The sequence below is a fragment of the Engystomops pustulosus genome, chromosome 6 (genome assembly GCF_040894005.1).
Source record: "Engystomops pustulosus chromosome 6, aEngPut4.maternal, whole genome shotgun sequence".
Classification (NCBI taxonomy): Eukaryota; Metazoa; Chordata; class Amphibia; order Anura; family Leptodactylidae; genus Engystomops; species Engystomops pustulosus.
Genome location: NC_092416.1, coordinates 93,834,184 through 93,978,362, shown reverse-complemented (window position 1 = coordinate 93,978,362; position 144,179 = coordinate 93,834,184). Strand labels below are relative to the sequence as shown.

Here is a 144,179-nt window from a genome sequence, read left to right as displayed (position 1 = left end):
TCGTTTGGCCATTGCCTGCTGTTAAATAAAGAACTGTAAGTTTATTTGCACAATGTTGCCTCCAACTGATCCTTGGACGCGGCTTCTTACCACCATGAGCTTTCCCAACCATCACCCAGGGATTGATCCTACAGACACCTCAGGAGTTGCCCTACAAAGAAACAACTGCATCAGCCTATCCCTCCTTATTTCTTGCACACACCACCTGCTGGAGACCTGCCAGGCTGTAGGTCAGCCCTTCGGTCCCCATACCAAGCACATTGACCATAGCGTGCCCAAGGCTGCACTAGTCTGCCACTCCGGTATTCTGGGCCCAGCTGCCTCCAGGCCACAAAAAAAAGGCTAGGCCCTGGTGGGGGAAGTTGCACAAGCTGACAGTAACCTCTTCCCCCAACAGCTGGCCATGGCTATTCGGGTGCTATGTATGGCCGTCAATGATTGACAGCAACACATAGCAACCTGTAGTAAAGTAACCACTACCCCTTTATTGTAAAAGCAGGGGAAGGTAACTGCCCTCCCACAAAATGTCTTAAAGGGCTATACTTACTGGATCAACATGTTCTGCTGTAATTGTCAAGTGATCCAGTGAATATAGCACCTTTAAGAATGGTTCCACCTCCTTTGACCTGCTTTTGCTCGTGTTCCTGCACAGTTAGACAGGCAAATTCAGGTTCCAGGTTGTGAAACTCTTAACAGGATTCTTCCAGCATTCAAAAAAGTGATAGTACGAGCCTTATGTCCAGTGTTCAAAGAAGGAACTGTAGGATCTGTAAGTCTGTGTGTGTCTGCCCCAAACCCCCATAACAGTGTGTCAACCATAGATCCCCCAAAACAGGGCATCAGCCATAGATCCCTCATAACAGTGTGTCCGCCACAGATTCCCCATAACAGTGCGTCCACCGCAGATCCCCCATAACAGTGTGTCCTCTACAGATCCCCCATAACAGTGTGTCCGCCACAGATCACCCATAACAGTGCATCCGCCACAGATCCCTCATCACAGTATGTCCACCACAGAACCTCCATAACAGTGCATCCACCACTGATACCTGCCCCCGAGAACAGTGCCTCCCCATTTTTTTCTTTAACTGTTTTTGTTATTTTAGTTCCTCAACTTGCACAACCTGCAAAGAGCAGTAAGAAAGCAAAGCGGACATAATAATTTAAAATGTTATGTGTAATATGGAAAGGAAATATAAGGGGTCCTTATGTGCATATCCCTTCGTAGCTGAATGTTTCTCTGTATAGTTCTTTATGATTCTAATACAAATAAATTGAATAGCAAATTCATATATTTGCAGAGTTGAGTAAGCCAAGAGACAGCAATAAGACCACCAGTCTTGTTAGTGTCAGGGAAACGGACATCACTAAAAGGCCATACGTCTTAATAAATTAAGACCACCAGCTAACACTTGTAGAATGAGTAAACAACAAACAATACGGGAGTGCTTCTTTGAAAAGGGAGAAAGTCCCAATGATGAGACAGCAGAAGACTCCAACAGCACCAAATGAAAGAAGATTGCATTTAAAAGAAAATACCAGGAGTCCTACTTAAATTATGGGTTCATCGCAACAGGTGATTCGTATGCTTCAAACCCTCCCTGTATTTTATGTGGTGTCTGTCTATCTAACAAGGCCATGAAACCTTCAAAACTTCAGCTAGAACCACGTCAAGATGAATTGATGACATAGCGGAGGACATTGACGTGCAACTGTTAGAGAGGATTAATGAGTCACCATGCAATCTAGGTTGACGATTCTACAGACATTGACAACAAAGCTTATTTATGTGCGGTATGTGTTTCAGGAAGATGTATGCGAAGATATGCGTTATTGCTGTCAACTAATACAAGAGCTGCAGAACTCTAGGCTAAAACTGTTTCACAGCGTTGTGCCGCACGTGACCCTTTTGTGGCACAGCTGGGCCAGCCTTCATGCGATACAAATTAGAGGGTGTGCTGTCGGTCAGTCTGACTGAGCACCGTATTTAACTTCCAAATTGTGTTGCAGGCCGTATGTTAAAGGTGCACTGCAAAAAAGATGGTGAACTCTGTCGGGCCAAGGAAGCAACACATTCATGATTTCTGGTGGATCGCTGCACCCAGCATTATACACGGAAATAGCACTTTTAGTGCAGTTTCCGACTTTCTAAGTAAATGTGCCCAGTTGTGACATCCATAGAGAAATGCTAGTTAAATTGTCACCAGAACTGAACAGTGTTTTAAAAGATGTGATTAAAGTCATTAATTACATTGAAGTTCATGCTCTTAACTCACATCTGTTCGAGCAGCTCTGTGAAGAGATGTATGCAGAGCACAAACATCTTCTACACACCGAGATTGCTTTCTAAACGAAGATTCCCTTGCCAGAGTTTCTGAATTACAGGAAACATTTCTATATTTTGTAAGATGTCTGAAACCTGCGCCTTAACCCTCTCCACCATTACTTGGCTCCTACAGGTCCCTGGAACACATGTAACTGGTCCCTGGTGAAAAAAAGGTTGGGGACCACTCTATTAGATCATCACTGGGAGCCGAGCATGAGAGGGAGGAGCTGTTACTGAAAACTGAAAGATCATGGGCGTTTTAGTTGCAGATGGCGGCCGTCTTGGAGAGAGCTCTGCCTACTTTAGTAAGCCCATAAAATTTTGTGAATTATAAAATACAGCTGAAATTGTTTGCTTTTATGATTAATGACATTCAGTTTTGCTGTATTTATTTATTATGGGCATTTTGGGTTTTTGTATCAGAGGTACCAGAACCAAAGATTACTACATAGATATGTTACCAGAATAAGCAGCATTCTCCAGAACCAAGATTACTACTTACATAGACTTAAACCCAGGGCCGGTTCTAGACAAAGTGGGGCCCTGGGAAAAACTAAAAGTGGGGCTCCAAAATCAAACTATTTTATGACCAGTCAGTCAGCAAGAGGCTTCCTTTAGTATGGTAAAACAAACTGTAATATGGGAGAATTTTATAGGAGATAGATGGTAGGGAGATTGATGGGCAGCATGGTGCCACAGTGGTTAGCACTACAGCCTTGCAGCGCTTGGCAACATCTGCAAAGAGTTTGTATGTTCTCTCTGTGTTTGCTGCTAATTCGCGGTTCTGTAGTGTTCCACTAGTCCCACGGTAACACACTGTTCACACAGTGTGTTTACGGTTCCCAATACTACCCTTATACTTACCTAGATACAGTACTTCTGTCCTTTGACCGGCTCCCTTATCCAATATGGCCGCCGCGCTTCCAGAGGATGCTGTGCAAATGCGCGGCCTGGGGCTGGTCAAGTGACTCACCTGACTTCCGTTCTTAATACGAGGCGCTGTTTTCCCGGGCATGGTATGTTTTTCCTAGTAGCAGCATCCTAATTTGCATTAATTTGATCAATGACAACGGGGCGGTCCTATACTAGTAGCAAACTACTGCTGTTTTTAGTATGCACTGCACTAGAAATTATCACTGTAACACTTGCACTTTGATTGTATATATTGATTAACTATGCACCACATTAATGTATATTGAAAAATTTGTATGTAACTATTCATTGCACAAACAATTTTTTGACCAACCAGGAAGTAGGTTGGTCCATATATAGAAATGCTGGTCACCATGTTGTATGCTTGAAAAAGGTGGATACACCAAAACGTTGCATCTGAAATAAAGATCACCCTGATTTATTTCACACACTGGAGTGCTGCTGCCTTCCTTGAATATACCATTGGGTCCTTGCCACGGATACACAGATTCTTGGCGGATTCTCCAAGAACTGATCCGGGACTGCACTGAAACCCTATGCCTACAAGTAGGGGACTTGCAAAAAGAGAGATTTTCCTTTTACTTACTAACCCGATGCACCTCTTCAGTTCTTCTGGGCCTTCCATGGTTGCAGCGACACACACCTATGTTTGACTGTCAAAAGGGTGAAGTTCTCCGCAGTCACGTTGTCTTGTCCTGTTTCTGCTGTCTCGCTTCTGAAGTTTTCCAAGACTCTGGTGGGTCTCCCTGCTCCATATGTGGACTTTGCTGGCGCATCTCCTTCACGGGGTCCAGTGTATCCCCTGTCTGTTCCCGAAACCGAGACCATGATGGCCTTTGTGAAGGAGAACCTTTAGAAGGGCTTTTTACAGAAGTCCTCATCCCCTGCTGGTGCGGGATTCTTCTTCGTGGCCAAGAAGGATGGTTCTCTCCGTCTGTGAATCGATTACCGCGGTCTCAACAAGGTCACGGGGAAAAACCGCTACCCACTACCCCTGATTACGGAACTGTTTGATCGTCTTCGTGGTGCCAAGGTTTTCACCATGTTGGACCTACGAGGGGCATATAACCTCATCCGCATATGAGAAGGTGATGAATGGAAGACTGCCTTCAATACCACTTTGAGTACCTTGTTATGCCCTTTGGACTCTGTAATGCAGCGGCGATGTTTCAGAAGTTTGTCAATGACATATTCAGGGACTTGCTTTATACCTGTGTTGTGGTCTATCTTGACTATATTCTGGTGTTCTCCGCAGACATTGAGAACTATCGAGTCCATGTACGGCAAGTTCTCAGACGCTTAAGGCCCAATCACTTGTATGCGAAGCTCGAGAAATTCCAGTTCCATCAGAGGAGTCTCCTGTTCCTAGGCTATATTATATCAGACAAGGGACTACAGATTGATCCTGCAAAATTGTCTGCAGTATTTCAGTGGCCGCGTCCAGTGGGGCTTCGAGCTATACAGAGATTCCTGGGCTTTGCCAATTACTACCGGCAGTTTATCCCACATTTCTCCTCTCTGGTATCTCCCATTGTGGCGCAGACCAAGGAGAACACCAACCCTAAGCTATGGCCTCTAGAGCTGAAGAAGCTTTCACTAAGCTGAAGTCTGCCTTTTCGTCTGCTCCCGTTCTCACCCGGCCTTTCAATATAGAAGCCCTTTGGCCAAACAGACTAGTGCAAAATATACTTATTGGGAGCCTGGTCTAACCGAATCAGATCGGATACACAAATTACGCTTCAAGTTTCAGCCCGACAATATAGTCGAGATTGCAGCCTGTGACTCAAGTCAAGTCTTTGTTTACTTGTATACAGGTACAGTTCCTTAACCAGTAGCCTGCTTAGATTATGTTTTACTGTTAGTCGACTGATTTGGTACACATTTGCTAATATTGCTCACTCCAGTGAGATAACTCCCATCCCCTCAAGAGGGAGTCTTTAGTCTTTAAAAATAAGACTACCGCATATCATATCAAATCAGATATGCATATATAACAGTTCCAAGACACTCAGTTCTTTTTTGATATTATTACATAAGAGTCCTTAACCTGTCCAGGACATAATAAAACCGAATTCCTAAGCTCTCTTTAATATTAAAGCAGAAGAGGATTAGCCATCTCTTTAATCCATCCAAATTACTGTTCATTCGGCTTCAATCCATTCACTGACATACAAAAGATATACTGAACGCTCTTACAAAAAATTGACCTGGCAAAAAAAAAAATTGCCACCAAAAGATAGTTCTTTCTCACCACCCTTACTCTTCTTCACGGAGTATAGCAGGAAGGTCCACAGAGCCTGTTCTTCAAGAAAAATGTCTTGTTCCCACGAAACTGGGTCAGCCCGGTTCCCCCTTCAAGCAGTAATGTGTCTGTCTGCTGTATGCTGTCCACTGTAGACCACGTTACCCCTTCATACTTCAAGCTGTAATGTGGCTATCCTGTGTGCAGTACATAACTAATGTGCTAGGAGAAGCGCTGAGCACAGGCACAGAAGTGAGACTGCTTCATAATGAGTTTCTAGGTGTCAGAAAAACAGAGATATTAACTGTTATATTGCCTCCAGGAGGGATTTTCTCCTGAAATTCTCATTTTAAACGTGAATATCTCGGGATCCATGGCACCTAGAACACACAATTTTATATTCATTTGAAAGAAGAGATTCTCCCCAGTTTGCCCACTCCTAACGTGGGCCCAGGTTGCATTTAGCAGCCCCCTAAAGTTATGCAGAATTGAGAAGCCCCCATGTCCCCCCTTATTAAGTAATACAGAGTTCAACAGTCATCATTTGTCATTAGCTTATGCAAAGTTCATCAGCTCCCTGTGTCCCCCTTATTAATTTAGCGTTCAGAAACGCATGTTATTAAGTTATGCAGTTGTCAGAAGCACTAATGTGGCCTCCTCATTAATTTATGTATAGTTCAGCCGCCCTCTGTGCCCCCTTATTAATGCAGCAGCTCCCTCTAAAAACAACAAACTCAGTACTTACCTCTAGCGTACAACGGCAGCCTACTCTTCTCCCTGGGTATCCTGCTGTACAGGATAAGATGCAGCGATATGCACCTACATCATAGAACACACAGATGCGTATCTGTCTGTGGGGCTTGCATAAACAATTGTATGTGTGCTTGTACCCCCTTTGACAATGATCGTTATGCCCCTGTCTACAATGTTGTCCTTTTGACCACCCTAACAAATGTTTATGTGCTGTGTGGATCCCCTGACACCTTGGGTTCTGTAACAATTACTACTAATTGCTTTTGTGGCAACTATTGTAGAAAAAAAGGGGGATATAGGTTCATCAGGTTCAGCAATAAAAAATCTTCTTAAAAAAATACCTAAAATCGAATACAGCATTACAGAGCATTGTGTTTTCCGGCATTACCGTTGGTACTTTTTTGTTCTTTTGTGTCCATGGTGAGTTTTCATTATGTGTGTATTTTTTAACAAAGAAGTTAAAATTTTTGGCTATGTCTTAACAGTGTTTTGAACGCATTGTTGAATGTTGGATCCCCTGCATTATAACTCATTGGGGCTCATTTACTAAGGGCCCGAATCGCTCATTTTTGTAGGGTTTCCCTAAAATGACCGTTTTGCCCCTTTTTTGGCGCATGCAATCGGATTGTGTTGCGTCGGCGCCAGGTTTCCCTTGACGGAAATCGGGGGGCGTGGCCGTCGGAAAACTCGACGGATTCGGAAAAAACACGTTATTTAAAATTAAAAAAATGTGTCGCTTGACACGCACTTACATGCACCAGGAAGAGGATGGTGAACTCCGGCGGATTTCGGCGCAGCAGCGACACCTAGTGGATATCGGGCGCACGACCTTAGTGAATCCCGGCAAGCTCCGAATCAATGTCGGACAACGCGCAGCAGGATCGCGAATGCACTTACATGCACCAGGAAGAGGATGGTGAACTCCGGCGGACCTCGGCGCAGCAGCGACACCTAGTGGATATCGGGCGCACGACCTTAGTGAATTCCGGCAAGCTCCGAATCAACGTCGGACAACGCGCCGCAGGATCGCGAATGGACCGGGTAGGTAAATGAGCCCCATTGTATTCTTCACTCTGGATTACCGGACCAGCGTTTTTGGGGATACCGTGCACCCGACCGTTCAAGATCAAGGACTATAACAATCTTCTAGGGTGAGCCGTTCTCTTTTTTCCTCCTCTTTTTCTTAACTGGTGTAGTAGTTGCCATTGATATAAAATGTGACTACATAGAGAAGTAAGGATGTGAAAAAGGTTTGTATTCTGCGATGATTACGTTTATCTTCTAAGAAAATGAAACCATACTTCTCTTTCCTTAGAACTGCATCACAACTAATGTTTCACCAGCTCTCATTTACAGTAAATGACCCCAGAGGTTTCTCCATTTGTGAATCAACCTGTAGCCTTCCTGTTTGAGATCTGTTCATCTCATCTGCATTCTGAAGAACTACTCTGGGGTTTTCAAAAACATCTACTGTGGCTACTATGTAACATTCACAGAACTTTTCATTGCATTCTATTATTTATTTAGTGTCGGTAGTCTTACACAAACAACAAGCACTTGCAGCAAGTTTTGTTTATGAGCTCCAGGATCAGTTTCATAGAAAGTCTGATCGCCTAAGCATTTCTGAATATAGTTGGTAAAAAAAACCCCATGCCTGCACCGATATTGTGGGTTTCCTGCAATGTGCCGCTAGCCCTCTCCAAACTCCTCTTGCTGCTCGTCAGCATACTATTACGGCAGTTTGCCTTGCTTTGTGGTTGTTGTTTTTTGATAATGTTAGGCTGCTTTCACATGTGGCATTTACATTGCATTTTGAAACAGCTGAGGAGAGGAGTTTTGCATCATTACAGTGGGTACGGAAAGTATTCAGACCACTTTACATTTTTCACGTTTTATTTCATTGCAGCAAATTGTTTTTTTTCATTAAGGTACACTCTAAAGTTTTCCTAATTTATTAAACAAATAAAAACTGAAATATGACATGGTTATAAGTATTCAGCCCCTTTGCTCAGTATTGAGTACAATCACCTTTTGAGCTAGTGCAGCCATGAGTCATCTTGGGAATGATGCAACAAGTTTTTTCACCTGGTTTGGGGATCATCTGCCATTTTCAAGTTTTTCCAGAGATGCTCAAATGGGTTTAAGTCAGGGCTCTGACTGGGCCAGTCAGGAATGGTCATAAAGTTGTTCAGAAGCCACTGGTTTGTTTTTTCAGCTGTGCACTTAGGATCACTGTTGTGCTTAGGGCCTTGTTGGAAGGTGAACATCCAGGATATATCTGTACTTGGCCGCATTCATCTTTACTTCAATTGCAACCAGTTGTTCTGTCCCCCGCAGTTGAAAACCACCCCCATAGCATGTTGCTGCCACCACCATCTTTCACTGTTGGGATAGTTTTTGGCAAGTGATGAGCATTGCCTGGTTTTCTCCACAGATACTGTTAGAATTAAAACAAAAAGTTCAATCTACATCTCATAAGACCAGAGAATCTTATTTCTCATAGTCTGGAAGTCCTTCATGTCTTTTTCAGCAAAATATATGCAGGCTTTCATTTGTCTTGCACTAAGGAGAGACAGGAGAGATTCTGTCGGCACCCTCTGCCATAAGCCCCAACTGTTGGAGGACTGCAGTGATAGTTGACTTTGTGAAACATTCTCTCATCTCCCTATGTTATCTCTGGAGCTCAATCAAAGTGATCTTGGGGTTCTTCTTTACTTCTCTCAGTAAGACTCTTCTCCCACCATTGCTTAGTTTAGCTGGATGGCCAGGTCAAGGAAGAGTTGCAGTCATCCAAAGCTTCTTTCATTTAAGTATTATAGAGACCACTGTGCTCTTAGGAACCTTGATTGCTGCAGAAATTGTTTTGTAACCTTGGCCAGATCTGTGCCTTGTCACAATTCTGTCTCTGAGCTCCTTGGCCAGTTCCTTAGAACTCAGTTTAATTAAACACAGCTGATATCCAAAGAAGGAGTAGAATCATCTCAAGAAGGATCAAAATTAAATTAACTGCATGTGAGTTAAATATGAGTCACAAGAAGGGTCTGAATAATTATGACCATGTGAAATTTCAGGTTTTATTGTTTAATAATTTAGCAAAAATAGCTACATTTCAGTTTTTTTTCTGTTAAGATGGGTGCAGAGTGTACATTAATGATCACAAAAAAAGAACTTTTTTGATCTTACCAGTTAGCTGCAACAGTGAAAATACAAAGGGGTCTAAATACTTTCTGTACCAACTGTACATTGCTGAACATTTGCATTTACAAAACACAATGTTAATGTAAGCGTTAACATTGTGTTAGCATGTGTTTTGTGAATGCAGGTTTAATGGGATGGTAACCGTGTGTAAACGCATGTGATAACATTGTGGTAATATTGAATTTTGTAAATTCAAATGTTAACAGCAATGTAACGCACAAATGTGAACGCAGCCTAAAAAGTGTTTTTGCAGTGCAAATTACAAATAAAATGCAAGTTACAGTTGCAGCCCAGCTGGTTGCCTAGCGCCGTTTGAGAAAAAATGGACTGCATATGGATGAAATGCATGCTGTACTTTTTTTCCCACAATCTGCTCATCTGTAAAAAAAACTGACATGTGAGCAGACCCATAGAAATTAATGAAAAAAGCAATAGCATACTGATGTCAAAATCTTAATGAACCCCTAGGGTGGAATCACATTGGCATTTTTTTCACATCAGAAATTTTTCACTGAAGCCTTTTTGGCTTAGGGCTCATTTGGTTGGGCATTTTTGAGGTAAGCATGCTATCAAGTTTTATAAGGATAGCATAATGACCCATTGATTCCTTTGGATCTGTTTACACATTCATCTTTTTTACGGATGTGCAGACAGTGAGCAAAGAATTTCAGCATGCACTATTTTTTCCTCACATGGGGCCCATGGACCTCCATAGAAGGCAATGGGTCTGTAAAAAAAAACAGATTGCATACGGAAGTGTTCAAACTAAAGTGTGAAAAAGCCCATTGAAGAATGCAAAAATGATTTTTCCCCACATTAGGTTTTATCTTGTTAAAATGTTTATTAATCTAAATGGTGAACACTAGAGATGAGCGAGTATTCTCGTCCGAGCTTGATGCTCGTTCGAGTATTAAGGTACTCGAAACGGCTCGTTGCTCGGACGAGTATTTCCCCTGCTCGAGATCGAGCATTTAATTAAAAAAACACAGTGAAGAACAGTGAAGAATAGCATAAAAACAGTGAACACAGTGACCACAGGATCATTTAAGTGAAAAACACAGTGAAAAACACAGTGAAGAATAGATTACAGATGTTCGGCACATCTGCTTACTTGTCGGAAGATACGCGCGGAACGGTGTGAACAAAATCACAGAGACACCGGGGAGCAGCACAGAGACACCGGGGAGCAGCACAGAGACACCAGGAAGCAGCACAGGCAGCGGCAGGCACGGAGGCAGCACAGGCAGCGGCAGGCACGGGGAGCAGCACGGGCAGCGGCAGGCACGGGGAGCAGCACGGGCAGCGGCAGGCACGGGGAGCAGCACGGGCAGCGGCAGGCACGGGGAGCAGCACGGGCAGCGGCAGGCACGGGGAGCAGCACGGGCAGCGGCAGGCACCGAGACAGCGGGGCAGCGGCAGGCACCGAGACAGCGGGGCAGCGGCACAGAGACATCGGGAAGGGCAGAGAGATCGGGGAGACTTCAGTGGAAGAAGAGGAGCGGATCCCGGGACAGCGTATCTACCGACAAGTAAGCAGATGTGCCGAACATCTGCAATCTATTCTTCACTGTTTTTCACTTAAATTATCCTGTGGTCACTGTTTTTATTCTATTCTTCACTGTTCTTCACATCTGCTAACTTGTCGGGAGATAATATACGCACGTAACAGTGAAGAATAGATTGCAGATGTTTGCATACATCTGCTAACTTATCAGAAGACATTCTTTTTCAATTAAAGAACACATTTTATTCCCGAACCATGGTCCCTTTGAAAAATGCTCGGGTCTCCCATTGACTTCAATGGGGCTCGTTATTCGAGACGAGCACTCGAGCATCAGGAAAAGTTTGTCTCGAATAACGAGCACCCGAGCATTTTAGTGCTCGCTCATCTCTAGTGAACACCAAAAAAAAAGTTACAAATTAGTTACAAAAATTGATCGCAACAAGAATAGTGATTTTCAAAATGATGCTGTTACCCCAAATCCTATTTGTCTTCCAAAATAGTCCAGTGATCTTCCCCAAGAAAATATTTTCGATCTTGGAGTATATGTTAAGGGCTTTATATGGAACGGGAAAATGGCACGTATAAAGTTAGAGAGTTTGTATCCACCGATTGAGAAGGGAGGCTTAGCTGTCCCGGACCCTTTTTGTTATTTTTTAGCTACACAATGGCAGAACATTAGGGACTGCGATAGAGAAATGCTGCACTTTATAATAGATAGAAAATTTGATTTCTTGATAAAATATGATATATGGAGCCTGCTGGAGTCAGGAGTTTTTCACAATAATGAACTTAAAACACAATTCACTATACTTAAATTAATGCAGTGGGTTTGGGATCGGATTCGAATGAAACTAGGGTGTAAAGGTTATTTTGGGATTTCGCCATTATGGGGATTTAAAAAAGGGATGTTGCACTCGTCAGGACTCACGAGATACTGTCAGGAAAAAGGGATACTATTTATCAACCAAGTAGTGAAAGAGAAAATTGAGATCGTATGAAGAACTGACTGGCGATTTTCAGTTAGACGAAGGATTGGCTATTTTATGCTCAGCTTAGGAGTGCCATTAGTGCCCGCCTATTAGAGGAGGATTTTAGGGAAACAGTCCACCCTCTGGAGGTCTTATTTGACCCAAAAACTTGCAGGAAAGGTGCTTTGTCTAGGGTCTATAAGACCATTCAAAAGAAGGCTCTACAGTCCCGCATAGCGGTCCGCTTTAACAAATGGAAGAAGGATTTGGGTAACTTAACAGAGGAAGAGTGGGAAGACTCGCTCAATATGATAAAGAAATCCACTAAAAACATGTCTTATATTGTAACACAAATATTCATAGTGCACCGGGTACACTTTACACCTAAACGTTTAAATGCTTTCTGGAAAAAAGGAGAGGAAAAATGCCCAAGGTGCAACTTAATAGATGCAGATACAATACATATGCTGTGGAGATGTCCAAAACTACATCGCTACTGGGCGGAGGTAGTGAATAAATTGCAATTGGTATTTGAATCCAGAATACCGACGAGTGCACAAGTGTGTGTTCTGGGAACAAAACTGGGCATAGAGGGAACTATGAACAACATTATATATATACTGAAAGCTCTCCTGGTAGCTAGGAAACTAATTCTATATCACTGGAAAGATAGGGAGCCACCAAAGCCGCTGGAATGGGAGAAGAGGCTAGATCTTTTATGCCATGCAGATAGACAAGTGGCTCGGGAAAGAGGGGATAATCCAGAGTTGATTTGGAAGACGTGGTTAAATAGATCATATTGCTAATAGGATGCATTGGATCCAATATTATTTGGGGGAACTCTAGGCAGCCGTCAACCGCAGGTGGGAGGGTTGGGTGGGTTATGGGGAAAAATGGAAAATAATAGGATCAATATGTGAATTAAAGTATTATTTGATCATATGTGAACTCTGCGAAATATGTGAGAGATGTGACATATTGTAAAATATGCAAAAAGGTTGTAATCCTTGCTTTTTTCTATATATTTGTATGAATAAAAATTTATAATTAAAAAAAAAAAAAAACTCTGGGCATCGCGCTCTCATGTAAAAACAACAAAAAAAAAAAGTTACAAAATTGATTCTTTTCTACTCCTCTACCCCCCAACAAAGTTATTCAATTTTCAACAATAGGGCATAGCCACCCCAAAATGGTATCACTGGAAAATGCATTTTATCCCACAAAAATGGCCCCACTAATGGAAAAACCAAATTTTTATAGCCAACAAAAGGACTCCAAAGGGGAAACTAAAATCCGCAAAACTGGCAGCTGCATTGTGCTCCTTTCCTTCTGCGCCCTGCAGTGTGCCAATACAACATTCACATGTGAGGTGTCTCCATACTCAGGAAAAATTGCATAAAAATTTTAAGATATGTTTATGTTTACATGAATGTATTACCGATAAGATTAGACCACTCTAAATTTATTTTCATTTTGTTTTAATTACTATTTTGCACTTAAAGGGTTATAAAGAGCCCAAAAATGTAGAAATTTTGGGGAAAAAATTAAAATCTCTGTTTTATTTGTAAGCCATCCAACATCATATGAGAATAAAATGACTTTTTAAAAATGATGAAAACATAAAAATGAAATATGGGAAATGTTAGTAAGTAACTACCATGGTCCACTAAAAATAAGAGACCCCCTGAAAATCAGACCTAGTGTAATTTTTTTCAAACTTAGAAATATAAGGAAGGAGACTTGTATCCAGCTGGATGCGAGGAGTCGGTAAGTCGATAAAAAATGTCAAAATTTATTTAATCCATTTAAAACGGTAAAATAGAGCACAGCACATCGGACAAAAAAGGAGCATGAAGGCTACAAGCCTACGCGTTTTTGGTACAAGACCTTATTCATGGCTTATTCATGAAGCCATGAAGCCATGAATAAGGTCTTGTACTGAATTACAAATTCTCAATTCCACTTCCATTTTATTTTAACCCCTTTGGTACATATAAAGGGATAACAAACATTTGTTTTTCATACAATGGTTTTTAATACGATGAAATGTACAGTTTCTATAATGGGGTAAATTACATGTTTTTACTATTATTTAGGCCTCTGAAAATCACTTGAAAGCTGAGCAGGTCCATCTAAATATAGGTTTTGGTGATTCTCATCAAAATGTGTAAAATCATAATAAAAGTTCAAAGCCTCATAAAAAAAAACCTGGATATGTAACAGCGTTCCAAAGTTATTAACCTACAACAGAATTGAAAAATTAGGCCCGGCCTTTAACCCCTTAGCGACGTGGCCAAAAAGGCTCTAGTGACCATACATGGCGTTTTAAGGGCCATAAATTTGTTTTTTACTTGTTCCTGCAAAATTTTTGTTGGTGTTTTTCTCAGGACACATATAGCTAGTTAAAATATAATAAAAGTTTAAAGATTTTTTTTTCATTTTTAGTTTTATTTGGAGTTAAAATTGGAAAAAGACTTTTTTTGTAAATTATAGTACAATTTTTTTAAAATTTTCTAATTACGTCAAAATGAGCACTATTCATGAATTCCCTATTTTGTTTTGGTCGTTTTGATATATAATATGAATAGTCTCAGGCAAACAGGGCGACTATGACAATGTTTTTTGAAGTGTAGCAAGGGATTTTTTCTATATTGGGAAATGCAAATGTATTTTTTATGAATATTTATTCATGTTTTATGTGTGTTTTACTTTATATGTCCCCCATTATGTCACAAAAGACCCATGGGGACATTTTTCAGTTTTTTTTTCTTTTACAAGTTTTCTCTTGTGACTGTGGCATATATAAGAGCCTCAATTAAAGGGGGAACAACCACCTGTGAAGGCTGATGTTAATCAGAGCTGTACTTGGTCTAATTAGACCCAGCAGCTTTGGTTAACTCTTTTAGAACCGACGGTCACATGACCGCCGAATCTATGGAGCTGGCGGCAGCGTGATGCTGTGAGAAGCAGTGAAGACAGAAGGGGTAATGAACCGCATCTCCCTTCTCCCTAGGGTCTCCTGGTGTCTCTGATACCCGGAAACCGCATCCTGCTCCTGCAGCTAGTGCGGGAGCAGTAGAAAACTGCAGAGACGTCTTTGCCCGCTGACTTCTAAAGTCAGCGTGCGGTCCAAAAGGAGTTAAAGCCAAAGCTACATGCACGGGCAAAGGCAAGGGAACCGGTCATCAAGTTTTGACCTTTCAGCCTGATGACCGGTTCCAATAGCTTACAAAAGTATGGTAGAAACCATACTTACTTTTATATTTAAAAAAAGTCTTTTGCTCTGTTGAGCAGAAAATAAAGTTTAAAAATGCCTGCCATAAACCCCGGTTCAAAGCAACCTCACCAGAAAAACTGTCCAGCTTAAGGAAACATAACCACTTTGCTAAAATCTGCAGATCATCATCTAAGCCAGTTGTCTTCAAACAGAGTGAAGCACCCGGTCTCGGGCCCTGGTCCGGCGGTTGAAGACCGCTGAAATTGAAACTTGCCTCCGGCGCTCCTCTTCAGCGCACGTTTCTGGCTTCTTCTATCCTCAGATTCTCTGCAGTGCTGACAGAGGCAAGTCTGTGCTCTCTGCCACATGCACGCGCTATGATGATGTAATAAAATGCCCACGTCAGAGCGGGTGCCTGCCGGCACTGCGAGGAATCTGAGGATAGAAGCAGCTGGAGTCAAGGGGTGAAGAGGAGTGCGGAAGGTAAGTGTTTTCATTATTTTTATGGGGCCTCCGAAGTGGACATTTCATATGGGGGGGGGGGGTAAAGGGGAGCACTGCTGGGCACATTTTCTGGGGGCAGCAATTCAGGGGACATTTTCTGGGGGGGCCAATGCTGGGGACATATTATGGGGGGAGCAATGCTGGGGACATTTTATGGGGGGGCACTGCTTGGGACAAGTCATTGGAGGGGAGGACTGCTGGGTGCATTTCATTGGGGGGCTCTGCTGCAGACATTACATTAATGTCTGCAGCAGACATTAAAGTCATTGGAGGGGAGGACTGCTGGGTGCATTTCATTGGGGGGCTCTGCTGCAGACATTACATTAATGTTCGGGAGGCTGCTGCAGACATTTTATTAATGAGGGAGGCCGCTGCTGGACATGTTATTAGTAAGGGGAGCCGCTGCTGGACATGTTATTAATGAAGGGAGGCCACTGCTGGACAAGTTGTTAGTGAAGGGAGGCCGCTGCTGGGTATGTTATTAGTCAGGGGAAACTGCTACTGGGACATGTTATTAGTAAAGGGAGACTGCTGCTGGAGGTGTTATTATTGAGGGAGGCCACTGCTGGACATGTTATTAGTGAAGGAAGGCCACTGCTGGACATGTTATTAGTGAAGGGAGGCCCCTGCTGGACAAGTTGCTAGTGAAGGGAGGCCGCTGCTGGATATGTTATTAGTGAGGGGAAACTGCTACTGGGACATGTTATTAGTAAATAGAGACTGCTGCTGGAGGTGTTATTATTGAGGGAGGCCACTGCTGGACATGTTATTAGTGAAGGAAGGCCACTGCTGGACATGTTATTAGTGAAGGGAGGCCCCTGCTGGACAAGTTGTTAGTGAAGGGACACCGCTGCTGGATATGTTATTAGTGAGGGGAAACTGCTACTGGGACATGTTATTAGTAAATAGAGACTGCTGCTGGAGGTGTTATTATTGAGGGAGGCCACTGCTGGACATGTTATTATTGAGGGAGGCCACTGCTGGACATGTTATTATTGAGGGAGGCCACTGCTGGACATGTTTTTAGTGAAGGGAGGCCACTGCTGGACATGTTATAGGTGAAGAGAGGTCACTGCTGGATATGTTATTAGTGAAGGGAGGCTGCTGCTGGACATGTTATTAGTGAAGGGAGGCCACTGCTGGACATGTTATAGGTGAAGAGAGGCCACTGCTGGATATGTGATCAGTGAAGGGAGGCCGCTGCTGGACATGTTATTAGTGAAGGGAGGCCGTTTCTGGATATGTTATTAGTGAGGGGAAACTACTACTGGGACATGTTATTAGTAAGGGGAGACTGCTGCTGGACATGTTATTATTGAGGTAGGCCATTGCTGAACATATTATTATTGAGGGAGGTCGCTGCTGGACATATTATTAGTGAAGGAAGGCCACTGCTGGACATGTTATTAGTGAAGGGAGGCCACTGCTGGACAAGTTGTTAGTGAAGGGAGCTCACTGCTAGATATGTTATTAGTGAGGGGAGGCCACTGCTAGGACATGTTTTTAGTGAGGAGAGGCTGCTGTTGGATATGTTATTAGTGAAAAGAGGCCACTGTTGGGACATGTTATTAGTGAGGGGAGGCTGCTGCTGGACATGTTATTAGTGAAGGGAGGCCACTGCTGGGACATGTTATTAGTGAAGGGAAGCCAATGCTGGGACATTATATTAAAGAGTAGCAGCTGAATTTCCCATCCCAGACCTATACTCAAGGTAAATTTTTTTTTCCAGTTTTTTTTGTGGTAAGATTAGGTACCTCGGTTTACACTCAGGTCAGCTTATACTTGCGTATATGTGGTATGTATATTTTTTTCCTCACAGTAAAAAGCTCAAAGACAAGGGGACAGTATAGATGCAAGGGGTTGCTATAGAAAAAAGGATATTATAATGTCCCCCTTTCTGTAGCCTTCTACTTATCAAGAGATTAAAAGGGCGCTACAGAAAAAAGGGCAGCTGCAGGAAAGGAGAGATTATATGGGTTGGGGTTAGATATGGGGCACACAATGTCTAACTAGGGACCATGGTAAGAGGGTTACCCGGCCCGATCCCTGGTAAAAAAAAAATTGGGTGCAGCCGGTCCCCAAATACAAAAAGGGTTGGGAACACTGATCTAAGCCATAAGCTTTTTACCCCATTAAACATCCAGTGCTACAGATCCATTTAGTGCTGCTAGCGACACCTACTGATGAATCTAGCAGCAAATACTTAGGCTACCTTCACATGAACCTGCTCAGTCTGTGGATATGGACCACTGTGCTGGTCAGATCCCACTGTGCAGTGGACAGGAGTCTTTGCCTCATAGTGAAATAGACCATGCAGCAGTGCTGACACTGTAACAACAATTCAGAGGTCACATTAAAGAGAACCTACCACCACGAATCTACCTATAAAGGTAGATCGGGTGGTAGGTGGATGTAAGGGACGTGAGGAGAGCTCTTTTTAGAGCTAATCCTCACGTCCCCGCTAACTTTTGGTACACTTTATTGACCTAATATGTAAATTTCGTTATGCGGCTACTGGGGCGTGGAGTAGCCGGCACGAGGCTACACAGCGCGGCTACTCCACGCCCCAGTAGCCACATTACTCCTCCTACTCTGTTGTGTGCGGCGCACAGCTCCTCGTAGCTGCGCGCCCTCGTCCGACAAGCCAGCTACTGCGCATGCACAGTAGCTCCAGCCTCGGAGCTGGGACTGCTCAGCCGTCGGCCTGCGTTCTGCGCATGCAACAGGGTAGGAGGAGTAATGTGGCTACTGGGGCGTGGAGTAGCCGCGCTGTGTAGCCTCGTGCCGGCTACTCCACACACCAGTAGCCGCATAACGAAATTTACATATTAGGTCAATAAAGTGTACCAAAAGTTAGCGGGGACGTGAGGATTAGCTCTAAAACGAGCTATCCTCACGTCACTTACATCCACCTACCACCCGATCTACCTTTATAGGTAGAATCGTGATGGTAGGTTCCCTTTAAGTTCTACTGTAAAGGTTAGAGGGCATTTTAGGTTCATCCTGAGATTTCACCCACAATCCAAATATTTTTAGTGAGTAGTGTATATTGAACAAATAATAAATTGTGTATATATATATATATATATATATATATATATATATATATATATACTGGCAGATCTAACCTAATAAAAAAATGAATTTGTCCAAAGTTACATATTTCAAGCAATCCCTATCAATATGCTTCCAATCCCACTTTTTTTTACTCACTCTGTGGCAACTGCTAACATACATTTGGAAAGGGACAGGCCACAGAATTAGGCCCCTTTTACACTCGTGAGTGTGATGCAATGAACGAGTGCTGCTCGGATTACACGGCCCGAACGCTGCAAATGGGAACTGAACTCAGCATGTCATTTCAGTTCTAGTTTTCAGCGTTCGGGCTGTGCGATCAGAGCAGCACACCTTGCGAGTGTAATGGGAGTTCATCGCATCATACTTGCGAGTGTAGAAGGGGCCTTACATTTCATAGCCTGACTAGACCCCAGCAAGGTGGAATTTGCCTCCCTGACCTCCAAGCCTACTACAAAGCGATTCTCCTAGGCCACATTGTAGATTAGCACAGAAACAATCTCTCTAAACTATATGGTATGTTCAGAGCATTTGGTCAAAATTTCGCACATTTACTTTAAAAACTTGCTAAATATAAACTCTTTGTATTCTCCCAGTTAAAATTCCCCTATGGAAAACTTTGGCCACACACCTCTCCGCTCAAAAAAGTAGGGGATCTTTTGGAATTGAAATTCTCTTGCTTCTTAGTATGGTCCACCAAACAGAAAATACTCAACAAAGAGGTTTTGGGTGATATATTGGTTGATGGCATATTCCCATAAATGGAAGGTAAACAACGCCACCAGTGCTCCATCATTACAATTTCAATATCTCTGATCAATGTTGGAGATGTTTGAAAGAGAGAAGCTCATACACAAATCTATGGTGGGAATATGAAAAAATATACTGAATCTGGGTAGCAGTGGAGTCCATGATTTGAGTAGTATGCCAAACTACCCTGCATTAGATGGGAAAAGGATGATAGCTTTTCCACAAACCACTTTGGTGGCAACTAATCTTGGCAGTAAATCCATGATGAGTGCACTCTCTTCAACCCCCATCATCAGCTCACTGGGTGAACAAAGGTTCACAACTATGCAGGCTTAAAGAGATAAGTGCTCTCTGCAACATAAGCTACACAAAATTCTTAGAAATGTCTTCCCCCTTTAACCTTCTCTTTGCAGATCATTCAAACACTTCTTGAAGAACCCCATGAGATATGGGTCTAGACATAGTTAAAGGAAATCAGCACATGTATCAGCACATTGTAATCAATGAGGAGTAAAATCCCCTGTAGTATGGCAGTATATGATAGGATCGTAAAGACAACCTAGGGTTAAAGTACCCTAGGGAGTCTGAAAAATAGTATATATAAAAAAAAGTTAAAAAAAAAAAATTCACTGCGTTAAAACCTGTAATGGAAAATCGCACCCAAAGTCAAAAATGGCACTTTTTTGCCATTTAAAAAAAAAAAATTCTATTAAAAGCGATCAAAAGGTCGTACAGTGCTAAAAATGATAACATTGTTAACATCATCAAAAGCTTCAAAAAACGACACCTCCCAAGGCTCCGTACACCAAAGTATAAAAAAGTTATTGTCGCCAGAGGACGGCAAAATCCCCCCCAATTTTTTTGTACAGGAGGTTTTAATTTTTGTAAATGTATGAAAACATTATAAAACCTATACAAATTTGGTATCCCCGTAATTGTACCAACCCAAAGAATAAAATAGACATGTCATTTGGTGTGTACAATGAAATCCGTAAAATCCAAGCCCACAAGAATACGGCACAAATGCATTTTTTTTACCAATGTTACTGCATTTGGAATTTTTTTTCCAGCTTCCCAGTACAGGGCATGGAATATTAAATACCACCATTTTGAAGTGTAATTTGTTACGCAGAAAATAAGCCATAACACAGCTCTGTACATGGAAAAATAAAAAAGTTTTTGAAGGTGGGGAGTGAAAAATCAAAACGCAAAAACTAAAAAGGGTTGCGGCGTTAAGGGGTTAAGTGATTTATACTAGATGTGCTTGAAATGCATTTCAGTACATTTTTATTGCATTACATGAACATGGACTTAAGTTCCACCATAGAACAGGTCCACATAGGACCTCTTAAAAAAAAAGCAATCTGTTGCACCAGCTCCCCCTCATATTGTGGCCTCCCTCACTTCCCTCTCATTTTGTGGGTCCTCACCTCCCTTTCATACTGTGAACCCTCATATACTCATCAAATTGTGGCCCCCTCTCATCTCCACTCATACTGTGGCCCCTCATCTTGTATCTGGCTATGCACAGCCCTTAGTTTGGTCAGTCCCTGAGTGGTACCTTGTTTGAACAAATCTACTGTCTGACTCTCTGACTTGTAAACTTTCAGGCCTGAATGTTTGAAGGCTGTAGCTAGTGCAGGGCAGAGACGTGGCGTTGAGTTGGCATGAAGGGGTAATTAATAACAGTTACTACCAGTTTGCTAGTAATTGCAATTACGGTATTTATGGGCTTGTACACCAAAAAGCTAGCAAGGAATACCTGATAAATGTTTGATTTTGGTAATGGACGAGTTACAACTATTTTATATACTTCCACTAGTATTCTGCCTATTTTTAAAGCCACTCAAGTTCAGTGCTCTTTCAAATATTATATATTTTTATATTATTAATAATATAAATACAAGTACTATTACTATTTACTATTCAGACTGCACCTTTGGTGAACTTTGTGCATATTCATTTTTCCCTAAAGCCATCTTGGTTTGTCATTAGAGATGAGCGAACATACTCGTCCGAGCTTGATGCTCGTTCGAGCATCAGCGTACTCGAAACTGCTCGTTGCTCGGACGAATACTTCGCCCGCTCGAGAAAATGGCATCTCCCGCCGTTTTGATTTTTGGCGGCCAGAAACAGAGCCAATCACAAGCCAGGAGACTCTGCACTCTACCCAGCATGACGTGGTACCCTTACACGTCGATAGCAGTGGTTGGCTGGCCAGATCAGGTGACCCTGGAATAGACTAGCCCCTGCCCGCGCTGCTCGGATCATTCTGTGTCTGGATGCCGCTAGGGAGAGAGCTGCTGCTGGTCAGGGAAAGCGTTAGGCTGTTCTATTAGAATAGTGTTAGGCAGGAGTGATTCTACAAGAACCCAACAGCCCTTCTTAGGGCTACAATAACGTTATACATTTTTTTTTTTTATTTGCTTGTGGCTGGGCTTGCTGGCACTAGTAGTGCAGCTAGTACCATATTGTGAGGAATTTGCAGGGGGACTTGCTACCGTTGTGTTTAGCTCTTAGTGACACACATATCCACCTCAAACACCGAAGTGGGACAATTTATTAGGGGTTTGATTAGAATTAGGCAGAGTCTGCTGATTTATTTTATTTTTTTTACCTTTATTTCATTTTATAGCTCAAACTCATCTTGCAAAGCAGTGTGCTCTCAGTGTAGGCTAGAAAATAGCCATAGGAGAACCCCAACGGCTTACTTAGGCCTACAATAGCGTTATATTTTCCTTTTTTTGGTTTGCTTGTGGCTGGGCTTGCTGGCATTAGTAGTGCAGCTGGTACCATATTGTGAGGAATTTGCTGGGAGACCTGCGACCGTTGTGTTTAGCTCTTAGTGACACACATATCCACCTCAAACACCGAAGTGGGACAATTTATTAGGGGTTTGAGTAGAATTAGGCAGAGTCTGCTGATTTTTTTTTTTTTTACCTTTATTTCATTTTATAGCTCAAACTCATCTTGCAAAGCAGTGTGCTTTCAGTGTAGGCTACAAAATAGCCATAGGAGAACCCCAACGGCTTACTTAGGCCTACAATAGCGTTATATTTTCCTTTTATTTGTTTGCTTGTGGCTGGGCTTGCTGGCATTAGTAGTGCAGCTAGTACCATATTGTGAGGAATTTGCTGGGAGACCTGCGACCGTTGTGTTTAGCTCTTAGTGACACGCATATCCACCTCAAACACCGAAGTGGGACAATTTATTAGGGGTTTGATTAGAATTAGGCAGAGTCTGCTGATTTATTTATTTTTTTACCTTTATTTCATTTTATAGCTCAAACTCATCAGGCACAGCACAAAATCCAGTTGTGTGCTGTCAGTGTAGGTTAGAAACTAGCCATAGCAATAGGATAGCATCGTTTTGTTAAAAAAAAATTAAAATTAAAAAAAAAAAAACACAAAAAAAAAAAAATTAAAAGTTTACACTTTAATTTGGAAAATGTTTAACCCGAGGGCTAGGGGTAGAGGACGAGGGCGTGGACGTGGGCGTCCAACTACTGCAGGGGTCAGAGGCCGTGGTCCTGGGCGGGGTGAGACACCACCTGCTGATGAGGGAGCAGGGGAACGCCGCAGAGCTACACTCCCTAGGTTCATCATGTCTCAAGTTACTGGGACTCGTAGTAGAGCACTGTTGAGGCCAGAACAGTGCGAAGAGGTGATGTCGTGGATTGCGGACAATGCTTCTAGCCATTTGTCCACCAGACAGTCTTCCACGCAGTCCACCCATGTCACTGAAATCAGCACTCCTCCGGCTCCTCCACCTCAGCCTCCTTCCCCCCAGTCTGCCCCCTCCCAGCAAAATTTGGCATTTGAACCGGCATACTCTGAGGAACTGTTTTCTGGACCCTTCCCACAGTCACAAACCACTTGTCCGGTTGCTGCTGAGCAATTTTCCGATGCCCAGGTTTTCCACCAGTCGCAGTCTGTGGGTGATGATGACATTATTCACGTAGTGGAAGAAGTGTGTAAAGAGGTGTCGGACGATGAGGAGACACGGTTGTCAGACAGTGGTGAAGTTGTTGTCAGGGCAGGAAGTCCGAGGGGGGAGCAGACTGAGGGATCGGAGGATGATGAGGTGACAGACCCAAGCTGGGTTGATAGGCCGGGTGAACACAGTGCTTCTGAGACGGAGGCGAGTCCTATAGCAGAACAGGTTGGAAGAGGCAGTGGTGGCCAAATGTTGCCCGTAGTCAAGCTCCCGTGGGGCGAGGGCTAGATTTTCAGAAGTCTGGAGGTTCTTTAAAGAAACACCGGATGACCGACGGACTGTGGTGTGCAACCTTTGCCAAACCAGGATCAGCAGGGGTTCCACCACTACTAGCTTAACTACCACCAGTATGCGCAGGCATATGAATGCTAAACACCCCACTCAATGGCACCAAGCCCGTTCACCTCCGGCCGGGCACACCACTGCTCCTTCCCCTGTGTCATCTGCTAGTCAGCCCCCTGCCCAGGACCACGGCCCAAACACCTCCCGTGCGAAAACCCCATCTTCGCCTCCACGATCCTCCACAGCATCCACCAGCGTTCAGCTCTCCATACCCCAGACGCTGGAGCGCAAAAGGAAGTATAGCGCAACCCACCCACACGCCAAAGCCCTCAACGTCCACATCTCCAAGTTGCTTAGCCTGGAGATGCTGCCCTGTAGGCTGGTAGAGACCGAGGCCTTTCGAAACCTCATGGCGGCGGCCGCCCCTCGGTATTCGGACCCCAGCCACCACTACTTTTCCCGATGTGCCGTCCCAGCCCTGCACAAGCACGTGTCAGAGAACATCATCCGTGCCCTGACCAACGCCGTTTCTGACAAGGTCCACCTGACCACGGACACGTGGACGAGTTCTGCCGGGCAGGGCCACTATATATCGCTGACGGCACATTGGGTTAACTTGGTGGAGGCTGGGACCGAGTCTAACCCTGGGGCTGCTCATATACTGCCGACGCCGAGGATTGCGGGGCCTACCTCGGTCCAGGTCTCAAAGGCCTACTATGCCTCCTCCTCCTCCCACCCCTCCTCCACCTCCTCCTCCTCCGAATTACCATCAGTCGGTAGCTCTAGGCACAGCAGCAGTGCCATTGCTAAGCGACAGCAGGCGGTGCTCAAACTGCTGAGCCTAGGCGATAAAAGGCACACCGTCCAAGAGCTATTACAGGGCATCACGGCGCAGACAGATCTGTGGCTGGCACCGCTGAACCTGAAGCCAGGCATGGTTGTGTGTGACAACGGCCGTAACCTGGTGGCGGCTCTGCAACTCGGCAGACTGACACATGTGCCATGCCTGGCCCATGTGTTAAATCTCATAGTTCAGCGTTTCCTCAAGACATACCCCAATCTGTCTGATTTTCTCACGAAGGTGCGCCGCATCTGTGCGCATTTCAGGAAGTCCAGCACAGATGCTGCCACTCTCAGGGCAGCGCAGCGCCGCCTCCAACTGCCCGCTCACCGACTGTTGTGCGACGTGCCCACGAGGTGGAATTCAACATTAACCATGTTATCCAGAGATTACCAGCAGCGCAGAGCGATTGTAGACTGCCAGATGTCAACTTCCACCAGAACTGGTAGTCAGGTCAGTCAGCTTCCTCAAGTCTACAATGAGGAGTGGACGTGGATGTCTGATATCTGTCAGGTGCTGAGTAACTTTGAGGAGTCAACACAGATGGTCAGTGGCGATGCCGCCATCATCAGCCTCACCATCCCGCTGCTTGGCCTGTTGAAAAACTCTCTGGTCAGCATGAAGTCGGAAGCTTTGCGCTCGTCACAAGAGACGGGGGAAGAAGATTCCCTTGTTGATAGCCAAAGCACCCTTAGGTCTGTTTCTCAGCGCATATCGGAGGAGGTGGAGGAGGATGAGGAGGAAGAGGAGGAGAATGTTGGCGAGACAGAAGAGGGGACCATTGTTCAGTCCTTCACTGTTGAGCGTGTATGGGCAGAAGAAGAGGAGTTGGAGGAGTTGGAGGAGGAGGAAATGGGCAGTCAGGCCAGTGAGGGGAGTGAATTCTTGCGCGTTGGGACTCTGGCACATATGGCAGATTTCATGCGAGGCTGCCTATCCCGTGACCCTCGCGTTCAAAGAATTTATTCCAGCACCGATTACTGGGTATTCACTCTCCTGGACCCACGGTACAAGAAAAATCTTTCCACTCTCATCCCTGGAGAGGAAAGGAGTGTGAAAATGCATGAATACCAGCAGGCCCTGGTGCACAAGCTGAAACAGTATTTCCCTTCTGACAGCGCTAGCGGCAGAGGGCGTACTTCTGCGGGACAAGTAGCGAGGGAGAGTAGGCGAGCAGGCAGCTGGCAGGGGTATGCTTTACAAGGCCTTTGCCAGTTTTATGTCACCCCAGCAAGACACTGTCACCTGTCCCCAGTCTCGGCAGAGTAGGGCTGATCTTTACAGAAAGATGGTGAGGGAGTACGTAGCTGACCATACCATCGTCCTAAATGATCACACAGCTCCCTACAACTACTGGGTTTCAAATCTGGACATGTGGCAAACACTGGCACGTACGCCTTGGAGGTTTTTGCCTGCCCTGCCGCTAGCGTGTTGTCCGAGCGGGTTTTCAGTGCAGCTGGTGGCATCATCACCGATAAGCGTACACGCCTGTCGACTGACAGCGCTGACAGGCTGACGCTTATCAAGATGAATAAAGTCTGGATTTCTCCGGATTTTCATTCTCCACCAGGTGAAAGAAGCTCAACCTGAATAATGTATGCACTCCTCCTCCTCATTGTCCTCCTTCTCCTCCTCTTTGTACACTAAAGCATAGGAAACTGGCTATTTTTTGCCAGGGCCAACTGGCTCTAGCTATAGTACTCTATGTATTTAATTTTTCTGGAGGGCCACCTACCCGGTCCTCTGTTTTAAGCAATTTTTGGGACTGCCACATACAGGCACTAAATCTATTTAATTTTTCTGGAGGACCACCTACCTGCTACTCTGGTTTGAAAACTTTTTTGGACTGCCACATACAGGCACTCAATTTATTTAATTTTTCTGGAGGACCACCTACCTGCTCCTCTGGTTTGAAAACTTTTTTGGACTGCCACGTACAGGCACTATCCAAATTAAATTGTCTCCATAGCAGCCTCCACATGTCGTCTCTTTAGCTGGCTCCACACGTTGTCTCCATTGCTACCTCCACACGTCATCGCCATAGCTGCCTCCAAAAGTCGTCCATATAGCTGCCTCCATACATGGTCTCCTTATCAAACGAACTGTGTCAGGCAGAATTTTGGGTTGTTTTCATGGATTCCACATCAAACTTGTTAACTTTGTCGCCACCCTGCTGTGTAATCCACAAAATATACTGGCAAACTTTTATCATTTACCAATATTATTTCAGCGCTTCTTGCGCATCTGTTTACATTCCCCTCACCCGCCATATCCTAAACTTATAAGAACGCTACTACACTTGATCTTATACAAAAGGTTCTTAGAAGTGCTGTTTGGGGAGTAGCCTAGAGACAGGGGCTTGGATTGGCGAAAGCTCGCCTGGCAGCGGAGCGCCAGCTCCATCTCAAGATCCAACTAACATAGTTTTAACTGCAGCACCTTTAATCTACTACTAGTTCACTGCCTCCATACATCGTCCCCTTATCAAACGAGCTGTGTCGGGCAGAATTTTGGGTTGTTTTCATGGCTTCCACATTAAACTTGTTAACTTTGTCGCCACCCTGCTGTGTAATCCACAAAATATACTGGCAAACTTTTATCATTTACCAATATTATTTCAGCGCTTTTTGCGCATCTGTTTACATTCCCCTCACCCGCCATATCCTAAACTTATAAGAACGCTACTACACTTGATCTTATACAAAAGGTTCTTAGAAGTGCTGTTTGGGGAGTAGCCTAGAGACAGGGGCTTGGATTGGCGAAAGCTCGCCTGGCAGCGGAGCGCCAGCTCCATCTCAAGATCCAACTAACATAGTTTTAACTGCAGCACCTTTAATCTACTACTAGTTCACTGCCTCCATACATCGTCCCCTTATCAAACGAGCTGTGTCAGGCAGAATTTTCAGGTGTTTCACCAGATACATCTGTCGCCGCCATGCTGGAGACCTGAAGTTGAAATCATAGCAGCGCAATATGGATGCCCCATACTGTCGCTCTTAATCATGGAACCATTTCCGTAAAAACAATTAAAAATAGAACCACTATGCTATTCCATTATTCCTAGGTGAAATATTCAAACGACCCGGCCTGCTTTGAAAATTATAATTTTTTCAAAGTAAACGCTTCTGGCCCCCAGGCCCATTTTGGATGGGGAGGAGCCGAGAGACAGGGGCTTGGACAGGCGAAAGCTCGCCTGGCAGTGGACCGCCAGCTCCATCCCAAGATTAGGCAGCCTCAGAGGCATCCATGCATGCTGCCCCTGCTGTTTCCTGTCCATTTTGCCTCCACGATCCTCCACAGCGTCCACCAATGTCTCATTTCAACTCTCTATACCCCAGACGCTGGAGCACGAGAGGATAAGCAGCACATCATCCCCTTATCAAACGAGCTGTGTCAGGCAGAATTTTCAGGTGTTTCACCAGATACATAGTGGAACTCGGCCCATCTGTCGCCGCCATGCTGGAGACCTGAAGTTGCAATCATAGCAGCGCAATATGAATGCCCCATACTGTTGCTCTTAATCATGGAAGTCGTCTCCATGGCTGCCTCCACATGTCGTCCCCTTATCAAAAGAGCTGTGTCAGGCTCATTTTTCGGGTGTTTCACCAGATACGTTATGGAACTTGGTCACTATGTCGACACCATGCTGTGTTATCGACTAAATATACCGTCAACCTTTTGTTCACATAGGAAATCATTTCACCTCCTTTGGCGAAACCTTAGTCCATTTAGGGTATGTCGCCATGAGACTCTCTAGCCTGCCGCTGCTGCCGCTGCCTCTGCATGCCGTCCCCTATAGTGTCAGGGTCAATTATTGGATGTTTTAGATGCTATCTAGCCTCATTCGGTCACTCTGTCATGGCCATGCTGTTGCCCATAATTTTGGCATAATGGTGCGATTAAGCAGCCTCAGAGGCATCCATGCATGCTGCCCCTGCTGTTTCCTGTCCATTTCCGTGGTGTTTCCATCCTTTTCTGAGTTTCCCAGGTGTTTGGCCAAGCTTCCCTGTGCAGAGCCTTGGTCCCCTTGAAAAATGCTCGAGTCTCCCATTGACTTCAATGGGGCTCGTTATTCGAGACGAGCACTCGAGCATCGGGAAAAGTTCGTCTCGAATAACGAGTACCCGAGCATTTTAGTGCTTGCTCATCTCTATTTGTCATGTTTGAAGTGTCTTCTCAGAACCTGACATAAAGTGTCATTTTTGTTAATATGTTCTCAGTAGACGAAATCAGGAGGGTACTACTGTTTTGAATTTATGTATTGAACAACACAAAATCAAAAGTTTGAGAGATGTTGGCACACATGCCAGCTGCGATGTGAGACTGTATGTCACAGGTTTTTCTTCATTAGATGGATCCTCCCACTGTAGTTACGATCTCCTGATTGCTATCTTCTGCTGTTTTCCCACACGGAGGCAGGTATTGGCAGAGGTTAAGTGAGGACAAGCTCATTATAAAATACTGACTTTGTGTAAACAGCGTGATGAGGACAGAGCTGGCATACAGACTGGCATTGCAGGACACAGTAATCCCAGCAAGAATGAAAGCACATAGGGAGAGACAGAAAAGTTTACACACAATAAACTTATAATGGAGCAGTTGAACAGACCTGTAGTTCATACACATCTTTCTGCTACTATTCAGTAAAAAGGGCTTGTATGACTCAAGGGTCACTACTGTTCTTAAGAATGTGTGGGTTATAGGCTCTGAAATGGTAGCAAGAATCCCAACTTTGCCTAAAATAGTGTTGGGTCAGGAAGTAATAGTTCTCCTTATGGGGATTTTGCTAATTCAGGCCGCCTTATAGGAATGTGGCAAACTCTCCATAAAGAGAGCTCTTACTTCCTGACCTTAGTCAATAGCCTCTAGCTAAGCCGAACCAGTTCCCTACAGTGTACTGAAGAGACCCAGACAGTGCTGCTTACAGTTGGAAGTCTGTTCCTTCTGCAACATTCCTGCCAATGCAAGGCAGAGGAGTTGTTGTGAATAAGCCCCTAATATGTGTGTTCCCCTAATAGAGAGTCTTATCAGCTGCTCTGCAGGACTCTACACATATACTTAGGTAATTGTGCAGCGGTAGATTCTGCCTGGATAGGCAAGGGTTAAATGTTATTTATTGTTATCAACCAATGATATGCCTCATGTACTTAATTGTGAACTGGAGTGTGATTGGAGAAGGAGATCACCTGACCAGGGATTAACTAAACCCTTAGTCAGTGGAGGAGTTAGCTCTCTCTTCAGGCCCAGCTCTTCTAGAGAGAAGACAGATCTCTTCAGGCCCAGCTCTCACCACAGGAGGGAGGCTCTTAGGATCCAGCTTCTGACAGAGAAGCACCACCTCAGAGCACAAGCTCTTGCTACAGGCCTCCTAGGCCTCAGCAATTCTACACTGAGTGACACAGGGCAATCAGGACAAAGCTGCAGCTTCCAGGATTGGACACAGCTACATCCCAGCCTGCTCCTGCATCCAGGCTGGTGACCCAACTCCTGAGGTTCACTCTCCAAGATCACTCCAGTAATCTGCCTTTGTACAGAATCGATTGGCTTGTTGTTGCCGTTGGGTCGAATAAAGAACAGTAAGTTATTTTTATGCACAACATTGCCTCCGTCTGGTCCCTGCTACGGCTGTATCATCATCAAGGGTGCCCCATCTACCTACCTGGGACACATACTACACACTCTAAGGGCTGCCCTAGGGAGAACCAGTACCATAGCCTCTCCCTCATCTAATTTCTTGCACACACCACCCGCTGGAGACCCACCAGGTGGTAGGACAGCCCTCCGGTCCCCATACCAAGCAACGTGACACTAGCGTGCCTAGGCCGCATCTGTCAGCCATTCCGGTATTCTGGGCCCTGGCTGCTTCCAGGCCCCAAGAAAAGGCTAGGCCCCGTGGGGGATGTGTGGCTTAATCCCACATCATGTTATTAGGCATCTTGTAGAGTGATGCTTGGTGTTAATGGGGCTGCCTTTTAAAAGGGCAAAAGGAGGCATTATTTTCCATTTCCCACCTTGGAAAACTTATTTGCATATTTCCCTTGAATAGTGCAGGATAATATCTTCTAATGACTTATCTTGCAGGGTTGTAGTGAGACTTTGCTATCTCCAGCACAAAGATTCAGTTTGTTTACCAGTCAGGATCAGTGCCAATAGAGAGGGTTACTGGACCCTACTGCAGTCATGACACATCAGCAGCAGCACAGAGTGGAGGAAGTGGCCATTTTGGGTTCAGTAGCAAATTCCTATGGGAAAATGTAATTTCTTTTAGTTTAGGCAAGAATAACTGACAAAGTAGTTTCTATTTAATACATACACATTTTTGACAAGTGATTGACTTGAAAGTCAACTGCAAGTGTCACTGTAGTCTGCTAGATCTTCAGAGCCTGGAGCCTTGAGAGAACCCACTGGTACCCTAATAGAGTTTAACCCAAAGCCACAGTATACGCTATGTAAAGTCACAATCCAAAGATAATACTAAGGCCCCAAAGTCACACTTTCTTGTGTTCTTCTAGTATAGTGTCCCCTTATTCTTCATGCAGGGACAAGAACTAATCTAGGTCATAACTGTTTGAAGCCAAATATACATCTCCATATATCACATACAGTACATGGGGTAACTTCATCGAAAGGTAGATTTGCTCTTTAACAATCACTTTCTTTTTACCAAGGTGCAGAGAAGCCAAGAGCAGAGGGCGCACGACAAGACCGGGTAATAGTTCCGGAAAAAAATTTCTTTTTATTTAAATCATCGTAGCTACACAGAGGAAACACAATATGTTTCAGGGAACTGTGGTCCCCTTTTTCAAGTGGATAAATGATCAAGCTCTGTAGGGACTGAGGGACGCTCCAGTTGTGTTTCCTTTGTGTACCTTCGATGATTTAAATAAAAAGAAACATTTTTTCGGAACTATTACCCGGTCTTGACGTGCGCCCTCTGATCTTGGCTTCTCTGCACCTATTCTCTGACTCCAGCCGATCTAGCATCTCGTGCCTGGATACCCCAAAGACGCCGGCTGCGCCTCGACCAAAAACCCTATATGCCAATACAAGAGTTGTGCCTTATGTTAAAGCACAACTCATCCAGGTAAGCGACTGTCCAACTACGTCATACACTCACTGGCCACTTTTTTAGGTACACCTGTCCAACTGCTCGTTAACACTTAATTTCTATTTAGCCAATCACATGGCGGCAACTCAGTGAATTTAGGCATGTACACATGGTCAAGACAATCTCCTGCAGTTCAAACCGAGCATCAGTATGGGGAAGAAAGGTGATTTGAGTGCCTTTGAACGTGGCATGGTTGTTGGTGCCAGAAGGGCTGGTCTGAGTATTTCAGAAACTGCTGATCTACTGGGATTTTCACGCACAACCATCTCTAGGGTTTACAGAGAATGGTCCGAAAAAGAAAAAACATCCAGTGAGCGGCAGTTCTGTGGGCGGAAATGCCTTGTTGATGCCAGAGGTCAGAGGAGAATGGGCAGACTGGTTCGAGCTGATAGAAAGGCAACAGTGACTCAAATCGCCACCCGTTACAACTAAGGTAGGCAGAAGAGCATCTCTGAATGCACAGTACGTCAAACTTTGAGGCAGATGGGCTACAGCAGCAGAAGACCACACCGGGTGCCACTCCTTTCAGCTAAGAACAGGAAACGGAGGCTACAATTTGCACAAGCTCATCGAAATTGGACAGTAGAAGATTGGAAAAACGTTGCCTGGTCTGATGAGTCTCGATTTCTGCTGCGACATTCGGATGGTAGGGTCAGAATTTGGCGTCGACAACATGAAAGCATGGATCCATGCTGCCTTGTATCAACGTTTAAGGCTGGTGGTGGTGGTGTCATGGTGTGAGGAATATTTTCTTGGCACTCTTTGGGCCCCTTTCGTACCAATTGAGCATCGTTGCAACGCCACAGCCCACCTGAGTATTGTTGCTGACCATGTCCATACCTTTATGACCACAATGTACCCAACATCTGATGGCTACTTTCAGCAGGATAATGCGCCATGTCATAAAGCTGGAATCATCTCAGACTGGTTTCTTGAACATGACAATGAGTTCACTGTACTCAAATGGCCTCCACAGTCACCAGATCTCAATCCAATAGAGCATCTTTGGGATGTGGTGGAACGGGAGATTCGCATCATGGATGTGCAGCCGACAAATCTGCGGCAACTGTGTGATGCCATCATGTCAATACGGACCAAAATCTCTGAGGAATGCTTCCAGCACCTTGTTGAATCTATGCCAGGAAGAATTGAGGCAAAAGATTCTGAAGGCAAAAGGGGGTCCAACCCGTTACTAGCATGGTGTACCTAATAAAGTGGCCGGTGAGTGTATACCCTGAATCAAACGTTATCACGCTATGAGCGCTGTTGTGTTCCTTGTCTGCTATCCTCCTTTCTTTTTACCAAGGAACCATTTAATTAAATTCTCTTCTAATTTTTCACCATTTGGAGTAAAAGGGAATTTTCTGTGTTTGTCCCAATTCCCCATCCCAGTCAGTAAAATAAGATATTATTATTTAAAGGGGAAGTACTCATTTTGTTCATTGTTCTGTTTACAGTATATTTTCACACTCATTTAGTAACCAGTAACATATGAGATTTATTTCTGCAAAGTAGAAAGGAGAAGTGTGAAGCTATTTAGTTCCTCATCTTGGTGTATAAAGGAGAATGATAGCTTTGTAACATATGAGGAGGTGATTTAAAGAGGTATTCTCGTCTGGGCACTCACATTCTGTTTCATTAATCTGCCATATATAAACATTTCTTCAATTAGATGTTATTAAAAAAAATGTTCCTGTGTAGTCATATGGTCCATTAGAAACAAGACTGTGTCCCTGGATATGGCCACCTCTGCTGGAGTGATTGCACAAAGAAACAAAATGTTTTTGTATATGAAATGTCCGTCAGTTACTGCATATCTTACAGCCATCCTGTGGTAATGATTGCTGAATCCAAATTGTCAGGATTCATGTAAATGTAAATGCCCAGATGATAATACCACTTTAAGGAGATGAGTTAACCCAGGAGATGACTGCAACACAGAAAAATAAAGTATATAGGATCTGCTATGGTATTGTTGTATTTTGCAGCTATACTGAATATATATACACTGGCGTGTGTGATGCTTTTATTCTATTGTAGACACTATGGGGGAGATTTATCACGCTGTCACTCGTGTGATAAAGGCCATGGGGGATATTTATCATGATGCTGTTCTTTAGCAGCCCAAAACATCAAGAGGCTGCAGTCTCTTGATGTATCCGGCAGGGTGCTGTGCAGCGTTTACTTCTATTCCAGGCTCTACGTGGCATATAAATAAATGCAACAAGTGCGCAGGCGTGGGGACAGTAACACCCTGTGCCAACCTACCCCTGGACGGCCTTCGCGCCCTTTTCACCTCACTGGCTTGATGGTGGCGGATTGGGGTAAACAATCGGAAGTTCTAGCAAAAGGCTAGCATTTACAATTATTTCAGGCCCCAAAAATTATCCCCTTATGCCCCCTTTGTCCCGCCAGATACATCAAGAGGCTTAGGCCTCTCGATGTAACCTGTAGGCGGGGCCTTCGTGCCCCTCTACACCCCCCTCCATGTCCACATGACTGTTAAAATTTGTGATTCTTTCACTGCTCCTACGGCAGAAAACTGGAATAGAAGCAGCGATAAATCTCACAAAATGTCATAAATTAACTGATGTTCTTAGGATCATTGCATTGTATCGAGTAAACTTTAGCATTTGGATATACAGTACAGCCTCCCATTTGACTCTAGAAATCTTTGGTGTAAACAATAAAAATGGTGGAATGAGGTGTTAATGTTAATATGTTGTGTTTGTTTTTTTACCAACCTAGATCTGTGCCTGAAGCTTGCAGTTTGATCACAGGCAACTTTGCTTTGTTAGCCATATTTTTTTTTCTTCTGTTTTTTTTAAAATAATAGGCTTTTTCCTCACAAACTTTCCAAACAAGCCATACTTGTTTTGCCTTTTTTAGATTGTACTGTCACTGTCATAAATGTATTTTGACCTTTGAGCTTGTAACATTTTAGGTTTAAAGAGCCAGGAGACATCATTTGTCTTTTAAGAAAACTATGCATATTGCTTAGAGAATGCAAAGCATCTGATATAGAAATAGCGAATAACCATTGTGCGAAGGAAAGAACCACTAGAATATATAACCAATAGTAATTATAGAGTATTTTGGGTAGAGGTGGATTTATCCATAAAGTAACCCACACCCCAGATGTGGCATGCAGCCAATTCCCCAGACCATTTTTGAAATAAGTTGGATGGCTTATCAGCACATTTTAAACTACTGCCATTCTATGGCAGACCTCATGATCTGCCATTCTGAACAGAATTGTACAATAGTAATAAAATACATAGTGAAATAATGCACAACATATTTCTTAAAGAAAATCTACCAACAAAATGAAGCATGATAAACCATGGACACTTACTTATAGATCCCGGCCCTGTGACTGTGGTAACCTTTTATATTTGTTACCTATAGCCTCCATCCTACTAAAATAAAAGTAAGGTAATGAGCCTGAATGTCTATAGGGGATTTCCAGAGCCCCTAAATGCTGTGGGTTCACAGGCTATTGCTATGAGCACTACCCCCTGCACTTCCTGCTGCTGCTAGATTACACAGAGGGAGGAGGGAGAGAGCAGGGGGTTGGGATGAACATGTTCAGCTTATTGGAACAGCATGTGAATCTGCAGCATTGAGGGGCTCTGGTAACACCCCCAGAACTCTTCATTCTCATTAGAATAAATGTTAAAAATTAGAAGAAAGGAGGCCATGCATAACAAATATAATAAGATTACCACAGCCACAGTGTCTATGAGTGATGTCCCTGGTTTATCCATGTTTTATTTTGATGGTAAATGTTCTTTAACCCCTTAACGCTCTGCGCCGTAGCTCTACGGCGCAGAGGTATAAGGGATGTATGAAGAGGGCTCACGGGCTGAGTCCTCTTCATACAGAGGTGGGGGTTTTTGCATTTTGCACAAAACCCCCACCGCTAATAACCGCGGTCGGTGCTAGCACCGATCGTGGCTATTAACCCTCTAAACGCCGCCGGCAAAGTCGCCGGCGGCGTTTAAAAGACGGCGGCGCGTGGGCGCCGCCATCTTTCTTTCGATCGCCACGCCCCCGAACGTCATCGGGGGGCGGCGATCGGTTACCATGGTAGCCTCGGGTCTCCTTTTGACACGAGGCTACATGGTTTATGCAGGTTCGTTACAATGAGCCAGTGGCTCATTGTAATGTATGACCTGCAAAAATGCCATATATTGCAATACTGTAGTATTGCAGTATATGGTAGGAGCGATCTGACCATCTAGGGTTAATGTACCCTAGATGGTCTAAAAGATAGTGAAAAAAAAAAGAAAAAAAAAAGTTTAAAAAATAAAAAAAATTAATAAAATATTAAAAGTTCAAATCACCCCCCTTTCCCTAGAACGGATATAAAACATAACAAACAGTAAAAATCACAGACATATTAGGTATGGCCGCGTCCCAAAATGCCCGATCTATCAAAATATAAAAACGGTTACGGCCGGCGGTGACCTCCGAGGCGGGAAACGGCGCCCAAATGTCCGAAATGCGACTTTTACACCTTTTTACATAACATAAAAAATGAAATAAAAAATGATCAAAATGTCGCACAGACCTCAAAATGGTAGCAATGAAAACGTCGCCTCATTTCGCAAAAAATGACCCCTCACACATCTCCTTGCGCCAAAGTATGAAAAAGTTATTAGCGTCAGAAGATGGCAAAAAATTTTTTTTCTTTTTTGTACACATTCGTTTCATTTTTGAAAATGTATTAAAACACAATAAAACCTATATAAATTTGGTATCACCGCGATCGCACCGAACCAAAGAATAAAGTAGGCGTGTTATTTGGAGCGAAGAGTGAAAGTCGTAAAAACTGAGCCCACAACAACGTGACGCACGTGCGTTTTTTTTTCAATTTTTCCACATTTGGAATTTTTTTTCAGCTTCGCAGTACACGGCATGTTAAAATAAATAACATTACGGGAAAGTAAAATTTGTTACGCACAAAATAAGCCCTGACACAGGTCTGTACACGTAAAAATGAAAAAGTTATGGATTTTTGAAGTTGGAGAGCGAGAAATTAGCCGAAAAACCCTCCGTCCTTAAGGGGTTAAAGATTGCTGCCATTTGCTCCTTGTTGACAAAGGCCTATTATTTAAAACCAGCATGTGTAAATTTATCCGGTTATAACTTTGGAAGGCTTTACTAACCCAAGTGTTTTTGAGTTTGTTTTTCCGTTACATTTTGTACTCAAAAATAGTGGGAAATTTAGATCACTTTTTATTATGTTTTATATGTGTTGCAAGGCAAAAAAGTGTCGATTCGGATATTTGAGCGCATTTTCCGTTACGGCGCTCACCGTCGTGAATAACTGTTATTATGTCTTTATAGATTGGACATTTTGGGACATGGTGATGCCTAACATGTTGTGTTTTTTTGCTTTTTTTACCGAACTGTTAGACCAATTAACAGTTTTGCTTTACACAAATGAATATGCATTCCATACAATATATAAACCTATAAACTTTAGACCATTAACTGGTCAAAATCTGAAAAGGAAACATGTTACTAAGTCCTCATATCCTCTCTGTTAGGAAAATTTGTGTGAGCATCTACTCCAGCTAGAATACGCAGGGTGAATTAGCCCTCCCAAACTGTAGAGCATACTTCATAGCATCTGCAGCAACGACATCATGCCAAAACCAAACTGTGGATATGCTTTGAAGCCGACTTGTCACCTCTTTCACTTACTGCTCTCCCATGGCTTGTTCCTGGGTGCATCCCCTGGGTGTGGGGATGGAAGTATGGAGGTGCAGAGTAGAGGGGAAGCTAGTGGGTAACATGTAGAAGGCGGGGTAGAGGGAAGTGTTGCAGGGAATCTAGTCGTGATCTGGTGCACCCCAATAAGTTTGCCAGTCTGGCAGATGAGGGGTATATCAGCCCAGGGATAGCAATTCTGCAGCAGGACACAGCCTCTAGCAACCAGGGGACTGTCTGCTCCAGTAAGAAGGGTAATGGGAGCACAGGCAAGGTCAGGCAGGTGCAGGTAGTGGGAGATTCCATTATTAGGGGAACAGACAGGGCAATCTGTCACAAAGACAGTGCATACCGAGCAGTGTGTTTGCTGGGTGCTCGGTTTCGGCATGTTGCGGATCAGATTGACTGATTACTGGGAGGGGCTGTTGAGGAACCAGCGTTAATGGTCCAAATGGGCACCAATGACAAAGTAAAAGGTAGCTGGAAGGTCCTTAAAAATGATTTCAGGGATTTAGGGCATAAACTCAGGGCAAGGACCTCAATGGTAGTTTTCTCTGAAGTACTAACTGTACCACGTGCCACACCAGAAAGGCAGCGGGAGATCAGGGAGGTAAATAAGTGGCTCAAAAGTTGGTATAGGAAGCAGGGCTTTGGGTTCATGGAGAACTGCGCTGACTTTGCTGTCGGCTACAGGCTCTACAATATGGATGGGGTGCACATCAATGGAGACGGTGCTACTGTTTTGGATGAGGGGGGGAATGGCTACAAGGTTGGAGGAGTGTTTAAACCAAAGACTTAGGGGGAGGGCAACTACACTTGTGCAGGGCAAAAAGACAGTGTAGATAGGGAACTGGGAAGAGTCATAGTCCATGGGGGAGGAAGGAGAATTAGATTGGGGAATAAGAACAAAAGGAATAGGGATAGGAAAAATCACAAACAAAATTGAGGAACTGGAACTCTTAATGTTGGAGCGCAAATATGATATAGTGGGTATCAGTGAGACATGGCTGGACAGTAGCTATGACTGGGCTGTTACTATAGATGGCTATAGTCTTTCTAGAAATGATTGTGTAAATAAAAAGGGGGGGGGATTTGTTTACATGTGAAATCTTGCCTTAAACCAGTCCGGCGAGATGATATCGGTGATACAAATGAAAATGTGGAGTCCCTGTGGGTGGGGATAAGGGGAGGGAAAAGAATAATAAAATATTACTAGGGTTTTTTTTTATAAGGCTCCAAATATAATGGAGGCAGCAGAGGAAATGCTGATAAGTCAAATGGATGTGGCTTCAAAGCATGGGTAAGTACTTATCAATCGGGGACTTCAATTACCCAGAAATTGACTGGGGGGCAGAACGGTGGCAGGTTTTTGTCGACAACAAAAGACAATTACCTGTCGCAACTAGTCCTGGAGCCAACAAGGGGGGGGGGGTGGCACTACTGGACCTTATACTACCAACAAACCTGACAGACTATCAAAAAAACAGGTTGGGTGGGAACGTGGGTAATAGTGATCATAATATCATTGATTTTGTATTACGCTTTACTAAAAGTGTTAATGGTGGGGCAAATTTTCAGCAACTAAGGGAAGACCTTATAGGCAAAAACTGCGATAATGTTCTCAAAGACAAAAGCACTAGAGATGAGCGAGCACTAAAATGCTCGGGTACTCGTTATTCGAGACGAACTTTTCCCGATGCTCGAGTGCTCGTCTCGAATAACGAGCCCCATTGAAGTCAATGGGAGACTCGAGCATTTTTCAAGGGGACCAAGGCTCTGCACAGGGAAGCTTGGCCAAACACCTGGGAACCTCAGAAAAGGATGGAAACACCACGGAAATGGACAGGAAACAGCAGGGGCAGCATGCATGGATGCCTCTGAGGCTGCCTAATCGCACCATTATGCCAAAATTATGGGCAACAGCATGGCCATGACAGAGTGACAGAATGAAGCTAGATAGCATCTAAAACATCCAATAATTGACCCTGACACTATAGGGGACGGCATGCAGAGGCAGCGGCAGCAGGCTAGAGAGTGGCATGGCGACATGCCCTAAATGGACTCAGGCTTCAAACCAATGGGTGGCAGAGAGGAACCAAAGGAGGTGAGCAAGAAGCGCTCAAATAATATCGGTACATGATAAAAGTTTGCCAGTATATTTTGTGGATTACACAGCAGGGTGGCGACAAAGTTAACATGGAAGCCATGAAAACAACCCAAAATTCTGCCTGACACAGCTCGTTTGATAAGGGGACCATGTATGGAGGCAGTGAACTAGTAGTAGATTAAAGGTGCTGCAGTTAAAACTATGTTAGTTGGATCTTGGCCTGGAGCTGGCGCTCCGCTGCCAGACGAGCTTTCGCCAATCCAAGCCCCTGTCTCTAGGCTACTCCCCAAACAGCACTTCTTATAAGTTTAGGATATGGCGGGTGAGGGGAATGTAAACAGATGCGCAAGAAGCGCTGAAATAATATCGGTAAATGATAAAAGTTTGCCAGTATTTTTTGTGGATTACACAGCAGGGTGGCGACAAAGTTAACAAGTTTGTTGTGGAAGCCATGAAAACAACCCAAAATTCTGCCTGACACAGCTCGTTTGATAAGGGGACCATGTATGCTTACAGTTCATGCCAGTCGCTGCACTGGCTGCCAGTCTCCTTTCGAATACAGTTTAAAATAATAACCCTCATCCATAAAGCTCTGTATAGTGCTGCACCCCCCTACCTCTCCTCTCTTATCTCAGTCTATCGCCCAACCCGTGCTCTTAGATCCGCCAGTGATCTTAGATTAACCTCTACCCTAGTGCGGACCTCCCACTCGCGTCTCCAAGACTTCTCTAGAGCTGCACCAATTCTATGGAATGCTCTGCCCCGGACTATCAGACTAATACCTAACCTCCAAAGTTTCAAACGTGCTCTTAAAACCCATTTCTTTAGGCAAGCCTATAACACTCATTAACTGCATGAAGTTTTAACTCTTCTACTAACCCGTCCTGTGTCGTCCTCCCATCTGTTATCCAGCAACCAACAGGCACCAGACTTCTCTGCAGTCCCATTCACCCTGGACCTGGTATATAAGATGACGGCTGAGTGGTTCAAGCGACAGCAATTCCATTTATTATATTTTGTTCTATTCCCTAAGAAGAATGGCTTGACCATTAAATATTCTTTTACCTCGTGTTACCCCATCATCTTCATAAACCGTAAGCTCTGGCGAGCAGGGACCTCACTCCTGTTGTTCCATACAAATGTTGTGCTCTGTTACATTACATTTGTATTTGTTTCCTATGATTTGTAAAGCGCTACGGAATATGATGGCGCTATATAAATAAAGATTATTATTATTATTATTATTATGGAGGCAGTGAACTAGTAGTGGATTAAAGGTGCTGCAGTTAAAACTATGTTAGTTGGATCTTGGGATGGAGCTGGCGCTCCGCAGCCAGGCGAGCTTTCGCCAATCCAAGCCCCTGTCTCTAGGCTACTCCCCAAACAGCACTTCTAAGAACCTTTTGTATAAGATCAAGTGTAGTAGCGTTCTTATAAGTTTGGGATATGGCGGGTGAGGGGAATGTAAACAGATGCGCAAGAAGCGCTGAAATAATATCGGTAAATGATAAAAGTTTGCCAGTATATTTTGTGGATTACACAGCAGGGTGGCGACAAAGTTAACAAGTTTGATGTGGAATGCCCTGTAATAGCTCTTGGGCGGTGTGCCTTTTATCGCCTAGGCTCGGCTTAGCGACGGCACTGCTGCTGTGCCTAGAGCTACCGACTGATGGCGCCATGGCCACAGATGGTAATTCGGAGGAGGAGGAGGTGGAGGAGGGGTGGGAGGAGGAGGAGGTATAGTAGGCCTTTGAGACCTGGACCGAGGTAGGCCCCGCAATCCTCGGCGTCGGCAGTATATGACCAGCCCCAGGGTCAGACTCGGTCCCAGCCTGCACCAAGTTAAGTGTAGTAGCGTTCTTATAAGTTTGGGATATGGCGGGTGAGGGGAATGTAAACAGATGCGCAAGAAGCGCTGAAATAATATCGGTTAATCATAAAAGTTTGCCAGTATATTTTGTGGATAACACAGCAGGGTGGCGACAAAGTTAACAAGTTTGATGTGGAAGCCATGAAAACAACCCAAAATTCTGCCTGACACAGCTCGTTTGATAAGGGGACCATATATGGAGGCAGTGAACTAGTAGTAGATTAAAGGTGCTGCAGTTAAAACTATGTTAGTTGAATCTTGGCATGGAGCTGGCGCTCCGCTGCCAGGCGAGCTTTCGCCAATCCAAGCCCCTGTCTCTAGGCTACTCCCCAAACAGCACTTCTAAGAACCTTTTGTATAAGATCAAGTGTAGTAGCGTTCTTATAAGTTTGGGATATGGCGGGTGAGGGGAATGTAAACAGATGCGCAAGAAGCGCTGAAATAATATCGGTTAATCATAAAAGTTTGCCAGTATATTTTGTGGATAACACAGCAGGGTGGCGACAAAGTTTGATGTGGAATCCATGAAAACAACCCAAATTTCTGCCTGACACACCTCGTTTGATAAGGGGACGATGTATGGAGGCAGCTATATGGACGACTTTTGGAGGTAGCAATGGAGACAACATGTGGAGGCTGCTATGGAGACAATTTAATTTGGATAGTGCCTGTATGTGGCAGTCCAAAAAAGTTTTCAAACCAGAGGAGCAGGTAGGTGGCCCTTCAGAAAAATGGAATAGATTGAGTGCCTGTATGTGGCAGTCCAAAAAAGTTTTCAAACCAGAGGAGCAGGTAGGTGGCCCTCCAGAAAAATGGAATAGATTGAGTGCCTGTATGTGGCAGTCCAAAAAAGTTTTCAAACCAGAGGAGCAGGTAGGTGGCCCTCCAGAAAAATGGAATAGATTGAGTGCCTGTATGTGGCAGTCCAAAAAAGTTTTCAAACCAGAGGAGCAGGTAGGTGGCCCTCCAGAAAAATTGAATAGATTGAGTGCCTGTATGTGGCACTCCCAAAAATTGTTTAAAACAGAGGACCGGGTAGGTGGCCCTCCAGAAAAATTAAATGCATAAAGTACTATAGCTAGAGCCAGTGGGCCCTGTCAAAAAATAGCCAGTTTCCTCTGCTTTAGTGTACAAAGATGAGGAGAAGGAGGAAAATGAGGAGGAGGAGTGCATAAATTATTCAGGTTGAGCTTCCTTCACCTGGTGGAGATTGGAAATTATGAGAAATCCAGGCTTTATTCATCTTAATAAGCGTCAGCCTGTCAGCGCTGTCAGTCGACAGGCGTGTACGCTTATCGGTGATGATGCCACCAGCTGCACTGAAAACCCGCTCGGACAAGACGCTAGCGGCAGGGCAGGCAAGAACCTCCAAGGCGTACAGCGCCAGTTCGTGCCACATGTCCAGCTTTGAAACCCAGTAGTTGTAGGGAGCTGTGTGATCATTTAGGACGATGGTATGGTCAGCTACGTACTCTCTCACCATCTTTCTGTAAAGATCATCCCTACTCTGCCGAGACTGGGGACAGGTGACAGTGTCTTGCTGGGGTGACATAAAGCTGGCAAAAGCCTTGTAAAGAGTACCCTTGCCAGTGCTGGACAAGCTGCCTGCTCGCCTACTCTCCCTCGCTACTTGTCCCGCAGAACTACGCACTCTGCCGCTAGCGCTGTCAGAAGGGAAATACTGTTTCAGCTTGTGCACCAGGGCCTGCTGGTATTCATGCATTCTCACACTCCTTTCCTCTCCAGGGATGAGAGTGGAAAGATTTTGCTTGTACCGTGGGTCCAGGAGAGTGAATACCCAGTAATCGGTGCTGGAATAAATTCTTTGAACGCGAGGGTCACGGGATAGGCAGCCTAGCATGAAATCTGCCATATGCGCCAGAGTCCCAACGCGCAAGAATTCACTCCCCTCACTGGCCTGACTGTCCATTTCCTCCTCCTCCAACTCCTCCAACTCCTCTTCTTCTGCCCATACTTGCTGAACAGTGAAGGTCTGAGCAATGCTCCCCTCTTGTGTCTCGCCAACATTCTCCTCCTCTTCCTCCTCATCCTCCTCCACCTCCTCCGATATGCGCTGAGAAACAGACCTGAGGGTGCCAAGGGAATCTTCTTCCCCCGTCTCTTGTGACGAGCGCAAAGCTTCCGACTTCATGCTGATCAGAGAGTTTTTCAACAGGCCAAGCAGCGGGATGGTGAGGCTGATGATGGCGGCATCGCCACTGACCATCTGTGTTGACTCCTCAAAGTTACTCAGCACCTGACAGATATCAGACATCCACGTCCACTCCTCATTGTAGACTTGAGGAAGCTGACTGACCTGACTACCAGTTCTGGTGGAAGTTGACATCTGGCAGTCTACAATCGCTCTGCGCTGCTGGTAAACTCTGGATAACATGGTTAAGGTTGAATTCCACCTCGTGGGCACGTCGCACAACAGTCGGTGAGCGGGCAGTTGGAGGCGGCGCTGCGCTGCCCTGAGAGTGGCAGCATCTGTGCTGGACTTCCTGAAATGCGCACAGATGCGGCGCACCTTCGTAATCTGACAGATTGGGGTATGTCTTGAGGAAACGCTGAACTATCAGATTGAACACATGGGCCAGGCATGGCACATGTGTCAGTCTGCCGAGTTGCAGAGCCGCCACCAGGTTACGGCCGTTGTCACACACAACCATGCCTGGCTTCAGGTTCAGCGGTGCCAGCCACAGATCAGTCTGCGCCGTGATGCCCTGTAATAGTTCTTGGGCGGTGTGCCTTTTATTGCCTAGGCTCAGCAGTTTGAGCACCGCCTGCTGTCGCTTAGCGACTGCACTGCTGCTGTGCCTAGAGCTAGCGACTGATGGCGCCATGCCCACGGATGGTAGTTCGAAGGAGGAGGTGGAGGAGGGGTGGGAGGAGGAGGAGGCATAGTAGGCCTTTGAGACCTGGACCGAGGTAGGCCCCACAATCCTCGGCGTCGGCAGTATATGACCAGCCCCAGGGTCAGACTCGGTCCCAGCCTCCACCAAGTTAACCCAATGTGCCGTCAGCGATATATAGTGGCCCTGCCCGGCAGCACTCGTCCACGTGTCCGTGGTCAGGTGGACCTTGTCAGAAACGGCGTTGGTCAGGGCACGGATGATGTTGTCTGACACGTGCTGGTGCAGGGCTGGGACGGCACATCGGGAAAAGTAGTGGCGGCTGGGGACCGAATACCGAGGGGCGGCCGCCGCCATGAGGTTGCGAAAGGCCTCGGTCTCTACTAGCCTATAGGGCAGCATCTCCAGGCTAAGCAATCTGGAGATGTGGACATTAAGGGCTTGGGCGTGCGGGTGGGTTGCACTATATTTTCTTTTCCGCTCCAGCGTCTGGGGTATGGAGAGCTGAACGCTGGTGGATGCTGTGGAGGATCGTGGAGGCGACGATGGGGTTTTTGTGCCAGGGTCCTGGGCAGGGGGCTGACTATCAGCTGACACAGGGGAAGGAGCAGTGGTGTGCACGGCCGGAGGTGAACGGGCTTGGTGCCACTGATTCGGGTGTTTAGCATTCATATGCCTGCGCATACTGGTACTACCACCAGTGGTGGAACCCCTGCTGATCCTGGTTTGGCAAAGGTTGCACACCACAGTCCGTCGGTCATTCGGTGTTTCCTTAAAGAACCTCCAGACTTCTGAAAATCTAGCCCTCGCCGCGGGAGCCCTCGCCACGGGAGCTTCACTACGTGACACATTTGGCGCTGATGCACCTGCTCTGGCCCTGCCTCTCCGTCTGGCCCCACCACTGCCTCTTCCAACCTGTTCTGCTATAGGACTCTCCTCCGTCTCAGAAGCACTGTGTTCACCCGGCCTCTCAACCCAGCTTGGGTCTGTCACCTCATCATCCTCCGATCCCTCAGTCTGCTCCCCCCTCGGACTTCCTGCCCTGACAACAACTTCACCACTGTCTGACAACCGTGTCTCCTCATCGTCCGACACCTCTTTACACACTTCTTCCACTACGTCAAGAAGGTCATCATCACCCACAGACTGCGACTGGTGGAAAACCTGGGCATCGGAAAATTGCTCAGCAGCAACCGGACAAGTGGTTTGTGACTGTGGGAAGGGTCCAGAAAACAGTTCCTCAGAGTATGGCGGTTCAAATGCCAAATTTTCCTGGGAGGGGGCAGACTGGGGGGGAGGAGGCTGAGGTGCAGGAGCTGGAGGAGTGCCGATTTCGGTGACACGGGTGGACTGCGTGGAAGACTGACTGGTGGACAAATTGCTCGAAGCATTGTCGGCAATCCACGACATCACCTGTTCGCACTGTTCTGGCCTCAACAGTGCTCTACCACGAGTCCCAGTAACTTCAGACATGATGAACCTAGGGAGTGTAGCTCTGCGGCGTTCCCCTGCTCCCTCATCAGCAGGTGGTGTCTCACCCCACCCAGGACCACGGCCTCTGACCCCTGCAGTAGATGGACGCCCACGTCCCCGCCCTCGTCCTCGCCCTGTACCCCAGCCCTCGGGTTAAACATTTTGAAAATGAAAGTTATATAACTTTAATTTTTTTTTTAACTTTTTTTTGTGTTTTTTTGTGTTTTTTAGGTTTTTTTTTGTGTTTTTTAGTTTTTAAAACCAAACAATGCTATCCTATTGCTATGGCTATTTTCTAGCCAAGTATGAAAGCACACTGATGAGATGACACTGAGTTATGAAAAAATAAAAGGAAAATAAAAAGGAAATGGCAGACTGTGCCTAATTGAAATCCAACCCCTAATAAATTTTCCCACTTCGGTCTTTGCGATGGATATGTGCGTCACTAAGCGCTAAACACAGCGGTCGCAAGTCTCACTCCAAATTCCTCACAATTGGCTAGTATATGCACTGCAGCAAGGACAGCCACCAGCAGATCAACCAGAAATAAAATATATATAACGCTATTGTAGGCGTAAGTAAGCCGTTTGGATTCTCCTTTGGCTATTTTCTAGCCAAGTATGAAAGCACACTGATGAGATGACGCTGAGTTATGAAAAAATAAAAGGAAAATAAAAAGGAAATGGCAGACTGTGCCTAATTGAAATCCAACCCCTAATAAATTTTCCCACTTCGGTCTTTGCGATGGATATGTGCGTCACTAAGCGCTAAACACAGCGGTCGCAAGTCTCACTCCAAATTCCTCACAATTGGCTAGTATATGCACTGCAGCAAGGACAGCCACCAGCAGATCAACCAGAAATAAAATATATATAACGCTATTGTAGGCGTAAGTAAGCCGTTTGGATTCTCCTTTGGCTATTTTCTAGCCAAGTATGAAAGCACACTGATGAGATGACGCTGAGTTATGAAAAAATAAAAGGAAAATAAAAAGGAAATGGCAGACTGTGCCTAATTGAAATCCAACCCCTAATAAATTTTCCCACTTCGGTCTTTGCGATGGATATGTGCGTCACTAAGCGCTAAACACAGCGGTCGCAAGTCTCACTCCAAATTCCTCACAATTGGCTAGTATATGCACTGCAGCAAGGACAGCCACCAGCAGATCAACCAGAAATAAAATATATATAACGCTATTGTAGGCGTAAGTAAGCCGTTTGGATTCTCCTTTGGCTATTTTCTAGCCAAGTATGAAAGCACACTGATGAGATGACGCTGAGTTATGAAAAAATAAAAGGAAAATAAAAAGGAAATGGCAGACTGTGCCTAATTGAAATCCAACCCCTAATAAATTTTCCCACTTCGGTCTTTGCGATGGATATGTGCGTCACTAAGCGCTAAACACAGCGGTCACAAGTCTCACTCCAAATTCCTCACAATTGGCTAGTATATGCACTGCAGCAAGGACAGCCACCAGCAGATCAACCAGAAATAAAATATATATAACGCTATTGTAGGCGTAAGTAAGCCGTTTGGATTCTCCTTTGGCTATTTTCTAGCCAAGTATAAAAGCACACTGATGAGATGACGCTGAGTTACGAAAAAATAAAAGGAAAATAAAAAGGAAATGGCAGACTGTGCCTAATTGAAATCCAACCCCTAATAAATTTTCCCACTTTGGTGTTTGAGGTGGATATGTGTGTCACTAAGAGCTAAACACAACGGTAGCAAGTCCCCCTGCAAATTCCTCACAATATGGTACTAGCTGCACTACTAGTGCCAGCAAGCCCAGCCACAAGCAAACAAAAAAAAAAAAAGTATAACGTTATTGTAGCCCTAAGAAGGGCTGTTGGGTTCTTGTTGAATCACTCCTGCCTAACAGTAATCTACTAGCACCCTAACGCTGTCCCTGACCAGCAGCAGCTCTCTCCCTAGCGGCATCCAGACACAGAATGATCCGAGCAGCGCGGGCAGCGGCTAGTCTATCCCAGGGTCACCTGATCTGGCCAGCCAACCACTGCTATCGACGTGTAAGGGTACCACGTCATGCTGGGTGGAGTGCAGAGTCTCCTGGCTTGTGATTGGCTCTGTTTCTGGCCGCCAAAAAGCAAAACGGCGGGAGCTGCCATTTTCTCGAGCGGGCGAAGTATTCGTCCGAGCAACGACCAGTTTCGAGTACGCTAATGCTCGAACGAGCATCAAGCTCGGACGAGTATGTTCGCTCATCTCTAAAAAGCACCCCAAAAATGGGATGTTATGGCGGAATCTATGTACATGTTCAAGAGAGGCCTGGATGACTTTCTGGAGAGAAAAAATATTACGGGTTATGGGGAAAAAACATTTATTTAATTTTTAAAGGTTGGACTTGATGGACTGGCATCTTTTTCCAGCCTTGTATACTATGATACTATGGCTCATGTCCTTATCTTGTAAGTCTCAAGAAACAAACTACAAAATACTGGCCGGCTGGTACAGAGTAACAGATCTGGCCACTTTGTCGAATATTATCATATGTAATTAAACATCAACCCCTGATGTACTCTTTGTACAGGGAAATACGTCTGGGGTTAAAATGATAAAAAGAGATACAGGATTGAAGTTGAGTCCTATTATAAAGCAGGATACTACGTGAGGATTGCAACCAGCTATAATAAAACATATTCTAGCAAACATAGAGAGATCCTGATTTTCATTGTGATAAAGCTGTAAATAATGCACCTTAAGGACACGAATAATGATACTAGCCTGGTCTCTAAGTGATTTGTGTATATGATTGTATTTGGTTTTAACTTCAGTTTGTTTATCATTAATAATGCATTAATAAAGGTTAAGTTTTTGGTGAGGGCCCCTAGAGATTTCAGTGAATTGGACTGTGCTGCCACTTGTTTTCCAGGCTATACATTTTTGCCCTGGTTATTAAGGGAGCCTCTATAACTTTTTTGGGCCCTAGAAATGACAAATTAGCCCTTGATTTTGGGGTCCTCTATTGAAAAACTGATAATATATAAATGATTTATTATAAAGTACAGTACCTTTATACCATAATGACTTCACTTTATAAATTATGTGCAGAGTGCATTTGTGCAATAATTGTGCAAATTAATGTGTACAATAAAAACCACTAAAACCTAGTTGTAAATCTGGTGCAAGGTATGCCAGTTTCTTAGTAAAAACTGAGCCACAATTTTTGTGTATTTAGCTTATTAAATTTCTCCTTATGACCACGTAGAAGGATGTTGACTACAGTTGACACTCAGTAGTTAAAATCAAAAAGGGGCAGTGTATTCCTGGCTTAACATGAGTCTTCCTTCTCTACTTATAGTTATGATCTGCTGGCAGCTTTCTTCACAGAAATGCTTTGTGATTTCCAACACATGTTTCTTATTTCTGTCTATTATGCCATTTCCAATATATTTAGAGTTTAATCCATATGGCAACAAGAGTGCAACAAGGTTGGGTCAGGAGAGTGTAGTGCTCTGGGTACATATGACAAGACCATGGTGTATCATCTGTCTAATTAGCATTCTGATTAAACTGATCTGATGTTCATATTTCACTATGAATAATTCTCAATCTTTGGAATAATATGCATTAAATTAGCTATACTTTTTTAAGATCATCTGAGCAGCACATGTCCTCCTGGGTCACAATGAAGATAAACAGACCTGCCTGGAAGACAGTAGTTAGTAAGTTCCCCTTTCAAGGGGCTTTCCCCATTTAACTGAAACTTAACTACTTTCTAGATCTAGAGGATGTCAGTGCATACTCATTAAAGTGTTGCTTTGACATCAAATTCTTTTATGTAAAAATTGACTTCAGCTGTCACAACAACAGAGTAAGCACTATACTGGAAAGTGACTACCAATAATGGACACTGAGTAAGACTGTCCGGTTAATTGAGGTAACACATTGGAATCACACATTCAATTTAAAACACAAACCAAAGAATGGAAAAAAGTCTCCAAATTAGTAATAAAATACAAAGCTTAAAGGAACACATCAAAACCAAGCATGATAAACCAGGGATGCTTACTCATAGATCCAGGCACCATGACTGTGTTAATATTTTTATATTTAAGAAGCGTTATTACAGCACTGTAACCTTGCAATCTGGGTGTACAAAGAATGCAGGAGGTGTGCTACAAGCCAATGTCCAGGGGTCAAATGCCTTAAAAATTATATGATCCAACAATAAATAAACGGCTGAGCAGCACCTTCTACTGAAATATTAGTTTATTAAAACTGGTTGTTTTAAAATAATGTAAAAAAACAATATAACATTGATTAATAAATAGAATGCACATTTGGCCTTCTAACAATCTGCAGTTACTCCTAAAATATCCACAAGAGATTCAGGAAGGAGGCACGCATGTGCATTGCTGACTTTGAGACGAGAAATGTGTAAGAAGACCCATTACTACAGCTATAGCCACTGCCACATGCCATTGTAACACAATTCTAAGATTGTGCCGAAACCTGACCAACTCCAAACTTTAAGTAATCAAAACTTTTTCTCCATCACGTTCAATCAACATATTTCAGCAAGGCATTATGTTAGTCAGTCAGTGATTCTAGCATAAGCATAATTTTAACAGTAAGGAATCCATGGATAGCAAATATAGGACAAAGTGCCTAGATCTATAAGCAAGTGTCCCTTTTACAGAACCTCACAATAGACACTGCAGCTGCTGAAGAACCTCATAATACATACCACTACTTCTGCAGAACCTCACTGTACACATCACAGCTGCTGAAGTACCTCCTAATACATAAGTTACCTGCTGCAGAACCTCATAATACACACAGTGATGTCACAATACAGGGATAATACACACAATGATGTCACAATACAGGGATAATACACACAATGATGTCACAGTATAGGGATAATACACACAATGATGTCACTGTACAGGGGTAATACACACAGTGATGTCATAGTACAAGGATAACACATACAGTGATGTCACAGTACAGGGATAATACACACATTGGTTATACAGTGATATCATAGAATCTATGAGTGTGTGCCTGTCTTACCGTAAGGTGGGCACATGTTAGTGCCGGGGAGAGGAGGAGGGGGTGAACGCCTCTCAGCAACGCCTCTCTCCATAGTGATATATGACACATGGCGCCATATTCCGGGAAAGATAGGACATGTCCTATCTTCCTCCCGGCTACGGAACGGTATGATGCCGCATGTGTGCTGCACCGTACCGCTCCTGTACGGCGCCGTGAGCTCATTGCCGTCTATGAGGGATGTATATACGGCATTCATACATCAGCTGTATATACGTCCCCCATACGGCTGTGTGAATAAGGCCTTAGCCTGTATTTTATATGTTCCCATTGACTTACGGTACGGGAAATACGGTGGAAAAAAGGACATGCTCTATATTTTTATATGACTTTTTATACATGGATGGCCGCATTGCCCATTGGAATGCACGGGGCAGCATTCAGGCTGTATATACAACCGTTTTTACACAGTCGTGTGCATGGGGCTATGGAGACAGGCGGGGGCGAGCATTGCTCACACGCTCCTCATCAACCTGCTCACCCCCGCCCCTCTACTTAGAAAATAGTTGCTCCATGGCCATCGATGTGGCCAAAGATAGAGCAGGCTCTATCTTTTTGCGGCTACGGCTTGTTACGCTCACTGTACCAAACCCACTTGCCATAGCCGTCTAAAGGGACAAAATGTACGTCCACAAGCTTGCGGCTGTACATACGTTCCCCTAACAGTCGTGTGCATAAGCCCTTATATAGCGCCTGCGGATACTGCAGCTCTGCACAGTGCTTGCCAAATTGTCCCTGTCCCTAATGTAATTAAGAAATTGCACTTTCTTCTACAAAGAGATATTCGTAAAAAGTTTCTTCTTCAGGACTGAGCAACTCGGCAAAGGTTTTTTGATCCCTGGTGTCTGAGTGATTGTGCAGTGACCCAGAGGGGCCACTTTGGTATGTTTTAGGGTTTTCCTGTACCTTTGATGGCAGATGTTATAGTTGCACTGTATAGGTAATGTATTGCACTGTTGTTTTACAGGTTTGCACAAAACACCTATTTTCAGGTTGATTCAGGTTCATTGTTTTATACTTCCTATACTGTCTTGACATTCTGATTGAAATGTGATTGCTACAGTTATGTAAGAGCTGATAGGTCACTGTAGGGATCTTCTCTCCTCCTCTCTCACTCTTGGATTCACTCAGAATCTTCTGGAACCTTCCAGAAGTTCCTGTGTGAAGACCTTACATAGTGTGTTTACACAAGGCTCCCTGCTATTTGGCTGGGGAGACCCTGTGCAAGGTCAACACCCCTGCAGGAGGTGTGTTTTTAGTTAGTGTTTTTCCCTGGGCCTACACAAGTAGTGTGTGCTGGGCCTTAGCCAGGCCAGAGGCCTGCTCCTGCTCTCTCCATCCATAACCTACCTTGAGCCGCTGCCCTGGTGGCTAGAGTCGAAGACTCAGGTTTGATATTTTGATTCAAAGCACACTATACTCATTTCTGAGCCCAGCTCCGCAACCAGGAGGAAATTTCGCTATTTTTCTTCAAGACATTTCTGCAGTTATGCGTCAGAGAAGATAACAGTAAGTCAAGGGCTTCTCTGCCGAGTATTGTCGCCTTTAATGGGTTCCCCAGCACAGTACGCTTAAGAAGACGGATCCGTTAATCGAACCGGACCGCCTCATTACCCACGGTAAGCCAAGCTGTGGAAGTCCCCTGGATTGCAGTAAAGTCATTGGGCTAGGAGCCTCCATTTTCTTAATCTGAGACTGTTTCCTTAAAGAGAACCCGTCATGCAAAATAACCCCCCTAAACTAAATATATTTTCATAAACTGCCATTAGAGAGCATTGCCTCTATCCCTTCATTGTCCCTCTACATTGCCTCTATCCCTTCATTGTCCCTCTACATGCCTGTAAACCTAAGCAATGAGGCCCTAAAGCTGTATGCAAATGACCTGTGAAATGTCCAATGAAGCATTAGCATATTCAAGCTGTCCACTCTATTCATGAGTGGGAGGCACAGTCACACCCCCAGTGCATGACTGACAGCCTGTATAATGATGTGAGGCTGTATAATGATGTGCTTCCTGGTGCTGGTGGCCACACCCCCTGCAGCCTGTGTGTGCATGTGTGTGTGTATAGGAGAGATACAGCAGCTCCAGGCTGCAGCCATGTTACAGCAGAACATGTCAGATTCATGTGTAGCTGATGTCTGTGTCTCTCACCTGTATATTAGGAGGATGCAGCATGTCAGCAGATGCAGCACAGATACCAGCAATACTTTACTATACATTACACACAGACATGAGCAGGGGGAGGAGAGGGGAGGGGTAACAGGGGTGACATCACTGCCTCTGACCATGTGACCAGCCTCATTTACTTGATAAAAAATATGTGATTTTACAATGATTAATGTATGAAATAACTAGATAAAGGCTGGGATGGGATCCTTGTGAGCTGCTCCAACAGGTAGTAGTGACAGGACAAGTGACACAGACCTGATGACAGGTGTCCTTTAATCCTTGCCTACCCATCCCAAGAGAGAGAGGGAGAGTGAAGGAGATTACTAGTGAATCTATCAGCTATACTCCGCTAAGCAACTGTTATATAACAAATGACTGTGATAGTTTTCTGGCACCACATTCAGTAAAAAGTACATGGTTCACCTGAACTTTGTGATAGAAGTTATTTACCCTGCACACTGCACAAAGGTGTTCCGGAAGAACTGAAGGGGTCCGTGTGGTACTTGGGAATTCTAGGGCTGCATACCGCCACGTGACACTACAACACCCAGCAAGCCCATTGCTCCCAGGTTACTGCAATTGTTACAAGTGAAATGTGTTGTGCCCAGATCATCTGAACTGGTGCTGATGCTTCATGTATAAAGATGAAGCATTAAGATTAAACTTAGTATTTTCTTATATATTGGGAGACTTAATGTATACTCATAATTTCCAATTTTTGTGCTATACTATCAAAAGTGGTATGACAGCCATTATAGTTGTCATCTGCCTTTTTCAAGAACCGATAAGTTTGCAATTGCTTATGCATTGTATTTAACATTGTATTTAAGAATCTTTTTGGTTATTACTGGATCTCTGTTCTACAGCATTTTTTCTCTCTAAATACAGTGCATGTCTTCCTCCATTGTTTTCTGCGTCTTCCCTTTTATACTGTAATAATCCCAATACTCCCTGGCCTCAGAAAAAGTCCCCTTGCTTCTTGTAGAATCTCTCTAAGTGATTGGCAATTCTAATTGACTCAACATGAAGATTACATTGTTGTTTGATGGTTTATGCAACATCAAAACTCCATGTAGATTAAACTATTTTTTCTCTGCACTTCCCCAATTGTGACAATTGTGAGTCAGTGTTCCTAACCCCTCCTCTACAGCCAGTCATCTCCTTCCACATTACAACACTCCCCTCCCTCTCATGTAATGTAGAAATTCCAAAGAAACTCTTGTTTCCTGGAATGTCATCCCTGATTCAGCTAGTACAGGAAGATTTTTTTTTTACCTGTTTAACAAGGGTAACATAAGGGTATCTATATATATTTCCATGGATATCTAATGTCATTGTATTGGTCAAGTGAAACCTGAGGAAGGTCAGTCAGTTCCAGGTGCCATTATTGACGGTTGATACAGCTTGTGGGGGCATGAATGGTGGCCTTTGTAATCCTGTTATGTGGGCAATACTGCCAAATGCCCGATAACTATGATGTGACTTCCAGGAAGAAGGTACTAAAGTACCTTCCATTTCATGTTAGAGCAATGCTTTTATGGCAATATTCCAGACAACTTCATGGAGAATTGTTACACAATCTCACAATATTATCTGAGAGGAACGCTTTGTGGAATTAAACATTATATTACTCACTGCATAAATACTGTAGCAATTGCACAACATGGTGTTATTTGGGCAGAAGCTTTGTAAAACAGTGTTGTGTCATGTATGCAATTGCATAAATAGAAATTCCATAAAGAACTATACTATACTATACCAGTTAAACTTGTTACAGATGGAGCCCTATCCACATTAGGAAATTCAACAAATAGCAACTAACATTAACATAATATTTACATAATATGACATTAAGATAATAGAAACTAACATTACTATCTACAGTAGACTGAATGGTAAATGTGATTTTAGGCAATTTCATAAGCAATTGCTCCTTCATTGAGTTAATTACCAGTAGCAAGCATCTTATATTAACCCTTTAATGCTGCAGACAATGGGGCACATTTACTAAGGGTCAGAACAGTGTATTTTCGTCGGGTTTCCCGACTTTTTACCGTTTTGCCCTGAATTGCCCTGGGTTTTTGGCGCACACGATCGGATTGTGGTGCAACGGCGCCGGCTTGCATGCGACACAAATCGGAGGGCGTGGCTGCCGGACAACCCGACTGATTCGGACAAACCGCGATATTTAAAAACGAAATTGTGTTGCAAGATCAGCCCTCACATGCACCGGGAAGAAGAAAGTGAACTCCGGTGGACCTCAACGGGGGAAGCGACACATGCAGGAAATTGGACTACGATCTAAGTGAAATGTGGCAGACCCGAATCCTCGTCGGACAACGCACCTAGGGATCGTGACAGGACCAGGTAAGTAAATGTGCCCCATTATGTCATGTAATTCTCACTGTTGTTACAGGTTCTAGCTGCAAGTTGGGCAGTAGACAATCGACTTTAATAAGGGGGAGTATAGCATTGGGGAATAACATTTTAAACGTATTACTTTTATATCTTTTAAAAGGTGATTAATCCATTTCTTTACGCCAAACTGTCTGTGTCACTAGAAAAACCTCCTTCTATTTGTCTATTTATAACTACCGTATGTAGAAAATGGATCAAGAAGTAATTGTTCTAATTCCATGAAATGTGGATGTGAAGTAGTATGAGAGGTATGGGGAAGTATGAAGGAGTGAATGGAGAAACGTGCATGATTTCATGTAAAAGTTTTATTCACAATGGGGGAAGGGAATCACAGCTGCTCTGTAGAGTAACTTTAAGAGTTAATAAAGATGTGATGTGCTGCAAGCCATACACCATAATACAGAGCAATGTACAACATAACAAGTATTTCTGTCTCATTTTATATGAGGATGCCCCCCTTCACCTCTCTCCTTCCTGGTTTCCTTTTCACATAGGGGAGGAGCCCTTCAGGGAACAGGGTGAGAAAGCACCTGGGTGTGTTATATGTCTGCGGGGAAGTCCCTATCTCATTGCTGTTTCCTACACAGACTGACAGTCTCAAGACTTCTTGAGAGGACACCAGGGGAGTGTGTGAGGTTAAAGGAAAGAGTAGGGAAGAGAAGGGAAAAAAGAAGGGGAAACGTCTGAACTTCTAGACGTTCAGAAGTGTAAAAGGGAAGCAACCAAAATAAGTGCATTGACCCAGGTTAGTGCAGCTAGATTCATATACAGAAGAGAAAACATATATCAAAGGAGAGGTACGTAATGCCTGCCCATACCTCAAGGAAAGATGGGAAGTAGCAGAGAGAAACCACTGAAAGTGAAGCAGATGGACAGTCAAAAGGGCAGAAGCACAAGCTGACAACACTGACTGCAGCAGTCTCCATAGATACAATGGATGGCCAAGGTGGAAATTGCCCTTAATAAATAAGGGGAGGGAGAAGAGAGATAAGAGAAGGGGGAGAACAGGGGAGGAGAACACTTGAGAGAGAGAAGAAATTGCTACTTTGTGTCCTACCTACAGCTGAATACTCATTATTGGCATCACTACATGGATTGACATCCCATGGACAACAATCTTAGTAATTCTACAGGAGGCATGGACATCTCAGTATCACCTCTGGACCTCAGCATCAGGAAGACTATAGACATGATGGATGTCATCCCAAAATGCTCAGTGGGATTTCACACAAGAGGACCATTGAGAGGACTGGAGCCACTAAAAGAGGTGAAGCTTGAGATTACAGAGCAATCAAGTGATTGTACAAATAGACTGTGTGAGGAACCTGGACTATACAGAGATCAAACCAGTTTACCCTTGAGAAAGAGAAAATTTCTACCATCACCAAAAGAGGAAACTACAAGAGTAAAATGTGCCAATGACTGCTCAGATTGGGACAGAAAATTCTACAGCCCCTCATATTTGCCAGTTGCCTTATCCCCATTATCGGCGTGCTATGCAGGTGGGTATCTTTAGCAGAGAGGAAAGGAAACATTGTAAATTACAGATGTGGCTTAGCTGAGTCATTTTACATTGTTATTTATATTACAATCATCTTTTTACCTTAAAATATGAGACTGCTACATCTTATACTGTATGACTATCTTCATATATATTTGAAATAGCAGTATATTCACTGTCCTTTAGGTCTGTAATTACAGAGCTAAAATCAATTCTTAGGTCATTGTGCTCTGCTGATCATATACTCTACAATTTGTCTGCATCTAAGGTTGATATTTTTTTATTAGAAATTTAGAATAATTAAGTTACATTGCATCATTGGATGGATGCTTGCCCTCCTTGCTTACAATGGTATGTTCACAAACAGCAGATTGTTACAAAGTTTGCATGATTGACAGATACATGTATCTGAATAAGGCTCAAACATTATTGTAACACATTTGCCTTTTTTGACTCCCCTGACTCTGTGTATTCCTACCCAGTGGATCTGCTGCTGGCCTTGGATCAAAACATTTGTATTCAATGTTGCATATGTATTTCAAGCATATACCCATATTAAACATTTTATGGCATATCTGTAGGTTATGTCATACATGCCAGGTATTCGCAACTACTGGACTCCAATCTCTTTTGAAAATAGAGTGGGGGCTTCACATATGCGTTTTTCTGTAGCAGTTTATAAGAGACCTACAATGTTCAAATAGAATATCATGAGCCCCCAATAAATCCCATAAATGTCATAAATGTCCAAGGTTGATGTAAAGCCTTACAACTATGGTAATAGAAAGAGTATTCACACAAGTCCAGCATATATAGCAGTGTCCAACCTTTTAGAGCCTGAGTGCCCAAACTTCAACCAAAAGCCACTTATTTCTTGCAAAGTGCCAGCACAGAAATTTAAGCAGCAATGTATTTCTCCTTGTTCTTTGACAACTTTCAATCGTTCAGCCTCCTAAGGAGACCAACCCAGTTGAAAGGAGGGCAAATACGTCTATCATTGTAGGAAGATTCTGCAGGAAGATTCTTTGAGTCCTGTCTGGTAAACATCATTCTGGGGTGATGGCCTGGGTGCCCACAGAAAGGGCTCATAGTGCCGCTTCTGGCACCCGTGCCATAGGTTCGCCACCACTGATATATAGTATTTTTCAAATGTGAGTACAGCACACACATTTTTCATAATATTTTATTATACCTTTTTTTATGGAGCAACAAGATATGACATGAAAATGGCCAAATTGTACCCAAACTGTCAATAATTTGTGTGGCCAGTAGTGGATTATAACATAGGTGGTTTGGACAGTAGCATGGGGCCAAAGCCTTCTTGAGTGCCCATGGCCACCCAAAACACCACCAAATTTTATACTGAAAGGACCATCGCCCACAAAATTCTGGTATATTTCTGTTCATGCTCTCAATACACATTTACACAAGAGCCATTTCAGGACCTTTGAAACTATAATATTCATACAGCCCAGGGCCCATGGCAGTCTTAGTCTGCCCTTTTTGTGTGTGGAATTATTTTCCAGCAGTGCCTTAACTCTATGGGCATGGAGCTCACTAAACCTTCACAGGTTACCAATGGAATCCACTTCTTCTCCTTGTGCTCAATTAACCATTTTGTCTCCCTGTTGTAATGTGATAAGTGTTATAAAATCATCATGGAGGAGTGAAAAAGGATACCAGTGACAAATTGTGAAGTTCTAGTGACCTCCATGCCCAAAATAGGTATGGCATTGCTGGAAAATAATGCTGGCCGCACAAGATTTTGATACTTTGGGCACAGTTTGTCCATTTTCACTTAAGGTTTTACTCACTTCTTTAAGTTATACAAGCTGTAAACTGACTACACCTTAAGTAGGGGACCACCTGTACTTTACAATGTATCAATGTGTAATATCTTCAGTGTTGTCCAATAAAAAAATATAATTATATACCTTATATACTCGAGTATAAGCCTAGTTTTTCAGCACAAAAAATGTGCTGAAAAACCCAAACTCGGCTTATACTTGAGTCAAAAAAATAAATATATCTAAACTCACCTTTCCGGCGACCCCTGTATATCTTCTGTGCGATCTGTCCGGCAGTGGCGGCAGGCTATATACACTGGGGCAGGGGCTGGCAGGCTATATACACTGGGACAGGGGCTGGCAGGCTATATACACTGGGACAGGGGCTGGCAGGCTATATACACTGGGGCAGGGGTTGGCAGGCTATATACACTGGGGCAGGGTCTGGCAGGCTATATACACTGGGGCAGGGTCTGGCAGGCTATATACACTGGGGCAGGGTCTGGCAGGCTATATACACTGGGGCAGGGTCTGGCAGGCTATATACACTGGGGCAGGCTTATACTCGAGTCAATAGGTTTTCCCAGTATTTTGTGGTAAAATTAGGGGCCTCGGCTTATACTCGAGTCGGTTTATACTCGAGTATATATACGGTATTTCCAAAAAATATGAGGGGTTTACTGACTGTCAAGTACATCGGTAGGCAGCAAGGGGAGAATGGAGAGAGCTTGCGGGCTGCATGGGTGTTTGCTGCAATATGCAGTGTTTTCTACCACCTTCTATCGGTGCTGGCACCAATCGCAAGTGTTAACCCACTAAATGCCTCCGGGTGTTGGGCTCCACCATACTTGCTCTGATCATTGCTCCTCATGATGTCATTGGGGAGCATCGATCTGTTAACATGACAGCTTGGAGTCTACATAAGACTCAAGGACCTATCATTTATGAAGACCTGTAACAATGTACTGGTGGCACATTATTACCGATGCATAAATGTTTGGTAGTGTTCAAACATTTCCATGCCTCGAGTTAATTATTTCCTATGCAGTTTCATAATTCATATTGATTATTTTTATCTGCATACATGGAGCTTATGCTGCATGAGCTGTAAATGTAATAATTAATCTGTCACTATAGCGATCAGAATCAATGCATTTCACTGTGTGTCATGTGATTCCATAGCTTCCCATTTTATGAATAGTTTTACTATATGAACCCTAAATAATTCCTCAAGATAATGGGGCTCATTTACTAAGGGCTCCGCGGCCGCACTTTTGTCGGGTTTCCCGAATTTTTCCGCACGCGATTGGATTTTGTCGCATCGGCGCCGGCTTTCCTGCAACAGAAATGGGGTAAGTGGCCGTCAGACAACCCGACGGATTCGGAAAAACCGTGGAATTTAAAAAACAAAAAGTTTAAGCACTCACATGCACCGAGAAGAAGAAGGTGAACTCCGGTGGACCTCGTCGCAGCAGCGACACCTGGTGGATATCGGGCGTGTGACCTTAGTGAGTCCCGGCAGAACCAGAATCCTCGCCAGAGAACGCCGCGTTGGATCGCGACTGGACCAGGTAAGTAAATGAGCCCCAATGTATGGGGTATCTGGTGAACTGAACAGACTGGGGGAATACATACTTATCCCCCAAGCTATGACCATACCCAGCACTTTCTTAGGTGACAAACTCAGTTAACCCCAGAAATCCTTAAACTAAACACATATGTAAATAAAACCAAGGCTCATGTTGGGTGGTTGAAAACCGGTCACAGCATTTATTAACGTAATATGTGTCTATAACACTTATCAAAAAAACTGTAACTCTTCAATGATATGAACTGGTATCATAATCTCTCCATCACATGAAAATCGGCCTGGGACTGCACTTTGCCCATCTGGACTCCCAGATAACCCAAATAAGCCAGCCAGATGATCAAAGAAGCATTCTCTCATCTCCATTTTTCTCCACCATCAGTAGCTATGACCACAACCCAACAAGAACAGAGCCTGCTGGACCTCATCCTACAATCCGGACAAGAAAATGTCCAAGACAACGGGGCAGATTTATCAAGTCTCTGAAAGTCAGAATATTTCTAGTTGCCCATGGCAACCAATCACAGCTCCCCTTTAAAATATTCATGAGCACTAGTAAAATGAAACCTGAGCTGTGATTGGTTGCCATGGGCAAATGGAAATATTCTGACTCTCAGACACTTGATAAATCTGCCCCGAACATACATCCTGTTGCAACAAACCACCCTGTTTTAAAGCGAAGGGAGGAACCAACTCACCTACCCAGAAAGCCCCAAAAAATGCTAGGCTAAAAGCTAGTGAAAATAATAAAGCCTTGGTGGGTGAGGAACAAACTAGCGTAGCGACCTGTATAAGGTAACATAACAAGACAAAGGACACCGGTTGTGGGTCATGCTCCCGACACCAACCCTTAAGGGCCTGTCATATGAGAAAAGACTTTGTCACAACAGAAAAGCCATATAGCTGTAAAAAAAGCGACCCCAGCTAATCTGCACTGCACAACCGACCACGAAACACAAGAGTTCCATAGTGAAAACAAATACCTGTGGGTAACTTCAATCCTGTTGGAAAGACAATGTAAAACATCCCTCCCACCAGACATCGACATCCAGGCATCCTTTGCCTCACCATACTGCTGTCAAGTAGAGATGACAATAGCCATCAACCGTGGAACAGATCCCATAGGAAATCTGGGCAAGCTTGACCCTCTGGCGCCGCCGATGGTTGGTGCTGATGATATATCTGGAATTTAAAAGGGGACAATGGATCAGCAACAAAATTCTCAACCCCAGGGCACAGAAGTAAATATTGAACTGGAGGCAACAGAGAACAAGATGATGCAACAGGGACAAAACAGGCAAAGAAGAGGATGTTTGTTTTTCAATGCATTAAACAACCCCAAATTATCCGTCCAAATACAAAATTATCTGTCTGAGAAAAATGATCCCCAAATTTCCACAGCCACCACTATCGAAACAGCATCAGGTTGCGAGTATGGCCCGCCTCAACCCACGACATCTCCCAAGGAGCAGCGCACCACTCATGACCAAAAACAACCCCAAACCAGGGCTACTCGCAGCGTCCGTGAACACCAACAAATCAGAATTCCCACTCTGATTGCTGCTGGCAAGTCTTCTCGTTGTATAATGACAGAAATTGCTGCCATATGTGACATCCAAGTCCATTTCATTACCAAGGAGGGAGATAACCGTTGTAGTGCCTCCGTCTTTTCTGCAGAAAGCGGGACCCTGAAACGCTGCTCAAAAAACTGAAACGTACCCAGCAACCGAGAACAAACTGTGTTCTTGGCCAGCCCCACAGAAATAAAATCATCCAAGTATTGAATGACAGAACAAAAAACAAAAACATCTCTAAATAACAACAGGATATAGAACACCCCATTGGCAGGCACGTATCGGAATAGAACTGGTCATCCACCCAATAACCCAGAGTGTGATAATAATCTGGGTGCACAGGCAACAGACAGAAAGCTGACTTTATTTCCCACTTTGCCATGAGGGCATCCTGCCCTGGCTTACAGAAGAGGTAAACCACCCTATCAAAAGACACACAGGAGACCGAAGCCTCCTCAGTGTAAATGCCATCAATCACTGGCATGCCTTTCGGAAAGGACAAGTGGTGGATGAGACGAAACTTCTCAGATTCTTTTTTGGGCACCACGCCCAATGGGGACCCTCGCAAGTTAGCAAATGGCGGTTTGCAAAAGGGGCCCTCAATCCAACCCAGAGCAACTTCCTTCTGGATCTTTTCCCTCAAAACCTCAAGGTGTTCCCTAAGAGACTTTAAATTCCTGGCAAAAAAACTCCTCTCTGTACTCAAAGGGGATAAAAAAACCTGCAACTAAAACATCCCATGCCAGGATACGGTCGAGCCACAGTGCCATCTCAATGTCTTTTTGCTAAGGGAAGGGTTGGGACCTGACACCATGGAGTACATTTACTTACCCGGTCCTGCTGCGATCCCCGATCCGGACCGTCCGACGAGGATGAAGTCAGGATGAACCCGACAAAAATGCAGTCCGCGGACCCTTAGAAAATGAGCCCCCATGTTTTTGATGTGGTTGGAGACACCAGACGACCGCATGGGCCCCTCCACAGGAAGAGCACTTGTGCTTGTATTTACACAAGCCATAGAAACAACAGTGCCCATCTCTGTATAGCCAACAAGTGCCGTGGCCACCGATCCCTGAGCAGCGGATGCCAAGGACTAAGGGCTAAAAAGTGGCTTCTGGGACAGCATTGACCGCAGCCACACATGAGCTTTAACACCCCATCTCAGACTGCATGGATGTCTTCTAAAATCCTGGTTGTATCTTCACCAGGTGCTACCACCATGAGTTTTATAAGGCGAGTAAATGACACCATGATACAGAAACAACTTGGGACAGCGCTCTGGGTGTTTCTGACCCATGGCATTACCTAAAATCGATTATTAATTGTTTTCGCCACTTACAGCTTCCTGTCCTGAGGGCGGGCTGTAGCTACCACACGTTCACAGTAAATGGTATATTGATCAATCAACACCAGCGACCAGATGTCAACATAACAATTGGCCCAAATATTTTCTTTAAGCTCAACGTCCAAATGGGCACCGAGCGAACTCACGCTACAATAAACTGAGTCCTGTATCCCAGCCAGGGGGGGGCTGGCAGGAGAGGGGAGAGTGACGGAGGAGGATAACGTTCCAACAATGCTTTAATGGATGTAACAAGATCACAACCCACTGAAGAACCCTCCCCAAGCCCCAGCATATTGGCACCTTAAGGGACCGCGGGAGACACATTTGGTACTGCTGGAACCAGGCTGGCTGCCCTGGATGACCCACTGCAGTCCCGCTGATGCCATGCCCAGCAACGTGGATCAGGCCTTGCCAAAGGGGTTAGGAAGCAGTGGGTAGGGGTGGGTAGAGACCCCTTGGGGAAATATAGGGCCTGGGGAGAAACAAATGCTGCAGCAGAAACAACTACAGGCTGCACTACAGCTGCAGCCTTACCTCAGTCAGAACCCGCCACATATGGCATGGCCAGGGCTGCAGGGGGTTTAGCCAAAGCGGGGGCCCCAAATCATCCTGAGAAAAAGGGGGAGTATGAGTGGAGGATCTTGATGAAACCGTGGCGCCCATTGTATATAAGGCGGACAAAGGAGCATGCGCTTCCTGGTTGTATAGATAACACATGATGCTGAGAACTTTATGTAATGTAAATGGAATGAATTTCCTAACAGGATATGAAATGGATTAATATTGGGAATTGTCGTCATTGAGTTTCAACAAGAAATAATGTCTTTAAATTTTATAGATACAGTCCAATGTTTATGCTAATTCAGGTCATTAAATCTGTAGTCAGGGTAACATTTCCAGCTGTAGTATGGCTGTGTGAATGCATCCTGAAAGTGCATCTCAGGTTCCTATTAAAGGGTGTTACCCAGCAGTTTTGACTATGTATAGCTGCTGATCTGTCTAACCTTACCTTGTGTGTGTTGTTAATAACAGCAGGACTGTGAAAAAATAAACTTTTAATCATCTTTTATTAAATTAGCAAATGAAACTGACAAGTTTTGGACAAATACAGTGGTGCTTCCAGCACTACTTTGGAGTTACAGCCTCTTTTAACTTTGGCTCATAGATCAAGGCACTGTGATTGTGGTACTCTTCTTATATATGTTATGCATGCCTCCTTCCTTCTAAATTCAACTAGATATTCTAATGAGCCTGAAGGGTTCTGGAAACTGACACGTTTTGGACAAATATAGTCGTGCTTCCTGCACTACTTTGAAGTTACAGCTTCCTTTAACTTTGACCATAGCTCCCAACCGTCCTGATTTTGCCAGGAAAGTCCCGTTTTTCTTACCACTGCCCCGCGTCACGGGCAGCTATGAGATTGTCACGGATTTTCCCCCCAGGTCCCGCTGTGTCCTCATAGTAAATACTTTGAAAGCCTGAACTCACAGTACAGAATGGCTTCTACAGACTTCGGGAGGGAATCCTTTTCAGAGAAGTGTCGGTCTTAGCGGAGAGCAGGGACCACGTCATCAGCTTCAGATCAGCATCTGTCCATATATGGTCACTGCATCTCCTAGGGTTCCCCAGAGCAGACATCGGGCAGGGAATCCTTTTCAGAGAAGTGTCGGCTTAGCGGAGAGAGCAGGGACCATGTCATCAGGTTCAGATCAGTATCTGCCCATATATGGTCTCCAGGGCTTCCCCAGACACAAGATCTTTATTTAATTAAATTAAATAAAGTTTTGCCCAGGCTGAGATTCGAACCTGGGACCCTCTGCACTGTAGACAAGAGCCTTAACTAACTGAGCTATAAGCCCAGTAATACAAGCACTAAGGGGCTCTGGAAACAGCCACCAGACCCTGGCAGGCTCATTAGCATAATTATGAATGTTGAGTTTTAGAAGGAAGGAGTCCATGGATAACAAATAAAAGAAGATTACCATAGTAATGCCTGGGTCTATGTATAAGTGTCCCTGGTTTATCATGCTTGATTTTGATGGTAGATTACTGATTGCTGAGGGGAGGCTGCTAGACATTTAATTACTGAGAGGAGTCCGCTGGGCATTTCATTACTGAAGGGTGGCTTGAGGACATTTAAGTAGTAAGGGGAAGCTATTGGGCATCTCATTACTTACTGGAAGCTGCTGGGAATTTCATTACTGAGTGGAGTCTGCTGATAATTTCATTACTGAGGGGAGGCAGTTGGAGGTTGCTTGACATTTCATTACGGATGAAGGCTGCTAGACATTTAATTAAGAAGAGGAGACGGTTGGACGTAAATTAAGAGGAGGCTGCTGGACACTTAAAGAGGTATTCTCGTCTGGGCATTCACATTCAGTTTCATTAATCTGCAATATGTATACATTTCTTCAATTGGATGTTATTAAAAAAATGTTCCTGTGTGAAGATAATTTAATAATTATAATAATAATAATTCCTTTATTTATATAGCGCACACAGATTACGCAGCGCTGCACAAAGCTTGGCAAATCGGTCTATTTCTCATAAATATAGCTTCCTCAGTTACAGCCACCCCACATTCTGGCAGCGGTGGCCAGATATGCGCTATTGAGTCCTGCCTGACCTCTTCGATTCTGCAATCATTACCACAGGACGGCTGTGGGACATACAGTAAATCCCGACACTGTATATATAAAAACCTTTTGTTTCTTTGTGCAATCATTTCAGCAGAGGTGGCCGTATCCAAGGACACAGTCTTGTTTCTAAGGGATGATATGACTACATTTATAAGAAATTATCTTCACACAGGAACATTTTTTTTTATAACATCTAATTGAAGAAATGTTTATATATGGCAGATTAATGAAACTGAATGTGAATGCTCAGACGAGAATACCCTTTTAACTACTGAGGGGAGGCTTCCAGGCATGTCATTACTGTCTGACCGGAGCTCCTTTTATGTCTTCTTGTATATCCTTTAGCGAACTAGCGAGACTGGCGTCCGCATGGTGGATTTTATATGCGCATTTTTTACTTTTCCTTTGTGAGTATGTTTTATCTGAATAAATTTTAATCTGTTTGAACATACTGCACTATTGCTGCTTAAATCTTTTCTGTAGTAGCCCTACATTTATTGAGTGGTTACAAGATATAAGAAAACGCAGCTGGACTGTCTGAACAGTGGTCTATCCAAATATCGCTTGTGTGGAAATACACTAGAAAAGTTTCCAAGAGGGAAAGTGGAATGAAATTGTGGAATCGCTAAAGGATATACAAGAAGACATGAAAGGAGCTTCGGTCAGACTGTTTTTATTTTTACTATTTGTTGGACGTGGGATCGATCCGTGACTGTGAGGTAGCTCCCAAAAGGGTTAAGTGTGCAACTCAGAATACTTTGATTCATGTCATTACTGAGTGGAATCAAATCATAAATCACTGTAATGCATTGCCCAAATTCCTGTAAATATGTTTTGGATGCCATGCTAATTTGAAATAAAGGCTTGAATTCTTCTATTGAGCCGGATCTCCACTTTTTCCATTGATGCTACACCGCACAGCAAGGTGTTTTACGTGTCTTGGAGCTAAATTGACCTCAATAAAGTTAGGGGTAAGCTGGATCTCTCCCTCTGATTGCAATTTGATGTCATTACTGAGTGGAGCCTGCTGGACATTTCATTACTGAGTGGAGGCTACTGGGCATGTTCTTAGTAAAGAGAGGTTGAAATTATCTGTTTTATTTTGTTATTATGTCCTGTACTTAAAATCATAAATCGCATCTAAATTTGCCAGGTAGCCTCGGCCAAGTGAGGAGTATTTTAGTACCAAATTTTATTTCTTTGTACTTCGTTTATTACTTTTGTACATGGTTGAATATTGGGGTCAATGTACCATATCTTGTGTGCCAGTTTTATGGCATACAAATCATGAACAATTATTGGCACATTACATGGAATTTGCAACTTTTTGGCCGTTTTGTGCCATAGATGCCACATTTTTAAAAACATGGGCACAGCAGGAGACCAGGTCGACCAGGGCAAGGATTCCTTGGCCACTCAAATTTAATATAGCAAGTGCCGAAAAACTCTCACAGATTATAGCACAAATCTACATCAGGCCAGGTTATAGAAGAAATCTACATCAGACCAGTCTGGCATAGATCTAAATTTCGCTACAGGAATGGTGCACCACAAGAGGTCGTAACCTCTTGCTAATTCAGTTATGTTGTGGGCCAGTTCGACAATTATTAAGACTGAACCAGAACACATCAGTCTTAATATATCTACCCAATTGTTTGTGGAAAAATACTCCAGCATTTCTTGTGAAGTATAAAGGATTCCAGCATGGATCCAAGTGCACTGCCCATTTACTGTATTCATTATGTTCTGTACAGTAACCAGACATGTGTATATTGATAAGATTGCATGTGCAGACAAGTAATCATGCTGAATCTTAATTCACATTCATTAAAGTCTGGGAAAATATGGGAAGCCCAGAAAATTCAGGTGGTTTCCAAATCTGGTGGTATTCTTATGAGCTTCCCATAAAGCGCTGGGGATGCACATTGTAGGACAGTATGCTGTACGTAATATAACCATGTTTCCGCTTTTGTATTGCTAATTGTAACATATCATAATTATGTATATTGGAAGGATGCAACACTTGGATGCAGTACCTCTCACCTTTATACTATGCATTGCTTGCTGCACTTAGTTCATAGCTATTGCTCAAAAGGAGAAATAGGCCAACGGAAGGGTATTTGACACAAAAATGACCACAGTCTGCTATAGTGGGCAAGGAGAACTCCCCCCTTCCCATTGTTCAGAAATCTCCTCTGCTGCAGTGAAATGACAAACGGCAGAGGGGGAGAGGGTAGGGGGCAGTGTAATAGCCTGTGAAGCTTTAGCATACATGAATTTTGAATTAACTAGCATCATTTTAAAAGTTGATTTTGAAGGAAGGAGGCCATGTATAACAAATATTAGATTATCACAGTCTCTGTGACTAGGTGTCCCTTTATCATGCTTGATTTTGATGGTAGAATTCTTTTAAGTGTATCTTTGGAACCTTTATTGCCATTTGGCTAGCAGAGAACTGGTTTCTTTGCACACTTTCATTGTGGTGGTTACTGAGTTGTTCAGTTTAGTATTCGAATGTGTATATAAAGCAAATGTGAGTTGACCAGGGGAGCACCACCCCTTAGGTGACTTGAGAAAGTCACCTTTGGCGGCAGCGCTGCTGCTTGATAGAGGCTGCAACATTGTGGAACAGCACTGCTCCCCCCCTCCGTAAAATACTATCTGGTCGTGACCCAGGAACACCCGGTCCTGGGCCATGGCCAGTGGATTTGCATGTGAAAAAAACCCCACACAATATCTTCACCTTTTTCTCCCCGCTGCTCCGTCTTCTTTCCGGCCTCAGCACACAAATCATTATGCAGTATCACAGGGCGGTGACGTCTGTGTAGCGCTCGTGGGCCTGGAAGAAGACTGAGCCGTGAGTTGGGAACAAGTCGAAGGTGAGGATATCGTGGGGCCAGGCTTTAGACATTACATTAAAGGGGAGAGGGCGCTGCAGCCAACATTTCATTCCAGGGGGCTCTGCAGGGGACATAACATTAAAAGGAAGGGCTCTGCAGGGGACATAACATTAAAAGGAAGGGCTCTGCAGGGGATGTTACATTGAAGAGGAGGGCTCTGCAGGGGACATAACACTAAAAGGAAGGGCTCTGCAGGGGACATAACATTAAAGGGGAGGGCTCTGCAGGGGACATTCCATTAAAGGGGAGGGCTCTGCAGGGGACATTCCATTACAGGGGGACTCTGCAGGGAACATTTCATTAAAGGGGGATTCTGCTGTGGACATTAGATTCAAGGGGTCTCCACTGCGGACATTACATTCAAGGGGGTCTCCCCTTTAGACATTCCATTAAAGGGGGTCTCTGCAGTAGACATTACATTAAAGGGGAGCTCTGTGGTGGAGATTTTCTTAAAGGCGGCTCTGCTGAGGACATTACATTAAAGAGCAGTTGCTATATTTCCCTTCCTATGCTTATACTCCAGTCAATAAGTTTTTCCATTTTTCTTTTGGTATAATTAGGCACCTCGGCTTATACTTACACATATAGTATGCATAGTAGTAGGTATATACAGTATGTTTAGTAGTAGGTATATACAGTATGCATAGAAGTAGGTATATACATTATGTATAGTAGGTATATACAGTATGTATAGGTTTTTCCTCATAGTGAAAAAAAGACCAGGGGACATTATATATGTTTGGGCTATTATAGTGTCCCATTTTCTGAAGACCCTTCTTTTTAGATAAACAACAGAAAAAGGAACACTATCAGAGGAGTTACAGAAAAGGGGGCAGCTGCAAGAAAGGGGGCTTTTTGGACTGAGAGCTTCTAGAAATGGCACATTATATGGCAGGGAGCATGTGTCACCAGCTTCTCTAGCAATTCTGTGATCTGTAGTTTCCCCAATTCATTATTACCACTAAGCACAGTATATAACTCTTTGACCGTTCGGAGGGGGGGAGTCTTTCAATAATTTGCCTCAGGCAGCAGAGAAGCAGCACCCTGGAGGGGAAAACCAGCTAGAGCTTTAAGAAAGGCCAGTAAACTTTTAATGCTTTAACAATGTTATGTGAATCCAGCAGGGATATGCTGGAAAATCCCCTAAATGTTTCAAACAAAAACAAGTGCTCAATGTGAAAATACATGAATAGTTATAACAAAACAAAAGTGTAGTCCATGCATATGTAATTTATAGTGCCACTGCTCTGTTGCTTAAGTTGCCAAGCCAAAGATTACTGCATGACTCCCCACCTCCAGATTTTCCACCAGATATATTTTTTTTACCTATATAATATTCCCTCTATGTTTATATAGTGCCTCTACTAATGAAGTATGTATTAAAAATGATTTCCTCTTTATACATTAAGCCTCTCTAATCATTTAATATTTTAAAATAAATGTAAATTTTTATACATAGCATCTTATTATATCCTTATTAATAATAATAATAATAATAATTCTTTATTTATATAGTGCACACAGATTGCGCTGCACAAAGCATGTCAAATTGGTCCCTGACCCCATGGGGCTCACAATCTAAACAACCTAACAGTATGTTTCGGAGTGTGGGAGGGAACTGGAGGACCCGGTGGAAACCCACGCAAACACGGAGAGAACATACAAACTCTTTGCAGATGTTGACCAGGGTGGGATTCAAACCCAGGACCCCAGTGCTGCAAGGCAGAAGTGCTACTCACTCAGCCACCGTGCCGCCCTATTATTATTTATTTTTTAAAAAATTATTAGAAATTGATTCTTCGGGTCCACTCAACCTAATGTAGGTTTCTACACTTAATATTGAATTCATTAGCAATGTGCTTTGTTGGGATGTTAAAATAATTATTTCTGGTTTTCTGGCATTTCTGCAGTTGGCAGTGATTTGGTTAGGGATGTAAGTGTCAATGCTCAGCATAAACTTTCGAAGAAAATAGTGACAATGTGGGGGTCACTTCACCATACACAGAAGACAGATTTGAGTCACAGATTCATGATTTTTTTTGCTCTCATTCTTCATTAATCTGGTGCTCCCTGCACTTTTTGTGCACCTTTTTGTTTTTTTTGGTGCACCTTTAACATGGGGCGTGCAACACACAATTCTGTCCGACTTCCTATGATAAATGTGGCCCATGGTCCGACTGAGCACCAGATTGCACATTTCAGTGACGGATGTTGCGTCTCATCGAACACTTTTTAAATACATGTGCAAGCAGTTTACACCTAAAAGAACGTGCAAAGTCAGACAGAAAACTGGCGAAGAGGATTTAGTAAATCTGGGCCACAGTCTTTAAAGTGTAACCCTCATTCTGAACAAAAAAAAAACGAAAATACATAATTCTGCTACAGGTGCCCCTGGGAATTATTCCTAAAAGTATTTTGCCTCTCGGCCCTCATTTAGTACCTTTCTTGGCCCATAGCAACCATGGTTTCCAGCTCTCAAAAAAACTACAATCAACAAGATGGAGAGGCGGAGCCTGCCACCTGTCACCTCATCACAAGCGCCTGCTGCTGACCAATCACACCAGAGCTATCTTATATCTAATATTTATCTATCATTTATCTATCATTTATCTATCTATCTATCTATCTATCTATCTATACAAACAAGGCAAGATTCCTGAGCAGCACAGCTGAAGCAGTGAGTGCAGTAGCCGGTGTGATTCCTTGGCGGAGAATCCCAAATATATCAAAGTGAAGAGGCAGCACTCCAAGTAGTGTTGAAAGGGGGTGAACCTTTATTCCATGAACCGCGACGTTTCGGTGTGAGTTTACACCTTGCTATCTATCTATCTATCTATCTATCTATCTATCTATCTATCTATCTATCTATCTTTCTATCTGTCTTATATCTCCTATCTATATATCTATCTATCATCTACTCATATCTATCTATCTCCTATCTATCTCATATATATCTCCTATCTATCTATCTATCTATCTAGAAAAAGGAGAGTCCGAAGCAGCACAGATAAGCAAGGGTGCAGCAGCCGTAGGTCCCTTGGCCGGGGTCCGTCTAGTTAACTGTAGGAAAGAGGCAGCACTCCGAGGTACGTAGAAAAGGGTGAAGCTTTATTCCATGTGCAACGTTTCGGCGTTGAAACACGCCTTTTTCAAGCATGCTTGAAAAAGGCGTGTTTCAACGCCAAAACGTTACACATGGAATAAAGCTTCACCCTTTTCTACGTACCTCGGAGTGCTGCCTCTTTCCTACAGTTATCTATCTATCTATCTATCTGTCTGGCTTGACAAAGACTCTTAGGAGTCGAAACGTTGCTTCTGTACATGTATTTGTACTCTTAAAAACATGGAATAAAACACCATTTTTTCAACTTGACCATCTACGCCTTGGAGTGCTGCTTATCTTCTACTATCTATCTGTCTGTCTATCTTTCTATGTATCTATCTATGTAAAACTCCAGCACAGCACATGAGTTGACAGCTTGCAGAGTCTCTCCTGCCAATGACGGTTACACTTTAAGTCACAGGACTGATCTAATTTAGGCAGAACTGGGATCTAGTATCTCACAGGTGACATGTCTTCTTCTTCGGGTCCAGAACTACAAGACAATGACAAAAAACTGCAAAAACACTATAATAATTCCCTTAGGAGTTGCAAAAGTAAAAGCAGTTTGGTAACCCATCGCATCCATGCCCACTGATCACTACACTAGGGTTTTGTTTGTTATGTATCAGTGTCCATTTGCTTATTGTCATTTTCTCCTAATTAAATTTAGGTACACCCTCAATGCATTGGAGAGGGAATGTGACCACATTTTCATGTTCATTTGAAAATCCAAGCCAAAGTTCAAAGTATTTAATAGGTTGAGATCAATTTAAAGGGATTGTGCCATAACAGACATTAACTCCCAGTGTTGAATAGGGGATTAATGTCTCTTATAGTGCAATGTTTTTAAAAATGTACTAAACTTTCAATAAAATCTTTTAAATGTTTGTAATATATTTATTGAAGGAAATCTTACACCTCTACAAAGCTGCCTCTCCGCTCCTGCTGTATGATTCAAGAGTTGACTGTCTCTGGGAGGGGAGGGCCACAGAAGTGCTGTGGGGGAGTGCAGCCGAAGCACACAGGAGCCCCAGTAATGCCCCCAGAGCCCTTTATCCTAATTTACAGATAGATTAAAGAGAATCAGCCCGGTATTATCTTTGATAAAAACATGCCGGCATTAAACTGGTGGTGCTTTGTAGAAAGTTTGAAGTGATTGATTTCCTTTAAAGACATATGCTCTTTGTCCTTCTTTTATCCCTGGCTCAATAAACCAATGTTAGTTAACTTTCACACTGACGTGCTTCTCACCCCTCAGTCTTACTTATGCTTTTTAATAAAAGACATTTAATGTTCATTTTTTGTGGATATCTGTATGTTTGCTAATGGTAGGACTGACTAGGCTTCCATCCTTGTATAAACTTGTGTTCATTTTGGAAAATAAAGGCAGAAATGAAGCAATGACATTTTATATGCTTACTTTTGCAGGGTATACTACATGCATTCCTCCCACATTACCACTGTATGCAAGTCCTGGCCCTACAGTTTCAGAATCATCCCTCCTTAGACGTGTAACACCATATCACACACACCTTGTTCCTACAGAGACAGATCTGCAGACTGACCTTATTGCTGCTACCCAACCAGATGACGATGGAGACACGTAAGGGACACTAAAATCATTCTTCCCTCTCTGCTTTTTATCTGTATTTTTCCCACCTTTTTTTACCTATTTTTGTGTTGCATGAGGTACAGGCATCAGTAATTTTGTTAAAAGTCTGGTAGCAGTTATATAAATATTGGGGGAATTTTAACAATGTGTCGCACATTTGATCTGCTGCACCAGATTTATTACTGTGTCTGATGATGGAGGATAAATCTGAAATAGTTTGCAGTGTCCTGTTTCACATACAGACCACATTGTCCAGGATTGGACTTTAAGCATCATAGTTATATATGATGCAAGGAGTTCATTCCTCCCCGTTGGGGACAAAAGCATTATAAGAAAATTAATTTTTAAAGGATTATAAGGTTTTAGGTTTAATTATTCCCCAGGTTTAAAAAGCAAAATACATTTTAATGTGTCCAAAAATGCCAGAACAGCCCCAATAAAATTGTTTCCATCCCATGCAGTAAATTGTATAAAAAATTATTGTACCCAAGCCAATTTTTTGTTCACCCCTCCTCACTTAAAACATTATATAAAATGTAATCAAAAATTTTAATATAGCACATAATAAGAGCCATATTAGGTCACAGGAATGAAAAGCTCAAGTTTTCTATTTTTTTTTTAATTTAAGCGCAAAAAAACGGTGGCTGTAATCATATAGGGAATAATTTATCTTATCTCTGTTTTGGCTAGTTTTTTCCTGTCGTTTTTTTCTGTCAGCTTCTTTAGTAATTTATCAGTCTCACTTTTTCCTTGTGTTAAATCCTTTTTTTTTTTATAAGATCTCTTTCTGAGACATTTGTTACAAATTTTGCAAGTCACTTCTTTCCATTTTCTAAGTTTTCCTTAAGCATTGTTTAGTCTGGAGTTTTTTGTGAAAAATTTTTTGCTACATTTAGACAATTTGGAATGATAAATGTCATTTGCGACAATTAGCACTTCTGAAATCGAAGATAAATGTGTCTTACTGATGTAAAACAAATGTCCGGCGGACATTTCAAAATGCCCCAAAAATGCGCAAAAATTGCAATGCACCAAAAAATGTCTCAAAAAAAAAAAAAAAAAATAAAGAAGCAGGAAGAAAAATAAAGATAAATGACCCCCATAGGCTCACATTTTTACCCTAGCATGAATGCTTTAAAATCTATGCCTACCTATAAAACAATGATGTAATTGTGCTTCAATTCCCTCAACGCAAAAAAATTTTTTACAGTGTCTTTAGAATATTTGTGTATCATAATAAATAGTCCCATTTGAAAATGCAACTTGTCTTGCAAAAAAAACCTCAATAAAAAATAAACTAAAATGATAAGATAAAGCTTGAATTGTGCAAAGACAGGTATATTTGAGAAACGTAACATCTTCTTGACCAGCGACCTATAATAATTAGACTCTCGTGTTATTACTGGAAGATCACAAATGGTAAAAAACATAGAAACCACCTAATCCGGTAGTTCAAAAACCACAACCCACCCCCTCCCGCCCTTTAAGACCACAAACTTCCTTCAGTAATACTTCCCCATGTCACCTCCCCCAGCTTTAAAGATGTCCACTTGTGGCTTCAAGATTCTTCTTCCTCCATCATTTCAAGCCATGTAACCAGAACAGCAAGAGTTATCTATAGTTTAATGACAATATTGTTGTAATAATTAATAACAGCTACAAACAGTGATCATGTAGATAACATTGAAAGCTATAGTTTTTATTTCTATCCCCACTGTGTAGAGCCTCACAGTAAAGAAAGTAGTAGGGATCTAGTAATTTGTCTTCTACATCAATATGAGTTGACCCATGAAAGACTCATCTTTTGCCCATATTTGGGGATGTATGCTATAACATGGTTAACCCATTCAGGGAGCAGTACTCTGTACTATTTTCCCTCAGTATTTAAAAGCCAATAACAGAGGTTCCATCCGGAACAGTGGTTCAAAGACTAAAATATGTGACTGTCCTGTCGGATCCTGGGAAGATAGGAGGCATGCTGACCCTTGTGGCACCCCACTGGTAACTGCAACACAATCTGTGCATGTACCATTAATAACAACCCTCTGGTTTTTATCACTAAGCCTTTTGCTAACTCAAATGCACAGATATTCCCCTAGCTAGAGCCAAATCCACTGTGTAAACTAGTTTTCCAAAATACCATTATAACTGTCCCTAGAAGTCCAGATTATTCTATCAATCATTATTATTACAATTATTAGAATATAGGATTTAACAGGTTCATTAAAGGGCACTGTATAGAACTGACATAGAGTGTGACGTACAATTACAATGTCAACCACTACAAGGATCCTGCATAATCCACCAGCTACCTGAAATACAAAAACTTACAGCTAAAAATTTTTTTGCATATGACTTACATATAGAATTTTCAAGACCAACCTGCAACATGGGAACAGATCTAACAGTGACAGATGTTATAGGGTTCAGCATCCGGTTTTATACTATTTACATGTCTATAATAATTATAATTCTTTATATAGCACCTACAGATTACACAGCACTGCACAAAGCATGTCAAATTGGTCCCTGTCCCCATGGGCTCACAATCTAAACAACCTAACAGAGTGTGGGAGAAAAACAGAGGAAACCCATGTAAACACAGAGAGAACATACAAACTCTTTGCAGTTGTTGACCTGGGTGGATTTGAATCCAGGACCCCAGCACTGTAATCATGGCCATTCCAATAATAATTGAATGACAAGTGTGCTATGCAAATGGAAATAATGACTAAATTGTAGCTAAATAGTGGTTATAGGGGTTGGCCACTCATAGAAAACTTTAACAAGGTAAGTCTAAGACCCTAATAGGGTCACCCATATTACACCTCCTCTGATAAAGTTTTTCTGGTCAATGCCAAGAGCCACAAGTAATGTGACCCCCGAGCAAAAAAACTGCGACCTGCTAGTTTCATGCTGTATGCACACCCCCTTCATCATAACCACTCCATTATCTGTGTTTGAAGGGGCCTGCGGATGTCTGTGTAATGTCTGTAATGACTGCACAACCCCCTCTATCCACCAGATGCCAACAGGACATGGGACATCACAGGAAGTCCTGAGTCCTGCTACCTGGGGGGGTCACATGACCTGCACAGACAGAAAACTTTATCAGGGTAAAACTGTGTGATCCTGTTAAGGTCTTATAAAAAAAAAACTTTTACAGGGTAATTATAACTGAACAACCCCTTAACTTTTAAAAAGTCAAATCACCACATTTTAAAACTCATAATAATTTATTATTTTTGCCATATGAAGATATGTTTTTGTATGTTTTTTGTGTGACAGTTTGCAGCATGTATTAGTATGGGTTTAGAAATTAAAAGTAGTGTAGCCCATTGAATTATTCTTGCTTTATCCTCTTATTTTTATATTTTCTTTATTTTTTTATTCATAGGGCATTGCATATTGCTATTGTTCATGGAAATCTTTCTATAGCCCAGCGAGTGATATCTCTACTTAACTATGGAAGAAGAGATATAGATGTACTCAACAACCTTAGACAGGTAGGTAAGGGGAACATTCTTTACTTTAACTACCAGGCTCCACTCTACTTACATAAAAAGCAAGTGCATGCCAGGTCTCAATTCAGCTCCATCCCATTTCATGTTGCTTAGATCGTTGCTCACCATGACGTCATCGGGGAGCGTTGATATGTTACCATGACGGCCTCGAGTCATACAAATACCCGAGGCTGTCTCCCTTAAACCCACTTATAACTATGTGTGATTTGCACATTGTAATAGATGATGTGGAAAATACCCATATATTGCCATACTGTACTTTAACCTAGGGTTAAAGTACTTGAAAAATAGTAAAGAAAAATAAAGTAAAAAAAAAAGGAATGAATAAAAAAAACCTAAACATTCAAATCACTCCATTCCCTAGACCTTATGAAAAATCCTAAACATATTAGGTATTGCTGTGTCCCAAAATGTCAAAGTATAATAACAGGTATCCCCGAAATGCAACCCCATAATGAAAAAGTTAGTAAGAAAAATTACATCAGTACCCCTCATTAAAATGTCTCAATGACCCCCTTGTGGCCATTAGTGTGCGTTAAAAAAAATAATAATTACTTATCTCCCAGCAGGGCCGAATTAAGGTTGGTGGGGATCCCTGGGTGCAAAATCTGGTGGAGGTTTCCACCGAATGTAGCCTACATACATACATGTCCTCCTTGTCCCTATCCACTAGCCATGTGGCCCTGGGAGTGTGATGTCACTGAAGGCCTGTGAACTGCCTGTGAGCATTGCTCACGCTGTACACATACATTACTGCTTGTGGATGCCCTTACTCTCCCAGATGATTCCTTTCTACTTCAGTTGTATGCGGTGCCCCCTTTACCTCAGTGGCAAGTTCTCAACCAAGTCTAAACCAGTCAGTTGATTGCTGCATGAAGATTGCTACTTTTAATTTTTTTTTTTTTATATAATTCTGTTTTTATTATTTTTTAAGATATAACATGTAAAATGAATAGTACAATATGCATTACAGGCACATATTCCACATTTGTGCAATAAAGATATTGGGGGTCATTTACTAAGGGCCCGATTCGCGTTTTCCCGACGTGTTACCCGAATATTTCCGATTTGCGCCGCTTGTACATGAATTGCCCCGGGTTTTTGGCGCACGCGATCGGATTGTGGCGCATCGGGGCCGGCATGCGCGCGACAAAAATCGGGGGGGCGTGGCCGAACGAAAACCCCACGTATTCGGAAAAACCGCCGCATTTAAAAACCGAAAATGTGTCGCTTGGGGAGCGCTCACCTTCACCTTCTATGGGATGGTGCATTCCGGGGCGTTAAGATTATTTTCGGCGCTGCAGCGCCACCTGGTGGACGGCGGAGGAACTACCATCTTAAATCCCAGCCGGACCCGAATCCTGTGCAGAGAACGCGCCGCTGGATCGCGAATGGGCCGGGTAAGTAAATGTGCCCCATTATGCTCAATACATAAGTAATGGTCATATGATTGATTAAATGCAATGTACAGTTATCAATGGTACCACATTTTTATACATTGCCTGTATATTTATAGCAATGTTACAACAGTCACATTCTAAAGAATAGGTAAACAATAAACATAAGTTTAAACTCAGAAATTAACTTGGAGGGGGGGGGGAGGGGGGGGGGCATAGATAGGGTATTGATCTCCCATCCCTTTTGTGGGTTAATAATATGCTTGTAACGGTGGTGGCATCAGTAGTCATAGCAATGGTATACCTCGCTATATCTTTCTCTTAGGTTCAAGTGTTAGGATTGGTGTTACTTGAGTGAACCTCCAGATTGTTATTATTCTGGGTAGTGGCAGGGGGCGGTTGCCCTTCCATGTACCGTCTCTAAGGGGACCATATGTTACTGAATTTAGTGTGTGTGTGGGAATACCAACTGGATAATTCCTCCATTCGGCATAATTGGGAAACTTTCCCTTCCCATGCAGGGATGGATGGGGCCTCTGTTTGTCTCCAGTGAAGGGGGATCAGTGCCTTCGCTGCTGAGATCATGTGAGTGATTAAGCGTGTCTGTGACAAACGAATACCTCCTGGTTCTAGTCCCAGGCATATCAGTGGGAGAGACAGCTTTGCTGTAGTGGGGCATACCTTGTTAATAATGTCTTGCACCTTTTTCCAAAAATCCTGGATTTTTGGGCATGTCCACCAAATATGTTGGAATGTTCCAACTTCTTTTTCACATCTCCAGCAATACCCGGTTTCATGTAGACCCCACCCATCTGGTGTCTTGTACCATCTTGCCAATAATTTAAAATGATTTTCCTGAAGGCGTACACATTGAGAAAACCCATAGGGATGCTTCAGTATCCATAATTTTTCCTTTTCACTCAGCATCACACTCAGCTCCTGCTCCCAAGACAAGATGTATAGTGGGTTATCTGGTGCCCTAGCTGTTCCTATGCTATTATAGAGTTAAAATATTGTTGTAGCTTTTGGTGCCCCTACCGCAACCGCTATGTCTAGCAGGGGAGGGGGGGATCCTTGAGTGTTCCATATTTTTTAACAAAGGCTCGGCAAGATGACCTGAGTTGTATCTTTATGAATTGTAATGGATTATGCCCCTGTGTTCTGTCCTTAAGTTCTTCGTCCGTGATTGAGTCTACCTTCTGTAATAGTTCTCTAACAGTCAGGTCCTCGAATTTTGTCCACCAAGCTGGAGTGTTTGTCAGAGTCATGGGGAGTTAGCTAGCTGGCATCAGCGGTGAGGGATATGGTGAGATCTTTAATTTATGGTTGATTTTATGCCACACTTTAAACATTGCCATGACTATTTCACTTGTACAATCTGTCTGTTTCTGCCACGGAGGGGTTATCCAAGCTCTGCCCTGAAGGTCTCTCTTAGTGGTTACCCAGGTTGCTGCCAGTACATCCACCTCGTTCGTTCTCTGCCTGAGTTGTGCCACCCTTGCAGCATGTGCCGCCCAATAATACATTTGTACAGCAGGAAGACCAAGTCCACCTCTCCACTGCGTGTGCTTGCCTGGGTCTCTTCCCTCTCCATAAATATTGTGAAAACAATTTCCGTATCTCTGTGAAAAATTTATTGGGGATCAAGATTGGCAGCATCAAAATTGGGTATAGTATTTTTGGGAGTACATATGCTTTGAGAACATTTTTTCTGCCCATCCAAGAAATGTGGGGGAGGTGATACGTATCTAAAAGTCTTTTTATCTCTGCTACCAATGGGGAGAGGTTCAGTTCGTACAATTTTTTAACATCGCTAGGTAGCTTGATGCCCAGGTATTTTATATGGTCATCTCGTCAAGCAAATGGAGATGCCGGCTTTAATTTGGCCGTTAGGTGCTGTGGTAAGTTAATATTCCAAATTTCAGACTTATTTAAGTACTCATACGTCTCAAAAAGCTCTTGGAAAACTGGGAGTGATGACTGTGGGTTTGTTATTAAAAAAACTAAGTTGTCCGCAAAGGCTGCTAGATGTAGTTTTTTCCCCCTAATGTCAAAGGCTATATGCGTGTCTCCTGCCGTACATGTTGCACCAAAGCCTCCAGACAAAGGATGAACAGAGTAGGGGACAGGGGACAACCCTGTCTGGTGCCGTTCGTAATGTTAAAGGTAGGTGATAATACCCCATTAACCCTTATTTGTGCCGATGGGTGTAGATATAGACTGAATATTGCAGCTATAAAAGCTGGGGGAAAGCCAAATTTCCCTAGAGTAGCTTTCATAAAGTGCCAGTCCACCCTATCAAATGCCTTCTCGGCATCTGTGCCTGTGGGGTTTTGTGGCTTCGGGCATAGCTGATGGCGTGGGTCAGTTTGAAAGCATTATCCTTTCCCTCCCTTCCACTTATAAATCCTGCTTGCTCAGGTGATATTAACTCGGGGAGAAAGAGGGCAATGCGAGACGCCATCAATTTGGCCCAAATCTTCAAGTCAACGTTTAGTAGGCATATCGGTCGATAGTTTCCTACTAGTTCTGGATCCCTACCTTCTTTGTGCAGTATGGTAACATGTGCGAGGAGCATGGATTGGGCATTGGTGATCCCTGCAGCACTACTTTTACATTTTTTTAAATATTTTTCTACAATAATGTTTTATCCAGTCAGCTTTATCTTAGTGGTCAAAGGTAAATGCAAGTGCAGGAAACTTCCAGCCAATGATATGGTGACAGGGCTGCATATCTACCAGGATTGTAGAGATTCTAGGTTCTATTATTATTATTTATGTCAGATTATAAAGTATTTTATTACATACGTTTGACTAATTAATAACTATGTGATCATGCCTAGATTATTCTAGAGGTTGCCTCTGCCCAGTTGTTTATGGTGTCACCCATCATGCTGATGTGATATCTTGGTGATTGGCGGGGGTCTGACTTCTGGGAACTTTATAGATCACAAGGAGGGACACCTCACAATTCAGAAAACAGGGGTTACTTTCTCACTTACTGATGGAGCAGCAGGCAAGCATGTGTCTTGCAACTGCAACTTCAATAGTCTGGTAGTGCACAGCACTTGGCTATCACGGACACTCCCACTCACTGTCTATATGAGTGTTGGACATACAGGAGCGCTGTGCTAAGCAATTTCTGATATTCCCATGCTATTTGGAGAGCATATGCTTGTCCTGCTGCTTCACCCATTAGAGAGAACGAGACTCCCCATTTTCCAGATTGCAGGAGGGCCTGTTCTCATTTTTGGTGGGGTTCTAGAAGTCGCCCTTTATGCTGTCTTGCAGGACAGGTTGGAGTATTTAAATGCATTATGCCATTAAATCTTACCAGAGGTATAGAAAAATAATGCAATTTTTTAAATTGTTTCTTTATGCTATAGATTTCGAACTTGATTGTAAGTGATTGAGTTCCTGTTACTATTTGTCTAATAGCTATAACTTCCCCCACCTTCTGGGAAAAACCTCACAAAATCAGGGATTAGCAAACCCTCAGTAATAAGGATCAAGATTTCTCTACTACCTCTGAACCCCAACACAAACATGTACCCCTTTAGTTTAAAAAAAATACAAAGACATCATGTGTTTCCCAAATAAATCATATAAATATACTTTCTTTAGAAGAGTAACCCTAACTTGCCTTAATAAAAACATGATAAACATGCCCTACCCTGCACAATTAATGTTATCATTGTAATTTCTCTTGTAAGGCTTCACAATTGGCAGACATGCAATTTATAATTAGTTTGGTGTTTCTCGCTCTTGCTGGAAGTCACATGACCCTGGGGATCCCCCTTTGCTGTTTATCTAAATTTCCTCCTTCTGCTGTAGAGCGAGTGAGAACTAGTGATGCCACTAACAGACGCGGCTGCACCATCAGATCACTAACAGGAATTAGGCTACAACTCACATTTAGGGATATGAAGCTCACATGTAACACAGCTGCCATACGTGTAAAGATTTACATTTAGCTACATCCACACTGCATAAAGTATTAACTGCAAGGATTACAATTTATATTTGCATACATACCAGGTTGTTGGAAATTGGTTTGTAGCATTATGGGTTTTGTGACATCTTTTCAACTTGTTCGCAACTTAGACATACACCCCTCCGTGGTAAAATTTAGATGGAACCCACTCCCTCCCTCCAGTGTAAGACGAAGTTTAAAACCAGTTACACAGAAATCGGAGACTTTTCACATAAAAAGTTGCAAACACTACAAATCGTAGCACCCTATTTACAAGATATATCAAGCAGGCTAAGCCACTATGATAAATCTGATGGGCAGTGGAGCTCCTAAAACAGTCTAAAAACTGTTGCAGGATTGCTTCTTAATAATAAATGCCCTCACTTAGGCTACATACACACTGCCGTGAGCCCGCCGCACCGTAGCACGGCGGGCACACGGCAGCGCGGGGAGAGGAGGTGAGCGCAGCTCACCCCCGCCCCTCTCCATAGCGATATATGGCTGCGGCGCCGTAATACGGGAAAAGATAGGACATGTCCTATATTTTCCCAGGCTACGGAGCGGTACGGTGCCACACGTGTGCCGCACGTGAGCCCATAGAAGTGGACTCATGACTGCCTTTTCAATGACAATCAACCAGTAAAAAAACACATTGCACTTGCATGTGTCTCAGAGTGCAATGCATTTTTTATGCCTCTACATAGACTTGTATGGGGCAAGTGACTTGAAGTCGCTCGTTAAACAAAGTGTGCCTGTGTGCGTGAAAAAAAAATACAAGTCTCACAAAATCGATTGAATACAATGAGGCACCTTTACTAAAAACAGTGCAAAATGCACTATGGACAATTTATCTTTGTGGTGTGCAGAGGGTGCCAGATTCAGGATTTCTTGGGCATGTTCTTCATGAATCTGGTGCCTCTTAAATACATATGCAAGCAGTTTGCACTCAAAATAATGTGCAAAGTCAGACAAAAAACTGGCGCAGGGGCTTTAGTAAATTTAGGCCTATGGGTTTCATGCAAGTTATCCATTTCAAAAACACATGCAGAACATCTGCATGATAAACGCTTGTGTAAAAGGGGCCTAATGTGGTGTAGATCACGTCAAAAAGCAACATATGAAAAACGTAACTTTTTGACTGTGATTTTCATTTTCAATGGCTTTTGAATGCATTTTTTAATGCATTTTCAGTGCGCATTAAAGAGGGAAAAACACTCCTCCTGTGTTTTTGGTGCATGTCCAAAGACTTGTATGGGGCATTTTTCACATGTGTGATTTGTAAAAGTAGAGCATGCTGAGAGTTTAACCCCTTAAGGACGGAGGGTTTTTCGCCTCATTTCTCGCTCTCCAACTTCAAAAATCCATAACTTTTTCATTTTTCCGTGTACAGACCTGTGTGAGGGCTTATTTTGTGCGTAACAAATTTTACTTTGCCGTAATGTTATTTATTTTAACATGCCGTGTACTGCGAAGCTGAAAAAAAATTCCAAATGTGGAAAAATTGAAAAAAAACCGCACGTGCGTCACGTTCTTGTGGGCTCAGTTTTTATGACTTTCACTCTTCGCTCCAAATAACATGCCTACTTTATTCTTTGGTTCGGTGTGATCGCGGTGATACCAAATTTATACAGGTTTTATTGTGTTTTAATACATTTTCAAAAATTAAACCAATGTGTACAAAAAAGAAAAAAAATTTTTTGCCATCTTCTGACGCTAATAACTTGTTCATACTTTGGCGTGCGGAGATGTGTGAGGGGTCATTTTTTGCGAAATGAGGCGACGTTTTCATTGCTACCATTTTGAGGTCTGTGCGACATTTTGATAATTTTTTATTTCACTTTTTATGTTATGTAAAAAGGTGTAAAAGTCGCATTTCGGACATTTGGGCGCCATTTCCCGCCTCGGAGGTCACCGCCGGCCGTAACCGTTTTTATATTTTGATAGATCGGGCATTTTGGGACGCGGCGATACCTAATATGTCTGTGATTTTTACTGTTTGTTATGTTTTATATCCGTTCTAGGGAAAGGGGGGTGATTTGAACTTTTAATATTTTATTAATTTTTTTTATTTTTTAAACTTTTTTTTTTCTTTTTTTTTTCACTATCTTTTAGACCATCTAGGGTACATTAACCCTAGATCAGTGGTGGCGAACCTATGGCACGGGTGCCAGAGGTGGCACTCAGAGCCCTTTCTGTGGGCACTCAGACCATCACTCCAGGACAGAGTTCACCAAATTAAGAGACACTTCATTGACTGTTAGGATCTGGGGGAAAAGTGAAAAGGTGTTGACAAAACTGCAATATCTTTAGAGGTTCTCATTCTGGACCCACCAAGGAGACCCTGGAGATAAACTACAACGAGAATCTGAATTTGCACTTCTTTCAACTGTATTCGTTGCCTCAGGGGGCCGATACGATTGGAAGATGTGGAAGAACAGGTATCAATAAGTTAGTGCTTAAAATGCCATGTTGGCACTCTATGATAAATAAGCTGATTTTGGTTGTAGTTTGGGCACTCTGTCTCCAAAAGGTTCGCCATCACTGCCCTAGATGGTCAGATCGCTGCTACCATATACTGCAATACTTCTGTCAAAAGAAGACACGAGGCTACCATGGCAACCGATCGCCGCCCCCCGATGACGTTCGGGGGCGTGGCGATCGAAAAAAAGATGGCGGCGCCGCCGTCTTTTAAACGCCGCCAGCGACTTTGCCGGCGGCGTTTAGGGGGTTAATAGCCGCGATCGGTGCAAGCACCGACCGCGGTTATTAGCGGTGGGGGTTTTGTGCAGAATGCAAAAACCCCCACCTCTGTATGAAGAGGACTCAGCCCGTGAGCCCTCTTCATACATCCCTTATACCTCTGCGCCGTAGAGCTACGGCACAGAGCGTTAAGGGGTTAAAGGACACCTGTCATCAGGTCTGTGTCACTTGTCCTGTCACTACTACCTGTTGGAGCAGCTCACAAGGATCCCATCCCAGCCTTTATCTAGTTATTTCATACATTATTCATTGTAAAATCATCATTTCTTTATCATGTAAATGAGGCTGGTCACATGGTCAGAGGCAGTGATGTCACCCCTGTTCCCCCTCCCCTCTCCTCCCCCTGCGCATGTCTGTGTGTAATGTATAGTAAAGTATTGCTGGTATCTGTGCTGCATCTGCTGACATGCTGCATCCTCCTAATACACAGGTGAGAGACACAGACATCAGCTACACATGAATCTGACATGTTCTGCTGTAACAGGGCTGCCTGGAGCTGCTGTATCTCTCCTATACACACACACATGCACACACAGGCTGCAGGGGGTGTGGCCACCAGCACCAGGAAGCACATCATTATACAGCCTCACATCATTATACAGGCTGTCAGTCATGCACTGGGGGTGTGGCTGTGCCTCCCACTCATGAATAGAGTGGACAGCTTGAATATGCTAATGCTTCATTGGACATTTCACAGGTCATTTGCATACAGCTTTAGGACCTCATTGCTTAAGGTTACAGACATGTAGAGGGACAATGAAGGGATAGAGGCAATGCTCTCTAATAGCAGTTTATGAAAATATATTTAGTTTAGGGGGGTTATTTTGCATGACGGGTTCTCTTTAACGCTTGGAAGAAAAAGTTTTGTGTGTGGAAAAAAAAGATTGAAAAAAACCTAAAAATCTAATTTTTTTTAATGCATTGTGAACCAAACAGACCTTGAGATTGCTTTAGCTACACTGCTGCAGAAATGTTTCTTGTTTATTTCCTGATCTGAGTGGTTTTGGGACCTTGGGAAAGCTGGGTGCATACTGATTAACACATTACATGGAACTTCCTGATCTGTCCAGACAGCATGAGCTGGATGATTCATACACAGCAGCTGGGGGGTGGTACAGCGATTGATTACTTCTACAGTGAATACAGCATTCTCTGAAACAATGTATAATTTTGGTGAGAGGAGAAGTGCGGAGCATACCACATGAGCGAGAGCCTCTCATTATCGTAATTTTATAATAGTTTTTTCACCAAAACTACTTGGATCGGGGATTAAACAAGTTCTGTTTCTGCATCAGTGTTGCTACAGCATGCTCAAGGTATGTTTGGTTCTTAATGCATAAAAGCAAATGGCAGATTTGCTTTAAGTACAATGGGTCAGAATGCAATGCAAGTTCTGCACATCAAGAACTCACACAGAAATTGTGCATGAAAATTGCTAGTGTGAAAGGGGCCTTAGTGGTCCTGGAGCTTTTGTTGTTTGTTGGCTCAGGTACAACCAATGCACATCTCATAGCTACTCTATAATATAATAATAAATATATATATATAACGCCACCATATTCCTCAGCACTTTACAGATCATGGGTTACATATACAAACAAAATAAGACATTACACTCTATGAAGGAGCAGGTGAACTACATTTCAGGCATGTAGAACATGATTACCCTTTATTCCACTGAGAAGTTATCAAAACGTTACACTGCATAAAAACCAAAGTTAAAACCAAGATAAAGGCGATTCATTGTTATAACCGGTTTGAAATTGCTTTGGATCAAGGTGAAAGGTTTTTTGCTGCTCTCCTTATTAAGCTACAAGACCAGCAACACTACTGTAATTACACGTGAGAAGTGAATGGTTGTGGATGGTTGCTCTTTATTGAATAGTTACCTTCATAATTTAGCTGTCATATCATCACATATGACAACGATCCTAGTGGCAAGTTATTGGCAGCAATGTTACCTCCAGATTATTGTGTGCTTTCAGGGCTATGTTTTCTACATCAAGAGCACAGAGCTAGGTCCATCGGCCTTACTCTCTGGCTATGAAAAATGCAATAAGCGACAACTATTCTCTTTATGTAAAGAAGACTTCCCATTCAAGAAATGTAATGCAGCAGCAGGGGCGTAACTACAGCTGTAGCAGCCATAGCAGCTGCTATGGGACCCGCAGTGTCAGGGTTTCATGTCATCTGACCGAACACGCTAAAGAGTGGAGGATGTGCACCATTATATACATACAGTATTATGCTGCACATTGTACAGCACAATATGTATATTTCATATATGTGATTTATAGATTTTGTATCTGCGATGTGTATATGATATAAGTCTGTACAGTGTATAGTGTCCATATATACTATATGAGGGTATACTCACCAGGTCCTCTGCGCCACGCCAGTGGTCTAGAAGCACTGAAATAATCGCAAATTATTGCTAGCACTTGAAATTATTTCCCCCAATCCGCCACTTTATGCCAGTAGGGCATGAAGGGGGGCCCAGCCGGCCGGGAGTGGGCCAGTGCAGAGTGTTACTGTCTCCACACCTGCGCACTCGCTGCTGCCGGCGGATTTTCACTTGTGAAAATTTGCCGGCTGTGTTTATTTCTGAGCAGGACCCCGTCGGAAACATGAAGAGGCTGAAGCAGTGTTGGGGATATCATACAGATATCTAAATGTTCCACTATGTGTGTATATATGATGTATGTTTTTGTATATTCTCCATGGGGCGCATGAGTGTATAAATGTGTGATTGTAACTCGCATGTATTTGTATACAAATATGTATATTTTTAAGTGGAAATGGGGCCCCAATTCAGAGGTTTCTAAAGGTCCCTGCCACCCCTACTTATGCCCCTGTGCAGCATTACATGCAGTTTTTTTTTTTTTGCTGAGTCTTATATTTTGATTTTCCTAATTTTTATTTTTTTGTATACACCCATCTTCCTCCAGACCCCTTTGCACCTTGCGGTAATTACGGATCAACCAGAACTTGTGGCTCTTCTCCTGCAGCACAGAGCATCGCCTCTAATGCCCGACCGAAATGGACAGACCTGCATTCACTTGGCATGTGAAAATGGTAGTGTCAGAAGTCTAGATGTTCTGATAAGGGCTGGAATCAGAGACCTGGAATCCACTAACTATCATGGTGTGAGACTATATAATATTTTGTTATTGTTTTTTGTCTATTCTCTAAACTATTACAAGCTGGAGAATTATGGTTGAATGCAGAATGTGAATAAGACGCTATAACACTGTACTGTAATCTGCAGGCAGCATGTTATAGATGAGAAGTAGCTAAGCAGATTGAAGTATAGTTTAATGAGAGAAGGTTCAGTGTAATTTGTCTTGTCTGCTATATTTACTTCAAAAATGAGTTACCTATCACTGATTGATAGCCCTCTGTATCAGTTACTGATAGGAACACTTAAATAACATTGCAGCTTAGAAATGGACAGACCCCAATATGCTGTATATGGTTGGAGGTGTAACATCATGGACAACTGAAATTAAGTATAGAGCTTCTAAAACAACATCACTCATTATGTTACAAAAAGAGCAGCAGAGCAGTAGAACACTGCAAACAGATTTATAAAAGTGCCTAAACCACTTATAATACATGTAATGGGCAGTGAAGCTCCAAAGACAGTTTAAAGGACATCTACCACCAGGAGGCAGGATTGTAAACCAAGCACCCAGGCATGCAGGTGTGTGTCCCCCCTCAAAGGATCTGTTCTTTTTATGCTCTTTTTTTTATTTTATTTTTTTTAAAGATCTTAAAAATTCTGCAAATGAGCCTGAGAGGCTTTGGGTTCCATAGGTGTTAATGGAGACTGGAGCCCCCCAGGCATAATCTGTTAAACTTTTTGTTTTTTTTAAAAACAAGGGCATAAAAAGCTAAAAGCAGATCCTGCCAAAAGGGACACACAACTGCATGTCTGTGTGCTTGGTTTACAATCCTTCATCTTGGTGGTAGATGTTCTTTAAGAACTGTCACAGCCCACCTCATAATGAATGTCCCCTCTAACATCCATGTAGTTCTTTTCTAAGTTTCATTGATGCATTAGTACTTTTGCTCTTGTGCTGGTTATCATAGGTAATTGCAATATAAACCATTTATTTGCAATTTGTAATCATTGTAGTGATCGTCGCAATGGAAGTGCCCTCTTTTTTACAGTGTATGACATCAAGTCACAATAATCAAAGTACTCAAGGTTCCACTTCATTTCTTTCAGTTTGACAGTTTTTACATAACATTATCACTTAATGCACTGATTCACTTTACATGGTCCCAGGGCCAATTCTAGCATATTTTCTGCCTGAGGCGAATATTAAAATGCTGCCCCCCCCGCCCCCCCGCCCCCGGCTCCCTGTTAAGTAAATGCTGAGAACTTTACTAACAATTAACATCCCCGCAGACAGAATCACTGACAAAGTGTGACTGACTACAGGTTCTGAGAGTCATTAGTGGCATCTAGTACCTTATAGATGACAATCTCTTCCATCAGGAGGACTTTATTCCAGGTTCTCCAATCCATGACGTATCACAGGTGAATTCACGGTCAGATATCTTCAGCTCCGTGCAGCATCTCCACCCGGTGTCCCTAAAAATACCACAGTCACTTACGGTATAAAGTCTCCTGGATAACAACACTGTGCTCCTAAATAATATATACCCCTCACAACACAACTGACCGCACTCTCCCCACATATAAAACATCCCTTTATTATATACCTTATATACTCGAGTATAAGCCTAGTTTTTCAGCACAAAAATATGTGCTGAAAACCCAAACTCGGCTTATACTCGAGTAAACAAAATATAGGTTTTACCAGGTTTTTGTGGTAAAATTAGGGGCCTCGGCTTATACTTAGGTCGGCTTATACTCGAGTATATACGGTATATATTTCTACTGGAATTATAACATGCACAGCACCAATCAATATACAACACCCCCAATTTATTAATGCAGACCCCCAACATTTGGTTTAAATGATGCAAAGTAATCTATGGTATCCTATAACTAATATATCCCACCCTGTTATTATGTTACATGATTTTATATACAGTGCTATACTGTCCGATGTGAATATATAGCACCCCCTAATATACAGCCCCCCAGCTTAGTAATATACTGTATCCCATATACAGCCCCCCCAGCTTAGTAATATACCGTATCCCATACACAGCCCCCCAGCTTAGTAATATACTGTATCCCATATACAGCCCCCAGCTTAGTAATATACTGTACCCCATATACAGCCCCCCAGCTTAGTAATATACTGTATCCCATATACAGCCCCCAGCTTAGTAATATACTGTACCCCATATACAGCCCCCCAGCTTAGTAATATACTGTACCCTATATACTGCCCCCAGCTTAGTAATATACTGTATTTCATATACAGCCCCCCAGCTTAGTAATATACTGTACCCTATATACAGCCCCCCAGCTTAGTAATATACTGTATCCCATATACAGCCCCCCAGCTTAGTAATATACTGTACCCTATATACAGCCCCCCAGCTTAGTAATATACTGTATCCCATATACAGCCCCCCAGCTTAGTAATATACTGTATCCCATATACAGCCCCCCAGCTTAGTAATATACTGTATCCCATATACAGCCCCCAGCTTAATAAAATACTGTATCCCATATACAGCTCCCTAGCTTAGTAATATACTGTATCCCATATACAGCCCCCCAGCTTAGTAATATACTGTATCCCATATACAGCCCCAGCTTAGTAATATACTGTATCCCATATACAGCCCTCCCAGCTTAGTAATATACTGTATCCCATATACATCCTCCCAGCTTAGTAATATACTGTATCCCATATACAGCTCCCCAGCTTAGTAATATACTGTATCCTATATACAGCCCCCCAGCTTAGTAATATACTGTATCCCATATACAGCCCCCAGCTTAGTAATATACTGTACCCCCCACCTGAAATCTGACCCCATATAAATATATAACCCCCCCCCCAGGAAAAGAAGAATCTGGCCTCATATAATATATACAGCCCCCCAGTATAAAATTATTCTGGCCCCATGTAATATATAGAGCACCCCCCGCCCCAGTATAAATGACTCTGGGCCCATTTAATGTATTCTGCATCCCCCCCAGTATAAAACAATTTTGACCCCATATAACATATACAGTACCCCCCCAGTATAAAACAATTCTAGCCCCATATAATATATACAGTACCCCCCCAGTATAAAACAATTCTAGCCTCATATAATATATACAGTACCCCCCAGTATAAAACAATTCTTGCCCCGTATAATATATACAGCACCCCCTCCCCATACACACAGTATACAACAATTCTGGCCCCATATAATTTATACACCAACCCCCCCCCCATAGTATAAAACAATTCTGGCCCCATATAATATATACACCCCCCCCCACACACACAGTATAAAACAAATATGGCCACATATAATATATACACCCCCGCCCCAACAGTATAAAACAAGTATGGCCACATATAATATATACACCCCCGCAGTATAGAACAATTATGGCCCCATATAATATATACACCCCCCCCCCCCCACAGTATAAAACAATTATGGCCCCATATAAAATATACAACCCCCCCCCCAGTATAAAAGAATTATGGCCCCATATACAATATACAGTACTTCCCCCCCTCCCACGATAACATGACACCTCCCCACTCCCCCTTATTAGCCACATAGAATTAATGAAAGTGCATTAAAAATAATAAAATCATACTCACCTGCAGGCAGCTTCTACCTCGGCGCACGGCTTCTGTGAGCTGCGGCTCCGCACAGTGACACAGGCGGCGTGACGTCATGACGCCTGTGTCACTGCTTAGAACGGAGCGACGCAGCAGCTGGAAAGGCGATGTGTCGCTCCGCATATAAATCGCGCCTGTGTCTTAAAGAGACAGGCGCGATTTATTTAGCTGGTGGGCGATTCGGGCGTTAACGGGCGCCCGAATCGCCCACTTTAGAGCTGCGAATTTCGCCGCCCTTTACAGGGATCCGCATTCTGCCGCCTGAGACGAGATTTTCATCTCGCCTCATGGCAGATGCGGCCCTGCATGATCCCATAAATGGTAAACCAAATTATATCGAATACTCAGTGACCTAATTTTTATGGTGCAATAAAGGACATTATCACATTATCAATTTTAATTCACCAACTTTGTATATTCTGCATTATCAAATATATGTCCAAATGAAAATAAATAATTATATATGCAACATCCCACACCGGAGCCTAGCCTTTTCTTGGGGCCTGGAGTCAGCCGGGGCCCGCAGTACCTGAGTGGCTGGCGGTTGAGGCCTAGGCACGCTAGTGTCACTGTGCTTGGTATGGGGAACCGGAGGGCTGTCCTACAGCCTGGCAGGTCTCCAGCAGGGTGGTGTTGGCAAGATGATGAGGGAGAGGCTGCTAGAGTAGTTCTCCCTGTGGGCAACCCTCTGGTGTTTGGAGTATGGGTCTCTGTGTGGTGGATAGGGTGCCCATGATGGTGACAGCCATAGTAGCAGGGACCAGACGGAGGCAGATGTTGAACAAAAATAACTTACAGTTCTTTATTGGAACTGACAGGAACAGTAGCAATGTGCCTTGACAAATGGTAGAATGCTGGAGATGCAGTTGGAGGGAGCCACAGGAGTAGATCTCCAGCCTGGATGCAAGAGCAGGCTGGGAGGTAGCTGTGTCCTAGTAGGATGCTTCAGCTTGTCCTGGGTTGCTTCAGATATCACCCTTGAAAGTAGGATGATACCCCTTTCCTCTCACTAACTAACTCACTCCACGCAGGCAGGGAGCTGAGCTCTCCTGCTCTCTGACTAATTGTTCAGCTAGAGCTGTACTGAGCTGTGTCAGCTCTAGCCTAAGATTAACTTCTCTCAGTCTGAACTAGACTGGAACTGAACTCTAGAACTTTCCTGACCAGGGGTTTTATTACTCCCACTGGTCAGGTGGTGGTTCCTCCTCCAATCGCATCCCAGCTTACAGGTACAATACATGAACAACTGTGATTGGCTGACACATATTACATCACATTCTACATTTAACTCCTGCCTTACCAGGCAGACTCTACCGCTGCAGTGTTCCCCTGTGTTATGTAGTGACATGCTGTGGGCCTGAACAGACCCTACACAGGCTGCAAGCTACATGGTGGGATGTATTCGCAACAACCCCTCTGCCTTGCATCGGCAGGGGTGTTGCATATACATTGTATTCATTTGCATTGTGCTACAGTATGTAATTTCGATTGGCTGGATGGTGTGTTTGTACTGTAACACAACTGGCTCCCTGTCACACATTATAACTATTTTCTGTGTTCCTTCAGGTATGACTGCATTGCATTTGGCTATCCGGTCAGGACGTCGGGATATCACTGAATGTTTACTGGAGCATGGAGCTGACGTTAATGCTGTGGTATAATACCCTTTAATGTCTTACTTTTTGGAATTGATCTTGTCTATATTGTCGGTATGGTAAAAATGTAAAATGTATCTTGGTCAAAAATAAGTAAGAATTGGACTTGATGTTTTGGTATCTGTTTCCATGTCAGTTTGCCTTGACCCATCTCCCTCAGTTCACAGAGCTTTTAAATACTAAGCTACTTTTTAAAACATTTGTGTTCGCTTTAACTGCCATTTCTACAAACATTATTCAGATGTTAACAAAATGAAGGATATTGGTAATTTGTGTTTTTTTATGTAGAAACCTGTGCTATCCCATTGTGGTTAATTTCAGTCTCCTCTACAGGATTTAAAGAGTGGACAAAGTCCCTTAATACTGGCAGTGGAAAATGAATTTGAGGAGCTGGTGTCACTTCTGCTTCAGGTACTGTACTTTACTTATATAGATGTCACACATTGCAACGTTATTGAAATACACTTAGAACAATCCTGTGCGTTTACCTGGATGTCAAAGCTAGACTTGGAAATTGCCATGACCTATAGGTACTTTGTATAGACAGGCACAGCTTTACTGGCCCCTGCGCCAGTTTTCCGGCAGACTTTGCTCGTTCTTTCATGTGCAAAGTGCTTGCACATGTATTTAAGAAGTGCCCGCGTCACATTTGTGTCGCACAAGACGCTTTTGTGTCGTGCTGCACTATTTTTCACACAATACAAATTTCATCACTGAAATGAGCTGGACCATGCGCCACATTTAACATGCAAAGTCCCACAGAAGTGTGTTGCACGCCCATTAAAGGTGCACCAAAAAAGTTGGTGCACTCTTTTGGGGAAGTGCAGGGAGCACCAGATTCATGGAGAACGGGTACCATAGATCATGAATCTGGTGCCCTTTGCACACTACACACTGCACTGTTTTTAGTAAATGTGGGCCATACAATGTAAGCTCTCGCAAGCAGTGCCCTTATTCCTATTGTTTCATATGACTATGTTATTACTCTGCAATGTCTTATTTTATTTTTATATGTTCCTCAAAATCTGTAACGTGCTATGGAATTTGATGGTGCTATATGAAGATTATAATTATTATATTACTGTATCTGAAAACAAGCGGAGAGGACAACAAAACATAAAATATAATACAAATGAACAAGTGTTACAGGCAAATTAATAGAAAGTTTCTCTCTGACTATTCACTCAAGCTGTATATTAAAAACTTAACCAAATTCTGCAGATATTTAAGCAGAATAAGAGCAAACAGCGCTTTTAACATTCTAAGGCAAAGAGATTTTGAACTAGAATGTAAAGTATTTTTAAATAAGTTGTAGAGGATGTGCTGAAAGAGAATCAATCATTTTCATAACACTTGGATGGGTAGCTGCTGCTATTGTATACATACAGTTTAGAATACAGGTTATGGTATTAAAACCCTTTTTTGATCCCTACAGAAAGGTGCAGAAATCAATGGATCAACCTATGCGGGGAACACAGCTTTGCATGTGGCGAGTGGAAGAGGGCTTTATGAGATAACACGTTTACTACTGAGAAGTGGAGCAGATGGTAGCATAAAGAACTGTCACAATGACACTGCCATGACAGTAGCAAAAGACAGAAAGGTGAGCTGCAGATATAGACAGTCTACACAGCTTTAAAAATAAGATAGTGTAGGATCTTTATAAACATTCATTAGTAAAAACTTATGGTATTTTGCTTCTACAACTTTGATACAGATTTATGTGACTCTATTGTGGAAATATGATTGCAGGATGGCACAGGCTTTGCTTGTATTCTGTAACCGATGAGACACTTAGGCCTATCTAGTAGCTGTTTGAACTAAATTTTAAGGTTCAAAACTCAAAACATCATGCAAGCATTATGTATTCTACAAGGGCTAGGTTCACAATCCAGAGCCCCCTGTATACAAAACCCACTCTACAGTAATGAACTAAACCCAAAAAGGAGAGCCCATAGTTCTAAAAATGAATACCTTTTTTACTAATCAATATTAAAAACTGCACAAGGTAGAAAAATACAAATATAGAAATGATGTTTCCAGTATTACATGCATATGTCTCAATACCCAACCAGGAGATCACAGATTTATATTTATAAAGGTAATAGCATGTTCCAGCCAGATGCGTCCAAATTTATAAAGTGCTAGTGCAAAATGATAAACACACAAAATATTTTTCAACAGGCTAAAACCACAATATACATTTATACATAAGTCACAGACCTATAAGCCAGTGATGGTGAACCTTTTAGAGACCGAGTGCCCAAACTACAATCAAGACCCACTTATTTATCGCAAAGTTCCAACGCAGAAATTTAATTTGTGATTTATACTCCCTGCTCTGTCACAGCTTTCATTCATATCAGCACCCTGAAGACACCAATAAAGCAGAAACTAGAAGAAATTTGGATGATCATTGTAGCTTCCCTCCAGGGTCCATAAACAGGAAGAATTTTCAGGGCCGAGCAGGAGCTACAATCAGGGGCAGACTGGCCATAAGACCCACCGGGAGAAATCGGTGGAAAAATAAAAACACATGAACTCACCTCTCCAACGCTCTGACGCTGCTCCCCTGCTTGATCCCAGTCCGGCTGCGGTGACAACAACGTCGCAAAGACCATGATGTCGGCAAGTGGCTGACGTCATGGTCTGTGCAACGCCGGCCCGTACGGAGCTGTCACCGCGGCCGGACTAGGATCAAGCAGGGGAGCAGCGTCAGAGCGTCGGAGAGGTGAGTCCATGTGTTTTTATTTTTATGTACTGGCTGTATACCGGGGGCTGGCGCTGTACACTGGGACAGGGGCTGTATACTGGGGCAGGGGCTGTATACTGGGTCAGGGGCGGTATACTGGGGCTATGGGCTGGCAGGCTGTATACTAGGGATATGGGCTGGCAGGCTGTATACTGGGGCTATGGGCTGGCAGGCTGTATACTGGGGCTATGGGCTGGCAGGCTGTATACTGGGGCTATGGGCTGGCAGGCTGTATACTGGGGCTATGAGCTATATACTGGGGCTATGGGCTGGCTGGCTGTATACTGGGGCAGGGGCTGTATACTGGGGCTATGGGCTGGCAGGCTGTATACTGGGGCTATGGGTTGGCAGGCTGTATACTGGGGCTATGGGCTGGCTGGCTGTATATTGGGGCAAGGGCTGTATACTGGGGATATGGGCTGGCAGGCTGTATACTGGGGCTATGAGCTGGCAGGCTGTATACTGGGGCTATGGGCTGGCTGGCTGTATATCGGGGCAGGGGCTGTATACTGGGGCTATGGGCTGGCAGGCTGTATACTGGGGCTATGGGCTGGCAGGCTGTATACTGGGGCTATGGGCTGACAGGCTGTATACTGGGGCAGGGGCTGTATACTGGGGCTATGGGTTGGCAGGCTGTATACTGGGGCTATGGGCTGGCAGGCTGTATACTGGGGCTATGGGATGGCAGGCTGTATACTGGGGCTGTGGGCTGGCAGGCTGTATACTGGGGCAGGGGCTGTATACTGGGGCTATGGGTTGGCAGGCTGTATACTGGGGCTATGGGCTGGCAGGCTGTATACTGGGGCTTTGGGCTGGCAGGCTGTATACTGGGGCAGGGGTTGTTTATTGGGGCTGTGGGCTGGCAGGCTGTATACTGGGGCAGGGGCTGTATACTGGTGGTATGGGCTGGCTGGCTGTATACTCTGGCAGGGGCTGTATACTGGGGATATGGGCTGGCTGGCTGTATACTGGGGCTATGGGTTGTATACTGGGGCTGTGGGCTGGCAGGTTGTATTGTACTGGGGGGTGCTGGCTACTAGTAATAGTAGCTATATTCCTGTACATATGGGGCAGTATTGTAGTAGTTATATTCTTGTACATAGGGGCAGTATTATAGTAGTTATATTCTTGTACATAGGGGGCAGTATTATAGTAGTTATATTCTTGTACATAGAGGGCAGTATTATAGTAGTTATATTCCTGTACATAGGGGGCAGTGTTGTAGTAGTTATATTCTTGTACATAGGGGGCAGTATTATAGGAGTTATATTCTTGTGCATAGGGGGCAGGATTATAGGAGTTATATTTTTATATTCTTGTGCATAGGAGGCAGGATTATAGGAGTTATATTCTCGTACAGAGGGGGCAGTATTATAGTAGTTATATTCTTGTACATAGGGGGCAGTTTTATAGTAGTTATATTCTTGTACATAGGGGGCAGTATTATAGTAGTTATATTCTTGTACATAGGGGGCAGTAGTATAGTAGTTATATTCTTGTACATAGGGGGCAGTATTATAGTAGTTATATTCTTGTACATAGGGGCAGTCTTATTGTAGTTATATTCTTGTACATAGGGGGCAGTATTATAGTAGTTATATTCTTGTACATAGGGGGGAGTATTATAGGAGTTATATTCTTGTACATAGGGGCAGTATTATAGGAGTTATATTCTTGTACATAGGGGCAGTATTATAGGAGTTATATTCTTGAACATAGGGGGGGGCAGTATTACAATATATTTTACTTAGGGGCAGTAGTATTATAGTAGTTACATTCTTGTTTATTGGAGAAGGTATTGTAGTATGTTTTTAGAGTACATATATTGCAGTATTAAGTTGTGTGCTTTTAAAATAAGTGTTATTCCTTTACAAGGAGGCAGTATGAGTCTCTTTCTCTGCAGTGTACATGTTGATTTAGACCATCTATTAACAGTTTGTATGGAGTTTAGTAACTCCACCCATATCACAAGGCCACGCCTACTTGTTTTGACCCTGCCCACAGAATGTGGCCACTTTTACAGTTTTTTACAGGGCCACTTTAAATTCCCAGATCTCTCCACACCTTCCCACTCCTCCAGTAGTCCTAGGTAACGCTGTCACTTTAAAATAGCTCTGTGCACAGCAAGTCCTGGGCTGTCTGGGACTACAGGAAGATACCTGGAGTCCTCTCCGGTAATGGCCTGGGTGCCCACAGAAAGGGCTCTGAGTGCCACCTCTGGCACCCGTACCATAGGTTCGCCACCACTGCTCTAAGCTAATATAATGTGGTGCACTTGAGAATACTTGCCAATATAATTAAAAACAGTGACAAAACAGGTAGAAACATGTTACTGCTTAAACTGCTTTGTTGGCACTTTCTATTTATACAAGTGTGTTTGGTTGTAGTTTGGGCACTCTGCCTCAAAAAGGTTCGCCATCACTGATCTATGCCATTTATTGACAGATGATCTGCATTGTAGACAATGGCAGCACTTCTATTGTGAGCCCAGCATTGAAATACAACAAAGTTTTGGTTTAATTTTTAGTGAAATTTTACCAAAAGACAAGAAACACATATTTGACTATTCCGTGCCTTCAGAAGAATTCAACAAACAGTCCCCACCCACTCACATCACAAGTAGTCATTGCGAAAATGTCCTGGGGTGGAATTTGTAACTGTAAAGGAAAACATTATTCGACACAGGGGATCACCCTACAGCTTTCTAGATGCTTACTTCATTAATATTTTTTTTAAGTTGAAATAGGTGGACTTAGACCATAGATTGAGATTTGGTGGTAGACCACATATTATAAGTTCAAAATTAAGGCAGGCATAACATGGATTGGCATAGTCTTCTATCCTTCTCCACATGCTCTTTTGATGGGCGATGTAACAATTACACATGGATTCAATACATAAAGTGTTGTTTGTATAGTAGCTCCATGCTTCAACACTGCACAAAACAAACTATTATTTATATTATACTATATTGTTTTCCAAATACAACAAAAAGGAGGGTAGTGGCCATGACCTCGGCCATTTTTCAGTTAAAGGTTATGTTGAGATTAGAAAATAACCTATGGCCTGGAGCCTGACAATTTATTGTTGTTGACAACTTCTTTTTATATTCTTCAAAGAAAGGAGGAGGATGTCCACAAGTCAACAGTTCTTACACAACAAACACATAGTGGAGGTGGCTCATGTGCTTCGAAATTGTGAAGTCATAGCCCATGCAAGCACCATGTGATGCAGATTACACAATTCTGCAGTGCTGTCCTGAAAAGGTGAAGAAATAATGTTGCATTTTACGCCGGCAGATTTATTTTACTTCTGTCTCCTGTGTTAAATGTGCCACTGAGGCTGCAAGCATGCAACCTTTAATTCCACTGTGATGGCGCAAATAGATGTGTGGTTTTGCAATGCATTTCTTTGGCAAATTATGGCTTACATGTTTGGCATTCATGGAGGTCTTGTGCAGACCTGCCATGCAAACACTTGAACCCACCCCCAAAAAATTATGACAAATCTCCGCCAATATTGTATTAAGAGATGTTGGACAGTAGAAGATTGGAAAAGGGTGATTGGAGCGATGAGGTTAAAGTCTATGAAATTCTGTTGACTGCAAAGGATCTTGTAGAGTAAAGGGAATAGGTGCTGAGATCGAGAAATTGAAGGAACTGTGAAGTTCATTGAAGGCAGCCTGTTGATATGGGTCGTTTCACAACAACAGGCGTTGGATACTTTGGTCTCAATGCTGAGCGATATGTGAGTATCCAACAAGTGGAGTCTTTGTGCTGTGTGAGTACTATGAGATTGAAAAGGAGGACATAGTGTTTCAGCAGTACAAAAGCATATGGTGATGTTAGCAAAGCAATGGTTCAGTGACAATGAACCTTGGATATGCAAAACTGTACAAAGTCACTAAATGTCAAAAAGCTGCATTACGATATATATTTTAAAATAGTTGTTAGTCAAATTTAGTGAAATAAATCAAAAATGGAAGTGTGAACTCCCAAAGAAAAATCAGCTCACCCAACAGTCCAGACAATTCAAGTCTCCGACTCCAATTGCTCCCGCACGGATAACCTTGGCCACAGGTGCACACAAAGCAGGTAATTGAAGAAAAGGACGTACATCCAGCTGAGCATGGAGAGTCGGCAAATGGATAAAAATTGGCAGCATTTATTTAATCCTTTTAAAAATGAGCATGTACAGCACAGTACATTGGATGGAAGGAAAAGACATACAGGCAACAAGCCTACGCGTTTCGGTACATGACCTTATTCATGGCTTCTGTTAGTCAAATTTATGTATGATATAGCCAAGATAATTGTCTATAAAATGATAGTCAACTCACGTTCAAAGATCTTGTTGATAGTGAGATATGGAGCCTGAAAGTCAAAAGTTTAAAACAGTGTTACCCTTTTGTTTGTCAATGTAATTAAACAAAAAAAATTGATGCAGGTAATAGGGTTATAGGGAGGATTGAAAACATCCCTCAAAGTAAAACGGGCCTAATGTATAGCTCTATGTTCGGTCACCCTATGTAATAACACACTTAGTCAATATTGATCCATAATAATCATATTGAACACAAACATACCCCTCAGACTGAGGGGAAAGAAAGGACCGACTAAAAAGGTGCATATAAATAAGGAAGTCTTTATTGGTAACATTTAATACTTATCAATAAAATGCATTAAAATTACAAGTGGTTGGACACAGAAAGAGAAAAGGCAGACCGACCCGGACAGGGTGGAGTAAGAAAAAATGGAGAGAATAAGATGGTAAGAGACTGGACCGGTATAGGCTTAGTGCTTACTATTAGACCATGATTATGAGGTTCTTATCAAAGAAGTGGTGATGATAGTAGCCACTGTGGTGCCTGTTATATATAATAACTGCACTACCCTGTGTATAGGTTATGTAACCTGTAGCTATTAAAGGGAAAGGTATCAGCGGCCCCTCCTGGACAGTGGCAAAATTCAACACCATTACTATCTGGTAAGAGCTGATACCTTTCCCTTTAATAGCTACAGGTTACATAACCTATACACAGGGTAGTTGGTCTGCCTTTTCTCTTTCTGTGTCCCACCACTTGTAATTTTAATGCATTTTATTGATAAGTATTAAATGTTACCAATAAAGACTTCCTTGTTTATATGCACCTTTTTAGTCGGTCCTTTCTTTCCCCTCAGTCTGAGGGGTATGTTTGTGTCACTGTAATTATTAGATTCAAGATAAGTTTGCAAACAGTTAAACTTTACTGAGCAGAGATGGGACACTGCCAGTGAACTTAAATGGGTTACAGAAAAAAATTGCTCACTTGATTAAATAGGATTGAGCTGCGATACCACATTCAACCCATGGACATCATTTGTGCTCATCATGCTATTATTGTTGTTTCCTTTCAGATTGTAGACATTCTGCGGGGCAAATCCTCTTCTCCATGTAGTCAAAATGAAAGGCTTAGAGGACCAATTAAAGGACGGCCATATAGTCCACTGTCACAAGGAGCAGCCTCTGGTAACATATCTTTCAGCCCTCCCCCATAAAGGAAATTGGATCCAATATACTTCCTACCTCAAAATGTCTATCCATTCGGAGGAATCATCATATCTGTGTTACTGAAATCACAATAAAAAATGCGACTTAGTGACAGACTACATAACATTATAATGTTAAACCAACAATCCTTCTAATTCATGATCTGCAAGACCAGACTCAATCAATCCTACCATAATTCTACAACACAAATGATTTGGCAACTTTTCCACTTCACATGATTAGGAGAATTGTGAATGTCACAGGGCCCAGAGACCTCTTGAGATCCCAGAAGTAATAAAAAGTTATCCCAAGCATCAGTTTTGAATATGGAAATATGGAATGTATGTGTTAAGAATATCACTAGAAAGGGGATAAGCATGCCATTTACTTATAACATATAATTTCTACAACCTTACAACTACGACTTATGCCATGTTAACAGCCTTAGGTCTTATGGGATCCTAAGTGAAGTAGGAGGTTGATCTATAGGTTTCAGGCTCATTGGCATAAATTTAAAAGTTCTTTTTGAAAAAAGGAGGCCATAGATAATAAATATTAGAAGATTGACACACTCCTAGACCCAGGCACTGTGACTAAGTTTGATTTTCCTTTTAAATTCTCTGTGGTTGTTGATCTACAAAAAAACATCAAGCAATATTATACTTTTATAGAGTATTTTTCCTGAAGACCAAACTATACAAGTATTATGAGAAGACAACATCAAGGACTTCAAAGGTGCAACAATTTTTCTCAGTGTTTTTGACTTTTGACCTTTGCTATGAAATATAACTGTCATAGACTTATAATAACCATAGCATTATACAATTCCATTATACAGTTCTACAGCTGAGGCTACATTTCAATATTGAGTTTAGAGTAAAGCGATTGTCACATCAAAAAGGTTGACTGTACTGATCGGTGGAACTGAGTGAAATCAATCTGAGTGAAAGCAAGTAGAGCTATCAGGATATGAAGCAGTGAAGTCCTTTCCATGCATGATTATTATATTATTAATCCTAGTGACATGCCACCAACATGTTTACTGAGACAATCTGATCAAGATATTCTGCCACAGTTCATAATCCTGGTGTGTTTCACAAGAACAGCTATGACTGAATAATAAAACAGATAAAGAAATGTTTGTGACTTATCTCTTGCCCTACACTCCCTATGTTTGAGTTATGTATTTTGCTGCAGGTTGAGTGAAATGTGACATGGGTTATGGTATTGGCTTTGCATTCCTGTAAGTTATTTAATATTCTTTTTATAATAAATATTTTTTTATTAAACCAAGCAGTGTTTCTTAGATCCACACAGAGATGATGAAGCATGAAGAGGTTTGTGATTGGATCGTGATTTGGGGGAGTGTTAAAGTGGGCGCGTATTAACTCAAAGTTATACAAGTTTTCTAAGGTCCAATAGATGGTAAATGGATGAAACACTACATGATTAGAGAAACCGTGTGGTGGTTTATTAAGTATAGTGGCAAATGACAGTGGTAATCTCAAAACTGAAATAAAACTTGATGTAATATATATATGGAGTGTTATTTGTAAGATATGAACATATTGTGGGGTATTTTAATAATATTTGTAATTCTTTTGGAGAGTATAAGAACGTTGTAGGAAGTGATGTTAGCCATGCCCCGGACAAAGCAAAGGAACGAAACCCATTGAATGGCTGACATGCTGCTTGCAGATTTTCAGAAATGCGATTTTTAATAAGGGCATTGTGATCAAACTACAATAAAGAATAAAAGATTTTATACTACAGGCTACGCTATGTTGATTTGTGATTTCCCCTAGAATCCACCATTATGTACGGGTATGAAGGAAAACTGTAGGTAACTATACGTTTTATGAGCAATTTTTTAGTGTAGAGCCACAGTTTGTAGGTCTATCCTGTAGGTCTATTTTATGGACTTTTTATTTTTCACTTTACAGAGATGCATGGGGGCTTTTTATCTGCGGGAAAAATTGTGCCTTGTGGTACCATACAATATTCCATGAATTGTACTTGTAATGTACTAGTAAGCTTGAAAAAAAATCCAAAAAAGGTGAAACGGGCAAAAAAATTCATTTATGGTGTTTTCTTTCAAAATCTGTTTTACGTCTTTCATTGTGCGCTCCAAATGACATATCCCCTTTATTCTTTGGTTCAGTGGTATGATCACTGAGATACCAAATTTATATAGTTTTTTTAAAATGTTTTGCTTGGTTTAAATATAATTGAAATCCTTTCTACAAAAAAAAAACCTGGCTGACACCAATAACTTTTACATACTTCAGTGTACAGAGCTATATATATATAAATTTGGAACCTATACAACCTTTTGACCTCTTTTCAAATATTTATGAATGGAAAAATGGTATAAAAAGCAGTGGTTTGGATTTTTAACGTCACAGCATTTATGGAATGGGTTAATCGTTTTTATATTTTGATAGGCATTTTGGGACCTAACCTACGATTTTTTTTATTTTGGAAAAAGTTTACATTCTGTTCACTTAATTTCAGGGTTCATTACAGGTTCCATGGATACCTCTAGGGCAGTGATGGCGAACCTTTTAGCGGCCGAGTGCCCAAAAAGACACCCAAATCCCCCCTTATTTATTGCGAGGTGCCAACCAAAAGCCTTTGAGGTGAGGTCTGAAGACACCCGGGGCCCGCTGTACCGGAGTGGCTGGCGGTTGCGGCCTAAGCACGCTATTGTCACGGTGCTTGGTACGGGGGAACCGGAGGGCTGTCCTACAGCCTGGCAGGTCTCCAGCAGGGTGGTGTTGGCAAGAAATGATGAGGGAGAGGCTGCTATAGCGGATCTCCCTGGGGCAACCCCTTAATGTCCCGAGTGTGCGTCTCTGGGTGATGGACAGGGTGCCGGTGATGAAGGCAGCCGTATTAGCAGGGACCAGACGGAGACAGAAGTTGAAGAAAACAACTTACAGTTCTTTATTTGAACCGGCAGGAACCGCAGCAATGTGCCTTTAACAGGTAGATGGAGTGCTGAGATGTAAGTTGGAGGGAGCCTCAGGAGATAGTTCACCAGCCTGGATGTAGAGGGCAGGCTGGGAAGGCAGCTGTGTCCTGGTAGGAAGCTTCAGCTTGTCCTGTAGGGCTTCAGGTATCACCTTTAAAGGTAAGATGATACCCCTTTTCCTCACTACACTAACTCTAGTCTTAGACTCCACTCTTCAGAGGCAGGGGCTAGGCTCTTCCTGCTCTGGTATGGACTAGACAGAGATTGCTCACTCACTCACTGATCTCTAGGATTCTCCTACACTGGAATCTCTCTGAGTGTTCTCTAGTCTCATCTCTTGAGAGAGACTTCTCCAGAACCTTCCTGGCCAGGGGTTTTATTACTTCCCCTTGGTCAGGTGGTGGCTGCTCCTCCAATCAAATCTCAGCTTACAGAGCACAGGATGTAACACAGATCATTGGATAATAGCATCTTGCATCATACAAAATACTTAACTTCTGCCTTGCCAGGCAGGATTCACCACTGCACTATCCCCTATGTCCTATAAGGACCATGTAGTGTGATGTGATTACATGCAGGTGGGACGTATTCGCAAACACTCCCTCGCCATTGCATCGGCGAGGGTGTTGCATAAGTATGAAAATATGACTGACAGCAGCATCTTTTAAGTTGCTTGGAACGGCAGGAAGATTCTTCGAAACCTGTCTGGTGTGCTGGGGCGATGGCCCGGGTGCCCACAGAAAGGGCTCTGAGTGCCACCTCTGGCACCAGTGCCCTAGGTTCGCCACCACTGCTCTAGGGGGTCTAATTGCTCATACACTACACTGCAGAATATTGCAAATCTACTACCCATCTCTAACAGACTTCTAGAGATCAGGCTTTGAGAGGCCTAGGAATTTCTTTGAAATTAACGACTGTCATAGTAACAGATTGTGGTCTCCGAATGGCACCCTCGGTGCCAGCAGTAGTTATGCCAGTGTAATACAGCTGACACCAGCATTGTATGGAGAAGGCTCAGTCCTTGAGCCCACTCCAGGGGCATAACAATTGCGGTTGCAAAAATTCTGGGCCTGTTGAGGGGAGGGACCCGCACCGGCACACTGCAGTGCAGGCTCTGGTCACAGCGCTAAGAAATGGGGGCTCAATCCCAGGCCCCCTCACCTTGACGATGAGACCCGTCATTGTCAGAGGGCTGAAACACAATTTAATGAACAAAGGGTTATGTTCACACACTGTAATATACAATCACAATGTGCACCACCTGTAAGATCAAGTTAGTTTGTTAGGGAAAAGAAAGAGATGAGGGAAGGATAAATTTGTGAGTGTGTAAACTAAAATATAACTTTTACTAATTCTTATAAAATAGTTTCATATTTATTTGTTGAAATATATCCAAAAAACTAGTATGTTTTCACTAGTATCACCATACTTAATGATAGCCAGAGAGGCTGTCAGGTGCCAGCCCAGGACAACTATACAGGCGTGGATCCCCTAATTCTTCCTGTTACTTCTCCTGTAAAGATATATAACGTCCCCCTACAATATTCTTATATGAGAGAGTATTTGAGAGACAGAGTATTATCTCTGTATATGCAGCAGCGAGATGCCACTGCACAATCTGCTTTCACTTGGTAGTAAATATAATCTAGTGCTACTATTGTATATACACCAAAACACAATTTACTTGTGCAGCAACGTAGTTTCACTATATAGTTCAAAATCGTCGCCTCTGAGAAACAGTAGGGCACTGCTCTTATGTTTATACAATAGCGCCGTTACTTCCCCTGCAACTACACACTGCCATTCAGTCTGAATACGTAGTAAGAAGTGTATAGAGATGCCGTGCTCCCAGCTGCAGGCTCCCAGCTTGTAACGAGCAGCTGGACTAGGCAGTCTCTGCACCCAATGCTGTGGTGTAGTATAGAGCAGCTCACACTATGTGGATGAATTTACATGCTCTCATTGTTCCACATTGTATATCAGAACTTCTGCCATTAATTGATTGGCGTCCTGCAGCGTGCTGACATACAGCTCTAATGGCTGATAGGGCAGGAGTAGAGTGATGTGCGGTGAGCGATCTTCAGTGATATGAACATGATAAGTAATGTGAACAATTACTAGTCCCTAAACTCTGGCTATCATAACAAACAGTTGGAAACAAACAGAAAAGTTGGAAACGGCACTTGTTTGAAAATTAACCTGCCGGCTGGTGGCGAAGAGTTAAATCAAGCTATATTGAGGTAGACAATGGCCTGCAGCCCAACATTCGCGAGGCGAGCAGCGGCTCCTCTTATTCTTAACCTATCTTACTTGTTACTAGGTACAAGAAAAACTGGGTCGGCTCAGCCGGGAGGTTAATTTTCAAACAAGTGCCGTTTCCAACTTTTCTTGTTTCCCCTGAGGAGTGCATTGACTGATGCACGAAATGCGTAGGTGCTTTATTTGCATTCAAAATTTCTGCAGAGTCTAGAATTGGTTTAAGTCAGACAGAAAATCGATGGCACCTATCTTTTGGTACTCTCCTATGAGACCGTCAGATGAGGATAGTGCTTTAATCGCATGGGAAACCTCGCCCCAATGAGATGGGAAGGTTTAAGCTTGTCAGTTGAGTCAGGGTTAGTCTGTTCAGGCTCAGGGTAAGGCTCTCCAAAAAGCTGTTTTTTTCTGCAAAGTTTAGTGGAGCATGAAAGGATCATGCCTCAACTTGTAAAGGGATGCATAATATTCTTTGAATTTATTGGAAATGTCCATTGGGGTAGTTAACTTTGCACGATTATTAGGAATATAAAGGAAGGGAATTGTCAGGCTTCAGGGGTAGTGGATCCATTGGACTACCAAGTATGATGACGTAAGCTGCCACCTTAGAGCGGAATCTAAGTGGTACCCGGTTTTCACCAGAGCCCTCTGCAAAGTGGGTTGGACTTGCTGCGGCGTGGTACCACCAGGTCATTCCACAGGTGCAACTTTGTCCGCAGTGGCTGCCAAGACGAGGTACAGTGACGTTGAGCAGAATCATAGTCTGGCATAAGCGGGAGGTCAAGATGGGCAGCACGGGATCAGAGTCGGGGACGTAGCAGTAGGTCAAAGCAGGCAGCAGAGGAGCGTAGTCAGGAACGGAACAGGGATCACAACGGCAAATCACAATAACAGCACAGGGAATAGCCAAAGCTTTCTCTAAGGCACAGGGCACAAATATCTGGCAAGGAACACAGGAAGGGGCTGGGAATTTAATGGAATTGGCAGCCGGCCAACACCAATTATCTGCGTGCTGGCCCTTTAAATTTGAGGAAGCCAGCGCACGCTGGATCATGGAAAGGTGAGAGCCGTGGTGGGGGTCCAAGGGCACAGAGAGCAGCACGGGAATTTTAGCACAAAGTTGCCTAGCTTTAAAGCGATCAGCTTATAATATACCTCCTTTATCCCCTTGTGAATAAAGCAAGGGCATAAAACAACGGGTTTTTTGTAATTGTTTTTAATATATATGAATTAGTAGTAACCTTAGATGTTCTCTATGCGGGGCTAAAGCCTCCACCAAAGGTTTTAAAGGGTGCTTGTTTATTAGCCGTTTCCACTTTGTGGATGTTGTCCATAACCTTTGTGACCTAGCAAGTCCCCGATTGTTATTGCGGATGCCCAGTTTGATAAATATCCCTCTTAAGAACACCTTATGGGCATTCTACATCAATATGGAGTATGACACTGATAATGGGTTAAACCAGAAGTATTCTTCTGCATCTCTCAATTTAATCTCCTTATATTTGGGTTGGTTAACTTTAAATATAAGTAAATGTCCGCTACCTCTTTGGTAAGACAGCGTGGTACGACCATGTACTTGTTTCAATAGTAGATAATCTATTAAGAAGGGACCTACTTACTAAGAACAGGTCGGTTCTGGAGTATGTTTTGTGGACTAACAAACAAAATGTGTAATCCCTTTCTGTGTTATAGACGTCATTGCGCCATAATTTCTCGATTATGCCTACTTGGTGTCTATTGGTGCTTGATCAGCAGTCTATAGATGGGTCAGGAGGATTAATATTGAAATTGCAACCCAATATGAGTTGAACCTGTAGGTGTTTTTTCACCAAGCAAAACATTGTTCTTAGAAAGTGAGTATGTTTCCTGATGGGGGCGTACACTGAGACAAGTGTGTATGTTTCATAGTTAAAAGGGTATTCCCCCAAAGATAAGTTTCTTAAATGTACTCAGGATAACAAAATAACACATTGTCTAATTCACTTTTCTTAACAAAAATACAGCATTTTACAGATATAACCTGTCTCTATTAGTCCTGGTGTACACAATTTCAGTTGCCCCTAAATACAACCCTGTAACTACTGTCTTGGGGTCGGGGACACCATCTTGGATTTCTGTGTGACGGCCATGGAGCTGAGTTTCTCTCTCCGCTCCCTGAACTCTAGCCCGCCCCTTGCATTCCAGGACAGAGCTCACTCACTGATGCACACTGATACACAGACAATCAGTTCCTCCCGGCAGCTGCATGGGGAAAATTACAAGCTACAGACAGCTAAGTTGTTTATCTGTGGAGACACAGCAGGAACGCACAGGAGATCTATTGTATTGTGGAATAGCAGAGATGTAGTAGTGCTAACTGTAATTGTGTGTAATAGGGATCTAATGGATCTCCTGATCTCTCTTTCTACAGTATGTGTCAGATACTAGTACGATGTTCAGAAGCCAGATGAAAGTGTATATAAACCTGTACCCGGATAATATAACCAAACTGTCAGCTCACAGCTCTAGATGGATCATTATGTGTCTGCTTAGAGCGTCCAAACCCACAACCTGGAGTTTTAAACTGACCAGCGTAGGGAGTGATATAACCTAAAACAACAATAAAACTGAGTACAATTGTGAAGTAAAGGGTTAGAAATTATCTTTATTGTGTTAACATCACTAGGACATTGAGATTTGAGAATTTTCTTTTAATGGAAAACCCCTTTAATGGAAATCTACCACCAGGATGAAGGATTGTAAACCAAGCACACTGACATACTGGTGTGTGCCCCCTCTGGCAGAAGCTGCTCTTCTTGTAGCTTCGTATGCCTTTGTTTTTAAGAAAAAGAGGTTTTAAAAATTATGCAGATGAGCCTTCGGGGCTCCAAGCTCCATTGACATCTATGGAGTCTGGAGCCCCATAGTCTCATTTTCATAATTTGTGATACCTTTTTATTGTAAAAACAAGGACCTAAGAAGCTAAAAGAAAAGCAGAACCTGCCAGATGGGACACACACCAGTATGTCAGTGTGCTTGGTTTACGATTCTTCATCCTGGTTGTAGATTTCCTTTAAGTGTGCACACCACTAGCCCATTTTGGTTGATGGGATATCGTGTTAACTCTATTTCATGGAAGGCACAAGAGCCTTTAATTGCATTCAGCACACTTCATGGTTATAATGTGCTTGGTATATTTGTGGAAAGGCTGGATTCCGCATACATGTTGTGTCTTCCTCTTTCAAATGCGTTTTTTGCACACATACAAGATCCGAAGCTGTTGAGCAAGCATCTCGCCAAACTTGGGCTCTCTTAGAAGGTTTATTCAAGCGCGGGGCAATTATGGACAGAAATGTAATACTTATTGTAATTGAATTTTGGATTTCCCCTAACTTAAAATAACTGCTTGTGCCAATATGAGAATCCCATGTTCAGAGTGCCTGCTAAGCCTGTGACAATATAAACAAAAGAACATACATAGCAGGTTCAGCATTGACCTGCACGAAAAGTTACAGCTATTGTATACAGAAATAGACTGCTAATCAGGGGTAATAATACAGTTCAGACAAAAAATACCAGCCCGATGAATGAAAAAGGACTACCAACTGGAGCCATAGGTTTGCCTCAGCTTTCATTTGCATCTTCTGTCTTTAGACCCTACCACTTGCCATTCTCCTTCCAAGCTAGTATGAGCGGGGCCATCAGGCCTTGTTGATTGCCATAGGGAGATGCTAGGTGGATTGCTGCATCCTCGATGCCCGCATGTTAGGGCGGGCAGCGCCATCTTGGCTGTGTGTTGCTGTGGGCAGGAGCTAAAAATCTGTCAGTCTGCAGGGCTGTGGATTGTTCCTCCATCTCTTCATCATGTCCCCCTCTCAGTGGGACCCTCGGAGACTGCCAATTACCAGGTCTAAGCCGACCCGAGTATAAGCCGAGGCCCCTAATTTTACCACAAAATACTGGGAAAACCTATTGACTCGAGTATAGGCCGAGGGTGGGAAATGCACTGGTCACAGCCTCCCCAGTGTATATAGCCAGCCAGACCCTGCCACAGTGTATATAGCCTGCCAGACCCTGCCCCAGTGTATATAGCCTGCCAGACCCTGCCCCAGTGTATATAGCCTGCCAGACCCTGCCCCAGTGTATATAGCCTGCCAGACCCTGCCCCAGTGTATATAGCCTGCCAGACCCTGCCCCAGTGTATATAGCCTGCCAGACCCTGCCCCAGTGTATATAGCCTGCCAGACCCTGCCCCAGTGTATATAGCCTGCCAGACCCTGCCCCAGTGTATATAGCCTGCCAAACCCTGCCCCAGTGTATATAGCCTGCCGCCGCTGCCGGACAGATTGCACAGAAGATATACAGGGGTCGCCAGAAAGGTGAGTTTAGATATATTTATTTTTTTGACTCGAGTATAAGCCGAGTTTGGGGTTTTTAGCACATTTTTTGTGCTGAAAAACTAGGCTTATACTCGAGTATATAAGGTATGTGTTTTCATTGCATTTTGAAAGGGACAGCAAATGCATCCCAAAACACATTAGTATTAACCCCTTTCTGTCAAGGTCCTTTTTCATTTTTGCATTTCCATTTTATTACTCCCCACCTTAAAAAAATCTATAACTTTTTTTTTTTTTTCAAATTCTTTTATTGAAAGCCAGAAAATGTACATACATGAGATCAAAGCATAGTTACCAAACAATTGCAGGGTATTTGCTATATGCAAAAGTGGCTTGTGTCTGCATAAGCAAAAGATGCAACATCTGTAGAGAAAGTACATTTTAGCAGGTGTCAAAAAAATCTATAACTTTTTTATTTTTTCATGTAAAGAGGAAAACAAGGGCTTGTTTTCTGTTTAACCATTTGCATTCATAGTGACCGTATTAAATATTTCATGCCATATACTGGAAGCAGGTAAATGCAGGAAAATTCCAAATGCAGTGAAAATTGTGAAAAAAAAAAACATTTGCACCATATTCTTGTGGGCTTTGATTTTACTGCTTTCACTGTGTGCCCCAAATAACATGTCTACTTCATTCTTTTGGTCGCTGCGATCACGAGGATACTAAATTTGTATAGGTTTTATGCTGTCATACATTTACAAAAAAGAAAACCTCCTGTACAAAAAAAATCCTTCATTTTGCCATACTTTGGCGCTAATAACTTTTTCATACTGCGGTATATGGAGCTGTGGGTGGTGTCATTTTTTGTGACTTTTGATGACAATTTCGATGCTATCATTTTTAGCACTGTACGGTCTGTTGATCACTTTTTTTTGAATATTTAATATTTTTCAAAATGTCAAAAAAGTGGTATTTTAGACTTTGGGTGCCATTATTATATTTTGAAACATCAAACATTTTGGGATGCGCCGATACCTAATATGTTTATGATTTTTACTGTTTATTTTTAATTATATGAGTTCTAGGGAAATGGGAGTGATTAGGATTTTTCTTTTTTTAATATTTTTTTAATATATACTTTTTCTTTTTTAATATTTTTAAGACCCCTTAGGGTGTCTGATTGATCTTACCATATACTGCCATACTACTACTTGGCAACCCATTGCCATCCCCTGATGGTCTCACATGGGACGGCGACCAATATGGCGGCGCCCACGTGCCAGGATTTAAATGCCTCCCTCATCTCTCACTCATATTGTGGCCTCCTCTTACCTCCCTCTAATATTGTGGCCCATTATTTCCCCCTGATATTGTGACCTCTCATCTCCTCATATTGTGGCCATTTTCTCATCAATCCCTCATATTGTGGCCCCCACCTCCATCATATTGTGGCCTCCTCTCATCTCCCCATCATATTGTGTCCTCTCATTTCCAACGCATATTATGGCCCCTCTCATCTCCTTCTCATATTGTGGACCCTCATCTGCCCTTCATCTTGTGACTTCTCTCATCTCACCCACTATATTATGGTTTCTCTTATCTCTCCGTCATATTGTGTCCTCTCATTTCCACCTTATATTTTGGTTCCTCTCATCCCCCCTCATATTAGTGACCGTCATCTCGCACTCATATTGTGGACCCTCATCTGCCCTTCATATTGTGGCTTCTCCCATCTCCCCCTCATATTGTGTGCTCCCATTTCCTTGTCAGATTGTGGACCCTCAACTGCCCTTCATACTGTGGACCCTTTTATCTGCTTTTCATATTGTGGCTCCTCATCTCCTCCTCCTAATATTGTGGCCTCTCATCTCATGCTTCTCATATTGTGGCCACTTTTCTCTGACTCCGGTCCTGTTCTGTGCTCCTTGGTATCCGACCTCGGCTTGTTTCCTGATCCTGTGCTACCTACCACAACCGTCTGCCTATTCCTGACTCTGCTTGTATGCCGCCTGCTTCGACTTCAAACTGACATGTACCCATGTTTCTGTGCCCGCGGGGCCGGCTGCTATCTATGCTGGGACACCACAAGAGATAGCGGTCTTATGAACTCTCCTCAGCGAAGTCCGGATCCCTGTATAGGGGTAAAAGGGTGAATACCAGAGAGGTCCAGGGATATCCACAAGAAACCATTCAGGATCCAGCTTTTGTTTGAGATAAAACCGCCTTTATTTAATCCTTCATGGCATCCAACAGGTAAAATACAGGTGGAGCGGACAGGCTCCTCAACGCATTTCCAGCACAGTTAAGTGCTCTTTCTCATGACTGAGGGGTATGGTTGATCAGCCGGTTTAAATGTCCGTGCTGAGTTCATCAACTTCTCCCCTCCAGTCAGCCTTGACCAATCAAATATAGTCTCAATATAACTTTTTTAACACAAGTAAAATACATATAATTCTGTACATACATATTAAAACTTCCACTGTGCCTAGCATAACATTGAACGCTATCTGCAGTGTAATAAAATAAAAAGTGTATTGGCGTGGGCATTTTACAGAGTTCCGTACTCCGTTGTCTTAGTAACCCAATGCCATTCTCGGGATCCCGGTCATGTGACATCATCATGTGATCCGTCACTCGACACGGCGATGTTGCGATCCACCCTTCAACACCAACAACTGCAGAGGGCAGGAGATGGGTCCATCCCGGACCAACCAGTGTGGTGTTATGGCTCCAAATACTTCTTTGAAGGTAATGTTACGGGGATTCTTGCGGGCCGCCCCCTCCGGTTGGTCCATCGATGGAAACCAGTTCCCCAAATCCCTGTAATGGAATATGAAGATATTAAAATATTAAAACTAGATCAAAATGTTATAGGAACATGGTACATATGTACATAAATGAGACAGAAAAAGAAAAAGTATACATACACATGCCCCAACAAAAGGATTGCTTAAGACTATGGGGGCAAGTATGTATAGTTGAAACACATAAGCAAGAAAAAATGCGAAAAAATACAATGTGATGAAGGGACCCAGCGTACTTGTACTTTATATATTTTGGCATGGTCTAGGGTTGGATGTATGGGGACGAGTGTCAACAATTAGTAGTGGTTAGAGATGAGCGAGCACTAAAATGCTCGGGTACTCGTTATTCTAGACAAACTTTTCCTGATGCTCGAGTGCTCGTCTCGAATAACGAGCCCCATTGAAGTCAATGGGAGACTCGAGCATTTTTCAAGGGGACCAAGGCTCTGCACAGGGAAGCTTGGCCAAACACCTGGGAACCTCAGAAATGGATGGAAACACCACGGAAATGGACAGGAAACAGCAGGGGCAGCATGCATGGATGCCTCTGAGGCTGCTTAATCGTACTATTATGCCAAAATTATGGGCAACAGCATGGCCATGACAGAGTGACCGAATGAGGCTAGATAGCATCTAAAACATGCAATAATTGACCCTGACACTATAGGGGACGGCATGCAGAGGCAGCAGCAGCCGCGGCAGGCTAGAGAGTGTCATGGCGACATACCCTAAATGGACTCAGGCTTCAAACCAATGGGTAGCAGAGAGGAACCAAAGGAGGTGAGCAAGAAGCGCTGAAAAGATTTCCTATGTGAACAAAAGGTTGACGGTATATTTAGTCGATAACACAGCATGGTGTCGACACAGTGACCAAGTTCCATAACGTATCTGGTGAAACACCCGAAAAATGAGCCTGACACAGCTCTTTTGATAAGAGGACGACATGTGGAGGCAGCCATGGAGACGACTTCCATGATTAAGAGCGACAGTATGGGGCATTCATATTGCGCTGCTATGATTGCAACTTCAGGTCTCCAGCATGGCGGCGACAGTTCCACTATGTATCTGGTGAAACACCTGAAAATTCTGCCTGACACAGCTCGTTTGATGAGGGGATGATGTGCTGCATATCCTCTCGTGCTCCAGCGTCTGGGGTATAGAGAGTTGAAATGAGACATTGGTGGACGCTGTGGAGGATCGTGGAGGCAAAATGGACAGGAAACAGCAGGGGCAGCATGCATGGATGCCTCTGAGGCTGCCTAATCTTGGGATGGAGCTGGCGGTCCACTGCCAGGGGAGCTTTCGCCTGTCCAAGCCCCTGTCCCTCGGCTCCTCCCCACCCAAAATGGGCATGGGGGCCAGAAGCGTTTACTTTGAAAAAATTATAATTTTCAAAGCAGGCCGGGTCGTTTGAATATTTCACCTAGGAATAATGGAATAGCATAGTGGTTCTATTTTTAATTGTTTTTACGGAAATGGTTCCATGATTAAGAGCGACAGTATGGGGCATCCATATTGCGCTGCTATGATTGCAACTTCAGGTCTCCAGCATGGCGGCGACAGATGGGCCGAGTTCCACTATGTATCTGGTGAAACACCTGAAAATTCTGCCTGACACAGCTCATTTGATAAGGGGACGATGTATGGAGGCAGTGAACTAGTAGTAGATTAAAGGTGCTGCAGTTAAAACTATGTTAGTTGGATCTTGGGATGGAGCTGGCGCTCCGCTGCCAGGCAAGCTTTCGCCTATCCAAGCCCCTGTCTCTCGGCTACTCCCCAAACAGCACTTCTAAGAACCTTTTGTATAAGATCAAGTGTAGTAGCGTTCTTATAACTTTGGGATATGGCGGGTGAGGGGAATGTAAACAGATGCGCAAGAAGCGCTGAAATAATATCGGTAAATGATAAAAGTTTGCCAGTATATTTTGTGGATTACACAGCAGGGTGGCAACAAAGTTAACAAGTTTGATGTGGAAGCCATGAAAACAACCCAAAATTCTGCCTGACACAGCTCGTTTGATAAGGGGAAAATGTATGGAGGCAGTAAACTAGTAGTAGATTAAAGGTGCTGCAGTTAAAACTATGTTAGTTGGATCTTGAGATGGAGCTGGCGCTCCGCTGCCAGGCGAGCTTTCGCCAATCCAAGCCCCTGTCTCTAGGCTACTCCCCAAACAGCACTTCTAAGAACCTTTTGTATAAGATCAAGTGTAGTAGCGTTCTTATAAGTTCAGACTCGGTCCCAGCCTCCACCAAGTTAACCCAATGTGCCATCAGCGATACATAGTGGCCCTGCCCGGCAGCACTCGTCCAGGTGTCCGTGGTCAGGTGGACCTTGTCAGAAACGGCGTTGGTCAGGGCACGGATGATGTTCTCTGACACGTGCTTGTGCAGGGCTGGGACGGTACATCGGGAAAAGTAGTGGCGGCTGGGGACCGAATACCGAGGGACGGCCGCCACCATGAGGTTTCGAAAGGCCTCGGTCTCTACCAGCCTATAGGGCAGCATCTCCAGGCTAAGCAACTTGGAGATGTGGACGTTGAGGGCTTGGGCGTGTGGGTGGGTTGCGCTATACTTCCTTTTGCGCTCCAGCGTCTGGGGTATGGAGAGCTGAACGCTGGTGGATGCTGTGGAGGATCGTGGAAGTGAAGATGGGGTTTTCACACGGGAGGTATTTGGGCCGTGGTCCTGGGCAAGGGGCTGACTAGCAGATGACACAGGGGAAGGAGCAGTGGTGTGCCCGGCCGGAGGTGAACAGGCTTGGTGCCATTGAGTGGGGTGTTTAGCATTCATATGCCTGCGCATACTGGTGGTAGTTAAGCTAGTAGTGGTGGAACCCCTGCTGATCCTGGTTTGGCAAAGGTTGCACACCACAGTCCGTCGGTCATCCGGTGTTTCTTTAAAGAACCTCCAGACTTCTGAAAATCTAGCCCTCGCTAGAGGTTGACTACGGGCAACATTTGGCGCTGATGCACCAGCTCTGGCCCTGCCTCTCCGTCTGGCCCCACCACTGCCTCTTCCAACCTGTTCTGCTATAGGACTCGCCTCCGTCTCAGAAGCATTGTGTTCACCCGGCCTATCAACCCAGCTTGGGTCTGTCACCTCATCATCCTCTGATCCCTCAGTCTGCTCCCCCCTCGGACTTCCTGCCCTGACAACAACTTCACCACTGTCTGACAACCGTGTCTCCTCATCGTCCTCTTTACACACTTCTTCCACTACGTCAAGAAGGTCATCATCACCCACAGACTGCGACCGGTGGTAAACCTGGGCATCGGAAAATTGCTCAGCAGCAACCGGACAAGTGGTTTGTGACTGTGGGAAGGGTCCAGAAAACAGTTCCTCAGAGTATGCCGGTTCAAATGCCAAATTTTGCTGGGAGGGGGCAGACTGGGGGGAAGGAGGCTGAGGTGGAGGAGCTGGAGGAGTGCTGATTTCGGTGATATGGGTGGACTCCGTGGAAGACTGACTGGTGGACAAATGGCTAGAAGCATTGTCCGCAATCCACGACATCACCTCTTCGCACTGTTCTGGCCTCAACAGTGCTCTACCACGAGTCCCAGTAACTTGAGACATGATGAACCTAGGGAGTGTAGCTCTGCGGCAATCCCCTGCTCCCTCATCAGCAGGTGGTGTCTCACCCCGCCCAGGACCACGGCCTCTGACCCCTGCATTAGTTGGACGCCCACGTCCACGCCCTCGTTCTCTACCCCTAGCCCTCGGGTTAAACGTTTTCAAAATTAAAGTGTAAACTTTAAAAAAAATTTTTGTGTGTTTTTTGTGTTTTTTTTTTAAACAAAACGATGCTATCCTATTGCTATGGCTAGTTTCTAACCTACACTGACAGCACAAAACTGGATTTTGTGCTGTGCCAGATGACTTTGAGTTATAAGAGAAATAAACGTAAAAAATAAATTAATCAGCAGACTGTGCCTAATTCAAATCAAACCCCTAATAAATTGTTCCACTTCGGTATTTGAGGTGGATATGTGTGTCACTAAGAGCTAAACACAAGTCTCCCTACAAATTACTCACAATATGGTACTAGCTGCACTACTAATGCCAGCAAGCCCAGCCACAAGCAAACCAAAAAAAAGGAAAATATAACGCTATTGTAGGCCTAAATAAGCCGTTGGGGTTCTCCTATGGCTATTTTCTAGCCCACACTCAAAGCACACTGCTTTGGCAGATTACTGTGAGTTCTAAAAAGAAATAAACGTTAAAAATAAATTAATCAGCAGACTGTGCCTAATTCAAATCAAACCCCTAATAAATTGTTCCACTTTGGTATTTGAGGTGGATATGTGTGTCACTAAGAGCTAAACACAAGTCTCCCTACAAATTACTCACAATATGGTACTAGCTGCACTACTAATGCCAGCAAGCCCAGCCACAAGCAAACCAAAAAAAAGGAAAATATAACGCTATTGTAGGCCTAAATAAGCCGTTGGGGTTCTCCTATGGCTATTTTCTAGCCCACACTCAAAGCACACTGCTTTGGCAGATTACTGTGAGTTCTAAAAAGAAATAAACGTAAAAAAAAAATAAATCAGCAGACTCTGATAATTCAAATCAAACCCCTAATAAATTGTCCCACTTCGGTGTTTGAGGTGGATATGTGTGTCACTAAGAGCTAAACACAAGTCTCCCTGCAAATTACTCACAATATGGTACTAGCTGCACTACTAATGCCAGCAAGCCCAGCCACAAGCAAACCAAAAAAAAAGGAAAATATAACGCTATTGTAGGCCTAAATAAGCCGTTGGGGTTCTCCTATGGCTATTTTCTAGCCCACACTCAAAGCACACTGCTTTGGCAGATTACTGTGAGTTCTAAAAAGAAATAAACTTAAAAAAAAATAAATCAGCAGACTCTGCCTAATTCAAATCAAACCCCTAATAAATTGTCCCACTTCGGTGTTTGAGGTGGATATGTGTGTCACTAAGAGCTAAACACAACGGTCGCAAGTCTCCCTGCAAATTCCTCACAATATGGTACTAGCTGCACTACTAATGCCAGCAAGCCCAGCCACAAGCAAACCAAAAAAAAGTAAAATAAAACGTTATTGTAGCCCTAGGAAGGGCTGTTGGGTTCTTGTAGAATCACTCTTGCCTAACACTATTCTAATAGAACACCCTAACCATAGCTCCCAACCGTCCCGATTTTGCCGGGACTTTCCCGCTTTTCGTACCCCTGCCCCGCGTCCCGGGCAGCTATGATATTGTCACGAATTTTCCCCCCAGGTCCCGCTTTGTCCCGGCGCTGTGTCCGCATAGTAAATACTTTGAAAGTCTGAACTCACAGTACAGAATGGCTTCTACAGACATCGGGAGGGAATCCTTTTCAGAGAAGTGTCGGGCTTAGCGCAGAGCAGGGACCACGTCATCAGCTTCAGATCTGTCCATATATGGTCACTGCATCTCCTAGGGTTCCCCAGAGCAGACATCGGGCAGGGAATCCTTTTCAGAGAAGTGTCGGCTCAGCCGGAGAGCAGGGACCACGTCATCAGCTCAGATCTCTATCTGTCCATATATGGTCTCCAGGTCTTCCCCAGACACAAGCTCTTTATATAATTAAATTAAATAAAGTTTTGGCCAGGCTGAGAATCGAACCTGGGACGCTGTGCACCACAGACAGGAGCTTAACTAACTAAGCTATAAGCCCAGTGATACAGAGCTGAGGATTTCTGGTAAGTAAGACATGTTATCAGCCATTTACACTGTGACACAGACTAATGCACTGATATATAGAGAGGGAACTTCTCAGAGATTATTATTGTAATTATTCAGACTATTATTATTATTATTATTATTATTATAAATTTTATTATTATGGAGATGATTATTAATAATGGTAAAAATAATAATAATCATCTCAATAATAATAATAATAATAATAATAGTCTCAATAATTACAATAATCTGAGAAGATCCCTCCCTATATACCAAGGCAGTATATAGTTCTTAGTTACCAAAATTCTCCACTTGTTAATCACTGAGGTTATAGCTCAGTGGGTTGGGGCACTGTGTTATTATTGTACATGGACACTGCAGGTTCTGGGTTCAAATCCCAATGAGGATAATTTTTTTTTTTTTTAAATTATGATTTTTATTATTTTTAATATGGTTAAAATTTGGGGCGTGGCCAGGGAGTGATTGGGGGTGTGGCTTAGGGGGATCGCCGCGGCACGCTACGCGTGCCGCCATTTTGTCCCTCTTTCCTTTTCCCAAATGTTGGGAGGTATGCCCTAACGCTTTCCCTGACCAGCAGCAGCTCTCTCCCTAACGGCATCCAGACAGAGAATGACACGAGCAGCGCGTCAAGGGGCTAGTCTATTCCAGGGTCACCTGATCTGGCCAGCCAACCACTGCTATCGACGTGTAAGGGTACCACGTCATGCTGCTTGGAGTGCAGAGTCTCCTGGCTTGTGATTGGCTCTGTTTCTGGCCGCCAAAAAGCAAAACGGCGGGAGATGCCATTTTCTCGAGCTGGCGAAATACTCGTCCGAGCAACGAGCAGTTTCGAGTACGCTAATGCTCGAACGAGCATCAAGCTCGGACGAGTATGTTCGCTCATCTCTAGTAGTGGTACATTAGTTCACTTTTATAATTCATTCCCAAAGGAAAGACTGTTTTGAGTTTAAATTGCCAGTAGGCTTCTCTATTTCTTAAGAGTGAACTTATGTTACCACCTCGTTTGGGAACGAAAACCTTTTCAAATGCATATGCTCTCAGACTAGATATCGCCCTTAGTGTGTGGCCCAAAGCCAAACCAGTTATATAGAACAGTGGGTTCACAACCTGCTGCTTGTTACACTGTTTTAGCTATCCAATCATGATACTTTGCTGCCATCTCCTGACCAAAGAGAGTATTTGTATCAGTATAGCTGGCTGTTATAGGGTTAAATTTTGTTTATCTTCTGTCTGAAGTTAATGTAACTTTTCTGAGGTATTCAAGGCTGTGATTGGTTGGCAGGCTTAGAATAATCCATAATTGTCAAGACAGATGAAGTCTATGGGTGGATCCATAGCTCATACATCAGCGGGGATCCACGGGGATCCGTTATCTACATTGAAACCTCCTCCTCTTCTTGCTTCTTCCTGCTGGCCCTGAGGGATGTGGATGAGGCCTCTTTCTGCTTTTAGCTATGACAAAATAGAATGGGTTATACATTTCTATATGCATCCAACTCTCTAATTGACTCTCTCTGTCTCTGACCCTCTCCTTCAGGGACTGTCGCTGACCATCTCTGTCTCCTTCAGGGACCGTCACTGACCGCCTCTGTCTCCTTCAGGGACCGTCTCTGTCTCTGACTGTGACTTTGTCTATGGGGCGATTTATCGGAATTGTCTGAGAGTTGAAATGTTCTAGTTGCCCATAGCAAACAATCAGAGTTCAAGTTTAATTTTTGCACAGCTCTTTATAAAATTACAGCTGATCTCTGATTGGTTTCCATGGGCAACTGGAACAGTTTTACCTCAGACATTTCTGATAAATCTCCCCCTATCTCTGTATTATTATCCATCTGACCACATAAACATCTTATACTCATTGCCTATAGTAACCAAAGCTTAGAGCTCATGACTGTGGCGTCTAAGTATGTCCAACGTGGATCGGACCCCCGCGGTGACTCCCCCCGTATAATGTACACTGCAATACATGCAGATATCCCTGCAGATATCCCAGTGCCCAGACAGTTTTTCGCTCAGCTGAACCCTTTTTTTTGACCTCTTTAATCAGGGGGGAGTGGGCGTGTGAAGCTCCGTCTATCCACCTTGCGTCGCCCCAGGGCACAGGTGGGGGCCGCTTTGCTGGATCCCTTCTTGTATTACCTTGTGGGACAGCTTCACTATTTCCGTAGTTGGGTGTCACCTACACAGATGCCAGACGCTGAATGCCACCTTGTCCGGTTCCTCCGCCTACGTTTCCTGTGGCCCATATTGGAGCCTGTTGATTATATATGCTAGCCAGACAGCTTTGGTCTCATGCCAAAAAACTGTCAGCTGCACTGGGAACCCTTGTTCATATTCCCCTCTGGTCCCACCAGGGTTGCTTCATTTTACAGATTTGCAAGATGGTTCATACTGGACCGCCATACTGTGAACATTTCTCAAACTCTTGGGGAGGATGGAGAGGCTCTCTCTGTGGAGGCAATTAGATCCTCTTTTGATGTTCCAGATAGGGTTCCAGATGGCTCAGTTCCCTCTGACAGAGGCTGCTTTCTCCCCATTCCCACTTAATGCAATTCTACTCACTCAAGGTCCTAGAGGTCCTAGAGGTCCTCTGCCAGTCAGAGCCCAATGGGAGGTTCTCATTGCCTTACTATTAATGCTAACTGAGTCGCAGACCTCGCTATATAGTTGTTCATCATCCATCAATGCTACATAACTCCAGTCAGATTGTTCAGTATGCATAGATTTGAACCAGGATTTGCGATATATGGATTTGCGATTACATAGGCATATTCTGGAGAGAAGTAGGTTTCTCCTCAGTCTGATATTCGAAATTAACTGCTTCCATCCTCGCTGGCCCGATGTTTATTGGGATGATTAAGTGGTAGGTTTATACACATACATGCTCAGGTTGAGCTGGTGCCAGAGCATATTTTTGTTAGGGGAACAAAGCCCCTATCGCAGAATTATAAGTTATATTAACTTAGAACTCAGCGCACTGCACTTGGGCATGGCGCACCATGCGCGCGCCCGTGCGTGCGCCGGATTCTGAAGTGTAGGAGAGCTGGTGACGTCACCGAGCTCTCCGGCACACGCGCGCCTGCGCAACTTAGCACGGGGAAACAGGTTGTGCTAAGTTGCGCAGGCGCGCGTGTGCCGGAGAGCTCAGTGACGTCACCGGCTCTCCTGCACTTCAGAATCCGGCACTTATAATTCTGCGATAGGAAGTGAACTTACATGCTCAGTGTTCAGGTCGGACATACGGTCAATCTTACCATGCCAGTGTGATTCGTGTAAATCACAGTAATCAATCATGTACATCTGCAGAGTGCTCTTGTACATCTCCTCGATTCCCCATGGATTGACTGTTCTGAATATTTGCTGCCTGTCAATCTCAACTGAGACAATGCAGTGCTATGTACGGGCACTCCCCAGGTTATGTACAAGATAGCTTCCATTGGTTTTAGTTGAATTTGTAATTAGTGTAATTGTTTCTAGTAGTCCTAGTACCCAAATGGCACAATTTTATTTTGTGGCTTTTAGGTTTACATAGGACAGCAAGAGATGCGGACTTTTTTATATAGTTGATAATTGGGCACTTTAAAATGTTGCCTTATTTGAAGTTAATCCAGTTCTTCAAGTTGCACTACTAGTGTTCTGCAATAGTAACCTTTAACCACTTCAATGAAAGCCTCAAGCTCATAAAACCTTCTTAAAGATATCTAGAGTTTAAGGGTAATATTGCCTATTTATTAAACAGGTCAAAACTGGAATATCAGATTGTACTTACCAGGCAGAAGGTGAATATAGGTATGCTTCAGCCCTTTTTCAGTGATATAAGCTACCTGTATATTAATTAGAAATGTCATCTGTTTAGTGTAGCCGTTTACTGTGACCTTGTACTGGTCACACATTGATCTGTCGCTAATTGTATAGAAGACCCTGTTTAAGTGGGAGGAGGAGGGCATATGGGGTACTAATTCCAAATCTGCTTTTATAATTAACATTAGTGGTTCCACTCACTTTTAAAAGTTGGCATCTCCCTGCCAAATAACTGTTATAATCATTCTCTGCACACTGTCATCACAACTTGAGATGAGCAGACCCGAAGTTTCTGTTTGGGTTCTGGGTGTCCTCCTGGCCAAGCACAGCAATGGCCAATAGCCAGGGGAGGAAATTTTCCAGATTGGCTGTTCTGGAAATATATCCGGGTCACACGGGACACACCGGAACATGAATAGAAACTTTGGTCCACTCATCTCTACTCACAATTACACTTCCTCCTCCCCCTACACATATGGAGACTTGAACTAACAGAGATTTGCTTGCAGCACAGGGTCAGATCATGTTTGCTAGCAGCAGTGTTCTAAAATTAATGAGTGTTACTTGATTCCCCTTAGTTACAGGGTAATACATTTTGAATAATAATAATTCCTTTATTTATATAGCCCACACAGATTACACAGCGATGCACACAGCTCGCCAAATCAGTCCCTGTCCCGAATGGGGCTCACAATATAATCAACCTACCAATATGTTTTGGAGTAAGGGAGGAAATCGGAGGACCCGGAGGGAACCCACGCAAACCTTGACGAAGGCAGCGTGCCGAAACGCGCATCGGGGTGTCAGTCTTCTGGGTGGACGTGTGGACCAAAGGTTACTATGTACCATTATGTTTATTACCATGTTCAATCAGTGAATTTTTACCTGTCTTTATGTACTATACCTGGCACATACAATAAGTGTATATATTATTGGTCTTACTATTGCAATCCCCTTATATAACACGTCCCCCAGAAGTTTTATGAGGCAGCGATCCTGGACGGGACCTGGATATGTCCAGTCACAGGCACGGACTCTATGGCCATCAGGCAACAATGGAAGTCCCGTGCCTTTTATTTTCTGCCATCTTGAGGCTCACGCAGCGCCTACCCGACTCATCCTACATTTTATCTAACCTGTTGGGATCGTCCTAATCCTACCGAAGGTGTCTGGTTGCCTATACATATATGTTTGGACTGAATTTTCTTTGCGAGGTGGCCATGAAGGGGTTACGCTCCCGTGTGCTCAAGACAACGCTCTCCGAGTCTCTCTGTAGCGGATGCCAGCATCTGCAGCGATCTTCCACTGCCTCAGAGATTGGAGGTTACCGCTAATGTCTGCACGCTTTGAGTACTTCTACATATGCATTTCTTTGTATATACCACTATCCACATGGGACTTTTTGATTGGGCGCTCACGATCGGGGTGTCCCCCCGACTGGACGTCACAGAGTTATGTTTACAGGGAACCATGGCAACACGTGCCACACCTTCTCTGCTAAGGACTTTAAGTTTGAAGCACGCCTTTATAACAAGATGTAACACCCTTACTATGATATTTGTGTTATATACCTACACTGATTCAATGAGATATAGATACTTTGATGTTTTTTGATATACCTATGATGTCGCAATGATACTCACATGTTGTTAATCACCTCTCACTATATAAGTCAGCTGACTTGTCACGTGATATGCTTGATAATGCCTTTATGGAAAAGGTGAAACGTTGCTGTTTGATGGTGGAATAAAACCATGTTTTTCTTTATCTTGGAGTGCTGCTTCATCGTATGCTAAGAGTGAAGTGAGGTTTCTGTCAGAACCCCTACGAAGACCTGCACCCACCAAGCCTTCAGTCACGGTGCTACTTCACATTGCTTTGCTTTTAAGTGTATATAAACCTGTATTTTGACAATCTAACTACATTGTCAGGTCAGAGAAAGATGGATCATAATGTGTCTGCTTAGAGAATCCCCGTCCGCACCCTGGGATTTTGCACTGACCATCACTGATTGGAGCTAAAACAGCAATAAAACTGACTAAAATTGTGAAAAAAGGAATTAGTCTTATTTGGTTTACATAAATCCACCTGAGGCCCCCTGGAGGTTACTTCCCCTTCCTCTGTAGGGACAGGAAACAGGAAAATGAGAGCATCTAAAAAAAAACCCTCCCTCAACCTGATTTTTTCCAAATAACTACACCAGTATAGGTTTCAATTCAATTTTATTTAGTATGTCAATTCACATACACAGGTATACAAGTTTAAGTATACTTGTATATAAGTATACAAGTTTTAAAGCAAATATTTGGGAGGTAAAAATCAGGATCGTCCTAATTCCTTTTTTCCATATCGTCCCCCATGACTGCACCCTGGAGACATACCAAATTATGCATTAGTTAGGGAGGGACCACAGCCTGAAGAAATTTCCGGCCAAAGGCCAAGTCTCAAGAAGCCCCAACATTTAATCTATAATCTTTTACAAAGGTGATATTTGTACTCCAAGTGGCAGCTTTACAAGTTTCATCAATTGATGCTCCTCCTCTCTCCCGTGGATATAGCTTTAATAGAATGAGCTTTAACTGAGAGCAGTAGTAGAACACCCTTAAGATTATAACATTCCTTAATGGTATCTGTGATCTATCGACCAATCGTGGACTTAGAAGCTTTCCTACCTTTGTTTCTTCCTGCAAATTAGATAAATAAATTTGAATCTTTCCTACTGGAAGCCTCAATATATCTAAGTACAGTATGTCTTACGTCCAAGAGATGCCACTTCTCTTCAGTTGGATTCTTTGGATGATGACAGAATGTCGGTAAAATGATTTCCTGATTCTTATGGAAGTTAGAAACAACCTTAGGAAAAAAATTTCTATCAAGTTTGAGCGTAATCCTATCTTTTGCAACTATGAAGTACGGCTCACAAACAGATAAGGCCTGCAGGTCACTTAGCCTTCTGCCGATGTGATGGTTACCAGGAAGGCGGTTTTTAGTGTCAAGAAACGCATGCGGTGAGGGTCGTTAGGTTCAAAGTATCCCGTGGATAAAGCGTTTAAGACTAATGATAAATCCCATTGAGGGCTGGGTGACTCTTTAATAGTAGGATGTAGGGGAAGACACAAAAATCTTTTGTCCCACCTGTGTTTTGCAAGAGCTGTATCAAATAAGGCACTCAAGGCCGAAACCTGGACTTTCAGGGTACTGGGCTGTTGACCTTTTTCGAACCCTTCCTGTAGAAAATCAAGAATCTGACAGATATTTGGAGAATCTTGGTTAGGCATGCCCTTCGACCAGGAACAAAATTTTTCCATATTTTTAAATATATAGCATAAGTTATCGGCCTTCTACTATTTCTTACGGTTTTTATTACCTTACATGACAGTCCTTTTGAGTCTAAGAAGGTGCTTTCAGGTCCGGTCTCTTTGGAAGGATGAACAGAAAATCCAGTGCTAATTTTTGTAGGAGTGGGAACCAATTTTTCTTTGGCCAGAAAGGCACTACTAGGATTACTCTGGCTGTGCTGATAAATAGTTTCTGTAGCAGGTAGACCCCATCTCCGAACAATCTCCTGGAAGACTTCTTCGTTCGGGCTCCATTTATGAGGAAGGATCTGAGTCCTGCTGAGATAGTCTGCTACCACATTTTCCGAGCCTTTTAAATGGAAGCTGAGATTGACCGAATGTTTCCTTCTGCCCACCAAAATATTTTTTGAAATATCCTCTGAATTTTCTTTCTGATCTGGTTCAACCCTGTCTTCTTAGGATACAACCTTGTACAGTCCGAAACGCGTCAGATTATGTGACTTTTGTGGCTTTCCGTGCATCGGCTGCCACCAAGACTGCACTAACCTGGGAGGTGAGCTGAACCATAACTTTTTTCTGTCTTTTTAGATAGGCAACCATATTGTCGGATATGATTTTCAAGTGTTTCCCCTCCAGGTCATTTGAGCAAGCTTTTAGTGTCTTCCAAAATGCCCCCAACTCTCTATTGTTTGAGGAAACCTGCACCGGCCGTGAACATATTTTCCTGGCAGAAGAGCTCCCCAGCCGGAGCTACTGGCATCTGTTTGAATCTGGACCACCGGCCATTGTACCCAGTCTACTTCCTGTCTGTAGATTCCTGGGATTCTTCCACCAATTCAGAGACCTCTTTACTGTTGAGGGAATTACTAGATGTAATTGTAAATGGTGATGGCTTTGTGTTACAGTGTTCAATGATACTCCTAAGAATTCCTTTATGTCATTTGGGGTAAGATCTGATTTTTCCAAATTTATGATCCATCCTAGAGGCTAGAGCACTTCTATTGTGAACTTCTTCTGGAACAACGAAGACGTCTTCTGTTCGTAGGTACTTTACAACTTCAGTCATGATCTTGGTGAAGAACCGAGGAACTGAGGAAAGACCAAAAGGTGATGCTGTAAACTGAAAATGAAACTCCTGAAGGTGATAATACCGTAAACCGTCAGTATTTTTGCAACTCTGGGTGAATATCAACATGATAATATGCATCCTAGAGGTCCAAGGTACACCGTCTTGTAGGATATCAATGGAGTAGCAGATTTTACTGATTCCATTTTGATTCTGAAATATGTCACCCAATTGCTTAGATATTTTAGGTTTGTGATTAGTCAGAAAGTTCCATTTGTTTTTTTTTTAATTAAAAACAGAGTAGAATAATGACCTATACAGTACCTTTTTCTGCTGGAGGGACTGAGCTAATCACATTTAGGTTCCACAAGCCGGATACTATCTTCTAAAGGTGAAAGGTTAACTTGTTGAAGGATTGCCTGGACACAATAAAATGGTGAGGAGGAAAAGAGATCAATTCTATAAAGTAACCTTCTTTGATGATAGAAAGCAACCGTATTTGTAGTTCTATTTTTCCACTGGGGGAGAAAATTTTTCAATCTTCTCCCCACTCTGGCGTCATTGTCTTTTTTATTGCTTGTTTTTTCCACCTCTAAAACTATTCCAGAAACCTTTCCAGGTTTGTCTGTTTTGGTTTTTGACTGGTCCTTAGTTGATCGAAAATTACGTAAAAACTGCTTCTTTGGTTGTTGTTTAGGCCCAGGAATCCCTTTCTTTTTATCTGCTGCCTTGTCTAGGATTATGTCCAGTTCTGACCTGAAGAGGAATTCACCGGAAAATGGAAGACCACATAATTTTTACTTGGAATGAACATCCCTTGACCATTGCCTCAACCAGAGTGCCCTCCTGGTCGCATTTGATAATGCTGCCTCTCTTACTAAAAAACTAATGGTTTCAGCCGAAGCATCAGCTAAAAAAGCCATAGCCGATTTTAGTAGCGGAAGGGAGTCCAAGATCTCTATTTTGGAAGTTTCTTCTTTAAGATGATCCTCTAGTTGCCTTAACCAAAAAAGAAGAGGGCGGGACACAGAAGTTGTCGCAATATTTGTTTTTTAAGTAGCCATTGAGGTCTCCCATGCTTTGTTGAGAAGGCATTTCCATTAATAAAACTTAACGTTTACTTCTGATCATTAAAATTTTGCATATGCATCACACACAAACAAAAATGTGTATAAAAAGTCTTTGTACCCTCAACACCGGTGCACGGTAAAAAAAAAAGTCTTACCACCGATTCCTAAAGCCACCTGGTCAGGACCTTCAGGGAGAAGGTGTATACTAGTGAGCTCTGTCTCTATCGCTTCTTATTATCTGTGTCCTGACACCTGCCGTTACAAGGACAGTACACAGAATATGTCCCTGTAGGTGGCTATTCTGACCCTAACACACATATGCCTATGCTTCTTACACGTTTCGTCAATATTTTGACTCCTCAGCGGTATAACTTCGTCAGCCCTTCACCTTCACAGAGGGCTAAGATATGAAAAAGAATACCGGTCCACACTAATGGCTGGCGACCAGTATTGTAGTTGTATCAAACACGGGAACAAGTTAATATCGGCCCTAATCTTGTTTCACTAGACGTCTGAGTGATTCACTGCTCACCACGCTGATATTTAAACCCATGGGCTGCACCTCGAGATTTTCCACTGAGATCACATGGTATCGCATCACTCCTACTTTCGGTCACATGTTACCGGTGATGTGATTTGTCCCTTCTTCAGTATAGTCACGTGACTGCAGTCACCTGACTCATCATGTCATGTGACTGGATCCCATACATCACCCAGAGGCGGTGCCAACGATCTCTAATGGCTACAGTGTTTGCAGCTCATCATTGCACCGCCAAGGCGGTGGGTCTTGCCTGAGTCAATTTTAACTTCTTAATGGCTGTCATTTGATACTCCCCCGGATGTATGTGTGCTTGTCCAAAGAATTAAATATATCATTCACACAGCCTGTTATAATGATGCCTTTTATTATTAGCCTTTTCTTTTTCTATTTATAGGGATATCTTCACATTTAGCAAGCTGTGTTGCAGCATTTGCTACTCAGTCAGCAGGTAGCATTGCATAATACTAGTCCACCATTCCCATTGTAACCCACGGTCAGTAGAGGGTTATATCCGGACTAGATAGACATGTTCAATACAGAATTGCTTACAACTAGGGTGAAAAGCTCTTTTATGTATGATGTCAATCATATGTACTTTTGTGCGTCTCCGGAATTCGCAATTTGTTTTTCCTACATATGCTTTTTTTGCAAACATGTCATTTTCTAAATAACTCCTACCATTTTGCAATAAGGTAATTCAAGAGGTGTGACATTTACCGGCACAGATATAGTAAAACAACCAATAGGAGGTGGTAATTGGTCAAAATTGAGGTTGCAAAAAGAAAGATATTAGATCTTTGTTCTCAACACATTGGGGCAGATTTACTTACCCGGTCCATTCACGATCCAGCGGCGCGTTCTCTGCGGTGGATTCGGGTCCGGCCGGGATTCACTAAGGTAGTTCCTTCGACGTCCACCAGGTGTCGCTGCTGCGCTTAAGAGCATCGGAACGCCCTGAAGTTCACCGAGCCATCGTGGGTGAAGATAAGCGCGAGTCCAGCGCTGTTTTAAATGCAGCGTTTTTTCCGAATCCGTCTGGTTTTCGTTCGGCCACGCCCCCCGATTTCCGTCGCTTGCATGCCGGCGCCGATGGGCCACAATCCAATCGCGTGCGCCAAAAACCCAGGGCAATACAGGGAAAATGGCCACAAATCGGAAATATTCGGGTAACACGTCGGGAAAATGCGAATCGGGCCCTTAGTAAATGACCCCCATTGAGGGAGATTTGTTCTAGTTGCCCATGGCAACCAATCAGAGCTCAGCATTCATTTTCCCACAGCTGTTTATAAAATTAAACCTGATCTCAACATTGAGCTCAAGCCACCAGGATTGTTTAGCAGGTTCCCCTTCAGCACTTCAGTTGACCTCCAACTGTTGTGAGGCAGACAGGAAGATTTCCACCAAGTCTTCAGAATGAACAGTGAAGAGGGCTTGGTATCTTCTCAGATCTATCGGGGAGTCTCCCACATTCAACAGCCTAATAAGGAATTGTCCTCAGGACACAGTGACCAGACTTGTGGCACCTAAGATGGGTCCTGGCTGTAAGGAAGTAGCAGGAGGAATTTTCTCCTTTAACCCCTTAACGACCTGGCCTTTTTTTGTTTTTTTCATTTCCATTTTTCACTCCCCAAATCTATAACTTTTTAATTTTTACATGTAAAGAGATCTGTAGGATAGTGGGAAAGAAAATTCCAAATGCAGTGAAAATGACGCATTTGCACTGTTTTCTTGTGGGCTGGGATTTTACCGCTTTCACTGTGTGCCACAAATGACATGTCTGCTTTATTCTTTGGGTCTGTACGATTGTGGGGATACCAAATTTGTATAGGTTTTTTTTAATGTTTTCATACATTTAACAAAAATGAAAACCTCCAGTACAAATTTTTTTTTTTGATTTTTCAATTTTCTGGCACTTTTTCATACTTTGATGTACTGAGCTCGGGGCGGTGTCATTTTGTGCAACTTTTGATGATGTTTTCAATGCTGCCATTTTTAGGACTGTACAACCTTTTGATCATTTTGTTTTTCAAATTGGCAAAAAAGTGGCATTTTCGAGTTTGGGTGCTATTTTCCATTACGGGGATAAACACAGTGAAATATTTTGATAGATTGGGCATTTTAGGATGCGGCGATACCTAATGGGGCTGATTTACTTACCCGGCCCATTCGCGATCCAGCGGCGCGTTCTCTTCACTGGATTCGGGTCCGGCGGGGATTTATGATGGTAGTTCCTCCGCCGTCCACCAGGTGGCGCTGCTGTGCTGAAGTCCGCTGGAATGCCTCGAAATACACCGGCCTATCCTGGATGAAGGTGAGTGAAATTTTCGCGACACAATTTTTTTTTTAAATGCGGCGGTTTTTCCGAATCCGTCGGGTTTTCGTTCGGCCGCGCCACCCGATTTCCGTCGCGTGCATGCCGGCGCCGATGCGTCACAATCCGATCGCGTACGCCAAAATCCCGGGGCAATTCAGGAACAATCGGCGCAAATCGGAAATATTCGGGTAACCCCCAATGTGTTTATGATCTTTACAGTTTTTTTATATTTATAACAGTTCTAGGGAAAGGAGGGGGATTTGAATTTTTATTTTTTTGTATTACAATTTTTTTTAATTTTCTTTTATTTTTACTATTTTTAAGACCCCCTAGGGTACTTTAACCCTAGGTTGTCTAATCGATCCTACCATATACTGCCATACTACAGTATGGCAGTATATGTGGATTTTCCACCTCATTCTTTTGAATGTGCAAATATCACATTGTAATGAATGGGTTAAAATGAGACAGCCTCAGGTTTTCGGAAGACCCAAGGCTGTCATGGTGACAGATCGCCGCTCCCTGATTACGTTACGCCACAAAGGCTTTTATGTTCAGCAGCTATTTCCAAGAACATTTCCCAATTCATTTTATGAAAGGCAATTTCATTTCTCAAGTGATTTTAATGGACCTAAACAACAGAAAACACATTAATTACACCATTTAAGAAACTACAACCCTTAAATTACCGTATTCAAAACATATTTTATGGAGCTTTATCAACCCTTTAGGTTTTCTTCAAAGTTAAATCAAAATGGCAGAGGTATGAAGGGGTTAATTGAATGTGGTGTGCAAGTGATTTATGGCATGGAGGGTCACTGCAAGCATCTGATCTCCTTTCTCTGTGAAGGAGAATGAGGAGATCAGATACTGATACTGGAAGTTCAGAGAGGGAAAGCCTGCTTTTTGCTGGGATTTGTCTGTCTGTGCAAAATGCTTGAGGGGGTGATTCTATTCCTCCCCTGACATGTTGCTCAGAGCCTTGGCTCTCAGAAACTAGAGGATCTTTGATCATGTTACCCTGTGTTTTGTCAGAGTGAAAGACAGAAGTCATGCCATTCCACAACGTTATGGTGTCTTTATGCACTGCTGTCCATAACATTGGGGATTGTCATGGTGGCTTGAGGTGTTAATTGGCTGATAGCTAAAAGGATCCTAGCTAAACAGTATATGACCTGTGCAGGGGGAGGTCATCCAGGTTGCCATTCTTCCGCCTCTGACATCTGCCGCCTGAAACAAGATTTTCATCCTGCCTCATGGCAGATGTGGCCCTGCAGCAGACTTAACCCATGACATTCAACTTGCTGGATTTTGTGCCAGCGCAACCTCAGCCATTTGTAAAGAGATTAGCTCTGGGACTCGCCGTCTCCTGGGAAAGACTGGCACTTTTTGGCACATCACAGTCTACTCCAGACAAGTTGGGTGCAAATTGCCACAACCAGTTTTATTAGTCTTTTTGAAGCAGGAACAATGGCAAAACAAAACAGTACAGAAATAAAGTCATAGGCTGTGTGTTAACTAAGTATACAATATAGTAATTTACTCACTACCAAGAAACTGAACCTACTGTGCAGCTTCCCAACCACAGCAATTGGCAACTCACATATAAAGTATTCCCAGGATCAGAGAGAGACTCCTCTTGTGCATCTTCTGAGTTTTTAAAGCAAAACCTCAAAGCTGCTGGTGATTAGCCCCATTGGATCAGAATCCAAGCCCAACTCCCCAAACTACAGCAGCCAAGTCCTCCAGACCAGGTTTTGGCTTCCTAGAATGTGTAGGACAGAAACCAAGAGAAAACATATACACCATCCAACACTTTTCCCCAGGTTCTGTCACAATATATATATATATATATATATATATATATATATATATATATTAGCAAAAAAGGATGCAGCACATGCAAAAATTGATACTCAGGTGCAAGGCTCAGGACCCGTACTCAGTCCATCCAATTAATAATTAAGAGAAAAATGGCAGCACTCCAAGATTCCATCCAAATGTGTGTACTTTTATTCAAGTGACCACTGCAACTTTTCGACTCCTGAGTCGAATATTATGCCCAGAGTTTAGTCCCCAGCATAGTGATCAGTCCATGTCTGTGATCACAGACTGATCATGGACCAATAGGAAACTAGCTTTAGTCTAATTTGCCTTGGATTTCCTGTGTCTGTAAGTCTAACATTACTGCCTAGTGTGGAGGATGGGACTTAACACCATAAGTTGTGCTGCAAATGTGGAAGTCGCAGTAAAGTGCACAAGTGTAGTTTTTACACAAAACAACACCAGGTCGCCCTAGCATGGTCATACTGGGCAGCCACGCAGCCCCCCGGTTGCCTCAAGATGTCTAAGCCTCTTGATGTATCCGGCATTACACAGGGGGCATGGCCACTATCATATGGCGGCACATGAGCGCTGACGTATAATAAATTTATAATATAATACATTTCTTTAGCTGCCTTTAGTTGTAGGTACTATAGAAGCACAATTTTGTTCTAAAGTGACCATTACCCTGTCCCTAAAGATTATTTTGGTTAAAAATTACAGTGTGGAAAAAAGTATTCAGTTAGCCACCATTGTAGGTAGACTTTGAAAGACAAAGGGGTACATTTACTAAGCCCACTACGCGTGACACATTTATCATGCAGAGTCCGGCAGAAGTATGTCACACACCCAAGGTGGTAAAGGTGCATCAAAAAAAGGTTGGTTCACTCTGAACAGTGCAGGGTGTGCCATATTATTGAAGAACATGTGCCACAAATCCTGGATCTGGCGCACCCTGCAAACTACACAGGAATACTGCACATATTGCAGTTTGTACTTTTTTGATAAATGTGCCCATAATGTGAAAACAAATTCAGAAAATCACATTGTCTAATTTTTAAATCATTTATTTGCAAATTATGATGGAAAATAAGTATTTGGTCAATAACAGAAGTTCATCTCAATACATTGTTATAAATCCTTTGTTGGCAATGACAGAGATCATCACTTTCTGTAAGTCCTCACAAGGTTGGCACACACTGTTGTTGGTATGTTGGTCCATTGCTCCATGCAGATCTCCTCTAGAGCAGTGATGTTATGGGGCTGAAGTTGATGAACACGGACTTTCAACTCCCTCTAAAGGTTTTCTATGGGGCTGAGATCTGGAGACTTCCTTGCAAATGGAAGGAGGTTTGCACTCAAAATCTCACATTACATATGCAACATCCCTGCCAATGCCACCCCTTTCCTGGAATCTAGACATGATGTAATTGCAGCTGTAGGTTCTGCCTAGAAAGGCAACAGTTAATGCTGCTATTTGTATTGTCCACTTAGGTATCTGTATAGCAAGCTGGAAGCTGGTTGTATGAGTGCTACCACCTGAAGAAGGAAGGATAAAAACCCCTGCTGGGTGGAAGCACATGGTGTTAGAATCCAATCAGTAGAAAGAGTAGCAGTCCAGTGTGCAGCTCCTTCCAGAGCTGCTGTCCAGACCCAATATCAGGAAGAAGAGGTATCTCAGTCCACCGCCTGCTATCAGGGGCAAGTCAGGAGACTCAAGACCAGAACTGCAGCTTCCACTATTGGACACAGTTCCGCCTACATCAACCCAGCCTGCATCTTCTAGCAATCGGAGAGTAACCTTCCTGCGGACCAGCTACTTCCAACCAGCTCACCAGCTGCGGAATCTACTGCTGTTACGTTTGGCCGTTGTCTGCTGTTCAATAAAGAACTGTAAGTTGATTTACACAATGTTGCCTCAGTCTGATCCCTGGATACAGCTGCTTACCACCAGGGGCTTCCCCATCTGTAGGGATTCATCTTACAGACACTCAGGGGTTGCACCAGGGATAAACCAGTACTTCAGCCTCTCTCTCTCTCCTTATTTCTTGCACACACCACCTGCTGGAGACCTGCCAGGCTGTAAAACAGCCCTCCGGTCCCCATACCAAGCACCGTGACCACAGCGTTCCTAGGCCGCAACCGCCAGCCACTCCGGTATTCTGGGCCCCGGCTGCCTCCAGGCCCCAAGAAAAGGCTAGGCCCCGGTGGGGGATGTTGCAACCACATTGTATACGTACCAGCAAGCGGAAATTTACACCCCGGGATACATATCAGAAATGTTCGAATTACAGAGGGGAATTTGTCAACTGTGCCCACTATCTCAATTATTTTACCTGTCATTGGAACCATTGGCACAAATGCTGCAACATCCATAGATTAACTTGAAGTGAGGAGGGAAAGGGTGACGAATGCACGGATGACATGACATGCTCTTATTTGTATCAGATCTTGTCAAATATATCCTTAAAATGTTAACAAACACAGCCAGCTTCGAGGAATTCTCTGGCTTTAAAATTAACAAGACAAGAAGTGAAATCTTGCTCCTAGACCTTTTGGTATTCTCTGCGCAGGCAGCACTTAAACACTTAAGACTACGTATTGCAGGAGAAAGCATCAAATAGGAATAAATATTGGAAAAACACTTAGCACTCTTTATAGACTAAACTACCCCCCATCATAAATAAAATCAAGGCAGAACTGACCAGGTGGAAATCTCTGCTGTTAAATATAGCAGGAAGAGTACGGCTGATCAAAATGATCAGTTTTGCCATGTTACTCTATGCGCCCAAGCGTTGCCCCTGTTGCTGAAAACTAGAAACATCAGAAAAATAAAAAATGCTTTCACAAATTTTGTCTGGCATGGCAAAAAGCATTTTATCTCCTTACAGAGGCTAATAGTGTAAAAGTACAAGGGAGGCCTCAACTTCCCAGACGTTCGCAGATATACCTTGGCGTACCGTACCTCCTGTGGCCTATTGAAAGCGCTGAATACACCGTACACAAAACTCCCTCAAACAGCAAAACAGTCATTATTGTTAATAGACACAATGACAGTATGGAAAATGACACAAAAAAAACTTAAACTGTATTTCTAGCTATCCAAGCACCTTACCCTATGTGACAATGTAGAGTTCCCAGTAGGGGCCTAGAGCAGTTTTGGACATGCGACACATCCTGCATCCCAGTGAGCCCAAAATAAAAACACTGGAGGAACTAAGAAGAGTTCAGTTTAGCGGGGAGACAAGAATTCCGCTATACCCAGATTCGCGCATACTGCACATAAAAACTAAGAAATTTAGCAGGGGAATTCCTACCAAATAAATTTGATCAGATCCTAGGAAGGCATACATCTAAACTATCTGTTTCCCTTCTCTACTTACAAATAAATCCCAAGGAGGAAGACACAGAAGGAGGACTTGCAATCCCATACTGGGAGACTTGGGACCAATGAGATCTTAGCCCGAATCCTCCAGGGATGGACGAGCATAAGAAGACATGTAGTTAGTAGAGATGAGCGAACACACTCGTTCTAGCATTAGCGTACTCGTAACTGCTCGTTGCTCGGACGAGTATTTCGCCAGCTCGAGAAAATGGCATCTCCCGCCGTTTTGATTTTTGGCGGCCAGAAACAGAGCCAATCACAAGCCAGGATACTCTGCACTCCACCCAGCATGACGTGGTACCCTTACATGTCAATAGCAGTGGTTGGCTGGCCTGATCAGGTGACCCTGGAATAGACTAGCCCCTGCCCGCGCTGCTCGCATCATTCTCTGTCTGGATGCCGTTAGGGAGAGAGCTGCTGCTGCTGCAGGGATAGCGTTAGGGTGTTATATTAGCTTACTGTTAGGCAGGAGTGAGTCTACAAGAACCCAACAGCCCTTGATAGGGCTAGAATAGCGTTATATTTTATTTTTTTTTTTGTTTGCTTGTTGCTGGGCTTGCTGGCACTAGTAGTGCGGCTAGTACCATATTGTGAGGAATTTGCAGGGAGACTTGGGAACGTTCTATTTAGCTCTTAGTGACACACATATCTCAAACACCTAAGTGGGACAATTTATTAGGGGTTTGATTGAATTAGGCACAGTCTGACGATTTTTTTTCAAAACTTAAAGTGACTTAAAATCCAGTTGTGTGCTGTCTGTAGGTTAGAAACTAGGCATACAGGAACCCAAGCGACTTTCTTAGGCCTACAATATTCTGTTGATTTGCTTGTGGCTGGGCTGGCCTTGCTGGCACTAGTAGTGCAGCTAGTACCATATTGTGAGGAATTTGCAGAGAGACTTGGGAACGTTCTATTTAGCTCTTAGTGACACACACATCTCAAACACCTAAGTGGGTCAATTTATGAGGGGTTTGATTGAATTAGGCACAGTCTGCTGATTTTTTTTTTTCACTTAGCAATAGGATAGCATCGTTTTGTAAAAAAAAAAAAAAACACAAAAAAACACAAATAATCAAAAAAAAATTCAAAAAAATTCACAGTTAAAGGAAACCTACCACTTGTAGTGGCAGGTTTCCGATGGCAATACCGAGCACCAGCTCAGGGTGAGCTGGTGCCGGAGCTTATTTTAGTTAGTGTTTTAAACCGCGGTATCGCGGTTTAAAACACTTTTTAAACTTTATAGCTGGCGCAGGCAGGTACGCGCTCGGCGCTTACCGTGCGCGCGGCTACATAGGAAGTGAATGAGAGCCGCGCGCATGGTAAGCGCCGAGCGCGTACCTCCATGCGCCGGCTATAAAGTTTAAAAAGTGTTTTAAACCGCGATACCGCAGTTTAAAACACTAACTAAAATAAGCTCGGGCACCAGCTCACCCTGAGCTGGTGCTCGGTATTGCCATCGGAAACCTGCCACTTCAAGTGGTAGGTTTCCTTTAACACTTTAATTTTGAAAATGTTGAACCCGAGGGCTAGGGGTAGAGGACGAGGGCGTGGACGTGGGCGTCCAACTACTGCAGGGTTCAGAGGCCGTGGTCCTGGGCGGGGTGAGACACCACCTGCTGATGAGGGAGCAGGGGAACACCACAGAGCTACACTCCCTAGGTTCATGTCTCAAGTTACTGGGACTCGTGGTAGAGCACCGTTGAGGCCAGAACAATGCGAACAGGTGATGTTGTGGATTGCGGACAATGCTTCTAGCCATTTGTCCACCAGTCAGTCTTCCACGCAGTCCGCCCATGTCACCGAAATCAGCACTCCTCCACCTCAGCCTCCTTCCCCCCAGTCTACCCCCTCCCAGCAAAATTTGGCATTTGAACCGGCATACTCTGAGGAACTGTTTTCTGGACCCTTCCCAGAGTCACAAACCACTTGTCCGGTTGCTGCTGAGCTCTTTTCCGATGCACAGGTTTACCACCGGTCGCAGTCTGTGGGTGATGATGACATTGTTGACGTAGTGGAAGAATTGTGTAAAGAGGTGTCGGACAATGAGGAGACAGCTTGTCAGACAGTGGTGAAGTTGTTGTCAGGGCAGGAAGTCCGAGGGGGGAGCAGACTGAGGGATCGGAGGATGATGAGGTGACAGACCCAAGCTGGGTTGATAGGCCGGGTGAACACAGTGCTTCTGAGACGGAGGAGAGTTCTCGACGAGAACAGGTTGGAAGAGGCAGTGGTGGGGCCAGACGGAGAGGCAGGGCCAGAGCTGGTGCATCAGCGCCAAATGTAACACGTAGTGAAGATCCCGTGGCGAGGGCTAGATTTTCGGAAGTCTGGAGGTTCTTTAAAGAAACACCGGATGACCGACGGACTGTGGTGTACAACCTGTGCCACACCAGGGTCAGCAGGGCTTCCACCACTACCAGCTTAACCACTACCAGTATGCGCAGGCATATGAATGCTAAACACCCCACTCAATGGAACCATGGCCGTTCACCTCCGGCCAGGCACACCACTGTTCCTTCCCCTGTGTCATCTGCTGCCTCCTCTAGTCAGCCCCCTGCCCAGGACCCTGGCCAAAACACCACCCGTGCGAAAACCACACCTTCGCCTCCACGATCCTCCACAGCATCCACCAATGTCTCCATGCACAGCGTTCAGCTCTCCATACCCACTCCATATTGCTGCAGGGCAGGGCCACTGTATATCGCTGACGGCACATTGGGTTAACTTGGTGGAGGCTGGGACCGAGTCTGACCCTGGGGCTGGTCATATACTGCCGACGCCGAGGATTGCGGGGCTTACCTCGGTCCAGGTCTCTCAGGCCTACTATGCCTCCTCCTCCTCCAACCCCTCCTCCACCTCCTCCTCCGAATTACCAGCCGTGGGCATGGCGCCATCAGTCGGTAGCTCTAGGCACAGCAGCAGTGCCATCGCTAAGCGACAGCAGGCGGTGCTCAAACTGCTGAGCCTAGGCGATAAAAGGCACACTGCCCAAGAGCTATTACAGGGCATCACGGCGCAGACTGATCTGTGGCTGGCACCGCTGAACCTGAAGCCAGGCATGGTTGTGTGTGACAACGGCCGTAACTTGGTGGCGGCTCTGCAACTCGGCAGACTGACACATGTGCCAGGCCTGGCCCATGTGTTAAATCTCATAGTTCAGCGTTTCCTCAAGACATACCCCAATCTGTCTGATTTGCTCACGAAGGTGCGCCGCATCTGTGCGCATTTCAGGAAGTCCAGCACAGATGCTGCCACTCTCAGGGCAGCACAGCGCCGCCTCCAACTGCCCGCTCACCGACTGTTGTGCGACGTGCCAACGAGGTGGAATTCAACATTAACCATGTTATCCAGAGTATACCAGCAGCGCAGAGCGATTGTAGACTGCCAGATGTCAACTTCCACCAGAACTGATAGTCAGGTCAGTCAGCTTCCTCAAGTCTACAATGAGGAGTGGACGTGGATGTCTGATATCTGTCAGGTGCTGAGTAACTTTGAGGAGTCAACACAGATGGTCAGTGGCGATGCCGCCATCATCAGCCTCACCATCCCGCTGCTTGGCCTGTTGAAAAACTCTCTGGTCAGCATGAAGTCGGAAGCTTTGCGTTTGTCACAAGAGACGGGGGAAGAAGATTCCCTTGTTGATAGTCAAAGCACCCTCAGGTCTATTTCTCAGCGCATATCGGAGGAGGTGGAGGAAGATGAGAAGGAAGAGGAGGAGAATGTTGGCGAGACAGAAGAGCATTGTTCAGTCCTTCACTGTTCAGCGTGTATGGGCAGAAGAAGAGGAGTTGGAGGAGGAGGAAATGGAGAGTCAGGTCAGTGAGGGGAGTGAATTCTTGCGCGTTGGTGCTCTGGCGCATATGGCAGATTTCATGTTAGGCTGCCTATCCTGTGACCCTCGCGTTCAAAGAATTTATTCCAGCACCGATTACTGGGTATTCACTCTCCTGGACCCAAGGTACAAGCAAAATCTTTCCACTCTCATCCCTGGAGAGGAAAAGAGTGTTAGAATGCATAAATACCAGCAGGCCCTGGTGCACAAGCTGAAACAGTATTTCCCTTCTGACAGCACTAGCGGCAGAGGGCATACTTCTGCGGGACAAGTAGCGAGGGAGAGTAGGCGAGCAGGCAGCTTGTCCAGCACTGGCAGGGGTACGCTTTACAAGGCCTTTGCCAGTTTTATGTCACCCCAGCAAGACACTGTCACCTGTCCCCAGAGTAGGGCTGATCTTTACAGAAAGATGGTGAGGGAGTACGTAGCTGACCATACCATCGTCCTAAAAGACCACACAGCTCCCTACAACTACTGGGTTTCAAAGCTGGACATGTGGCACGAACTGGCGCTGTACGCCTTGGAAGTTCTTGCCTGCCCTGCCCCTAGCGTGTTGTCCGAGTGGGTTTTCAGTGCAGCTGGTGGCATCATTACAGATAAGCGTACACACCTGTCGACTGACAGCGCTGACAGGCTGACGCTTATCAAGATGAATAAAGCCTGGATTTCTCAGGATTTCCATTCTCCATCAGGTGAAGGAAGCTCAACCTGAATAATTTATGCACTCCTCCTCATTTTCCTCCTTCTCCTCCTCTTTGTACACTAAAGCACAGGAAACTGGCTATTTTTTGCCAGGGCCAACTGGTTCTAGCTATAGTACTCTATGAATTAAATTTTTCTGGAGGGCCACCTACCCGGTCCTCTGTTTTAAACAATTTTTGGGAGTGCCACATACAGGCACTCAATCTATTTAATTTTTCTGGAGGGCCACCTACCTGCTCCTCTGGTTTGAAAACTTTTTTGGACTGCCACATACAGGCACTCAATCTATTTAATTTTTCTGGAGGACCACCTACCTGCTCCTCTGGTTTGAAAACTTTATTGGACTGCCACATACAGGCACTTTCCAAATTAAATTGTCTCCATAGCAGCCTCCACACGTCGTCTTTTTAGCTGCCTCCACACGTTGTCTCCATTGCTACCTCCACACGTCATCTCCATAGCTGCCTCCAAAAGTCGTCCATATAGCTGCCTCCATACATCGTGTTCTTATCAAACGAGCTGTGTCAGGCAGAATTTTGGGTTGTTCTCATGGCTTCCACATCAAACTTGTTAACTTTGTCGCCACCCTGCTGCCATCCACAAAATATACTGGCAAACTTTTATCATTTACCGATATTATTTCAGCGCTTCTTGCGCATCTGTTTACATTCCCCTCACCCGCCATAACCCAAACTTATAAGAACACTACTACACTTGATCTTATACAAAAGGTTCTTGAATGTGCTGTTTGGGGAGGAGCTGAGAGACAGGGGCTTGGACAGGCGAAAGCTCGCCTGGCAGCAGACCGCCAGCTCCATCCCAAGATACAACTAACATAGTTTTAACTGCAGCACCTTTAATCTACTACTAGTTCACTGCCTCCATACATCGTCCCCTTATCAAACGACCTGTGTCAGGCAGAATTTTCAGGTGTTTCACCAGATACATAATGGAACTCGGACCTGCTGTTTCCTGTCCATTTTGCCTCCACGATCCTCCACAGCATCCACCAATGTCTCCATGCGCATCTTTCAACTCTCTATACCCCAGACGCTGGAGCACGAGAGGATATACAGCACATCATCCCCTTATCAAACGAGCTGTGTCAGGCAGAATTTTCAGGTGTTTCACCAGACACATAACGGAACTCGGCCCATCTGTCGCCGTCATGCTGGAGACCTGAAGTTGCAATCATAGCAGCACAATATGGATGCCCCATACTGTCGCTCTTAATCATGGAACCATTTACGAAAAAACTATTAAAAATAGAACCGCTATGCTATTCCATTATTCCTAGGTGAAATATTCAAACGACCCCGCCTGCTTTGAAAATTATAATTTTTTCAAAGTAAACGCTTCTGGCCCCCAGGCCCATTTTGGGTGGGGAGGAGCCGAGAGACAGGGGCTTGGACAGGCGAAAGCTCGCCTGGCAGCGGACCGCCAGCTCCATCCCAAGATTAGGCAGCCTCAGAGGCATCCATGCATGCTGCACCTGCTGTTTCCTGTCCATTTTGCCTCCATTATCCTACACAGCGTCCACCAATGTCTCCATGCGTATCTTTCAACTCTCTATACCCCAGACGCTGGAGCACGAAAGGATATACAGCACATCATCCCCTTATCAAACGAGCTGTGTCAGGCAGAATTTTCAGGTGTTTCACCAGATACATAATGGAACTTGGTCCATCTGTCGCCGCCATGCTGGAGACCTGAAGTTTCAATCATAGAAGCAAAATGGATGCCCCATACTGTCACTCTTAATCATGGAAGTCGTCTCCATGGCTGCCTCCATATGTCGTCCCCTTATCAAACGAGCTGTGTCAGGCTAATTTTTCGGTTGTTTCACCAGATACGTTATGGAACTTGGTCACTATGTCGCCACCATGCTGTGTTATCGACTAAATATACCGTCAACCATTTGTTGACATAGGAAATCATTTCAGCGCTTCTTGCTCACCTCCTTTGGTTCCTCTCTGCCACCCATTGGTTTGAAGCCTGAGTCCATTTAGGGTATGTCGCCATGACACTCTCTAGCCTGCCGCTGCTGCCGCTGCCTCTGCATGCCGTCCCCTATAGTGTCAGGGTCAATTATTGCATGTTTTAGATGCTATCTAGCCTCATTCGGTCACTCTGTCATAGCCATGCTGTTGCCCATAATTTTGGCAGCCTCAGAGCATCCATGCATGCTGCCCCTGCTGTTTCCTGTTCATTTCCGTGGTGTTTACATCATTTTCTGAGGTTTCCAGGTGTTTGGCCAAGCTTCCCTGTGCAGACCCTTGGTCCCCTTGAAAAATGCTCGAGTCTCCCATTGGCTTCAATGGGGCTCGTTATTCGAGACGAGCACCGGGAAAAGTTTGTCTCGAATAACGAGCACCCGAGCATTTTAGTGCTCGCTCATCTCTAGTACCTTATATACTCGAGTATAAGCCTAGTTTTTCAGCACAAAAAATGTGCTCAAAAACCCACACTCGGCTTATACTCGAGTCAAAAAAATAAATATA

The 144,179-nt window shown here is 43.5% G+C and overlaps 1 protein-coding gene across 1 annotated transcript; it reads left to right on the top strand.

Annotated features, from left to right (window-relative positions):
• Positions 1 to 55,932: 55,932 nt before the first annotated feature.
• On the top strand, positions 55,933 to 103,571 carry BCL3 (BCL3 transcription coactivator). Its single transcript, XM_072110401.1, has 8 exons — positions 55,933 to 56,889; positions 73,253 to 73,427; positions 76,834 to 76,942; positions 88,038 to 88,233; positions 93,435 to 93,523; positions 93,857 to 93,934; positions 94,959 to 95,126; positions 101,672 to 103,571. Exons 1-8 carry the CDS (start codon positions 56,493 to 56,495, stop codon positions 101,810 to 101,812), a joined length of 1,353 nt encoding a protein of 450 aa, XP_071966502.1. The 5' UTR covers positions 55,933 to 56,492; the 3' UTR covers positions 101,813 to 103,571.
• The last annotated feature ends 40,608 nt before the right edge of the window (positions 103,572 to 144,179 follow it).

Excerpts from the sequence above, each read along its gene's own strand:
- BCL3 (XM_072110401.1), top strand. The coding sequence starts at position 56,493 with ATGGACAACAATCTTAGTAATTCTACAGGAGGCATGGACATCTCAGTA. Across the intron at positions 56,890-73,252 it reads ATTATCGGCGTGCTATGCAG|GGTATACTACATGCATTCCT; the intron begins GTGGGTATCTTT and ends TTACTTTTGCAG. Across the intron at positions 73,428-76,833 it reads CCAGATGACGATGGAGACAC|GGCATTGCATATTGCTATTG; the intron begins GTAAGGGACACT and ends TTTTATTCATAG.